The sequence below is a fragment of the Phalacrocorax aristotelis genome, chromosome 12 (assembly GCF_949628215.1).
Source record: "Phalacrocorax aristotelis chromosome 12, bGulAri2.1, whole genome shotgun sequence".
In the NCBI taxonomy this organism is placed as follows: Eukaryota; Metazoa; Chordata; class Aves; order Suliformes; family Phalacrocoracidae; genus Phalacrocorax; species Phalacrocorax aristotelis.
In genome coordinates this window covers 17,977,372-18,099,267 of record NC_134287.1, presented here as the reverse complement: position 1 = coordinate 18,099,267, position 121,896 = coordinate 17,977,372, and the positions used below count along the sequence as shown (strand labels likewise).

The window sequence follows — 121,896 nt, the reverse complement described above, 5'->3', positions numbered from 1 at the left end:
TGGCTCATTTAAAAGCATGTCTTTTTCCATTAAGGCCTAGGAACATCTGCTAGCGCACTGGAGATCTTCACACCAGGATACCAATCTTCTAGAACTGGATGAATGATTAGATTTGATACTAAGACGAATGGTGGTAGATTCACAGTTTATTGGCTCTATATGAGAGCACCTGCAGCTCCCAAGCTATCCAAGACACAGAGCCAACACCACTGGTAGTTCACTTCTCAGCATGGTAAAAACCCCCCATTATTTATCTGTATTTGATGACAATGGAGACTGCCCATTGCTTGCTGAAATACAGTACTCATTTGAGCTGCTGCGTATCATGGTATGTACAAAGTAAACACCATTAGGAATTAGAATTCCATTGGAAATCTTCTGCTAAACACCAGAAACTTTATGTGCATTTTTGCACTCTGAGAGGACGAAAAAGAAGGAATGGTGAAATCTGCACACCATGAATCTCTGCTAATAAATATTAAGTATTTATTTTAAGGTTCCTCTCTGTATGTCTTCTCATTTTGTTGAGAATAAGGTTTTGCATATATGCATGTATGAGAACTGAATGGACACCGGTTGAAAAAATAGTCTTGGTGAGCAAAACCAATTTGTAAATCTCACAATCAACTGAACACGGGCCATTTTCTTAAGCTGCTCTTTTCACTGTTGATGATAATATATATACACAAGAATAATCAGGAAAGTAGAGATCTGAGAGCCTGGACAGGCAGAACTCTCAAAATAAAAATGCAGGGGATTGTCTGGCAATATTGCAAGATGTTTAGTTCATATTAAGCATAGTCAGGTGATATTAAAAAATTGTAACTCACATATATTTGTTAGGCCTATATTTGCATCCTGACATCTGGACTAACTGGGAGGAGAAAGCCCACATAAATTAAGGGCGTATATGGTAGTTTCTTAATAATATTCCCCTATATTTCCCCTTTTTCTGAAGCTGTGAGTTGTCAGTCATCTTACAGAAGGCAATGACATTATTTTAGATGGCAAGGTCTGGGACATGAGAGGTGATATTGCATGTGTTGTAAATTAATTTTCAGATAAATAATATTGTTCTTAAACAGAGTTAGTGGCATAGGAGGCAGAATCTGCTGGTTGTGTGATGCTGCTTCTGGCTTCCAGCAGTTAAAACTACATTTGAATATCGGTTTACTGTACAGTCTGCTCATGTTTTCCTAAGAAAATAATTGTCAGTGGGGTGCCATATCACTGTGAATGGGAGGGGAACTCTGCTGCGAATTTGCTTGAATTCTCACAGTATGTCCTTGCTGTAGACAAGACTGGTAAGAATTCCTCACAACCCGTCCTGTAGCCTAAAACACTGTTTTTAACCCTCATTCGTCTGCTCTTCTGTGCCTTTCACTTCTGTATCAGGAACCTGCTGCTCACAATACTGCTACAGCATGGGTCAAAAATCATCCACTTGATAAGATAGTTTATGGACACCTGTTACAGCAACGGCTGGAAATACAGCATCCAGTTACTGCACAGTTCAGGCACTTCTTCCCACTGAAATCAGCAGGAGCCAAGAACCTACACACCTTTGTAGATCTAAGGCAGGCCTGCAGAGCGTATGTGCCTACCCATGTGTGTGATCAGGATAATCAGTGCTGGCACAATGGCTCTGTGTCATGAGACAGCACACTGAGGCTCACGCTGGCTGACACTTCCACCCCTGAAATACTGTCCTCCTGCAAAAAGGCAGAGTTATTATACCTTCACGCTTGGTGCTTCCAGATTCAGCTCCTCCAGATGACCCAAGGGGACGTGATGCTTGGTTATGCTGTCTGAAACTGCCAGTTTCTTGTCTGCAACAAGAAGACGGAACAGGAATTAGGAGTCTTGATAGCATCTACCCTCTGTCTCACACAGAGCTGCACCGTGTGTGCTGTGACAGACTGGTCCACACGAAGGGCAGCAGTAGGCTTTTCCTCATTCCTACCACTCCCAAGTGAGATGTGTAGCTTCAGTGAAAGAGTTTTTTGTGATGAAACTGAAAACTGAATTCAGATTAAACTCCGCTGATCTATGTGGGGTGTTCTTATTTCACATACAAATATAAGCTTCTGGAGGAATGTGACAGTAATTGTTGAAATCCTTTTATGATGCAAAATATTTCTGTTAAAAATGAATTTATATGCTCCATGGTATTTGTTGCACTATAGTACTTTTTAGGGTTTCATTTTTGCTTAATGTGGGTTGCCTCTTTAAGAACCCTTTTTGCTACTTTAGCATATATTTGAGACAAAGAGCAGTCTGTGGGATATTTTGCTCTTGTACCCAATGAGTAAAAGGCCCTGCTTGTCTAAGCACCAAGAAAGGTCAAACATAGATTTCAAGAAAGAAAGCATCGTCTTCAGAAACATCAGATTAGTGTTTGTGAGACTGGAAACAACAGGATTTCCTCAGGAGGGTATTGAACCTTTCACCTCATACTAAACCATTTACGACTTGCCTCCCACCCTGCTCAGCATTTTGCATTTTGTACTGTATTTCAAAGCCTTTGGAATAGGGAATATTTCTTACTCTGTGTTTGTGTGCCGCATTGTACAATGGGCCCCAGTTGTGTTTGGATCCTCTCTTGAGACTTCCTGTGCTAGGGTCCACTGAATTTGCAATGCAAATTTGACAGCACTCTACTAGTCACACCAAGTATAAGAGTAGAAAATTGTTTAATAGTCCAAACTCTAATCTAATCATTTTGTACTGAAAAATTAAATATTTTAAACATATATTTTGAAAGATAGCTTATGCGTTGTTGCAGTCTGTAGCCCAGCAGAAGTACTGATTTGGGGAAGACAAGGTAGATCCATGACTATATACTGAATCAGTCTGATCTATGAAGATGTTTCAGAATGCCTGCTAAAAATACTCTAATGAAACACCACAATAATTAAAGCAACACAACAGTATTAATCATGTGATGAAATACCAAGTGTTATGTATTGATATTCTGCAGGGTTAATTTAAACCCGGAAATTAAGCAGGGAAAGCTACAAATACATTCCTACATTCCTTGCAATGATAAGGTATGATTTTTAAAAAGTCATTAGGAAAGTTCCTAGAAATCAACTTTTAATGTATTATATTGTTATTCTAATAATGTATTATAATAAAACCCTTATACTGATAATCTGGAATTCCATTAAGTGGTACCTGTTGTCTTTGACAGAATGTATTTAGTTAAAATCACCCATTAGGACAGCTTTGTTGAGGTCAATGGATTCACACAAAAAATTCATTTTGATGGGCAATATTTTTGCATGGATCAGAGCTTGTGCAAGCTTGTAAGAAGTTCCATATTAATTGTACCAACATGCAGTAAGTCATGCATTTAGATTTTGCCTCAAGTTTGACAAGTATCTTAAGTTGTCAGGAGAATCCAATACACCTCTAGATTAATGCTCAACTGCATTATGACTGTATAAGAAAACATGGAGTTCACTGACATACACTAGGAAGAAAAGAAGATTGTGTTTTGGGACTTCAGGGGGATGGAAATCCCTGCTATTGTCTTCTTTTAAAAAATCTGGGCTTCATCAGTGCAAGTATCAATAGTTTTTTGTTGTTAATGACCTTCCCTCTTAATAAAATGACTCTTATTTTCTGTTAAAATTACAGAATACTTCATCCCAATGCCTCTTCTGTAATACAAAGTGTATTTCAACCTGCATCAATAACATGAAAGGTTCCCAAATTTGAAAATCTCTTACAGGGCTACTGTTCATTATGCCTAGAATGCCTTCTTTTTCTAGCTTGCTGTACGAATATACATTAACTGTGAAAGAAGAGTCAGTCAGGAGATGTAGGCTTGCCATTGTGAATCCTGAGTGAGAGAACTTGCTTTAAAATCAACACAAAATCAGACTTCAGTTATCCCAGTGAAGGTGAAGCTACTTCTTGTTGTCTCTCCGTCTGCTTTACCAGACAATTTCCACCCTACTGAAGCCCTCAGGAAGTCACTGTGAAAGTGTGAAGGTTCTGATCTCTTGCCTCCTGTGTCACAATTTGCTGAAAATGTAAAAATTTCTAGGCGATCCTGTCACTGCATTTGAACATTACGTTGTACGCTGAAGCAGAGAGCATATGCATTACTGTAACACCATGAACTCCATGATCAAGGGGAGTTACCCGCTGTGACCAGGAAAGCAGGAATTAAACCTTTAGCATATACGTCTGGTTTACATTTCTTGCAGACTATAGCAACTTGATATTATTACATATTCTTTAAATTATCTATTATTTAGAATCTTGTGCAAACTCCATACTCGCAACTGAAATAGATTGCTAACGATTGTTTCATCTGATTGGTGTGATAACATAAAGCAAAAGTCTGTTTCAAGGAACTCTTAAAGTAGGATCATCATGGTGTCAGAAATAACCATTCAGCACACTGCCTAAACTACTGGTATTTATACACGAGTTCTGCTACTTAAGATGAACTATGAGAAAATAAGGGCAGTGAGGGACGCCGCATGGCTCACTGCTCCAAATTAGAAGCCAGATCCACCATTACACTGAACGCAACTCCAGAGATACTGGCAGTGGGAAAGGAGTAGAAAGAGAGGAGAAACTACATATTAAAGAAATTTTGTTTTAGTGTGTAATATAAAATGCTTATCATTAAATGACAAATTGAATATTGCTGAATTTTCCAGACTTGTAATGCTTGGTTGTGGATAACTTAAAAATACCAAAGGCACATTTCGTCCTGGTAAATTAATACATATTCTTACATTTAACTCTGCTTTAACTTTTTTTTTTTTGTTTGGTTGGTTGTATAAACACCACCACCCGTTACGATTAACTAATGTAGGAGCCTGTTCCACTTCAAAGCATACGTCTGCTACTTTATTTGCCAGAGCACAGACCCCTGCTTAGTGATTAATCGATACACGTTATGTGGAAATACACGTAGGAGACGCTCAGGCAAGTCTATCATCCCTTTGTCTCTAATTTTCACCTCTTCTCCTCCTCAGATGTTAAGAGAAGCTTTACAGCAGAGGAACGATTTGTTACCGACAGGCTCATCGTTTTATTTCCACTCCTTGATAAAGGTGAAAGTTCTGGGGCTTTTCTGCTGACATTTTCAAAAGCTGATTAAAGCAGAAAACTTGGCTTAACCCGAGAGGTAAAAACTCCCGCCTCAGAGGTGCGTGAGCGGAGCTCAGCGGCCGCCTGTCGGGGCTTTAGTCGAAATGACTGACTGAGGAGCCCTTGGATTATGGGACGTGCCGGGGACAACGGCCGGGGGAGGTCGACACCGCCCGGAAGGCTGCCGGGGGCCGCGCTCCCCCCCGTTCCGAGGCCGCCCTTCCCTCAGGGAGGAGCCGGCAGCCCCCGCACTGCCTCCTGCCGGCGGCCGGCCTGAGGGGGTGACCCGGCCGGGGTAGGCCTACCGCCCGCTCTTGCACCGCAGGCTCCGCCTGCCTCCCTCCCCACCCCCGGCGGCGACCTCCCGGTCCGGCGGCGCGGGTAGCGCTCGGTGCCGAGCAGGTTCCAGCTGGCTGCGGCGGCCCCGCCCCGCCCCGCCCCGTTTGGCCCTCGCGGGCCGCCGTCGCTACCGGTGACGGCGACTCCGCGCCTTTGGCGCCTTCGGGGGGGCCGGGCTGCGGTGCCCGGGCGGCAGGTCCTCCTGCGGGGTCGGGGCGCCGACTGGCGATGTCGGAGGCGAGTGGGAACGGTGATTCCTCCTCCGCAACCCTCTCCTCCTCGCGGAGCTCGGGCGCGGGCCGCGGCCGCCTCTCGCTGCCGTCCACCTCCCGCAATGGCGCCGTCCCGCCGCACGGTCAGCCGGGGCTGTGGGGCCGCCCGCTGGCCGCCGGGGAGGAGGGCGAGGAGCCGCGGCAGCCGGAGAGCACCGAGGGCGGCGGCGATGAGCGCGGCAGGAGGATGATCCGCAATCAGTACCGGGAGCTCATCTCCAGTGTGCAGCGTAAGCCCGCGGCGCGGCTCCCCTCGGGATCGGCCCGGCCCGCCGCGGGGCTGCCCGGCCCCGGGGAGGGCCCTTCCCCCCGGCGTGGAGGCCTCCCTGGTGGCCGGGGCTGCGAGGGGGCCCGGGCCAGCAGCTTGACTTTAGCGTTTGGAGAACTCCGGCTTCCTCGGCCCGTGGAATTTTGGGGCTGTACTTAGACCGAGATTTGTCTCCCAGGAAGTGTTTGCATCCCCAGGGCCGGCTAGGTTACGAGGGATTTACCTGCACTTAACGTGTGTGACGGCACTGATGCAGGGGGACTATCGGCTTTAGGCCTGGAGATACACCGAAAGCCTTTAATTTTTAATTTGTGGTGTTTGAACTTTAGTTTGAAACCGCGGGTACCGCTATCTGCCTGGACCAGAAACTCATTCTTATGCTTTCCAGAAAATGCTATGGGATTTTCGGCATCTCTCTGGATAGGCGTGGCAGTACTCCTCCTGTGTGTGTCTGGGGTGTGCTGCTTTTCTCCTAAAAGCGTAAGAATCGATGTTTGAATAAGTACTGCAAATTTAGCAGTATGAGGTGTTGACTGTTTTCTGTGCGCTTGCCAAATTTGTGGGGTTGTTTTAATACAATGCAGTTTATGGATGATCCAGTCCGTGTTTATGCAGCAAAACAACTGTGGTGTGTTAGTGCGTGATGCACAGTGCCGTGTGTAGCTGTTCAGAACTGAACAGCTGAAAGCCTTGTTAAATCCCATGTATACCGTTACATAGAACTAACTGCGTTTGACATGGTGATCTTCAGAAATCACCAAGCATGTGTTTTTGGGGGTTTGTTTGTTTCTTTCATGAATATCCTTAATAACTTATGGGTAAGACAAATAACATACAGAAAACTGTGGTATTTGGTAGCTGCTTTGACACAGATATAGATATTTTACTGGAATCAAGAGGAATCTGGGATCTGCTAATATAAATTCAACGATGTAAATATTATTTCCTTGAAGTAAATGGAAAATTACTACTTCAAACTGAGTTAATGCATAAGCATTAATAAAAATGGAGCCTACCTAATCTTGCAATTAACGTACCATAATGATATTAGTGGTTTTTCTGTGTGTGTGATGGGATATGAACCTGCCAGTTTTGATTAAGGTACAAGTATGTATTTCTTGATGCTTCTGTGTTTAAGTAATTAAGATTTCATTTGTGTCCCTTCTCTCTAGAAAATCGTGAGGATATGCTGAATTCAAAAAGCAACAGACTGACAGAAGCTTTGGAAGAAGCCAATAAACTGTTTAGTGGAGGTAAAACAAATTGTGTGGCTGTTATTAGAGGTATTTGCTGTACAGCTGGCCAGGTGCAAGGCAATGACGCCTTACAAACAAAAAAGGGCAAGCGACTGAAGTTGAGGTCCAAGTACTTTACCAGAATTATTAAAGTATAACTTGAAATGGATATGTTCAGTTGAAGAGGAATTGCTTTAATAAGTTGATATATGAAAATAAATATCATTACTTTAGTGGTTATTTGTGTTTAGAAATACTCTTTGCTTTACCTTGACTCTGTAGAACAGTGTATGTAAGTAGTACATATAAAAAAGGTGTTAATGTAGAGGGGTTCATTTCACTTGGAAGGATGGAAAACATGTCAGTAAAAATGCATTTTATTCTTTAAGATAATGTGTTTATTTTATCATGCTTTCCTTTGTTAATGTCATCCTCTCCTTTTCTCTCTTTTTAAAAATATAAATATTATTATAAGGATTATGCATGTAATTCTGTTAGAGGTCATTGCAGTAAAACGATTTACAAAGCTCTATAGCCAGGATAGTCTCTATGCTAAATTTTATTATTGTGTTTTTGACAATTTCATATTATTAATAAAGATTCTTTTCTGTAACAGTTTCCAGTGCACGAGAGGCTGCGCTGGATGCCCAGTTTCTTGTCTTAGCATCAAATCTAGGAAAGGAGAAGGCCAATGAGTTGCACTCTGAGATGACGGCGTTTGATTCACTAGCATTTGCAGAAGACTTGGTAAGTTTCAGACTCTGAATTTGCCAACAATTTTGGTAGAGGTTTGCCCTATTTGTTAGAGAATCATAAAATAAAAGCCTCAGATTGTCAGACAGTATGTGACAGTTCTGGTGGAATTTAACATTCTTCTTACGAGTTTCTTTGATTAGCTTTCAGGTTAGTGTTGTTAATTGCTTTAAGCTATGGATTAAACATTTCCAGTAGGCATATGGGAAAATCTGACTTAAAAGGCAGACGCCCATCCCCATTGTTGCTTTGCTGCTACTTTATCGTAGTTCAGTCAGGTCGTGCTCTTAGGGTAGTCTTGTGCACTTCTTTTTATTCCCACTATTTTGTAGTTTCCCAGTAGCTAAGTGTTTTCTTTATCTTGTACGCAGCTCTGTATGTTTTTGGATGGAGCTCTTGAGGCCCTGTGTCACTGATGTGAAATGGGACTTTGGATTACTTGGATGCCTCTAGACTGGATGTATTTGTCTCTCTGTACTGTGACTGGGTGGAAGAGTTGGTTCAGAATAGCTTTGAAGCAGAGTTTGGGTTTTTTTTTTCCCCTTCAAAACTTTCTCTTATGTTACAGTAGATTAATAGGAAGTCTGAGTCTTTGGTCAAGTCTGGCCAAAGTCTAGACTCTGCGGATCAGAGTCTAGAGCTCTGCAATATAAAAAAACATCAAGTTCAATTGTTTTACTGAAGTTTTTCCTGGGGAATTCTGGATTGGTGGGTGCAGGGTTGGGCCAGATAAGTTGTTTTATGGTATGTGAAGAGCTAGGCTTGCTGGGAGTGTGTGGTGTTTAGAAACTGTGAGAAGTCTTAGCTTTACAGTGCAATTTAAGTAATGCTTTGCTACTTCATGCATTATTGAAACTCTATTGGAATATAGGCAGTTTTATTTACCTATAGCTCATTTTTTTCATTGCTTGCTGATGCACGCTGAACACAAGAAGTCTGCATGTGAGTGCTTTTCTGTTTTCACAGTGCCTTCAGGAAAGGTTCTTATGCAGTGATATTAAATATTAATCTAGCAGGACAAACACCTTAATACAGTATTTCACCATTAACGTACCTACTGATCTTTCTCTAAGTGAATTTTCATTGTGTTTTTTTTTTCTCTTTTGTAGCTAACCTTCATGGGTATAAATCGCATAGAAGTAGAAGAAAATGATAATGACTCTGAGGGCATTTCAGGTGGCTATTTACCCAGTAATGCCTGGCATAAACTGGGAGAAGAAACAGAAAAGTACTTCAGAAGAGCACCTTCTTTTCACTATATGTAAGTTTATTTAAGGAAACAGTATATAGTGCAGCACAGGCTAATAGCCTTAACTGATTCTTGTCGTTAATGCCCTGGACTTGAACAGAGTTTAACCTCGGGTCAACAAGAACTTCTGTGTGGTCTCTGTTCTTATGGTACAGTGAACTCCTTCTCTCCAAAATATTTCATATTTCTCTCTTTTATTTTGATTTGGCTTGGCTACAAAGTAATATCACTTGTATCTAGTAGAGATAGCAAGGTCTTCTATTTACCTGTTTCAGAACAAAGCCGGTGGAAGTGATCCTCTTTCCTTTACAAGCTGGCTCTTCCCTCATCTTTCTCTCCAAAGAGAGAAAGCTGCAGCCAGAATCATGAATAGAGGAAGCTTTTTTTTGTTGTTGTTGTTGTTGTTGTTTTTTCTTTCCCATACCATTATGGAAGGTCAGTCTGTCAGGGTCTACATCTTTTACCTGATTGTATTACCGCGAAGAGACCAACAGTTCTTGTATGTCTGTGCTAATGGGTTGTCTTTTAGAATCTTGCTTTCTGGCTCTGCCTTCAGAAGAAATCACCTGATTACTGGCAAGTGGCCTTATGTAGGATCAGCATCATCTCTCCTTATGCGTAGGCAACCCATTTAGCAGGCGACTTTATAACTACTGTCAAATGACCTGTAGCCACCTGGCTTATAGAAAACGCTTCCATTTAAATCTCACATAAAGTCAGCATACAATCTAGTTCAATTATCAACAGTAGAGCTGACAGAATATTATTTGGTTGTCTATGCTTTTACACTTGTTCCACCCCCACAATAAGTATCACTGTAATTGTAAGAGAGTTGCTGAACATAATAATTTGATCATACCGTGTCTGATATTTGATGATGGATAGTTAATCAAGATATTTCAAAGTTATGTTTGCACTTTCAAGTTGGAAGCTCTAAACAATAAGTATATTTTCCAGTCATGTTTATGATCTTAAGACAAAACTGTCGCAAGAATGACTTTTTTTCTCATTAGTTGCATTTTGACATCTTAAGTAATGATGGGCTTCTTTTGATGGAGGATGTGTAAATATTTGCAAAGCGTTAATTTTAAATAATAAAGTGTAGTTTTCAGTTTAGGAAAAGAACTACTTATTTCTGACTCTATCTATTCTTATCTGAGGCCTGAGGGGTTTTTTTTTAGCCATGGTCAGTCCATGACCTCTAAAATTGAACTGTCGCAACTCACCCAAGATAGGAAAAAAATATGTGCTGCAGAATTTTTTGGGTACCTGCTGAACTAACTTGAATTGAGTCTCGATTCACACTCTCTCCTTCAGGCATCTAACTTGGTGGAGATTCAAGGCAACCAAAGTTAGGAGCCTAAGTTCCTTATATAGTCAATGGAGAGAGGTAAGCACTTCAAGAAAGTGCCTAAATCAAGCATGTCTATTACACTCATGTTGTTTAATGAGAACCTTTGGATCTCTTGTTAGTGTGCTGAATGTTCTATTGATTGACTGTATTCTAAAAATCTTTCAAAAAAAAAAAAAAAAAAAAAAAGCTTGCTGCAAACCTGAGCTGACAGAAATTGAACAATAGATGAAAAAGGGATAACTGTTGTATGGAGAGAGTTTTCAGGCAAAAAAATTTGTAATAAATTCAAATGGACATACTGGAGGATATGAACCATATACTCTGTTTCATTTCTTCACTAGCTTTAAGCAAAGCAGATTTAAAGTTTTCAGTTAAAAAAAACAAAGAAGTTGGAATAATTGCATCAAATTTCATACTTCCATTGATAATTCTGGTACGAGGCTGCCAACTTACATTGGGAGCAACTTTTGGGGATGGTGGTTTACAGAAATCTCTAAATATGATGAGACTTTATTTTTAGATGTCAGTCATTACTTTGCACTTCTGTTACATCAACTGCTCAGTATATAGATTTCTTAGCATACAATGTAAAATGTATTTCCATCTATCTGTTCTTTTAACTTCACTTAGGTTGGGATCTTTCAAGTCCGATCCTCCTGTACCAAGGCAACGGATTGAGAGACAGAAAAAGACGACAGGTGGGGAAGAAAAACGGGCAATGCCTGCTCAGGTTTGTGAAATGTTGTCTTTATTACCAATTTGTTACGGTGAAGTTAATACAAGTGACTTTTAAATCTTTGTGTTGTTTTGGGTTTTGTAGTTACAAACAATGTAGTACTAAAGGATTCAGACTTTATTATTAGGCTTCTTGATTTGTTTTGTGTGGACTGTGGTATTTCACCAGGTGGAAGGAGATAGGATTTACAGGCTGATTTCAAGTTCAGAAATAGGATTTACAGACTTTTTTTTCAAGTTCAAATTAGCTTATTTGCTCTGCTTGTTGCCTTGAAACAAAAAAGAAACTTACTTACATTGCTGTGTTTTCAGCTTTTATTTAGTAAGTGTCTAACAGTGTGCGGCATTTGCACATAAATGTGGTTAACAGCAGACTAATTAGCTCACTTAACCACTGTTTACCTGCTTTCTCTTTCCCTGTCCTTTATGTCTTACCCTGGCAGAAAAGCAAAATTCTGACAATAGTTACAGAGAGGCTTACATGTGAAACCTTGAAAAAATAAACCATTTTGTTATGGGGAACCTCTGGCTGATAATGCCAGTACACAGAGGCAAAGTGTTCAGCATGTCTTTTTAAATACAGCCTACTTCATAATAATCCAAATAGTGATAGCAAATATTCGCATAGCTTGCACTGGGAAGGAGAGGAGCTGGAGTGTTTGAGAGTCCAGAAGTGAGTGACTGCTCTCTGCTGTTTGTTTAGGTAATCACTGCGGATCACCGTGCTGTTAATCTGTGTTAGATACATTGTTAGGTATGAATGTTTCTGTAGCTTGCTTTATTGCAAGGTGATCGAAGGCAAAGCATTAGCCAACGCCTTACTGAAGGCTGCACTTGGAAAGGGAATTTGGTACGCTGCTGCTGACAGTACTTGAAGGATGATTTGGAGTACCCTGCTTTACAGATGATGAACAAATCTGTGAAATCATAACAATCGTGTCCTTTGACTGTGTCAGACTTCATGCCATGATGTTTCTTACACATAAACTTAGGTGCCTTTTCTGAAAAAAAAAGAAAATAAAAAATTAATCTTAATGAAGTGCCCTTCTGTGCTTATAAGCAAACTTCTTCAGTAAACTCACAGACTGTGTACCACTAGGGATAACCCAGCTCCACAGAACTATTGGAAGTAAGCATAGACCTGGAAATAAGCTGAAAACATGTGATCTGTGGCCTTTCAGTTTGATATTTTGAGATGGGAATTAATTCCTAAAGCGCTCTGTAAGTTGTCTCATGTTTGCATGAGTCTGCATGTGTCTGTAACTGTGCATGTGTGGCATAGAGAGAAAAATTTTATCTTTCATGTTATGTGTTCACAAAAAGCCCTTCAGTATTCCTGTCCTACAACAGTGGTTATTTGAGGTGAAACTGTTTCTTTTTTCCAGTTAAAAAAAATGGAGGAGTCTCATCAGGAAGCTACAGAAAAGGAAGTAGAGAGGATCTTGGGGTTATTGCAAACTCATTTTAAAAACGATCGTAAGTATGATTCAGTTAAGCTTTTAAAGTGTTCATTTTAGAAAATGAATACTCTTAATGTTCTACAGTTAATAGTGGCTAAACTATAGAAATGAAATTAGGTGGAGTTTGCAAGTAGAAATCTTTATGTTGAAGGATATATACTGACTATGTATTTTTTAATGAACACTAATCAGTTGCTGTTTGATCACAAAGTAAATTTAAATCCTACCTCTGCTCCTTATTAAAGCGTGCCTTTTTTTTAGAAGGCAATCAAATAGTCCCTGTGTATGTGTATGCGTGTGGCAAAGGATGGAGGAAAATAGTATTCTTTAGAAACTTTGTTTCTTTCTGCAGGCAGCTGGGAATTAGCATTGTAACTAAATTGACATAAACATTCAGTTAGTTTTTAAAAGGAGTACTGATTTTCTTAAGATTGTGTTTACATAGATCAGCTCTGTGTATACCACCTCTTTGTTTAACAACCCCATTCTTGCATCTGCAGCTGGTACACCTATTTCCTTCTTTGATCTTGTGGTTGATCCAAACTCTTTTGCACGCACTGTGGAAAACATTTTTCATGTGTCCTTCATTATAAGGGTAAGGCATGGCGCGTTCTTGAAATCTTATTTTAGATATTGGAATTATCCAGATATATTGATTTGTTGTTTTTACGGCATCAATACTGACAGATTAGGATGAATATTAGGATAAATATTAGGATACTGACAGATTAGGATAAATATTAGGAATCTTAATTTGTTTTCTTTTTTATTCAATTACCAAATTATCATAGACTGTTCTAGAAAACAGAGTTGACAGACTCATTTTTTTATTAGATTTTTCTACTACCGTCAATTTACCAACAAAACAATAGTGAAATTTTTGCTGTTAATATGCTTTTCCAAAAGGGATTCTAGCTGTCATTATTTTAGATTACAGAAGAGTAGTCATAGAGTATAGAAGTTATTGAGGTTGCAGGAAAATATGTCAGTGCAGTGTTTCACATTCTTTTTGAATCTGTAGATTTGCATGTCAAGTTATACTTAGTTTGTCTAATAAATGAATTTGGGGAAAAAAGAAAAAGAAATATATTTTGACTGAAATCAGGTTTATAGTGAATAATGATGTGATTGTGAAGGGTAAACTCAAGTATATTTAATGAATAATAAATATTTTTAATAAAAAAATTTTTTACAGTCCAGCAGTTACCAACTGTCCTGTATCTGCTGCATTCTTTATTCATAAGTGCTATATTTAAATAATTATTCTTATTTGGTATGCCAATTAAGATTCTTTATCAAAATACATACCTGTTTATGATTATGTAATATATAATTTAAAAATACGAAATCTCAGTGCATTATCCTAATTAGCTCTAATTTCTGAATCTTGAAATCCCACTCTCTTTTAGGATGGTTTTGCAAGATTAAAGCTGGATGACGATAACTTGCCAATAATAGGTAAAATCTAGCTTTAGAAGATGAAAATAGGTTTTTATTACAATGTTGAAAAGTAGCTACATCTTATGTGTCCACAAAGTTTTAGGTATATTTTTAGCTGCAAGAGTAGAGATTTGGTGATATGCAATGAATGTAATTGAAAGCATGAAGAGATCTGATGGGAACTGGAAAGATTGAGTCTCTTTAACTATCAAGGCAGGTCCTGCTTGACTAATCTCATCTCCTTCTGTGACACGATGAGGTTAGTGGATGAGGGAAAGGCTGTGGATGTTGTATACCTAGACTTTAGTAAATCCTTTGACACCGTCTCCCACAGCATTCTCCTGCTCCTCGTGGGGTAAAAAACTGGCTGGATGGCCGAGCCCAGAGAGTTGTGGTGAACAGAGTTAAATCCACTTGGCAGCTGGTCACAAGCGGTGTTCCCCAGGGCTCGGTATTGGGGCCAGTTCTGTTTAATATCTTTTACAAATGATCTGGATGAGGGGATCGAGTGCACCCTCAGTAAGTTTGCAGATTGACACCAAGTTGGGCAGGAGTGTTGATCTGCTTGAGGGTAGGAAGGATCTGCAGAGGAATCTGGACAGGCTGGATCAATGGGCCAAGGCCAACTTTATAGGGTTCAACAAGGTTCTGTGCCGGGCCCTGCCCTTGGGTCACACCAACCCCAGGCAATGCTCCAGGCCTGGGGCAGAGTGGCTGGAAAGTGCCTGGCAGAGAAGGCCCTGGGGGTGCTGGCTGACAGCTGGCTGAGCATGAGCCAGCAGTGCCCAGGTGGCCAAGGAGGCCACCAGCACCCGGGCTTGTGTCAGCACTGGTGTGGCCAGCAGGAGCCAGGCAGGGATGGGGCCCCTGTGCTCGGCACTGGTGAGGCCACACCTCAAATGCTGGGCTCAGGTTTGGGCCCCTCGGGACAAGAAGGCCCTTGAGGTGCTGGAGCATGTCCAGAGACGGGCAACGGAGCTGGGGCAGGGTTTGGAGAACAAGTGTGATGGGGAGTGGCTGAGGGAGCTGGAAATGGCTTTAAGGTGCTTCAGGGGAAGTTTAGATTGGATATTGGGAACAACGTCTTCACCGAAAGGGTTATCAAGCATTGGAGCAGGCTGCCCAGGGAAGTGGTGGTGTCACCATCCCTGGAGGTATTTAAAAGATGCGTAGATGTGGTGCTTAGGGACATGGTTTGGTGGTGAACTGGCAGTATTTATTTTATGGTTGGAGTCAATGATCTTAAAGATCTTTTGCAATTTAAATGATTCTGTGATTCTATGATGAAAATATGTAAAAAAGGTCGTTATGCTGACCTATGCAAATTAATTCCATTAATAGAAAGAAAAGGTTATTACCTTTCCTTTTAAGTGACATTTTTGCTAATAAGTGTATGAACATTGTTACGCTTTGAGAAAAGATATTTTTGTGTGCAAGAAGTCTCCTTTGTCTGAGTTAGGAAGTGCTGCAACTTCAAAACAGTTGAAAAGGAAATGCCATCCTATGTACGAGGTCTCTGGTTTTCATTCCCGTGGGATATCAATGGGATTAAGATTTTGGTGGGATTTCATAAACGATTAAATACTTTGGTCCTTTTGGGACTCTGAAAAATATTAGTTTCTAAATTTTTAGGTGACAATAAAGAAACACCTTAAGAAGCATATGGTACAGGCTACTGATAGACTAGCATAGTAGAGCGCATATAATTGATTTGCTTTTGGTGAAACTTTTATGTTCCTGGAGGAAACTGACTTTACAAGTGTAAAGCCTATGGAAATACTGTATTTTGAACAGAGCCTTCAAAAGACAATGAGGGAAGAGAGAATGACCATAGTGCTGGAGCACGGAACCAGGTTGTCATCTCTCTGAACCATCAAGAATGGCAGGTATAATCGATAGCACTTGATACTTTTGATTATTTTTTTTTCCTTAAGTGTAAGAATGCATCCGAGAGCTGTGCTGTTACATACTCTGATGAGGATAGGTGTTCCTGTATATATTATCACCACATTTAATTTTATGGATTCCAAAACGATCACAAATCTAATGAATGGTTTTAACTGCCAGAAAACTGAGAACTGGGATAGCAATTTAATTTCTGGTCCTTGAAGCCTGGTCAGTTTAAGTGCTTTTAAGTTGTGCAGTGAGTTGCCTTTACTGTTTTATACAAGGACTGAATAAGTATGGAGTCTGTTTCCTCCCTTATAAATACTACTTGCTTTTAGAGGGGAAGTTCTCTGTACAATTTCCTCAGTGTCTGCTGTTTGCAATAAATCTTGGACAAAAAGTAGTTTTTAGCATACAGAACTCTTCTCCTTTGTCCCTCACTTCGAATGCGCAGAAGAAACTTAGTAATTTCAAGTAGTGCTTTAGTATGAGAAATGTTGTTACTTACCTGATGGTAACTGCAATGAAATTGAAATAGTTGGGCTCTTGTAACTTACACGCTCTTGTCATCTCTAACCAGGAGATTGTAGAAACGTATGAAATAACAGAACCCATGATTAGCCCTCCTAAAGATACAAATGAAGATGAAATGGAGATAGCTTAATTATTCAGGTGAGTTCTTTCAATAAATCATCCTAAATAAGGGTACTCTGCACTGAGTTCCTTATGCATGTGGAAGAACTGCATGGAAACTGCCTGTGACTTATAAACATAGAAAAACTGTAAGCTGGGTAACTGTCTAATGCCTGGAACATTTCTATATTTTTGACCTCTTCATGGAATAAAATGCAATCTAGTCTTCTATGCAGTAATTAACTGAAAAAAACCTTTATTTTTACATTCGATGATCAGTTAAGTGATATACTTAATTTTTGGAACTTTATACTCATACTTAGAATGCAATGCTGTGAAGAATCATAGCTTAGAAATTGCACTTTTTTTTTTTAACCTACTGATAGCTGAGGTTGTTAATAGAGTAGTCTGAAGGAGGACTTAGGGAAGCAGGCAGGGAAGACAGCCTGGTTCCCTCTAAAATCCTTTAAATGATAGGATTGAATTCTTTTATTGTCACAGCTGTTTGGTAAGTTCCAAATTTTAATGCATGTTGTCTTACTGTCTTCTCTCTTTTTTTTTTTTTCCTCCAAGGTGCCTTAAAATATTTAAAAATGTTTTCTTCAGAGAAGATTTTATATGTATATATTGTAAAATTAAATCTATTTTTATTGGAACATCTCAGCACTTTATATAAGTTGTCTTGTCTATACCTGTAACAGGGTTATTACCATATACTTTATTGTGGCTTAGTATAAAGTTCACACACACAAGCTTTCATAAAAAGAAAACGCTGTCCCCCTTCTTTCATGCCTTGCAAGTGGCATCTACACGGTTACCCATATCTGCTGTGATAATCTTGTTATCGAGGTCATCTGGGGTGTGCAGGAGAGATGGATAATGTCTTTCTTATTATTATTGTCTTACTCTTACGGAAATCAAGGTCCGAGTTTGGAAATTTGGTCTCGAGTACAGAAAAAAATTCCTCCTTCCTTTTTCCTTAAGTCCATCACCTCTACTTGGTTTTGTAACTCAGGCAGGGCACCTCTATTAGGCCACAACATTACTTTCTTCAAAATAAAGCCTGGCACCGTCTCCAGAAGATGCTCACCGGAGGACCGCTGCCTCTGCGGTCGTTCAGGCTCTCCCTCCCCTGTCCCTCAGGCAGCGTTCTGAGCCGTGGGCGCCCAGCGGTGCCCCGCCGCTCGCGCCCCGCCGGAGTCCGCCTCCGGGGGTGGCGGTGCTGAGGGCAGGCCCACGCGTCGTTTGATCGCTTGCGGTCACCGACCCGGGGGGGAGCGCCGGGAGGTAACGCAACCCCGCCGGCGGGGCCCGGCCCGGCCCTGCGAGGCGCAGCCTGCGCCTCCGGGGACGGCAACCTCCGCCCGCCGCGCTGCGCTCCGCTCCGCGCCCTCCCAGCGGGAGCGGGCGGGCAGCCATGCCTGCCGCCCTGGTGGAGTATAAAGGCTGGAAGGAGGGCTACCGCTGCGGCTACTGCGCCTCGGAGCACGGCAAGGTCTCCGCCGGTAAGCGGGAGGCGGGGGGCCTGGGCCCTCCGGGCTGTGGCCACAGCAGCTGCGCTCTCACTAAAGATGGGGGAGCTCGCCGGGGCTGCCCGCGGTAAAGATGGCGGGGCCACTGTTTCCTGTAGGCGCTGCCCGCGCTCTGCCCGTAGCAAAGATGGCGGCGGCCGCAGCCGTTTCCGGGTGTGGTGGAGCGCCGCGCGGGGAGGCGGGCAGGCTGCACTCCTGAGGCGGGCGGGTAACTGGGGAGATGGCGGCGGCCGGCGGCTCGCCCAGCATCGTCGAGTACTTCGGAGGAGAGGATGGCTATCGCTGTGGCTACTGCAAGAACGAGACCGGCAACCTCTCCCACGGTGCGGCCCGGGGGTACGGCGGGCTGCGAGAGGAGCTGCCGGCGGGCTGGGCCCCGCCGGTGCTGCCGGGGGCAGCGGGGCTGAGGGAGGGCTGCGAGTGGTGGGTGAAGGGGGCGGTTTGGCGGCAGCCTCCGCTCTCCCCGCCTCCGTCCTGCGGGCAGCTGCCCTTCCCGCCAGAGAGTGCCCGCAGCCCCGGGCCGGTGTGGGGCCGGGGCCGGGGGATCGCCGGCAAACCTCGCCTCATGCTCCTTGTTTATGCGATTGTTGCTCCAGCCCGAGGGCAAACCATCAAAAATAACGAGAAGGCTTTGTAAGGGATGAAATGTTTTAATTATTACTCTCATAATATATGCATCCTAACGAAGGACGCGGTTGGGATTTCACCCTAAGTGTTCTCTCGGTACGGTTTTACTTCCCGGGTGCAACTGCCCTGCCTGACCCTCCATCTCCAGCAACAGTCCGGCGTAACCTGTAGATCAGAGCCGCTCCCTGGCAAGGTTTTATGACTAAAGCTGTGCTTAGACGAGTTTTCGCTTAGGCCAGCCCAACGGGAAGCGGGCTGTATTTGTTTGCCTGAAGAGGTGACAGTCCCTGAACTCCGCTCAGCTCAGTGGCTGCCTGGGCGGCTGCTTTCCGAGGGGTCCCAGGAATGGTCTGTGTCAGCTTCAGCACCTCTTAGAAGAGTTCTTCTGGCCTGGCATTCAATCTGACTGATTTTAACAAAATTAAGGAGGAATTTTATGTTATTTTGTTGAGGTACCTGTGGGAAAGATAGCAGGTGGAGAGTTAAACTTTTAACTTGCACAGTCAGAGCAATATAGTTGATTGCATCCCAAATTTTACGTTGGTTTTGTTTTTTTTCCCCATTTCATGTGGGTGTTGAAATCAGTAATTTATGAGGGTTATGAATATGCCAAATCCTTGAAAGACATCTATTTGAAAGTCGCCATTCGCTACTCAGATTTAAAGCAGTATTTCTGTAGAACTTGTTCTATTTTAAAGTATAACTGTGGTCAGTCAAGTCTGTTACTATATTATCTATTTCAGGTATGTGGGCACATTCAATGACAGTTCAGGATTACCAGGATCTCATAGACAGAGGATGGCGAAGGTAAATTTAAAAAGAAAGTACAAAGCTGTGTTGTCAGTTTAGATACAACTTAGAATCCAGATATAAAATTTAGGTCTGTGAAAACAGGTAACTGGTTTCCATGAGTAACTGAAGTAGAACTGTTTGTCCAGTGCTCTGTGGCTTTTTGTAACATGATGCTTGTCATGGTTTTAACTGGGGTAGAGTTAGTTTTTCTTCACTGTGGCTGGTCTAGTGCTGTGTTTTGGACTCAGTATGAAAATAATGTTGGTAATACACTGATGTTTTAGTTGTTGCTAAGCAGTGCTTATGCTAGTCAAGGACTTTTCCAGCTTCCCATACTCTGCTGGGTGCACAATAAACTGGGAGGGTAAGGGGCACAGCCAGGACAGCTGACCCAAACTGGCCATACCATATGATGTCATGCCCAGTATATTAACTGGGGGGAGCTGTCTGGGGCAGGCAGTGATTGCGGCTTGGGGACCAGCAGCATTGGTCAGTGGGTGGTGAGCGGTTGCACCACTTGTGGTGTTTTTTTTCTTTTTTTTTCTGGGCTTCATTTCTTTCTCATTATTTTCCTTTTTATTATATTATCATTATTTTTATTATTATTATCATTATTATTATCATTACCGTTATTACTATTACTATTTTATTTTAATTATTAAAGTGTTCTTATCTCCACTCACAAGTTTTCTTGCTTTTGCTCTTCCAATTCTCTCCCCCATCCCACTGGAGTGGGGTGGTGAGCGAGTGGCTGCGTGGTGTGTAGTTGCTGACTGGGGCTAAACCACGACAATGCTGTCAAACAGGAAAACATTCAGTTATTTTAGAAGGGCAGTATTTTTGTATAGCAGTGGAAAGCTGAAAAACTTGCTTCTTGACTTTTGTAACTTATCATGTAATATTTTGATATTATTTTAACAAAAAAGATTGTTCTTCCATTTATTTTGTAGTATAAGTGCCAAAAATCAATACATATTTATTATTATTTTTAGAAGTGGAAAATACGTGTACAAACCTATCATGAATCAAACGTGTTGTCCTCAATACACAATAAGGTAAGAAGCTCAAAACACACTATTTTAAGTGATTTGACTGCTTCAAATATCTTCAGCCATTTGTGTTTACTGCTTTACGTACTGAATGCTTGACAAGTTTGTCTAATTTTGAGGGTACTTTAAATATGAAATATATGTTGTTGGGTTTGTGCACAGGCACATCAGCGTCCCCGTGATCGATTGGTTCCAGGAAAACAAGTGTGTACCCTTGCCTTTTGCTTCTGGGTTGCAATCCAAAGCAGGAGTCCTGTGATTGCTCTCTTGCTCGCTCGTTGCGGGTGAACCAGTATGCCTGTGTCTCACAACCACTGCTTTAGCAGCCCAAATAAGAGAGGCTGTCAGATGAATAGATATAAGTAATTCTAGATATGCTTTTCCAACGCTAGTAGTTAGTATCAGTGCTCTTTCTGTAAGATTGATAACTGAAGAATTCTAGTGTGTTAGCCTCCTAGGAAGGTTTTTTTTATGCAGTGCTTGAGGTCACCTTGACATATTTTAGTGGTTATAGTGATATACATGCAAAACATGCCATAAGGAATGATATTATGCAGTACAAGGCAACATAATTTTATTAACTCAAAAATGTTGATGAAATGTTTGGCCACTTAATATAGGGAAACTTAAGAAATAATTAGAAAATACATATATAGGGTATTTTTTTTTAAAGTGGTTCCTTAACTTTTCTTTCTTAAATAATAATTCACAAAAGAAACGGTCATAATTTTTTTCTTTTTAAGATGCCAGGCTTTGCGTTTTCAGCCATCCAAATCTCACAAGAAAGTTCTGAAGAAAATGTTGAAATTTATTTCCAAAGGAGATGTTTCAAAAGTAGTGAGTGAAGGTAAGAAATTCTTAGTGTTTGAAAGCCAATACTGATGTTTGAAAGGAGGATCAAGTACCTGCCTGAGTGATCGAATAGCTAACACACTTTTGATTTTTGTAAATAGACCCCTTTATAAAGGCCTGGGTAGGTTGTGTCTTTACACTATGTAACCCAGAGACCAAATTGTGCAGCTGACTTGCTCTGTTGGGGAATATGTTTCCTTACTTTTTGTGTGTGTATGTTAGGTTCTTTTGATTATTTTTTTGTTGTTGTTCGTTCGAAGTTATGGCATGAGATTAGCTGACTGCCCTGTTTTAGTGGAGAAAATAAAACTGTTCTCATTCATGAGTTGGTGCTAGTAGTTCAGGGTCATAAAGGAAGCTTTCTGTTTTCAGACTCTTGCAAACAGTCACTTTATCTGTTGGAAAACAGTTGTAAAATTGGATATTAGTTAATGTTAATTGTGCAAAATGGGAGCTGTGTTTATACAGAGAGAAATTCACTCATGCAGTTTTTCCTTATTTACAGAGGAGCCTATGGATTCCCATATAGAGGATGCGGTTGCATGCGATTTTGCGTACAAAAGTGAATCTCATGTCAGCCAGTCCGAACTGACTCTCCTGAGCGTGGATCGCACAGAGGGGGTGGAGAGTGAAGATAAAGACGCAGGAGAAACAAGAGAAGAGGTGAATGTGCAGAAGGTAGAATCGTGTTCTCTTCAGATATGTGCAGATAAAGACACGCCAGTCCTTGGAGAACCATCACGTTCGGCTAAAATGGTTCATTCACCACCTAAGCCAGGTAGTCACATTTCTGGTAGTAATGGGAATATACCATCATGATTTCGCATGTTGTTGCAGTCCTCCTTTTTGCCTTGCCTAGTAAATCAATAATTGTTTCTCCCTGAGCTGGACTCCCTGGTTTTGCAAGGCTAAGAGCTGGATGCAGCTCTGGCTGGTGTTGCAGGAGTGCTGGTTACCAAGTTAGGTTAAGGCTTAACCTTGTCTCTTGTGCAGCAGTGGGAAACCGGTTTAAGACCCAAGAAAAACACCTTAGGTAATGCTTTTACATTTCTTCATTTTTGCAGGTTATCTTGTAGCACAAATTGTGTTGTTTATACCCTGTGAATAACTTGTTTAAGACTATATTTTTTACGCTTTCATAGACTATTTGCCACAGATCTAACTGGCATTGGAAATATGTTCAGTGTATCGTTGTGTTATTATTTTGTAGGCTTAAAGAAAATTGTATAGCTTTCTGCTGATTTTTTTTTTTTAAAGAAAAAAAGTACAGATTCTTCTGGTCCTCTATAAAGAACAACATTTTCTAGTTGAGCTCATTTATCTGTTTGGGAGCTTTCCTTGTTTTAGATTTTGGCTAACTTCAGATTAGAAAACCAGTGTCGCTAGGGGATATGAAATTATGAAAAACTGTAGTAATTTATCCTCTTTTTTCTTGCTGTGAAGTTAATATTACATTTCTGTAAGGAAGTGCAGTAAGTATGAACAAGAAGTAAAGTGATCTCCTTCATTTTACTTCTGATGTATTTATACAATGCTACAGCTCTCATGTGCCAAAAACTGAAGGTAAATGATGATTAATTTCTACAGTTTTGTGTGAAAGTATGTGGAATATTGGTGGCATTTTTAATACAACAATATTAAGAGTTTTTAGTATAATACTAATTTTAATAGTATTGTCACTTTTTTCAGTATGGCAGTTATCCCTCAGTCAAGATTTTGTATCATAATTGTAAAGATTTCTGAAATGCTGCCTTTGGGCTGAATTCAAACATGAAATCCCTACCCTACAAAAAGATGATCTCATTTTCAGGCTCCTGACTGTAATCTTTTTCGTGTGGTAGCTGTTACAGCACCCCTCGCTGTGGCATGAGAGTGTGGAATCTACATCTGCTTGCAGCAGTGTTGAGCTCTTCACATAGCTTGTTGTGACAGGGAAGCCCGTGTGTTGGAGCTGCTGGGTGATCCTCTGCGTGCTGTGATCATGCAGAGGAGTCCTTGGGGGTCCCCGAGGGAAAAAGAAATGCTGGAGACTACTGCTGCCAGGATGCGCCAGCAGAGTGCTGTGGGTTGCCTCTCCTGCGGTTCCTCTTGTGTCCTGGCTGCATTCCTGTGGGACGTGGGTGATTTCTGGAGGGAAGATGGTCGGGGTGGATGGGTTATTGCCAGGATAACAGCCTGCACTGGAAAGCAAGGTAGAATTGCAGACAGGCTCTTTGTGGCCCAGAGGTTGCAGATGAGGCAGTCTTGTCTTACAGATCATGTTTCCAGTCTTGCGTAGCCTCTACAATGGCCTGTTCAGAAAAACGAAGGGTATTTTTTGAATTGCAGTTAGCCAGTATGTGGCGAGCGATGCTAGTTAAAGCCCTAGTGGAGGCGGGATACTTTAGAATTTCTGCGTGTGTTGGGGCGTCGTGCTAATTCCTCATTTCATTCACCTATTACATGTTGTGCCAGTATTTATGAGAACTTCAGGGTAATTTTTCCTTCATAAAGATTTTCCAGTCCTTCTGTAGGGTGGCTAATTTAAAATAAAATAATGTTGTATTTTCCGTAGTGAACTCTCATTCCAGTTGGATCAGGTTTTCACCAGCTTAAGAAGCAATTTTGCATCCAAACAAAAAGGAAAGTTTTCAGAAATGCTTGATCAGAACACCAGTAGTGCTGCATAGAAGTAGTACTGTTGTACGTTCCTGGAAAACTGTTTCAGAATTTTTAGGACTGTATTTTGAATTTTGATTTTATAAAATGCAGTCAAAACTTTTGTAGTCCTTACATAGTTTATAGTTTATATAACTTTCATTTGTTGTGTGACTTTCCAAAACCCTTTTCTTTTTATAATAATAGATAAAAAACTTTGGTGTGATTGAACTGTAGTTTCCTTCCAAACTTCATTTTGGAAGGAAACTAAGTGGATATTGACAGCAGATGGCAGTCTTGGATAAATCATTCGTGTAAACGTGCCATTGTTTTGAAAAAGGTGAGGTATGGTCTTCAGTTACCCTTATGTTAAGAATAACTGGGCAAAATGCGAAACACTGGAAATGCAGATAAAGAAAGCCTGAAACATTGTTTGTACTCTATTTCAGAGAATGTGGGTTTACTTTTATAGAGGGGAGAGATGCATTAATGCACTTCTTTCTTTCTGGAGGTTTTAAATGAAATATAGAAGTGAATAATAAATGCATCAGCTTATTTAATTTGTCTCTTTTTTGTTTTGTTTTTTTTTTAAGGGTAGGTGGTGGTACAGGTCAAATTCAGTTTAATATTTTCCAGATAGAAAGATGCTTAGTTTTCATCTTGGAAAATGCAGACTTATCCGTAATAAGATTGTTTAATTGCATTTTTATTCCTTTTATAAATTAAACAGGTCATTGTCCTATAGGAGTAATGGGCTGTTTCTGCACAGTTTCAGATAGAAAAGAAGGTTTGCTAATGTTTGTATGGACATTCATTGTTTTAAGAAGTTTTTCTTGTGAACTTACAGCTAATAGAAGATATGAGACATGAAACAGATCCTGATACAGATGAAGTACTCAAACATTCTTCAGATGTATCATGAGTATTTTAAATAAACCCTTCCTCTGACTTGTTCGCCCATAATATCTGCAATTTCCTCATAATATTTGTCCTTTTCTGGTGAATAATTTTAGCTGGATGGATGAAACAAATACTCAAAAACCTTAGCTGAGAGGTGAGAACACTTGGTCATAATATCTGCTAGTGCAGCTGTAGGGTGTCTGAAGAGTGCCAGAGGGGTATTAGCTCCTTTTCCAAGTCCCTGAGATGGTCTCGGCGTTTCAGCTCTCATGGAGTCTGTGTGACACAGCCAGACTGGGACTTTTCGGGGTGAGCCACGAAGACCTTGCTGCTAACTCGCCCCAGGGTGCGCTTAGAAACTCTGTAAATTCAGTATGGTATGTGCATTAAAAAGAATAGTTTACAGCCTTACTGATACTTGAAAATTGATCCCAATATAAAGTATTCTGCCAATTTCTATGGTGTATCTATTGGTAAAGACAGACGCAGGCAGCGGTTCTGAGGGCTGTAATTCTTTGCAGGTGAAGTGACTTAAACACATCAGTGAGCTTTTACAATATCAGTGCTCTCACCGTTTCCAGCTTGAAGGAGGATATCACTGTTCCCATTGTACATGGGAAGGTTTGAAGCTGGTAGAGGACAAGAAAGATGTTACTTCTGGCTAACAAGTTACTAGTAAGAAAGAGGAGGAAAGAAAGCTCTGACTATGTTTTCCTAGGAGCTTTGGAAAAAACAACTTCCATGTAATATCCGGGACTCCAAGCGAGTAAAGTGGGATAAGCTGTAGTTAAGCATGGGTTTGGATTCTTCTTTATTTCTTATAAATATTAACAGCGTTGGACATGTCTTCTTCCTAATGCTTCACATGAAAGCACCTCACTCTTCAGGGTGCTTTCCCATTTGAAAAGGTAAGTCTTTCAAAAGTGGCCAGCACGTCTTTTGCAAATGCATGGATTTCAGGAGAAAGCTAATGGCATAAAAGACTTCTTCAGCAGTTTGTCATAATATTTTTTACAGTTTTCGCTCTGTGCAAGATATATGACTGTATTTCCCCATAGGACAGTAGTTTTTTCTGCTTTTCCTCTCCTTTTGAATTTCTTAGCATTACGGCTCTTTTTCTGGCCTCCAACTCCTCTACCACTGCTTTGAAAAACAAAAAAGTAATAAAAACCCACTGATTCCAGCACACAGCTCTTACAGAGCTCCTAGGGTGAGGTACGGTGTTCGGTGACTTGTGTGTGCTACGTGGAATAGCCAACAATGATGTACAAAACTTAAGGAAAGATGAAAGGCAGCACTGAGAGTGTTAGGAAAATGTTTCTTGCTTTTTGTAATTTTTACAAATTTGAATTTATGGATTCTCATTCAGTATCGCTGAAAATAATACAATCTAGGGAAACTGCTACTTGTAAGTAGATTACTTGTTTGGTTACTATCCTTTCAGTGCATTTGGTGGGTAGCATGAGGACCAGCCAGCTGTGTTTTTTTTAATTGAAGAAAATTCTATATTAATTTTTCTAGTACTGGTTTTCTTATATCTTGACTTCTTATCTTACATTACTGTCCTAACTATAAAATCTGGTCCCTTCGTTGAGAAATTTGGACCGCTCTATGTTTTTATTTATGCATGTCTTTACATTTCTGTTCCTTTAAAACTAAGTTTTTGTAGTACTAATTACTATTTTCTGTGCTGATCCATTTGTTTTCTAGGTTTGACTTGTCTAAGTAAATAGCATTTCACAGACAGAACATTATGAACAGTTGATCTGTTAAAGATGGAGGTAAATTGATAAAAGTAAATTGGTTAGTAAAAACAGACAGTCTGAATATAATTTTAAGCAAAGATGTAAGCTTATGTGGCCTTTTTTACGTAGTAGCATTGGCATTAATGGTGCTGGCATTGGCAGCATTTCTATATACTGCATAAGGATTCCAGGTGACAAAAAATAAATGCTTTTTTGTGTGTGTCTTTTAAAGGAGCCTGTTGTGTAGCCACCTGGGTTTAATGCAGTAGAACAATTCTCTGTGAGTTTGGCCGAGAGGTTCTGTGGTTGTGTCTTTTTTTCCTTTCAGTATTTCAAGCTGATGCTGTAGGTGTTTGGATGTAGTACACCGTCATACTATACATTAAAGAGCAGCTTTTCTTGTTTCTGAGAGGGGGATGTGGCAAAATGATTTAAGGACAGAGTAAGCAGGAAGTCTTTTTCTTTCAGATTTTTAAATATATCCTTGGCTCTGGAGTGGAGTTGTGGTCAAGGTGTTTCCATATTAAAGTGCTGCATTAAACAGAGGAAAAATTATTGCAACTTAGCTTGGCATCAGGCGTTGTCGGTGGTTGTAAATGGGAAAGATGTGTTATGTTCAGACTGCAGTCTGCAATTAATGGTGATTTTTAACCATTTATTTTCAGTGATTATGTAAGAACTACTTGTTTGTGGCAAAATATGGTGTTTTATTCTTTGCTTGTGCCCTTGCAGGCAAAGGGGCTGATCTGAGCAAGCCACCGTGTCGAAAAGCAAAGGACATACGTAAGGAAAGAAAACTTCAGAAACTCCTTCAGAACCAGATGTGCGCATCTGAAGGCTCTCCACTTCAAGCAGATCAACTTTTACTCTTGCAAAATTCTAAATCTAAAGCAAACCAACCTAAAACCATTGAAGACTTCGTTTTTGTCTCTTTACCCGATGATGCCCCACACAAATTAGAGGTAATGTCTCATTCACTGTTGTTGGAGGCAAATTAAGGAAAAGTCTAGTTAAGGAGTTTTTTAAATACTTAGGTTTTTAGTATCTGTGATTTATGGAATGGTTTGAGTTTAAATATTGGAATATATGTGGTACTACATGATATGTATATGGTGCAGCTGAGCTCTCCGTAACCACAAGAGGGTATTCTTGCACTTGCAGTCAGGCGTAGCAGAGACCGGTATAGTTACCAAAATAACTTCTAAATTGATTTCATACAATGTGACTTGAAAACGAAAGACTTTGAATTAACTGAGTGTTAAATGATGAGAAAGATTCAATATTTAGTTCTGCAGCATATAAATACTTAAACTATCTAAGCTAATACATCTTGACAAGAAAGCAGTAACTGTTCATAAAATTAAATGGATAAGAAGATAGCTGCTCTTTGTAAATATCATTGATATGTGTTGATGCCTTTGGAAGCTGTAAAAGTGATGGTAGAAAATTTTGCTTAATATGCTTGTTGCCATTAAATCCTTTACTAATAGGGAGACAGTCATCTGGAAGACTTTGGGACTTTCTAACCCATAAACCCTTTTTTAAAAATTATTTTTATTTTCATTTTTTCCTGGAACTGGGAAACTGTCTGAATATGTGTATTTTCCTGGAGTTACTATTATCAACGATGGTGTTAGAAGATAAATTTTTAAGATTATTTTGGTAATTATTCAAAGAGATGGTGATGATGACTTAAAAGATTCACCCTGAATAACTGACAAGAAGCCATGAAATAGGACCATCTCAGAAACGCTTCCAGATTTTCTGATGGGTTGTATAACAGAAATATGATGGCTTTGTCTGCACATCTTCGTTTAGAAGATGGAGGGAGAATTTAAAGGAGGATGGTTCCAGCTGTGTTTTCCCAGATTGTCTTTGCTCCTTACTGTGGCTGTCAATTATGTGTTTTGGTTTGTTTTTGTGGAATTTTTTTTGTTTGTTCGTTTTGGGTTTTTTTGTAGATCAGAACCAATGCTATCTGTGAAAATAGAAGCATCCTGAAAATTAAGTGTCTTTTGAAATGAACATTTCCTTAAATATGCCTCAAAAGAAATGCACTCTTGCTTATGTGATAGCATTCCTTTGGGTAGGGAGCGATCCTTTTTCTAAGAACAATTTTGAATTTGTAGATTTAAAAAAAATATGTTATATTTGTATGTGTAATGGTGATGGTGGGCAAGACGGATAACTTCCTGTTACAAGTAGCTTGTAATTGAATATGGAAACATTGTTTCAGCTTCCTCTTTCAATTTGAAAAATATAAAGAAATCCCCTTGGGATTATCGCAAAAAACTTCATGTTTAAAAAGCACAGATATGAGTCTTCCAAATGTTTGGGTCCTGCAAGTATTTTTCAGTATAGTATGAAACGACAAGAGAAGATTTTAAAAAGTGCAGAAGACCTCTTTAAAATATCTGCATTTTGCAGTGGTATGCAATCTGCATGCCATTTGTTGGTATTATTTCCTGAAAACTATTTGTGTAGTTCTTTTATAGGCATTTTAGCCATCGTAATGTGCAGTTTGAAAACCTGGTATGTTATTCAGTGTAAATATAAAAGCCTTCAGTAGCCTAAATTGAGCTGAAGAGTTGGAAAGCTATTGGCTAATATTAATTAAATTGTTAGGGCCCTTGTGCAGGAATTTAAAATTTCTTTCTGGTGTGATGTTTGTATATGTATAAGTATATAGTTTTTGCATGATATTGTAATAATAAATGTGTTCAACTTCTTCTGAAGGTGAGGGTGGTGAGATCATCTCCACCAAGTTCACAGTTCAAAGCCACGTTTCAGGAGTCTTACGAGGTCTATAAACGTTACCAGATGGTTATTCACAAGGACCCACCTGATAAACCAACTATAAATCAGGTCAGAAGGCAAAATGAATTTTATGCAAAGCTCAGCTTCCCCTCCGTTTCATGTGTCTTGCTTCTAGGAGAAACAAATATGGATTTTATATCCATTGTACACTCAGGAGCCTGTAAAACACTGTATCAAATAAAACCAACATCCTGAAAGTGCAAACTCTTTTGATACATCTTTGTGAGTGCCACAAATATTTGGTCTTAATTGCAGACAGAAAAGCTAAGGAAGTTACGTGGGGATGCTGTTGGGTAAGAGATGGAGAGGACAAGGGTTTTGGAGATACATATTGTGGGCCTTAAATACAAATCTCATTAAGAACTAAAACCAGCCGGACACTTACCCTAATAACTAGTCTCACTGGCTTTGGTTTGAATGTTTCCATAAGGAGGAACAGGGATGATCAGAGCCAACACGTGACTGAAAAATTTATCGTATGTACAAATTGTTGGTTTAAGGTTCACAGAAGTTTTATACATCTCTTCATTTTCAATTTAAGCCCTTCAAGAAGTAATCGGTGCACTCGATCTAAATTGCACATTGTTACTGCTTCTTGTAATGACCAGGCGGTGTGTAATAGTTAACTGTCAGACACATTACCTCTCTAATACTATAAAGAAAAAAAATCAGGCGTTTGGAGAAAAAGTATATGTAGAAAGAATATGTAATTGCTAAGCTGGGGCAATGAGCGATGTGCCATTGAAAATAGTATGTTTTAAAAGTCCTTGAGACTGTACAATGAAAAGAAAATTTGTGGTTGATTTGGTAGATAACTTGGTCAAAAATAGGTTGAATAAGCTGATGCTTTGAACTGTTCTACAACTTTTAGTCTTTAATCAAAGTATCAACAGTCAGTTTAAGCTTAGCATTAGTTGTCACGCTTTAATGTAGAATACTGACTTCAGAGGCTTTGAAGTGGATAGGAGGAGATCTTCCACTAGCCTTACCTTCAGAAGCATATTATCTGTTTACATGCACTCAAAATAGTATGCTTGTTATTTCCCTTGCTCTGAAGGTGAGGTTAGTACCTGCCTCCTTTGAGGACCCCCAATTCAAATCATCCTTCAACCAGTCAGCCACTTTATTTGCCAAGTATCAGATGGCTATACACAAGGATACACCTTCTGAATGTGGCGAAACTGAGGTACAGTTCACTGCATGCACCTTTATGAAATATTTTTTTTTAATGCACAGTTAAATGATGGGAAAGTGTCGCTTAGAGTGATTCTAAATATTGAAATATCGGAGTTTTCATTTAGGAGGGAAAGCATTGTGGTGTTTACCAAGCTTCTGTTGCAAGCTTCTGCTCAGGGGAAACTGAGCTGAAGAGAGAGGGATTGTGCACCATTGTAACTAAAAAACTAATGTTAGTAATGAGTTAAGTAGAGCTGCTGTTTGTATGTGATTTGTAAAGAGGACTGGGACTGAAGTTTCCACTGGAAATGGGATAATGATATGGAAGTGCTCTTTTGATGGCAAAAGCATCTTCTGCTTTAAAGCTGTTTGCTACCTTTTCTGCATTTCTCCTTCATTTTCTGTTGTCTTGCTTAGTTTAACAGGGGAAGGTTTTAAAAATGTTAGTTTTATTCACATTTCATTGCTAAGCATACCTCTCAAATAGAACTCACCTTTGCAGTAGAAATAGTCCAAAAATATTCCCACCAGCTGATTGTCCAAGATTCAGTGAGAGTACATTGCATATGAATAAAGCCTGCTTTTAAAATGGTGTTTACAGGATGCTAATCCTAATCTAATAAGTAAAAAAAAAAAGGTTCTTGTAGGGTTCTAAACAAGCAGCAATTCTCAGTTTCTCTGGCAGGTGGCACAACATTTTCATTAGCAGAATTAATAAAACTGCTACCTCAGATCTATCAGTTCTATCTACTGCAAATGTAAGACTTCAGCATTGATCAGCTGTCTAGTCAGAGATTTCTGACCTTGAGAGCAATACTTGCAGAAGCGATACCTAGTGAACTGTGGCTGCTTTCCAGGTAGAATAATCAAGCCATGTAATCATTTTTGGCTTTAGTTCAAAAGAGCGTAAGGAGAGCTTTTTTGTGAGATCTCTGTAATGCTACTGTGGAAAGCCATAAAATTTATTCCACTTTTTGTTTTGTAAAATAATAGGACTCATAACAATAAGTGGTAGTCTCTGCCCTTTTTAAAATTACTGACATAAATTGGGTTAATTATAATAAGGTAAAAATTGGAAACATTCCAAGAAAGATTGAGCTATTTACTAGATTTGTACCAGGCATTACCTGGCCTGATGAGGGACTTGATGCTACGATGAATGTACCTCAGCCCTAATGCTTAGATATAGTGTATATTATTAGATTATAGTGTATATTGCTCTGAAAATCTGCAAAGAGGGTGGTAAAAACTTAATGTATTTACTTACTCTTTGTTTAAAATAATGGATTTTTTTAACACAGTCATTATATCAGGAAGAATAAAGAGCAAAATCATGATGGCTGCTGGCAGTTCAGTTCTGAATAGAAGTTTGCTTTCAGTTCTTCTGATCTCTGTTTGGGTCAGAGTGCATGGTTTAGTGTAGGCTTGGGTTTGCTGGCCTCCATCACCCAGGGCACTGCGTTTTTTAACTGAGGGAGTCTAGGGGAGGAAAATTTATAAAGATGCTTTAAGGGCAGTTCTCATTCAACCACCTTAAGGTGTAAAGTATTCACTCACTCTCACATCATGCTCGTTCAGGTTTAGGGTAATATTGCAGAGGAGACATAGGATCTTCTCTGAAACTTCTAGACTTCTAGTAAATGTCAAAACTCAGTCTGATGCTGATGGCTATTAATTTAGGCCCTCCTTTGGCACTAGTAACTTATCTTGTGTGCTCACGTGGCTATCTGGCTAAGAAGATCTTTCTATTCAGAGTTATTAGCCACTGAAGTTCTGTCACTTCAATCGAATGCATTTTTTATTTGATCCCTGCAGGAAGTAAACTGAAGAATACTTTACACAAAATGTATTTTGATGTAGATTAGAAGCCTTTTTTTAAAAAAAAAACAAACCTAACCAAAACAAAAAAAAACCCAACCCTGAATTTGTGTGGGAGGAGTGGCAGGAGAATGTCTGAATCACTTTTAAGAACAGAAGATACCAAGTAGGGTAAAACTGATCCAAGTTATTGAGAGGGAGGGCGGGAAACACTAGTTGAAAGACCTCAGCCTTTTTCTTCTTCCTGTCTTTCAGACCTTTGAATATATCATACAGACATTATGGAGCCAAGCGGTTCTTTAAGTAAAGGTAGAATGAAATTCTGTCCAATACACAGGGATTTTTATCAGGGTAGTAGCAAGTCTGCTTTGGGCTTTGAACTGGCAACCATCCAGGAATTTTTTTGCTCTAAAAATTAAATTTAGCTTTTAATCTGTATAGGCTAATATATCTGTGTATGGTAGTTGAACCTCCTTTTCAGGGAGAGTCCTGCACGCTTTTGTGTTTGGAAGGTTTCTAGTTTAGGAAAAGTATTTAATTTTATATTTGGCTGAGCACTTCATATTCAAAAACCTGCCTATATTTAAATCCAGAATCCAACAAAAATTTTTATGGGACATGTTAACGACTTCTTTTTGGAATATATTCTTAGATTATTGGCATTACAATATACTGTCTGCCTAAATTAGCTGCTAGACTAGTTTAATATTAGCCTTATTATATTAAAAGGCCATTTTAGGAATAGATTTAGAATTTTGGTGATTATTTGAAAATAACACTACTGCAGAAAGTTATAGAACAGTTCACAATATTAACAAAAGGTATGTGAACCATGAAGCCGATTATTGCTCAATGAATGTGAAGGGCGGCCTTCTTTTTGCGCCGATGTGATGTCTATATGTCTTTTCATTATGATTTTATGTGGGAAGGGGGAATAGATAGTTTGCAGGATGGAGAGTCCATTGAATACTTGACACTAAAGATTTCTTTGAAATTCTAGACACTCTCTGGTTAGTGCCGCTTTGAGACCAGTGATAACTGGTGTTATAGTGCCTTTCAAGACAGTGGAGTTTTTTTGAATTTTGCCTCTTTCTCTTTACTTTCTCCTCCCCTTCTTCTCCATCTCTAATAATAGTGGGTGTACATTAAAAAGAATTTAGTAAGAGATTTTGCTGGGGAGAGTCCCATGATGAATTTGGGGATGCAGTACCAATTCCTGATTGAGGCAGTAACTGCTGTTGTTCCAATAAAAAGCAAAGTAGAAATTTCATAGTGGAATAAACTTTTTCCAAGTCCCAGAGCTGGTGTTACCCCTGTGGTGGTGAAACTTGCCTTTTCTATGGAATTGTCATCACATCTTCAGTGCCACTCACACTGGCAGGTAGAGGATTTGGTGAGGTAGAAGTATATTTGCTATCTGCAAAAGAAGCTGATATTCTAGGGACAGTTTCGAGTATTCATTTGCTCCTGGAATTAAAACCAGTTTAGGTTGCAAGTGAAAATTTTTCAAATCTGTTTTTATCTTGACATAAAAGCTACAACTGTTTTCTGCACAGGCTTTTAAACTGTTTATTATCCCCTTTTCTTTTAGTTTGTCTGGTATAACTTGAACTTCCCTTGGAAATCTTCTCAACCCTCTCAAAACCTTTGGCCAGTTGCTACAGGGTTTTGCTTCAAAAATGACCTGGTTGTCTCTGTGCTTCGGAGTGCACTCCACTACTGAAGTTACACAAAGTTGTTGGCACCTAAGAGTATTTGTGTCAGCATGTTTTTACTGAATTGAATTGGTGTCCTGAGGAAAAACATAGCAAATAATTTTCTAATTAAAGGTTGCTTCATAATACTTGCTTTTAAATACTACTGTGGAAGAACTGATTTTTCAGTTTTTCTCTGTGGGAACACAAAACCTTATTAAGCTGCTATGTAAATGCACAGTCATCCACTGGTTAGTCATCTACGTACTCTTATCTTCAAAAGAGTTGTTGGAAAAAATCAGAAGAATTAGGGGGAACCTCAACAGATTATTAAGTGGCAAAGTATAAATTACTTCTGAATGAGGTAAGATACAATTATGAAAAATAGGTGTATCAGTGCCTGTTGGAGAAGTTTATCCAAGGCCAGTCTTGAATTAGCCAAGTCCCTGGACTGCTAATTTTTGGAAGCCGTGAAAATGTGCACAGGAAGAATCTGTTTTAGTGTTTGTCACTTTCTATGCATGTCTTCTGGCCCTTTACGGTAGTGCTGTATATGGACCTTTATCTCGGGTCCAAGGTAGTAGTTGCCATGTACCGTTCCCAATATATTAAAGCTATTATTCTCTAGGTTTCGGGGGGTTTTTGTGGGGGGTGGGTGTGGGTTTTTTTGGATTGTGTTTTTTTACTAAAGTAGTGGAAGACTGTCATCATGTTTAGTATGAGGATCTGTGTCCATTCCATACAAAAAACACTAATGGAAACAATTGCAAGGATTTATTTCACATGTCTACAAGACACTTGCCTGGGGTTTTGTTCTGCTTGGGTAGTGGTTATTTTTATTTTGTGAAATAAGTCAAGCTATAATGAAAAAAATTGAAATAACGAAAGCTTAAAAAAACTACAAATGGGAGACTTCTGTAATGAACAGAGAGGCGATACTAGGCTGAGCATCCTTTCACTGAACAGGTGTTGTTTCCCTGTATTATCAGTGAAAGATCAGTGGGAACACAAATTGTGGAGCTGATCAGCAGTTCAAGAGTACCATAATTATGCAAACAAGCTGTGTGAATGGAGGTTTGTCCACCTTTTTTTTATTCGTTTGTCATAAGAAATACAATAAATTATAATGTAGCTTTGTCATAATAATTCATGCACGAAGAAATGGATAAATATGGTTTTGGAACCTGTTGGGGTTTTTTTGTAGTAACTTTTAATAGCATTTGGTTTTCTTTCTGGGAGAAAATGTTTAGGTTAGTGTGTACAGAAGGATGATCTGAGAATAAGGCAGAAAGGTGAACTTTTCATGTGTCTTCTATAATCCCAAGAGGCAGAAATATTTTGATAATTGAATCAAGTGCTAGTGGAAGTAGCTTTCTCTACAGAAGGACTGCTCTCTGTTTTTCTGGTTTTACCTCAAGAAGTAGACAAGGCTATGAGAGTGATCAGGTAGTGTTTTATGCCTTAGCTTTGTAGAATTACAGTAGGTAGAAACATGATAGAAAGAAATGAGATAGAAACAGGAACTGGGTCTGAGGACATACGCTGGCTCTTCAGATGAGAACATTGGATTTAAGGAAGCTTAGTAATAGATATGGATTGCTCTTCACAAAGCAGAAGATAAACCAGATCTGCAACTGTTTTAACTCTTGCTCAACAACCAAAATACCTGTGTTTCTGTGTAAGAAATGCAGGGAGGGCTTTGCAGAATACAAATGACCTGGAAGGTGCGAGGACCCAACTCTGCCCCAGCCTCAGGATCCTTAACAAAGTATGTGGAAATAGATATGCAAATGTTTCAGAAAATTTTGCCACCTGCATGTCTTTCGTGTTTTATATGAAGTGTCAAAATATATTTCTTGGTATTTAAATGATAGATATAGGTGTGGAACTTTGTAGCTCTGGAGGCAAAGATTTTAAATGAAATGAATACAGTGAAAACATTTCTTCTTGGCCCTTTCGTCCCATGAAGGAAATGTTTTGATCCCAGTGATGTAATGAATGGCTAATTTGGATAGAACAGGGGATATCTCTAGCAGTTCTTCTTAATGAAGTGTCATCTCACCAGAGGCATTGCGTTTCTGACCCAATGTTGTCTGTTTTTTAAAATGCTTCTTGAAGCCAATTATAGAAGCTGTCTGCATATTTTATAGATGCACGCATGCACACATCTCTCTCTCAGAGCTCTCAGCTAGATTAGTTCTTTAGCTGTATTCAGTTAGTGCTAAAAAAAAATTAGTGCCTATCATTCTGAACTGAGTTTTACATGTAACATATTGTCATGTAAAAATTTGAAATTAAACATTTTTTTCCCCACCTCTTCTCTAGTGAACTTAATGATTCATCTGGGTGGTTTAAAACACTGATAAAATACACCTGGTCCATTAATGTGATTTTTTTTTTTTTTTTAGGCTTTAAGTCTTTTTGCAGTAGTCTTTGTCTTAAAGAAACACATCTGAAGCGTAACTGAACCAAGCTATGTGGCAGCTGCACAAGTTAGAAAACATTTCCATAAAAGATCATTAAAATGCTACAGTAGTTTCCAGAAAGAGCAAGAGTGAACAGTTTATTGCTGTTTAGACCTTCTGAAGTAAATGTTTTATTTAAGTTTTCATGACTGTTTTATAATGACAAACTTGTAGAAAAAATAGTATGTGTGTCTGTTCCCTCTGCAAAGACACTCTCTTTGCTTTGTGCTTAGCTAAATATTTGTCTTGGAAGAAAAGAATTTCACAACACACAAAAGATAGACTGTTTGAAAAGGTGCAAAAAATTACTGAAATAGGTATACTGGTTTTTTTTCTTTCCCAGTTTTTTTTAATCACCTCCCAGAAATCCACTTGAACTAATATAGAAAACTGAGTGAGTAGCCTGGGAAATGCCAAGGAGCACAGTCCGATCAGTTTGAAAGCTATCAGGAGCCAGTTGCAAACTTTTAGGTCTTTCTAACCTAGTTTCCTCTTTCTTTTTTTATTTTCTAGTGAGAGAACGCCTAAGAACCAATAGCCTTTGTGGTTATTTTTAACCTTCTGTAGCTTTCCTTGGCAGTCATATGTTTGTGCAGTGCTCCTGAATGAGTTCTTTTATCGTTTTGGTTGATGGCAGCGCTAATCTGATGGTTGGCTCTCTGGGGTCAGATGCTGCTGCAGCAGAATTTCTCACTGCAATGAGCTTGCGTTTCAGATCTCTGATAACGCTCACTTAAAGACTTAGGACTAGTGCTTCTGTATCAGCGTAATTCCTACTGTTTACTTGAGTGGCCCTTGTGACTGTTGTGCTGTGCATTTACGGATTTTATTCTTGAAATATCCATAGGAAGCTAAGAATTTATGTGTCCAGACGATTAACCAGCTTGTCCATAGTAATATTGTTTCAGTTCAGATTCTTTTTGAATAACATTTTACAATGTTTTTCCTGATTTTGACAGTATTTTCTATATAAATCCATATAAAATAAAAATACCTCTTTACTGTAAGATCAACAGGTCTCCATTATTTTGAGAGTTTCTTCTGAGCAGGCAAAGCCACAGTGACTTTTGTCACTTCATAAGGGAATTGGAATTGTAATCCTGAAATGTACATTCTGTTCAATAAGCAATTTATTTCTATTTCATTAGCCTGACTCTTGTACTGAAAACTACATTTAAGACATGCATTTAAACTTTAAATCCTCTCTTTCCTTATGTACTATGTTTTGAAGGCGTTTTTTCACCTTTGAGTCTGTGGATATCTCTGACACTGTATTTTGTTATTATTCCTGTACTTTTGTAAGTCGCTGTTGAAAACGCTAAATAGAGCCAGCCCCGGACTAAGTCTTTGATTCCTCTGCTAACTTAGCTGTAGTATATTGCCCACTTCAAGGGTAGCAGGGTAGATTGGCACCATCCTTCCTTGTACATTTTTGCTCCATTTTTGTTCCATTTTCCCTATTTTTACAGAAAGTTAGAGAATTTTGGTCATTTTTCAGCTTAGGTTCAATCTGTTTTCCCAGATAGTTTCTTTTTATTGGGTTTTGTGGGGGAGGTGTCATTTAATAGCTTCGTCTAGACTTACTGAAAGTTGTTATTTACTTTTTTCACTCCACACTTTATGGTTAATATTGATTCTAGTCTGTTTTGGCTAAAGAAGATTATTTCAATTAAAATATGGCAGCCCAATGCATGAAATAAATCCTAACACATTCCCTAGGACAACATGTGCCTAGGACTACAGACCTTTAAAAATTAAACTGCCTTAGAAACAGTTTTTGTTGATGAACAAGGAAGAATTAATGTTTGAGAGCAAAAACCTGTTTCTTCTGAACCTGTAAGAAGTGCCAATGTCTTGAAAGTGATGAAGCTCAAAAGGGGTACATTGCTCCTTTCTTTGGTGGTGGCAGGATGTCCTGTACACTCATGCAGGGTTTGCATTAAGCCAAGAGGAGCTGGCTTGGAAAGGAGCTTCTAGAGAAGCAAAACCCAAAAAACCTCTCTCCTCGCTACAAGGATCTACAAGGATCCTAGCCTTTGTTTCCCTGCATATATAAGATACCTAACGATTGCCCTACTTGAGGAGAAAAAACTCTTTATAAAATTAATATATAGGGAAGATGCCAGGAGTCCTCTAGAAAGAATGCCACCTTTTTGTGGCTCATTTCTGTTAGTGGGTACACCAGGATTCGTTTGGCCACTTTTAGTTCCAAAGATGGGGGAGCATTCATTATGTTGATCTTCGAAACAGAGGAGGGAAGAGGTAATAAACTTGCTTGATAGACGTGAAGATGATACACTGGAACTGTAGGTTGTATGACTTGTCTTCTGTATGGGAACTCATAACATTATTTTTTATTTTATTATGAGCCTGGCACCTTTATGAAAAACAAAACCAAAAAGCAACCAATACCTTGGTTTATTTGAATTCTTTTCAAAGATTAGATTTTAAAAAAAAGGCCCAAATCCCATCTCCGTTCCTCACCCCTCCTTTACTCAAAGGAAAAGGGGACGTACTTAGTGAATTGCAAATATGAGCAAACTCTAATACTGTCAAAGGGAAAACTATAAATGAACGGCCTTCTGTGATATCTTCTCACTGAAGATCTCAGATAAGTATACAGTTGCCAGTGATGACAATTCAAAGCTGTTTTTTTCCTGAGAGGGCTATGACATCATTTTGTGACATCAGCAACCCTTGCGCTATGGGGTAAAACCTGTTCCTGTTTAGCATCCAAAGCATCTGAATGTCTTCCCCCACTTGTAAAAGGAAGCAGGTGGTAACATTCTAGTTTTATTACAGCATTTTAAAGCTCTGCATGCGATTTTACTCAAGCAAGTAGCTTTGGGTTGAATTCAACCTTCCTTTTATTTTTCTGCCTTTTTCCCCCTTTTGATTTAATTCTCAGTGATGTGTTCCTCTCTTAGTGTTATTTGAACTTATTTCCTGTTGTTTCTTTCTGGCAGTTGACATTCATTTGCACCAAAGAATGAATGTTGTGTATTTCATATATATATATATGAAAAACTATATATAATATAGTTTTTAAAAGACTAAAGTTTATGTAATTCAGTTCGAAATTAAAATTAGAAAAGCATGACTTTGAAAGGAATTTTAATTGTGCTTGTGTGACAGATTGAGTTATTTTACATGCAGCACCAGCTTTTGACTGTATTTCTTTCTTGGTTTGTTGAATAATTTTTGAATTGTGTGCATAATAATCTTGCAGTATTAAATGAGTTTGTTAATTTAGAAACCAAATCTTACTTTAGACTTGATTAAGAAAATTCTCTAAGCTGAGAACTTTAGCAAGTATCAACAGGTGAAATAATATGTAGTAAGTCTTGCAATGTTTTTTTGCCCCATAATACTGTGATACAAATTCAAAAGCAGTTAAGAGTTTTTTTCCTAGCCAGCAGTGTAGATGTAACAGAATATACTCCCTAGCAAGCAGCAGTTGTGCTCAGGTATGCCTAAAAAGTCCTCCTGTACCCCCAAAGCCGAGGGATTGTAAAGCAGAGCCTGGAGAATGGATAAAACTATTTGAAAAGTGTTGTTGGCTCAGTTTTCTCACCCATAGGGTTTAACTTGCACTATGAAGCTAAAGTTACAGATTAAGAACTATTGGGGGTCTTCTGACATGAAAATTAATAACACATGTTTTAGTTTTTCTGAAGCCTGCACGTTTTAAAATCACTGGCTCTAAGGACTGGTGCACTCACAGTGTAGGAATTTGTAACTCTCTTTTTTTTTTTATGGGAACATAACCCAGTAATTCAAATTTTGAATTACTTTTTTTTCTCTTTTAGTATCATGGTTTTTTCCTCTTGTTCTCCCTCCCTATCCAGCAAATAAATAAAAATCCTAGAACTTAATTAAGATTTTGCAGTCATTTGTTTTTCCAAACACTGAGCAATTTAGAATGGTGGAGACTAGATCTGAAATAATGGTTAAATATGGGAAATGCCCAATCCCCTGTCTTCAGCAGCACCTTACTGAAATTCAGTGTTCTTCTATAAAGTGTGTCCAAAGGTTTACCATCCATCCGTAGATCACCTACTGCTGTGTGTTTGAGATGGGGGAAAGTCTGAAATATGACTTCTGTAAAGTCTTGATTCTTTTAACATCAACAGATGCACTTTGTTAGAGACACAGGCTTACAGAAGGCTATGGTTGTGTTCACTTTGAGCTACAATGAGAATGGTCCAGTTAATGTTTGCAGATTGATAGATATATCTACCAGAGGCTGTGCTTCTCTTTCTAAAATCTGCATTATAGCACCTTCTGAAGAGAAAGTTTTAATTACTTAGGGTGTATATAGAACTCTGTCCTAAGTCAGCAATTACAATATTGACACTTTTTGTTGTTGCCCTCCTTCCTCTCCTCCCCTTCCCAGGGGAAAAAACAAGTAATCACCCCATTTTTTTTGTATTCCACTTTGAATAGAATAATCTTCTTTAATTAATCTCAGAAATTCATAGAATTCTTGACAACAAAATCTTGACAACAGTCAGGTTTTTGTAGGTGTCTATATAGATTCTTTTTATCAAACTTTTAATGAGAAATTCCTATTTACTACTATTTTTCAGTTTGCGAACCGCTGACTTATTAAATCACCCAGCTATTACAAGAGGGGAAATTAAACTGTGTAACACATACTAGGTTTTTAACAAAGGAGTGTTTTGGGGTTACATACATACCAGAACTTCTACATGTTTAATGTGGAATCCACCAATAAGGAAGTACTCCTATCAAGTAAATAAATGATGGTAAATAAATAAAAATTACATTTTATTACTCTTAGAATCTTGAACAAGCTCCAGACCATTAAAACCTTGCCTTTTTGACTGATTATCTGCAGCACATCATTTTGAATTGAGTAAAGAATTGAGTTTTGAAAATGCTTGCACTATCAGGAAGTTGATGTTTTTTTCCCCTTCTTCCTCTTATTTAGACTTAAACCAGGCTTGCTTATGATTTTGAATGCAAATAGACTTAACCAATTTATATTACGAGATATGAGGGCCCTAACCCCCTTGCTTTAGTGGCAGGGCAGGTACCAATGGAACAGTGGGAAAAGACTCCCCTTTTTCAGGCAGTCACAGAGAAGGGTGATGTGTAATTTAGAATTCAAGACACCAGAAACAGACCTGTGTTACATGTGATAATTCTCTTGCATCGCATTTTTTAAAAGTCTTCTATTTTATAGAAAGGAAGTACTTTGGATGGTTAATTTTTATATCTATTCGTACTTCTAAACAAAATAGAAAGTGGGAGATGGTTTGTGGAAATTTGGTTGTAACTCTTAAAATCTGATGTTTTTCAAATATATGGTTTTGAAAGAGTGTATTTGTCTGACTATTAATGTATCCTGGAGCATTGATAATATTTTTCATGTTTTTCTGCTTTGCATATTTTGACTGTCTTCCTGGGCACATATTTCTGATGAATTTACCTCGATGCAGTTCACACGATTCCTCTGTGATTCTCCTCTGGAGGTATGTATTTGTTCTAGACGCAAGTTCTGAAATGAATGGTATTCTTTCCTCTTCACTCTCTGTAGACAGCAAACCATTATGGTATAGCTGGTGGAGATGGGCGTCACAGTATTTGTATCATCACTTACTGTAAGGAAGATAGCATTGTCTTTTCAAAGGAGTCTGAGGACCCCTTTGCTGGATAATAGCTACCACTGAATTTCATATCGCGGCATTAAGAAACAGTAGCAGAAAGTGTTGTGTCTTTTCTGTTCTCAATTTATTTCTATGAAAGAAAAAAAAAGTATTATTTAATAACTTACTGAACTGGTATTTGACTGCAGTCTGAGTTAAAAATTTAGGAGAGATGCTTCTGCTTCGTTTCAAGTAAGCAAACTGCTGCACTGTCTTTCTTGTTAGTCTTAAAGAGTTAAGTACCGCATGACTGTAATGAAATTGTCAGGTTATAGTAATTATCCTAGTAATTTGATATGTCACAGTTTGAATGAATCCATGTGTGGAGAGTTTGTTGCTGCTCTCTGTTGAGTCCACTGGCCTTTACATTCCTGAAAGCTGAAGAGTAATAGAGCTCATTAGACTTTATAGGAAAAGGGCTTTTATCACCTCATCAAGTCAGGCAGCAGACTGCCATTATATTCTTAATTTTGTGTGGCTACGTAGATGTTGATGCACGCTTCCCTGCCAGGTTTATCCCAGTATTGTTTCTTACAGACACTTTTTATTGACATTTCGAAGCTTGAATTAAATTTTGTGTGGCACCACTACAGATGTCTTCAATTAGATGAAGTTAAATAAACGGGTTGTATATCAGAGGCCAAGGGATTCTTGAAATTCTTTATTCTGAAACAGTTGCCACAAGCAAATCTAGTAGTATGTAGTCTGTTTACTCTTTTGAACAAAAATAATTTAAAATCAGATTTAAACCTTACATGACTTCAATTTGTAATTTTTTTCAATTTTTAATATTGTTATAAGCTGCAAATAGTATGAACACCCAAACTCTTCCTGTCACTTTTATTTCCTCATTTGATTATTCTGTTAGTTTCAGTTTTGGCTATGGGCTCTGGCACAAAAGATGAATAGCTTAAAAAATTATATACTCTGTAGTAGCAAAAAACTAGGCAATTTTCTAGCAGTAAGCAGGATAACGTAGAGAGAACTGTTTGGGATTTTTTTATTAATCCTTTTGTTTTAGAAGCTACATTTAAACATTTGCCATTTACCACTTCACGTGTGCCAGTGTTACCTTGTTTGGAGAGGTACGGTTATGATGGTTTGGCATAGGAGAACTGCATGGAAGAGTCTTAACCAAAAACCAGTGCAGCCTGGTACCATGTTGCTGCCAAAGCGAGAGTGTTCATGGAAGAAGGGCACAGGGAAAATCTGAACTGCTCAGGGTGGTTTCCGAAGTTTTGGTACACAGAGAGGTAGGGGGTTGTTCTGGGCTGTGGTTGTGTCGGCGTCATTCATAGCCATCTTTGTGTTTGTCCTTGCCGAGCTGTTCCATGTCATCTTGGTATAGCAGCTGCAACAAGCCTCAGTAGTCAGATGCGCCAGGGCATTATGCAGTTGAATGATTATTTTTTGGTTTTTTTTTTGTTTTGTTTTCAAATCCTTCTCTAATTGCTCTTTAGTCTTTTTCCATTTTAACTGATATTAAGCATTAAATCCATGATTTCATAAAACTGGTCTCAAAGCATCTTTTTGAGTGAATTGCTAATTTATACCCCTTGTTTTGGATGTCTATATAGCAATATTTTTTTCCCCCGTGCATTTATGTTCTGTGCATTTGTGAACATTTGATATTTCCTCTGCCTTTTTAATCACTTGGCATTATGGGATCTTTCCATAGTTGTTTACACTCAGCTCTTGTTTAACCACCCTGAATACTTTAAAATTATTAGCTCTGTTTGCAGCAACATTGTTCAGTCTTCAGTGATTCACATACCAGCATGGAGAACAGAACAGAACCAGCATGGTGGGAAGTGAGCTGCTTTCCATTATGTAAATGATCATTTATTCTCACTTTGTTTGCTTTCATCTGTATTGAGATGCTGTTGAATCCTAAAGAATTGAAAAGTTTTTGTGAATCTACATCTTTGCTCTTTGAAAAACACATCAGCTTCTGCTCCACTTTATTTTGTTTATTGATATGTGGTAATTTTTAGGAGATGTAATAACAAATGATACGGTTACAGGTCTGTAATTCCCAGGATCACCTTCAGTAGAATGTCATATTTTAGTCACATTTGATGCACTGCTCAGGACTAAATCAAAACCCATTTCATTTAGAGATCTTGGCAAACTGCCATTTTTTTATTACAGGGGTGTAGACATCACCATGATGCCTACATGGTGATACTCAAAATCTCTTGCTATTGAAGTCCCTTGTACCTTCATGGCTTCACTCATCTTTTTAGCATTTTAAGCTTGTTATTACTGTGCTGACTAAATAGTTGACAGTATAGCTCAAATCCTATGCTTTTCCTATAAGGTACAGAAGTTAGCTCTGTAGGCAGTGCCATACATTTTGATGCAGAGACTTGATTCACTTTGTTTTGATATGGAATCACAGAATTGTTCGGGTTGGAAGGAACCTCTTGAGGTCACCTAGTCCAACCCCTCTGCTTGAGCAGGGTTGGCGAGAGCAGCTTGTCCAGGACCAAGGGTTCTGAATATTTCCAAAGAATGAGACTCCACAGGCTCTATTTTTTGACTCCCTTCTTAGTTAAAACCTGTTTCCTTCTGTTCAGGTTGAATTTAATGTGTTTTAATTTGCATGCATTGCTTCTTGTCCTGTCAGTGGTAACTACTGAGAAGAATCTGGCTCCCTTATCTTCATTTCCTCCCATCAGGTATATTCTACAAACTGATAAAACCTCTCCCCCACGTCATCTGCTCTTGAGGCTGAAAAGTCCCAGCTTTCTCAAGCTCTTCTTATACCTCAGATGCTCGAGCCCCTTAAAGATCTTTATGCCCCTTATGGCCTTGGCCCAGTAAGCCCTTATTTTTCATATACCGGGGAGCCCAGCACTGGACTCAGCGCTGCTGCTGCAGCCTCACCAGTGCTGAGAAGGGAGGAAAGCTCACTCCCCTTGACCCGCTGGCAGTGCTCTGCCTGGTGCAGCCCAGAATGCTGCTGGCCTTTTTTGCTGCGAGGGTGCTTTGCTGGCTTTTTTAAAATGAAAACATCCAGTCCCACCTCTCTGCTGGCACAGCTGATATTTGTAGGCTACTTTCACAGCATCTCCACTAATCCCTAATGAAAGGAGGACGTAGTAGTGAAAAGGAAATATATTGCTAACCAACAGATTGAAATCTGCCATATGGTAGGTTGTGTGTGTGTGTGTGTGCCTTTGGGAAAGGAACTGCTGGAATTAATCACTTCACTTCTTTGGCAAATAATTTCCACTAGAGTGTAGAAATCAAGGGTTTCCTGGCTATATTTTTTTCTTTGTGTAAGGGATAGCATGGATTTAATATCTTCCTCCTCCCTCCATCCACATCAGAGGGTAAAATGGAAAAGTTCAAAATAGGAAATTTCATGAAACCTTCCAGAGAAAAAAATAATCATGCAGTTAGTATGGTCAGGACCCATTTTTGGAAGGTGCAGGTGTGCCTCCTGCAGTTGCACACTGGTCAGGCATGCGGGTTAACAAGTGTGATTTCCATAACAATATTAATAAAATAGTAAAACATTTCTTAAAAATAAAGAGAAAGACCAACGTGCTTTGAAGAATATTGAGTGCTTTCACCATCACTGAAGTTGAATTATAAGCAGTTATTACACTGAGGTGCACTAATTGGGGCAATATGTAATACCAGTTGCTATTAAATATTTAAATTTTAATAATGTGTTATAAAATATGAGCAATCAAATGTGTTCACAGAATCATTAGCTACCAGAATATGAAGACAGGTAGAATTAACGTGATGGAATATATTGTAGTTTCTCTGCTTTATAGTCTAAACATTGGAGAGAAAATTATTTGGTTTAATTTAGTTCTTTTTTTGATTGTTTCAATATCATCAGATTACAATAATTTGTACTGAAGTTTGAGTATAAATCGTTAATTTTAAATAAGTTGGTCCCCCTGGATTGATTCCAGGGCTGATGTGTATTATTTTGGGTAGATAAGGTAAGCTTTCTCTGGTGGGACTTGCTCACCTGATGTCACTGGTATATTTTACATCACCTTTGACAAACACGGTCCCAGGTGGGCATGGGAATAGCATGAAATGCTATAACCTGCTTCAGGAAAACATTTAGTATTCTAGACCTGCTTCGTGTCAAATTGCCTGGATGGCACATGAGAAATTAGGTTAAAGGAGCCAAGTATTCATTGAGAAATTGAGAAAATATAATACCTGCAAGCATTACAAAGGATTACATTGTATGAAAACTTTTGAAGAAGGAGGGAAATGTTACTCTTTTAAAAATGCTATTTACTTAATGTAATGGAAATCCCCAAACATTTTGCCTAAAGTCAGTGCTGTACTTATTATGTTTGTTGCAGAACATAGCCTCTTTTATGCTCATTATATTTCTTTGTAATTGCATTAGTGAAATAACTGTAGTTTATACTTTACTAGAAGTTTTTAACTTATGTTAATGCTTCAACTTGCAGAGGTCTGGTGGCTGAATAAACCCATGTGATGCCATTTGGAGGCTGGGGGTCACACAGAGACTCCGTAGTCCTTTAACTTCAGAGACTTTGCTTTGAGTGAAAACCTTTTCTGTGTTGGCTTAGGCTATCTTTTTTAACATTCATTAAATCCTATATGATGATTTTTTGACAAAGAAAGGAAAATCTGTTTTAACTGAAACTTATTTAAACAAGTCTGTGTTTCATTTTTTCTGTCACTGGCTGCACCGTGGTAGCCGAGAGGAGAACTTAACCTGTGCTGAGAAATCCTTCAAGAAAATCTCTTACTTTACTGTGCCCCAGCTTAAAAGTTTTACTACTGGCCATGTGATTTCATTTGGCTCTACTGAAAAGCTGAGTATGAAGCCATAACTGTTGAATAAGTAGGCTTCACCTGAATGAGAAGAAACCCAGTTTAATATGCTAGTATCAGAGTCAAATATCCTCGTATACTGCAGATTGAGTTCTCAAATGTTTGATCGTTTCACTTTTACAGTATCTGTAACTCCATATCTAGTTTTATGCTATATAACCATATCAAAATGCAAACATTTTATTATATGGCCTTTATTTTGGGACTTATTTGTTGGGTAGGTCAGTTGAAATTATTTTTGTTCACATGATTGATTTCTTTTGACACATGTGGTACCAGTTAGAACAACTTCTACTGCCCATCATCTCTTCAGTCTGCGCTACTGTATCAAAATACTTGATTAAACCCACCTTCTGTTGTTATAATGCAAAGCAGTTGGTAATAGTAGGCAATATTGTCAGATTTATTGAGTGAGAAGCAGCTTTCTGAAGATCTGGCAATGCAGCGAAAAACATGACTAGATGGATAATTAAGTTGAGCACAGTGGAATTCAGGATTAAAGTAAACCTGACATGGGAGAAAATGGCATGCCAAAATTGGTTGTGTAATGCAGTTTAAATTAGGAGATCATTTTCTTCTTAATTTGAAGCATCAGTTTCTGGCTCTAGGTGCTTTACCCCATCCAGAGATCCAGAAGATACTCTGATGTGGACTGACAAAGAAGCAGCTCTACAGCTTCTGTTGCAGCAGAGAGTTTCAGATTTAGGTGAAAGTTGTTTCACTGGTCATAAAGAGTAAACCTCACATAAAGAGCGAGGCGTTCAGTTCTTTTTATAAATGCTCTTCTCAAGCAACTTTAATGGCCACTCTCAGAAACTGAATTCCCATGACCAAAATGCTTCCAGTACTTGGGGGTATGGGGGGCAGAAACAGGAGGGTCATTGCCGTGACACAAAGTGTTGGAGGAACTGGGCAGTCGAGCCAGCTTTGGGAAGCGCCAGCATAGTGTAATGTAATGTCTGCATTTCATCTTTCAGCCTTTGGGCTTCGTCTCCTGTTGAAGAATAAGTAGGTCAAATCAAAGCCAACTATGAGAAAAAAAAAAAAGCCTATCTGCAGAATTTGTTAGCATGTAATAATGCATTAATAACTTGATGAATCACGTTCCATCATTTCAGTACTATAAATGCTAGATAGCAGAGGCTGTTTGCAGATTCATGTTTGGCGTGGGTGATATGTAGAGGCTACTGATCATAAGTACAATGTAGTTCAGAAATGATACAATGAATTAACATTGTTTTCCCTATTTCTCAAATTCCATTTTTCCTTTTTCTAAACATGGATAGCAGGAATAATTTCTCATAGTATTTGCTTTTGTCTGGAATTCTTTCTAAAAATGTTTTTATGCTGAAAGTCTCCCTGTCTGACAATTACATCCCTCTTTTGTCTTTGCTCAGGCAGAGAATGCACCAACTGGACCAGAATGTGGCTATGGTTCTTTCCACCAGCAGTATTGGCTGGATGGGAAGATAATTGCTGTTGGTGTAATTGATATCCTGCCCTACTGCGTGTCCTCCGTCTATCTGTACTATGACCCAGACTATTCTTTCTTATCTTTGGGAGTCTACTCTGCATTACGGTAAGAGGACATTTTTGTTATCTGATCAGACATAATAGTAAGAATTGATACTTGTTCCTAAACTTAAGCTTTTATTTTCAGTCTAAACATACACTGGTAACACTATCTCTGACAGAGTATTTGTGGGTTTGCTTTTTTTAAAAATTTTCTATGGTTGGTTGCATTCCAAATAAATTTTTAGTTGTCGTCCTTGAATAGGTATGTACCTTTCTAGTTGGCTAAATACTTCTAAAGATTAAAAAAACGCTCAGAAATTAAATGCCTAATTTTTATTGCCCCTGAAAATAATTTAGTATTGCTTGGTTTCAGCAGGAAAAGCCTCTTTTTTTTTGAATAGAAATAATTTTTCCTTTGACCTTTTTCTTAGCCCAGTCACCAAATGAAATTAGTCACTTTTATGGTTTTGTGCACATTGAGATCATAAATAATAGAGTACCTAAAATCCGTTGTCTTCTGAATTAGTAGTCTCCTGCTGTACTAGCACTAAGTATATTTTTGAGAAATGTTAATCTCTTTATCTTTAGAAAGCTGGGTGGAGAGAGTAATCCTATGAATTTTAAAGCCTTAAATTAACTATCAACCTAGTCTTGCAAAACAGTAGGAATAGTGAATAATGCTTTTCACTGTGAATAAGACTTGTATTCTAAATTCCAAGTTACTGTTTTTCTTCCATAAGCAATTTTATGATTCCATTATTATTATAAAGAAAAATAAAAACCCTAAATGAGTGGAAATACTTGTGCATCTTGGGTTTTTTCCTTACCTTTTTTGCTTCTATGTTTACACGAAGTAAGCTCGTCACAGACATATGGTGTTCCCAGGGAGATTCTCAGGAAGCAACTGGATTTGATCCTCATGTCAGACATCTCTATTTTCAAGTTTCCCTAGGTCTGAGAGGTTCTAGCAAAACTCTTTACCTGTTGAGGTTTGCACTACACTCTTTCAGGTATGAAAGAAGCACTAAAATTGTGAGATTCAGCTTTCTTCTTTCTCCAAGGCATCCTGCTGAGAGGCATCTTCTCTATAGGTGGAGTTTCTTAGCTGTTGTTTAGTGTTTGTTACTTTTGAAATGTGTAAAGCACAAACACTATTTTTAGTAATCCTCTTCATATCACAGTTACTTCGTATACTTTTGGGGCAACTAATAAACCATGTAAAATTTAATCTCTCAGAAGTCTAATCACTCATCATTTCTTTAAATTTTGATTAGGATCTTTTCATTTCCTAAGAATATTTTTTTATTCTCCCTTTGTGTGTATTCTCTTGCAGTGTGAATTTTGTGATTTCTGAATAATCTTTATGTGAGTTGTTCAAATGTATATGTCAAAGGGTTTTCCCACAAAGTTAAGTTGCTGACATCAGTCTAATGTTTTATTGCTCCTGAAATGAGGTGCTGCAATCACTTCTTTCCATCTCTGCTATATACTGGGCTTTTAGCAACCATATATTTAGCCAGTTTAATTTACTGAGGACTGTTTGCATTAGCAACCTGTTTAGTGAGCAGAGTTGGCTCAGCAAAGAACCTATTGACACCAGAGCTGGTGCAAGAGTTGTGATGGAGCCACAACATGCAGATGACAGTGGCTAGGGAGGGAGAGAGCAGGACCTCCTCTCACTCTCTGGTAAGCTCTTAGATCAGTTAAATCCTAAAGTGCAATTTGTCCAAGTGGGTCACCTTTAGTAAGAGTGGATAACATTGCCTTCCTGTTGGCTCTTCCCACCTTGTAGTGGGAAACTGTAGAATCATAGAAGAGTTTAGGTCAGGAGGGACCTCTGGATGTCATCTAGTCCAGTTCCAGCACAAATCAGGGCTAGCTCCAAAATTGTCATGAGAATTAATGTAGCTGTTGCTGTAGCATCTCCAGTGGTCTCTGTCTAAAAGAGTTTGAGCTGTCATTTTTCTGAGGCACTCAGTGGCACTGGCGATTTTATAAAATTAATCAGCATGAACAAATGTAGAAAGAATGTTGGAACTCCTATGATTTAGAATTGATCTTTCCATCTATTAGTGGTCTAGATTTTTAGAAGTATTTAATTATGTATGCTAGATACTTGAAATTAGACATTTTTTTCCACGCGAGGTGAGCATCTAACATAAAATACTAAGTCCTAATAAGAGTTGTTTTTTAGTATTTGTATATATCACATTACTTTATGTAATAATAGACTGACATAATCCATGCTTATGAATTCTTGAAATGATTTGAAATTTTCTACATAATAAATTTGAAACTTTGTCAGTGCAACATGCATGCATGGCTCAGCTAGTGAAAAAGCAGGTTATAAATTCCCCAGCATTTAAGGCAATAAAAATGAGTTCCCAACAGTCTTGGAGGGAGCCGCCTTCTTTCAAAAAGGATAAAAAGTCCTTGAGAGCTAGGGAGGATTTAGGAAGTTGCAAAGGAATCTGATACCTTCAAAGCTGTTGCCAATTTTACTCCGAGGAGGTTAAACTGCATTGCAGTGCTGTCACTTCCACTTCATGCTACTTTGAGAATTTTTGCTGCTGAGTCGTAGAAAGGATGGGATTTGAAGATCATTTGAAATATGTAGGCATGTAAGTAAAGAATGAGGGGAGAAGCAGCTACTTGTGAAATACCAGTCTTGCCAAAGGAAAAAAAAAATCAAGAAATATTGAGTGATTCTTATTCTTATTTGCAGGAAAACACTCCCCCTTACTACCCTACTTCCTAAAATCATGAAGAGCAGACAAGCATTAGTATTCATAATCTATATTTTGTGAGACAACAAGTACCTGAACTTCTTTTGGAATTGGGTTATGTAGCACTGAAATACTAAGTCTGAATTTTTTATTGATGAAATGAAGGTGTGTCTTCCTCGGTAGCCCTTGCCAAGTGCTAACAGCCATTAATAAGTCTTTAAGGGTATGTACCATAACTGAAAGCTTTACAAAAAGGTAATTGCAAGTCTGTAGTCCCTTTTCTGTAGGGATGTAGGCAGAACGAATCCAGGCAGATGTGAGTTGTGCCTTATGGTGACACCTGATTGCTGCTCCTGGTTTAAAGATGTGGAGTTGGAGGACTTTCTTGTGTTGGATCACAGCACACGCTCCGGGATAGAGCAAAGAGGAGGATGCTTTAGCATCCAGTAGAATTTTGCCTGGAGTGGGGTTGGCCAAATAGATAAATAGAAGATGGAGCAAGAACTTGAGTTAAGGGTCATTACCTAGGGCATATCATTGGAGAGTGTAGTACATGCGAAGACACTGGCAGTAGTTTGAAGCAAGTCAGCTTTGGTATCACGTGCACTAATTTGCTTGCACGAAGCTTTGTTGCCCATGGTAAGGCTGCTGCTGCAGTCCAATTTTTACCTCATTACGTTATGGTCTATTTACTTCACTTTCTGTTCACTTTGAATCTTTTTTTTTTTTATTAAACTAGACAGTGTAGTCCAATTGGAAAGAGTGTTTAAGAGATTTTGAAATGCAAAGATAATGTTTTTTTTCCCCCTGTAGTATTCCAGCTTTTTGAATTGCGGAAAGGTATTTGTTTAATTAGGTCCAGGATAATCTGCATGAAACAGTAAGGTGGTTTAACGTTATGCCATGTCTTAAAGATTATATATATGAATTGCATGCTTGTAGATTTTTGGGAGTACATAAATCTCACTTCTGGGATCTGTTGTATTTATCTGGATTTTCAGATCTGGAGTAACTTATTTCTAGACATTCTCCCCTTGGAAAGGATGTATATTGTTATAGAGTTATCATGGACCCATGATGGTCTCGGCAAACTACAAAAGCTGTAAAATGAGCTTTATAGTGGAAACACTGGCAGAATCTTTGTAATAGTACTGTTTTTCTTGTGCCAGTAAAATAAAAAGCAAAGTTATTTTGGAATCCATTGGCATATCTCTTTCAGAATAAATGAGAAAAATCACACAAACAAACATGGGATGCGTGAAAAATACCTTCTGTTGCATAGAGAAGGATTTTTTACGTGTAAATTACTAGAATGCAAATAAGAGAACAAACAAGAGGGTTATCCTTGATTCTCATTTTTAAAAAAATACTCTGATGTTTTCCTGAGCCATGTTAGCCAGCCTGCATACAATAGCTGGGCCAGATTTCTGTAGAATTCCAATGCACATGAATATTAACAAGAAACCTGTTGTATAGAGGCCCTTAGTCACTTTTATTTGAATTTCAAGTCAGTTACTTGACAGAGCAAAACACAAAAATGGAAGTATTTTTAAGCCTAACATGGTGATTTGCATTTTGGTGAGTTTGTTTGTTTGTTTATGCATTAATTTTCGATTTATTATCTTTGGGGTTTTTTAAGCATTAGTTTTGAGTTTATCACCTTCATTTTTTATTTGATAGAAGTCTAGTCCTTTAAATAGGTCACGAGCCAGGTAGGTGTAAAATATTTCAATATGAAGAAGTAAAATGAATGTAAGAATTTTATTCAAAAGTAATTAGTTTCTTCTTTCCTTTCACAGGGAAATTGCTTTTACTAGGCAACTTCATGAAAAATCTCCTGACCTCTGTTTTTATTATATGGGTTTCTACATTCATTCGTGCCCCAAAATGAGATACAAGGTAAAGTGTTCTTACTTATTTCCTTAGTGTACTATTATTCAAAGCATTTGATAGTGTTCGTAGTAATATAATATTTTGTAACTATAATTTTGGATTTTAATGTAGACTTTATATGGTTAAATTTGAATGTTGGTTACTATTTAACTTGGCTTAGGATTTTTTTTTTTTATTTAGCTGCACGTGGTATTTATTACAAGTTGGCTTAAAAGCAGTTCACAGGGAGAGGTTTTCAAGGCTGTCAGATAATAGATTGTCATTTGGTTACCTGGTTATCTCATGTTTACAGTATATCTTCCAATAGACTAAAATTCTCCCTTTTTTAGGTTTGCATATTTGTGGAACTGTTGCTTAGTGACTATAGGCAGTGATAACATGCCTTTATGGTCTTGGCTATACTTGGGTTTTTCCTCTTTGTTTTTTGTTAGAGATAGAGGACTTGCTCTGCTGATGACATAGTGAGAGGCTAGGTTAGCAGCAATTTTGGACCATGTAGCAGATTTTTGAGGATAGGGTCAGGAGAATCCACAGAATGTTTAGAATAACCAATCTGTCACGAAACCTCCGTTGTAACCCCTGTTAGCTTCACTTTTGTTTAGACCTGAGTGCGTAAGGGTGTCTCTCTTCTGTGTTTTTTAGATCTTGTGAATGTGCTATTTTTTCATTGTAAATATATCATTGCTTTTTGAATATTACTGTATAATTTCAGAGTACTGAACGTTGACAGAAATTTGTTGAACATTCACACATAACCAAATATATCTGTTAATAATGTGGAAAAAGCTAATGAAATCTAGAGTAAGAGGTGCAGTGGTTTTTTTTTCCCCTCAAAGTGTGCTAAAAATCTGCAGTGTTTTCAGCTCGTTTTCAAATAGCCAAAAAATTGTCTCATTGAAGTGATGGTTGTGAAGAAAAAAAACATTTCAGCTTTACTGTGGGCTACACTACAGGTGACAATGATGATTCAGTCTTCAGAAAATAACAAATAACAAATCCCTCCCTCTCCTTTTGTTAGAAGATGTTTGTCTGTTCTTCCCCCCCGCCCCCCACCTCGTCCCTGTCCCTATGCCAGCTTGAGTTTATCATCTACATCTGCTGGCCAAACAAAGAGAACATTAGGTTTGAGGGAAGCAAATGGGTGAGTTGGAGAACACTGCCTCTGCCATCTAAATAATCTTAAAGGCTACTGCATGACCAGCTTGAAGCATAGGTTCTGATTACTCGCTTTACTCATTGGAAATATTTAAAAGTTTGGGATGATTTGTTCACATTGAGACACTGATATTTAACATCCCTTCTCTGATCTACAACCTACGTAGTTCGAGACTTGCGAAAAGAATGCATTTAGTTTACTAGGGCATTGAGGAAAAGAAACAAATCTGACTATAATGGCAAAAAGCATCCCAGTTCTGAAAGACAGAATTGCTAAGAAACATTGGGTTCAGCCACTTCTAGTAAGTTTTAGTAAAATGTGAACTTTGCATACATGGGTTAAACAAAGCTCACACATGAGTCAATGTATTAATTGCCAGCAAACTATTAAAATATGAAGACTAAATGCTGTAAACCTGAGAGCTACCCTCAGTAGCCACTATACATTTGCATTATTTATTATAATGTGGTATCTTTTCTCTTGGGCCTGTGCTGTTACTTGAAAATGATGGCATCAAAAATATAAGATTCTCACAGTGCTTCTAGTTTTCATTCTCAAATAATGGAAATGGAAATTGTTTTGGGGATTGGGGGTTTTTTGTTTTGTTTTTACAAAAGCTTCTTTTCTTCCCTTGCTTAGACTCTCTGGTGTGACTGTGATTTGGTAGAATATACATTTTAGTCTTCCAGAAACCTGTACGTGTCAATGTGCTTAAGTAATTAAGTGTGGCCCAGCATGAGAATTATTTGGGGGGGGCAAAGAAGAAAGCCTATACATATATATTCAGAACACATACAATAGCAGGTGAGTATGCTCTGTGTTGAGAGAGTAATAACTTAGTAAATGAATTGCAAGGCTTTTATTTTATATTTCTTTTCCTATGTATATTTGGTTTAGAAGTAGGCAGTTGTAATGCAATTGAAAATCAGGTTGATGTTAATGCTGTAGTTCCACTTTACCCTCACTGAAATAGTACACCAGAAACAGATTTTAAAACTACACTTTTAAACGCACCTGGATAATGCTACTACTCTTGTGAAGTGATCAGTAGTGGTAAAGTGGGGTGGGTAAGTACTGACTTTGTGGATTAAGTAGTTGCAGTAATGCCTGGTTGACTTAGAGGCATTACATGTTGAAGACTTTGCTTTATTCCAGTTCAATAGAGATGTTAGAGGCTCCCTTCTCTTAATGGTATTAGTGTGGAAGAACGACAGGCTGTAGGTAACTGTTGTTAAACTGATGTCAGGTAGGCAGATTAAATGAAGGAAAGAAAAGGAAGGAGCTGAAGAGCTAACCACTGGTTTTTATCCTCTGTCATTTTCTTCGCAAATCATTTGTCCTAGGATGTTTAGAAATGGAGGCTAGGTACAGCATCACTTCTTTATATAAGCAGAGTTTTATGAGGAACACATGATTACAGTTAAGTCACAGGGTTTTGGAAATCTTTGAAAATTTTCCCTCTTCTAGTGACAGACTGTGAGCAGTGGAAATGCCTAAGCTGACACTTGTATTTGATTTTTTGATGGAAACGCAATACTGCTGGTTTGTACTGTACAGCTGTCTGTCTTCATGCTGACTGAGGAAGGATAGCTGATGAACTGGGATGTATAAGGAACAGTGACTTTATGATGTCCGTTTAAGGAGTTTGACAGTGTTCCACTTTGTGTGGAATAAAATTCAGTCTTCTGTACAAGACGTGGTTGGAGTAATTGGGGATCTGAGCAATGAACTGTTGTACTTGTATTGCAGTCCAGGACTGAGGCATTAATATTGTGCACATGAGGATGTAGCTGGACGTTTTGGTTTTAGATGCGCATGACTCCTAGATTGGAGGTACAGATATCCAACAGCAAGCATTAAAGCCCTGTTCTGCATGGCTACTTTCTTGGAATGCAAATTGTAGACAACTCTTCTGGCTACTAACTTTTTTTTGTGGATGTAAAGTAAAATTCTTAAAGCATTGGTAATAAGTGATCATATATACCAGTGACTGAGCCATATACAGTAACAGCTCCTCCCTTCTGCATCAGATCATCTTGGTTATGTTGCGCGCTCTAAGGAGGTCCACGGCATTGGTAGATTATTTTATTGAAGTATTTAGTTTTCAGTAAGGCTGCTAGTATGCTTGTCCTGCTCTTCATGCAGTTCTTAAAATGATATCTGTATCTTTATCCAAGAAAGTTTCTTGGAGCAGTCGCCTTCCAATATGGCCAGAATGTCACACCGGTTACCCATAGCACAACTGTGCCACGCAGCTGATGGATGTTTTTAGCCACCGCTGAGCAGGTCAGGGGCTGAACTGGCAGAATATGTTATTGGACCTTTTAATCTAAAGTATTCTATTTCCACAAATGGTGCAATTTTGGACATAAATAGTGTGCAGCCCAGTTGAAGATTGGAGGCCTGAGTGTCCTGGAAGAGGATCCCCAAGTCAGGATTCCTGTGGCTCAGTAACAGAGCTGAAGAATTCTGGATCATCAGGCAGAAAGTTCAATGGTTAATGAGTATCATCCACCCCATGGATCAGATGTAATTACAGAAATTTTCAAAAATAAAGCTCCATTTCGACTCTGTTCCCTTCCCTTTCCTTTTGTTCCCAACCAGCTTGCATTTGATGGCAGTGTGGATTTTAAAGCAGTGGAGTACCGGTGAAATTACTTAAGATGGGGGAAGGAAATATATAGCATATATAAACGATATATATAGCATATATATATAGCATATATAAACGATATATAGTATCATTTGTGGCTTCTCTTAGGTTTGTTCCCATGTATGGGTTAATATTTATGAACTGGTAAAATAAAATCTACATTGAATTGAGACAAAAGGATTTCTGTAGTTCTATTAACTAAATTAATATGGAAAAAATGCTATGAAAAACCTTGAGCAATGGCCTAGTTCCATTTTTTTCCAGGTAGGTTCAGGTAATACAAGATTAAAATTGTTCTCTGAAGAAATTCACAACCTTGTGGTAAAACTTTTCAGCCTCTGTTAGATGTGGTAGTTCTTATGTTGGAGAACAGTATCCTGGAAAATTTTCCAGGACTTATAAGATGCAAAGTCTTTTTCCTGATTTATTTTGGGGTCTGTGATAAAATTTTAAGCATAAGAATGTATTTTACTTTAGGGTGATGTTGGTCTCAGGCTTGCTTCTTATATGTTTAGGTACTGTATCTGTACTCGCTAATGCTTTTCCATTAAAGACATTTGTTTACTAACATAGTTAACATAGTTGTAGAAATACAAAAATAAAAGAACCACCTTTAGCGAACAGCCATATCTGAGAGATACTTGAGAGGATCTTGCATTTTTTTCCAGTACTGGTACGTTGTCTGTCTTATACTGCATCTTTCCAAGCAAAAATTTTTGCTCCACGGCTCTATGTTACTAAATTCACATTTTCCAGTCGCTACTGAACTCCTTGAGATCCTTCCTGTTCTTTCTGTTACAGTTCTTTGGTACTGATTTTGAGTCTTGTGGTGAGTGACACCAAATAGATTTTGGGTTTGTGGTTCTGGTGTAAATAATAAATGTACTTGCCGCCCTCCATTCGCCATTTAGACCTCTGCTCACCTTAAATTGAGCTCTCTTCTAAGTTCTTGTATTGGGAAGGGGTTGTTGGTGAAGTTTCTATGTGAGTTTCCTTCTGGGTTTTCTGAGGCTTTTTCAGTGTCAATATTTGCGTGCGAATACTGCAACTGGAGCATGTATGGTTACTTGGTTTCGTCAATGGTCTGCTTTCCCTGAAGTCACTCTGCTAAGCCTGTAAATAACCATCAGCGTACTTTGAAGTGTGTAACAGTTAATGTCTTCTTGCTGTGTTATCTGTATACCATTTTAAGACCGCTCTGTGATGTGAAGAGGTGTTTTGACTGAAATCTTTATCCAGACTTGTATGCAGGCCAAAGTAAATGGAATTATTTCAAACAGTCTCCTTCAGTATCAAGGCATGGCCAGACTTCAGATAGATGGAATACTAGAAAGGGTTGTGAAGTGTCAGAAAAGAAACAAAAGGCTGATTCATCTGTGATTAATCATTCTTAAACTAAATACCTTGGACTGACTGTGGTCGTAAGCGGTGCCCCTGGAATTTTATGGCACTCGAGAGCCAATTTCTTTGGCTGCTTTCGGGAATTTCAGCATCACTACTCCTGCAGCAGTGAAATGAATCCAGGGGTAGCCTGGACTTCCACGTCCACGGGATCCACAGAGGTCTGGCTGATCCTTGCCTGTCCTGACTCTTTGACTGTTTCTGACCATGGAATTTAGTTAACCTTTTCAATAAGCTTGGATTTGCTGTATAAGTTGAAACGTGTGAGGCAGGGAGACTTAATGTGATGTGACTTAATAAGATCCTCTATGGTTTTTGGGGCATAAGCACACACTGTTACGGTTCTGCCACTGAGCAGCAGACAGCTTTGCAAAATGCGTCACTAGTACCACACAAAAAGATCTGGCATTTTTATACCTCCATGCTTGGTCTTTTTATTCAGCATGTATTGAAGTTACTATGAGCTGTCAGCCTGCTTTCTCACTGGTATTACTATTTACCTTGATAATGGGAAAAGGTGATAGGCTGAGAGAAGTTTGGAGGACTCGAGTTGCTCTGCTCAAGTCTGTTAGCACTTGTACTAGTGGCTTTTCCAGGACTAATTTTGTCAGTTTATAGGAATAAATATGCATGTTTATGCAAATAACCATAGGTGAAAAATTATTAGTTCTTTAGTTCTTGTTGTAGTGCTAGGGATAAATTTTTACAAGTATTTCTTATTTACTTTGAACAGCATCTTACAAAGTGTTTGAGGTGATTTTCTAAGTTGCTTTTGTTTTTCTTTAAGACGTTTATAGTCAGGTTGTGAAATCTACATTGTTACAAGCATCAAAAAGCAGGAATAAGGAGATGCTCTGTTATGGATAGCAACAGCCATTACTGACTGCTGACAGTGGATTTTCACTGAAAATATAATTATTAAAAGTAGAATATCAGTTTCTGTGTTGTTTTCATAACAGGTAAAGATAGTGTATGCAATTATTCTTTATTTTTTTTCCTAAGCTGCTGTTTTATACTGTAATTGGTAAATTATAGTTTTTCCTTGGTGCAAGTGTTGAAGCTGTGCTGAATTTCACACCGCATTTGCAGGGTTAAAACCAGCTGGAATCCCATTTTTCTACTAGAAACAAACACAGACCCAAGCCATGTCTTTTTTCTTAACTTCGTTTTTTCTTTTAAAATACTTGCAATCAGCGCTTAATGTTTTGTCAGTTAGAATGCCCTTGCGAAAAATGTGAACGTGTCCCTGGGGCTTTCTTTTCCTAATTTTGGAAAAGTGGGTTTCTTTTCAGTTGTTTACTTGAAGCTTAAAATGATTGAAGTGTAGCAGAACTGAAGTGAAAATAATATGAATATTTATGCTTGTTTGTATTATTTACAGGCTTTTATCAGGGCAGAAAGAAATGTCTGTTGTATAGGTCTCAGCTGACCTGTGAAGGGAACAAGTCTCTTCCTCATTACTGCGCTGCCCCTCGGGAAAATAAACGTGTGTCCAGAAGCAGACCTTTTCGGGTATATGTTGTACAAGCTTTGAAGAAATTGTATCTGAAAGTCATTTTCAGAGTGAAGTTGTATTTATGAGATGTGGCCTTTCTACAGTTTCAGCTGTATACCTGGAACTTTTTATTTGATGCATCTTTGATTACAAAACAAATTTCTTCAAACTGAGTAAACTTTTTGTGTATGTGCTTTAGTTCTCTGTACTGGAAAAGTAAACGTTATTAAATAGGAGTAGGTTCTCTTAAAACTATCCATTTGTTATCTTCTGTATGAGGCTTGGATCAGGTTACATTATTTTCATGCAGTCTTTAAAAAAACCAAACACGTCCCTCCACCCCAAAAGAGCCAGTTCCCGTATAGGTTATTTCAGGGAAATGTTCAAAGTCATACAGTGTGTCTTCTAAGTAATTCCAAATATGAGTTGATTAAATGTAAGACTTGAGTCTTGATGTTTTAATGATTTTGATTATAATATTGATGCTATTTATGATTTTAATATCCATCAGTAAAGGTTGTTTGTTTTGTATACAACAGGAATATGTTTGTGCATAAAGGATGTGTATATTCAGGATTCACAGTTCAGAGGTTCTGAAGAATACGCATAGAAGTGTGATAGAGACGGTATTAACTACCTACATATGCACATCAGCCGGATAAGTTCTACCTCTTTTTACTTGTTACAAGAATTTTATTAATTTGGAACAACTTCCCTATAGTGTTTCTTTAATAAATGTGATTTTGTTAATTTGTGTGAGGCTTAAGTAAACTGGAATCTAACCTCACTTTCATTAAAGTGCAAGAATAAGATGTATGGTTTGTTAAATTATAGGCCAGTTCTGTACTGGTGGAAGTTTTCAGAGCTATTAGAGGTAACTTGCCTCTCTCTGTCAAAAAGAACTGCTAAAAAGATTTATTCAGGATCATGTTAATAAACCTGAGGCAAAGCATCTTATGAATGATAATAGCTGGTAGAAATTTATCATGTCTAATTCTTGACTCTGCGTAGACATAAATTCACTGCTTATTGCTGACTTGTACTAAATCTTATTTGAAGGCTTATTTGGGGACTCCATAGCAACCATTAGCAATTAAAGTGAACACTGTAAACTGTGAAATATATAGATGAGAGATGTGGGTTTTGTTTGGTTGGGGTTTTTTTTTGAGGGGGAATAATACACTTCATAATTCATGTGTCTTTAATTTTTTCCATCTAAGGAATGAGGTCACAACTCACGTTTCAGAATGTTCCAATTATAGTTCTATAAATCCATTAGTCCTTGCTAGTAACTGTAAGAATGCATGGAACTGAGTGTATTTTTGAAGTTTTTAACAAGTGAATATACATAGTGCTGCTTTGTCAGCTTCATTTTTTGTTGATTTAATAATTTTTGGATTGTCCTCAAACACTGGTTAACATTCTTTACTTCTGAATTTTGCCTGTATACCTGTCTCTTTGTGGGCATTCCCAAAAGTGAGTGAATTTGAATATGCAGAGATGGCCATCTTACAGTGCCATGATGCAAAAGGTTAAAATATATTTATAAAGAGAACGCTCTTCACTTTTTCTCACATAGCCTTTGTGTGAAGTTGTTCATAGCCATGCCAGTTTTCAAGGTTTGGGCAAAACATCAAAGTTCTTGTGTCCTGGAGAAAAATCAGCCCTTTACATCTGTCACTGGAGTGTAAGTCACTGAAACACTGGTTAGTTTTATCTATGTACCACATTTATTGAATCTGGCAACACTTAGAGTATTGGATCTCTCATTTAACTTCAAATCCGATTGTTCTCATTGTATTCTTCCTTATTTTTGCTATTTTGCTGATTGTATTAGCTCTAATTAATCAATATTGTCAAGTCGAATTTATCTGGTCTGAAAGCCAGGAAGTCCTGCTTTTCCTGGCTCTGCCGTATTTCACCTTGTGATCTTACAGTAGGAGCTGGCTGACACGTCAGTTAATCTACACGAGAGATGTTTTTTCGCCAATTTTCCAGAAAAGATTGAATGGTAGATACTTTAATAAGGTCTGGTTTTATTAAGACCTCATTAATTTTACAGAGGTATCACAGTACACTTCTCTGAAGTGTTACATTTAATCTAGATGACAATTCATTATTTTGAATTATTCTTTTCTTTGTCTGTATTTGTTTAGCTGGTTACTCCAAGTAAAAGTATATTAATGAGGTTCTATTATTTATCAATCCTGATGTTAAACACAGTACTGCTAACAGTCTAGTTTGCAAAAAGTTCAACATTAGTGTTAGGTAATGAGAGTCTCAGACTCCTGTAGAGGGGAATGATTTGGAGCCAGGAGGGAATAGTGCAATCATAGAAAAGTGGTCTTGTCAAGGGCCGTGGGGGATGATGTAGTCCATCCCCTTACTGCAAGGCAGGGGCAACTATATTTGTGTTAATTTTTGAGACCTGTCTGATACAAGCGTGCCAAAAGTCTCCTTCGATAAACTTGTATACATCTCCGTGCCTTGGTGGTTATATCCCTATATAGTCTTGTGCCTTATTAGTCTTCCCATTGAATTTTTTTCTTTATGTCTGACCTGAACTTCTCTTCCTAAAGAATATAACGTTTTTGTCCTACCTACTATACACGTAGGTATAGGTTTGTTGGTTTGGTTTTTTTTTGGCAACACCCTTCTATCTAAACCTGATGGCTACCGTCACGTCTGCATTTCTGTCCTACAGAATGATGTCTAAATTTAGCCCTTCTCTCTAAGGCCCTGAAATGCTGACATCAGCTTCTACCATTTGTTTATATAACATGAGTTATTGCCTTCATTGTGCTAAAGAAGATAGACTCTGGAGGCAAGGAGAAATGGTGGAAAGGAGAAAAAATGGGAATTGTGTGAGTACAAAGTTTTCAGAATGAGCTAAATTGGCACTTGGGCTGAGTTATTTTTAGTGTCGAGGTTTGTGACTAAGTGACTAGGAAAGCACACGGGTATATGCTCTTGAATCTCTCTGCCGTTCATCCTGGTTTAGCTAAGTCTGTGTTAAAAGTTGTACTTTTCTTTCTTTCAGGAGAGAATATTGCATTAAACGAGGTGACAAACCAGAGGGTTTTATGGTTGTTACTTACAGTGCGTATGGAGATATTCTGGACGAGTTTTATCTTCCTTATTATAGTAAATTATTATTATTTATAGTATTATAGTAAATGCTGGAATTAGCAGTCCAAAGTAAGTAACAAATTAAGAATAAGCAAAACCCAGGGCAAAGACGGTTAGTGCTGGGTTGCAGACGATAGAGATTAATGGTGTTTTCATACCACCAGCTTATCACTAGTAAGGGTGGAGCTTGCTTTGTGTTATCCTGTGGTAGCCACCGATGTTATTAAGATCAAATAATGTAAAAACAAATCTATACTCTCTTTAGTTGATATGAGAGACAGTTGTTGAAGTTTGTGGAGCCTGGCAGGCTGTGTGTGCTGTGTTTCCATAAAGACCATCATGAGGGCACTGGAGCTCTGGGAAATTGCACAGAGCAGGGCCCTGAGCAGGAGGGGCCCTGGAGCAATGGAGAAGTGAAATATTTTTGTTACAGCTTCTCTAAAGCTTTTTCTTAATCTAATAAAATCAGTTCCCAAAGGCTTTCAAAGGTTACCCCATTGGGAAGGCCTAGCGAGACCCGAGAGCTTGGCGAGCTGTTCTCTTTTGAGTGCGAAATGAAAAAAAAAAAGCCCCCAAATCCCCTTGCTGTTTCCAGATGCTGCCCTGAAGTTTCAGCTTATCACATGAGAGTGTTAACCACTGCTGAAACCTGTATTTTGTTTAGTTGTTTTCAACTGAATAACTGAACTGTTCTAAAAGGAATGACTGACACTGTCAAGAGTAGTTATTTGCAGTGTTGTGTAGGGTAATTTTGGGATTCTTACTAGAAAGGTTTCAAGGGAGTAGAACATCTTTCTTAATAGAACATTATACTGTTTGCTTCCTTCACAAATATTTTCACAAATAACACTGAGCTAGTATAACAGAAAGGGTATGAAAATGACCCCATTGTCAACTAATTGAAGAAGAATGGGAGCAAAAGTACACAGGAACCAAATTTCTCTGTTAGTCCCAACACAAATGCACTGTTGTTTTATGAATGGACAGAAGACGAGATGAGCTTTTTGTACCACTGATTTATTTATTTAAGAAATTGAGGTTAGTGTTCTGAAGGGCTACTTAGTGCCAATGTGGTCAGTAAAGTTAACCTATGACTGATTTTATGAATTTTTCTTTTAATTCTTTCAATTTTAGTCTTCACCAGTTGGCATTGTGTGGGTTGCTATTAATTATTTTTAATTACCTTCCATTCAGGGGAAACGAGAGGAAACCAGACAGATACTATATTTATATGATAATATAGTATATTTGGGGGTGGGCTTGCTACTATCTGGGTCCTTTATTTATGTCTTGCAGTGAAGGACACTGAGTAAAAAGCTCTAGTGCCGGCTGAGAGCAGAGAGCCAGTCCCAGGTTCTGGCCCTGCTTCTCAGTTTGGGCCACCTGAGGATGTTGTGCGGGGAGATCAGGTGGGAAGGTATTCACAGGGAGAAGCTCTGGGGCGGCTCCACCACAATTCCTGCTAAATGAGGTGTGGTGTTGAGAAAGGATGCGAAGGACAGCGTCTGTGCAGCCTGAATTTTTGCGAGATTGTATTTTTTGTGTTTCTCATAAATTGCTGCGTGCTTCTAGCAGAGCTCAATTTGTAAACCCTGACTGAAACGTTATTTTAGAAGGTAATTTGGTTTCTTTCTCAGAACTGTATCTGTTTTGCTGTTGGTTGCTGATGGTGGTTTAACGGATTTATAAACACAAAACGATTCTCTATCAGTGGGGGATGGTAAAGAAACTGTACCTTAAATGTCTTCTTGATTGTATCGATGACTGAATTATTAGGCCTCAAATGCCTGTACTAACAGCCCCACCTTCTGATGAACTTTTAAATGATAGTACATTTACCTCCTTTATTTGTGCTGTGGGAAGAAGCTAGTGTGATGATCCAAGAAAAAAAGATGCTAATAGTGTAGAAGTGTGGTGGTTGCACGTCTTTAAAGCAACAACAAACAAGAATGAGTGTGAACCTTCTCCTGAGAGTCTCTTAAAACTGCAGGTACTGTTCGTTCCCTGAGATTTATGAACTTATTCTGGGTTTTCAGCCAAATCTTTGGCTCCTGGCTGCATTAGGTTGCTTGGACTGTGCAACACCAACTGGAAACTTCCCTAAAGGGGCAGCTGGAGACCTTCTGCAGGAGGTAGTGGTGGACTTGGAATGCACCACGCTTCTGCCAAGCCTCATCAACACGGCAGCTGCCCAGCACCCGCGGCACGCTGCTGGGCACGGAAACAGCTTCAGATGCCACCAAGGCTGAACAGGAGGCAGAAAAGTTTAGAAACATTTTTGGATACTGCCCTTCAGATGTGTAGGTCTGGATTAAACTATTGTGCCAATATTTATTGGTGTACGATGCTAAGCGTATAAGTATTTATTATACATTGCTCTCTGTTATAGAAATGTGTTAAAAATGCATGGAAGCGCATGAAACTGCTTTCATGTTTCAAAATATGCATGCAAACAAATATAGTGGGGAGCTTTATCGATTTTTAAAATAAAGCAAGGTGATTGTCTGGGCCATTTTTAATTATTTTAACTCTGAAAAACGAGGATTATAAACTGTCAGAATGAAGTGCTTGATTTTTTTTAAGTGTAGTTCTAATTTTAATACTCCCCTAATCCTATATTTGGGTGTATGTTTAATATACCCTTGAATTACCAGGTTTTGGTACGATCAGGACTTAATGTAGCATATGGAATAGTTACTGATTCCAGCCCATTCGCCTTCAAACTTGTTTTCTTCTGCCAAGGTTATTATAAAGAAAACAGTTTCCAACTGAAGTGTTGATGTTTCAGCTCAAAGACTTTGGGGATACATAATGTTAAACATTAAGTTTTCCTGAACATGGAAGTAGATATTTGTGTACCTTTTAATGGTAGTAATTCAGATGAAAGCATAATAGTGAATCTTGTTCTAACCAGCTATGAGAATAGTGTTGGGCAGTTTTACAGAACCACAAGCACACGCGTCTGTATTTACACTGCTAATACGTGCCAAGGCTGCATGCAGAATTGCCGCTACAGAATTTGCTACTATAATTTCATTTTGTTCAGTTTTGTATAATAGAAATGGGCTTACTTGACAAGAATTCCAGTATTAGAAGTTTAATATTGTGTTTATAATTAAGTAGACAGAATTCATTAACATAAGGAGGAGTTTGAAAACAAGTCAATGTCAAAAAGAACATGTTGAAAGAGTACAATTATTTTTACTATATTATGTCCTCAGGCAGTTATTATTCCCTGCAAAATAGCTTAACAAATATTCAATACATCTTTCTCTCTAGGCATATTTTCTATGTCTTATTCTTACATTTGTGTTGTGTTCCTGTATTTGGATTCTTTCCCCACTTTCTTATATTTAGCATGGTTCCAGAGGGACTCAAACACATTGAAGCCCAGAAACTCTGGGACTCTCCCAGTTTAGTATTTCTTCTGGCAACTAATACAGCTACAGCCTGTTTTTCAGTTTTGAGTCCTAAGGCTGAGAAGGTGAATGGAAGCTGGTACGGGCTGTGGTGGCGCTTCAGATTCCGCTTTCGGCAGCATCGGGGTTTTTGGCACTTTATAGTGGGTGTTTGTGCGTGTGGAGGAGGTGTGATGCCTGGCTGCTTTACTTTGCACGTTTCCAGTTTTGGAGATCATATACCATCTCTGCTTGGTGACAGAACTTAATGCTTTTTTGCAGTACAGATTTTTGTCTCATGTTGAGACTGTTGCAGCAAGGTCAATAACGGCTTCAGTTCAGACGTGTGGTTTGTGAGCTCCACATGCTGAGATAGTCCCAAGGTGAAGTAGGATGGTCTGCTGCTGAGACCAGACTCCTCGGAGAGCACAGAGAGGCTTTGTTTACAAATTCTCCTCTCCCAGCAAACAAAGCAAGCCTGTTTAACAAACAGTTGACAAATAAAATGGACCTAAAATTAGAATGCTTATTTCATGAACGAAAATTTACTATGAATACACACATTTTTAGGGACAATAGAAGAAAGTTCTTTTCCATTGCGCTTTTTTTGATGGTCCAGAATTTTTTGTGCAGACACTTCTTGGTACTTTGTACAGATAGTTGTTGCTTTACTTATTGTAAAGGATTAAGTTCTAACACATGCTTGGAATATTGTGGTAAAACGAGCCTTTTAACTTATTTATTCATTTTTTAATCTGCATATGTAGGGGAGAGAAGTAGGTTTAGATTTATTGGCAGAGTTGTGTTACTTTATCTTGATAATATGAATTGTAGACACTTAAACACTGAGATTTATCATTGTTTTATTTTCTCCTCCAGATTTTTAGTCTGTATATCATCTTTTTGTGTGCGTGAAGGATGTGTTAACTTGAATTTCGCAATATTATTTAGTCAAGATCCCACAGAGATTAAGTTTTTACTAATAAGCTTTCCTGTGCTGTTTTCTCCATTTTTGTCCTACAACTTTACTCTTTTCTTCTATCCTAAGATTACTATTAACACCCATTTGCACATATTTTCTGTGTTGTTGAAGTTGTTTATTCAATACTGGGTTGTGTATATTTCAGTATTGAACAACTAAAGGTAAATTATTTGGCTTTTACTTGTTTTTTTTTATTGGACTTGAAAAAACATGTCAAGTGTACCATATATTGATAGAAAGCTTGTACTGTTCTGAATTATCAATTCAGAATATTATTTCTTGTTCTTATGTATGAAAGCAAATAGAAATGAAAAAAGCTGGAGGGGCAATTTTTAAAGTGACATTGTTTTTCAGCATGATTTGATGGCATAAACACTTAAATGCTTTTGAAAGTCCCACATATCATAATCTAAAGCCAACGTCTCATCTGAATTCTTAATTAGGAGCATATTTCAAATATCAGTGTTTCACAATTTGAAAAGCTGTCAGTTAGTCTAGTATTTATTTTGTCTTCAAATATTCCACAGACTGAGTCAATAGCTGGGCATGAAGGTGAAGTACAAAATTATTTATCCAGTATAAGGCTACCAGACTTTCCTGGGTAGGTCTTATTTTCTTGCCCTCAGAGTCTTGTCTGGGTAGATTTTTGGCAAGTTCTGTGTGTTTCTGGCTGAGTTTTTGGAAACCCTATTAGAGCCAGAAGCAAGGCTTTGGGAAAGTATAGACAGTGTTCCCGGTGGTGGTGTGATGGGTGTAGGTGGTAATGCAGAGACAGGTCTGACCTGTAAGGCCGATCAGAAGAAGGGGTGCAGAGTAGCAAGTGCTATCCTGTGCTCTGAGCAGCATGGGGCCCTGGGGTGGCTAAGTAGGATAAGGGTTGAGTTTTGGAGCTGGGAGAAGAGGTTTGGGTCTCCAGGGAAAACTCTCTGAGGAGAACTCTCAAAGTTGGAGAGATGCTAGAAAAGATGGGGAAGGCTTGGATGCTGATGAGCACTGGCGCTTGCTGGGGAAAGTGGCACAAGGTCTTGGAGGTAACCACAGAACCCAGTAGCTGTAATGGGGGGTTTCACTTGAAGGTAGACATACAGGCAAAGGATGGTGAAGAGGGTTAAAAATACAGAGAAAGTCATGGACAGAAAGAAATGCAGGTTTCTGTGCGCTCTGTTGCCACGCGGTAGTGAACAGTTTTATCCAGAAGCCAAGAAGCTGCGGTTGGGTTAAGCTGCAGGAGCAATGCATGTGTTATGCATATATAAAAAGAGTAAATTGGAGACTTCATAGATACCTGAAAAGTAAATACTCTATCTGGCTGTAAAATATACTTGTTTTTCTCTTGTGTCGTCCTTTAGAATTCTTCAGGGTCTTTATTGCTTTAAAAGATGTGAAAACAGAGATTTGAGTTGAAGTGGATCATATGAGTCAGGGCAGCAGGTTTAGTCCCTGTTTTCTTTTAGTCATCACAAAGGATTAAAAAGTTACTTTGCATTAGTTTACTTTTGGGTACATCACAGTCACGGTCAATGCTTTTAAAAAATAAAAATAAGTTATGCACACTCCCCTCACATCCATTTCTGGTGAATGTTAATGTTCTGGTTCCCTGTGCAGTTGTACATACAAATATTTTAAAACAGGCTCACTTTCAGTTAAATTCTATCAGTTTAATTTTGTGTTTGGGTATGGTTTTTTTCTGTTACATAAACATGGGCTGTAATGTTTTTACTTTGATAACTAGATAGTAGAAGCCTCTTTGACAGGGCATTAATTTAGCTTTCCTGTGGAGTATGTCTGTAAGCTGCTTAGATGAATGCTGTTCTTTTAAATATGACTCCAGCTAGTGAGGTATTAATGAATGTTTAAAGCTATTTGGTATCGATGTGACAATTTTGTCTATGTAAGTGTAAAGCGTGAGTATGACATATTAGGTTGTGCATATTTTTCCTGCGATTATTTCACTTTGTTGAATATAAGAAAATAAACTTTAATACTTAATTTCATACATTTAATTTCATGAACTCAAAAAATATCTGCTTATGGCAGCTCTTCAAGGGAAAGATATAGGATCCACATGATTGAAACACTCACTTTTGCTTTTTTTTTTCCTTTCGCTTCTCACAGCTGCCAAAATAAACTCCTTTTGAGATAGACCTAAGTCAACATAGTTGGCGTGTCTCTAATGAAGCATTCCTCTTGAGGCCCCTACTTGGGTTTTATCTTTTTGTCTTAGTTTTTTTTTTTTAATCTCTCGTACCAAGTTTGATGCTGCGGTCTCCTTTAGAATTTCTGCTACAGATTTAAAGTAAATAAGTTCAATTTCAGTAATCATATGATTTTTATTCCCCAAGACCTTTGTTTTTTGAAGTAAAAAGGCAACATGTAATGCATTTTTTCCTGTAATATACTTGATTTTTTTTAAATTGTTGAAAAGTTGGCTAAAATTCAGAGAAGCTAGTATTCATCAAACGTACGAGCATAGATCTTCTTTCTGATTGTTTTCCACTCAAGGTTTCTCAAACTGCGCTACTTCTCTTAGGATTCTTGTGCAGCTTCTCTATGAGCAAGATGGATCCTGGCTTCCGGCTTCACAAGTCTGTCCGTGTGGTACCATCCTTAATTAGCTTGTTCCCAACTGGGTGTTTAATGGCAATTTCCGGTAAATGTTAACTGGTTTTATGTATTTTATTTAAATTCACAAAACCTTGGATTTTCCTATAAAATTATTGAACATAGGGCTGTTTTAATTTCATAGGGAATGCAAATGTGTACAAATACACCTCAAATTAGAAAAATTCTTTAGAATTACGTCTAGAAATTATTTTCATAGAATCCTTCTGTTGATGTCACTGTTCTGCCAGTTTAGCATCACTGATACTAAATATTAGTAAATGGAGAGATGAAATGGCAATATTTGAGGCTATGAAGCATTTTAATATTCTTGGTGGCAGTCTCTGGAGTTCCAGCCAGGAATGTACAGTATGGTTTTCCTAGGTACCATCCCATATCAGCATCTCTTATTTTTGTATGCCAAACACAAAGTATATGTAGCAACTTTGAAAGCTAAGCTTAGTCTCAGTAGTTTGTTTTAATAAAATGCCATTATCTACAGCACACATTAGCAGATATAAGCAAAAAATAAATAATAATAATAAAAAAAAGGAACCTTGGGAAATACAAAAAGACAAAATAGATACATTGATAATTTGATGGTGCAGAAGTACTTAGAAAACATGCTTAAACGTGACCCTAACTTTATGTGAGCTTTTTTGACTAGCTACATACTTGTAATATTTCTCTTTGTATCTTAGTTTCAGAAGCTGTCTTCATACTTGTCTGTCATTTAGATATTATTATTTCAGCTTTGGATAAACAGTCAGCCAACTTAGGGCAGTTCAAAACCTATAAACTTGCTGTTTCTGTCATCAAAAGTCTCGAACCAGGGTACAATAGCTGTTGTAGGGTAAATAATGCTCCTTATTGGTCTTGAAGGGAGCATTTTGCAATGTTTTCTACTGTTGTCTCTACAGTGTGAAACACCGTATACATGGCAAATTCACCCCAGTAGCATTCACTCTTTAGATTAAGCTTACTGAAATCTAAGAACAGTTAATGTAGAACTTGCTTGTGTGTATGTATCTATCCATCTGTCTTTCTTAGCCAGACAAAAAATGAGTGAGAAACAGGTATGGGGTGGGAATAGGCACAGATATTTCATGGCTTGTGTTCAAGTTCAGAAATGTTACTGTGCACTAGACACCCATTGGCTTGAGTAAATCTCAAAATGCAAAGAATATGAACATAAAAGACTGGCAGCTGCCCCCCCCCCGCAAAAGTTATCTTTAAATTATCTTTTCATAAATAGTCATTTAAATATGTGTTTGTCTATTTAGTCATCAAGGAGGTGGTAAAAGTGTAATTTTTATTTTGTAATTGCTGAACACAGATTTTTTCCTCTCTTTTGTGCAAGCCTAATCACTGGCTTTATTTCAGATACAGTGGCTTTTATATGGTGCCTTCAAATAGTGGCTTTAGTTGCTTAAAACAAGCAATGGAAAACTCTTACTTGCTGGTCTTTATAAATGAAAAAGAACCTTGGCAAGAAGTCTTGGAGGAGAGAGCAGTGCTTGAAAGCGGTTACAGAGTGTGCCCAGAGCTGCGCATTATCTTTAGCTCTGGATGGTCACATCCCAAGCTGATAAAACAGAGGTGATAAACGCCCACCATGCGCACATCACTTCTGAAGCAGCCCTCCATGTCAGTGAAGCGAAAGTCTCTTGAGCATGCTAATTACTGTTAACTTGAAACCAGAATTATCTCATTGATTAATGTGGTGGTTTTAAGAGAGGATAATGGGATCTCTTTGGGTATGGTCACGGATATATGTTGTCTAAAGCAGCACTTTGTTGGCGTCTTGGATCGTGCTGATGGCATGTTTGTATATTAATGTGCGGCAGTTCATAGCTTGGATCTTGTGACATAAATATCCACAGGCTCCCTTAGCTTGTTATACTCAGTGAGAGGAGGGAAAGATGATAATATTGGCATATAAAAGGTGGAAGAAGAGCTGCACAGAGTTAGAGACTAAAGGGGAAAGTGAAAAAAAAAAAACAACCATGTCCCAGATTTTCCCCTTTTTCCTCAGTGGAAAGCAATTTTTTCTCTAGCAGTCCATGAGCCTTTTCAGACACCTGTTGGCTGTTTTTCGGTATCAAAAGCAAGCTTGTTTATGTTAAATATTTCAGATTATTTTTATGGAAGAGGACAAGGTGAAAGCAGCTATTTAGAATGTACACTGAGTTATGAAGATAGAATCCAAACAATTCAGGAGATTCCTAGGAACAACACGTGGTGGGAAAACAAATGAATAATACTTTCTGAAAATATTTGGGGGGCAGGCGGAGAAGGATTTCTGTGCAGACCACAATAGGCAAATAAAGTGTTGAGATTTACCTTAAATCAGAGTGAAATTTAAGAGAAATTTAATTTAATTGCATTTTTGTGGTGGGTTAAGAGCATGTAGACATGGCATGATAGTCTTCCTTTTTGTCTTTCACTCATTAACTTTATCTGCTTTACACTTCCCGAGATATTTTATTTACCTGAGGGACACTATGAAAACTTTCTGAAACACTAAAGATTTTTTATATTGAGTGAAGAACAGCTGAGTATGAATATGCAGTCAATATTTGTAGGAATCTATTTGTTTCCTGATAGTTGTAAGACATGTAGGAAACAAGTGCCAGAACTATTTTCTCCTTGGAAACAGTTTATCATTAGTTACTTCTGTTAATACTTTACATTGAATTGTGAAATAAAGGTGAAAGTTGGCAAATGATACCATTGCTTTGGTCAGTCAGTTTAAAGATTGTTGGGGCGCATTTAAAACAAAATAGCAAAAACATGTCATAATAAATTAACTGATCTAAGTAAGTGTTGGTGCGCTTCTATTTTAAATACAACTTGAAATATTTCACTTACAGGAAATCAAACAAAATAGAAGGTGAGCATTTGCTCTGCATTTCTATATTTGAGATGCATTGGGAAACACATTACCGCTCGCTGGCTGGCCTGTAAACTTCCCATTACAAAGGTTTTGTGCCTCTGATAATGTAACTGAAAGAATGAAACTCAGCACAGCTTTTTGAAGAGGAAGGAATATTTCCCTTGCACTTTATGTACTTCTCAAAAGTAGTTTGAGTTTTATGAGCTAGAAAACGAATTTTAGTTATTATTCATAACAACTTTTAAGGGTTACAATGCATTATCCTTTAATAAAACAGAAAGGTGATGGAGGTCTCGGTGCAGCTGTGGGGTCCTAAATATGTTGATTGTGTAATTAATTCAAAGTTTGCAGTTTGGATAAAATCAGCTTGTTTGATACGGCACTGAAGTGTCAGGCAGTCTGTTTGCACATGCAGCTGTGGACCCCACAGTTAAATCCAACTTGTTACTTATTCATTGGGTTACCCACAAAGTGTACATTGGCTCTTCTTTGGTCTGTACTTTCTTGTACGCTGAATACTTTTTGATGGTAAATCTGAATTCACTGGCCATCTGCCATGACAAATAAAGCTGCTTGCTTTAATCCATATCTATTAACCTTGGGTGGTGGGGAAGTGGTGTTTAAAAAGATTTTTAAAAAGTGACTATGAAGTGGGAGTAAATTGGAGTAGGTTGTTTTGGGGTGGGTTTTTTTGTTGTTATTCTTAAGTCTTTCAGGCCTTCCACAGATGGACGCCATGTGAGTGAGCGGGGCCAGTTGGAAGCACAAACGGACCCTGATGTTCAGCTCTTTGTCCCTGCCGGTGCTGGCTCACCACACGGGCACAGCGCGGCGTGGTCCAACCTCCGCCTGTGAAAACACGGCGGTTAGAGTTACTTGTAAAGGACTCTCCTGGGATCGATAAGGTCTATTTCTGTTTATGTAATAAAACCAGGGAGCAAGGGTCTGCTGTAGTACTTTGCTGATGGGATTCCAGCTGGGTTGTCTTTCAATGAAAAGACTGAATTTAATAAACCTGTAGTCTGGTGCGCTGTTTCTCGGGCGGTGCTGCCCCACTCTAACGTATTGCTGTTGATAATTTAGGGTTACTTTGTTTACGTAGTCTGAGAGCTTCTTTTTAAGCAGCTGGCTGGAAATGGAGATGAAGGCTGTCTTAATTCACTTTTAATAGAAGATCAATGGGTTTATTGTGAAAAAATAGAATACAGATGTAAACCGTACCTGATAAAAGAATTAAATGTGTGTTTAACCTTCCTATTTTGTTTTTTCAGTGCTACTGGTGCTTGACCTTCTTTGGTCTTGAGAATATTCTCTTTCTGAGTAGTTTTACATTTTAAATTTTAGTTAGACTACAAAAACAAACTCTGCTGGTGTTTTTCATTTCAAATGCTTACCAAATCCCTCAGATTTTACAAAATATTTAAAAAGTAATCTCCAGACTAAGTCTCATTAAAGCCTTTGCCCTTCCTGTGGAACAAAAGTTCAGAGAAGTTCTGGTCGATTCTGATTTGGAAACTGTAAAACAAAAAAATGTTATGGTGTGAAGTATTAATTTAGGCTTGGCAGCCTCACTGTAAGATTTATTTCCAGAAGTTTCCAATTAAAATGCCGCATGTCTAATAGCATCAGGGAAAGCACCTTAAAAGCTCTTTCTTTTATATTATATTGGAGGAAAAATGCCCCAAACATTAGTGAAAATAAAACATCTTGGAGGTATTTTTTATTAAACAGTCAGTCCCATTTATATTGCAATGAGCTGACTTGGTAGAAGAAACCATGTACTCAGGAAATTCTTAGCTATACTGATTTTCAGTACTGCTTTTTAATCAAGTCATCTGAGAGATTAGTCAGATACTTCTAAAGATGCATTTTTTCCCTTTGGTTTTCTTTATATCTTTATTATTCCTTGTGCTCTTCTGCTCCTTGAACAATGCAGTTTGGATGTTTTCCCCCTGCGGCCCTTTCCCCATGTTTCAGAGGAGAGAAAGCAAAATTGGAAAGAGGACAGGTTGACTCAGATGGTTAAAAGTATACAATACCTTCTGTAAGAGGATGCATTAAAGAATTTAGGTCCCTTCAGACTGATGGAGGTACCATATTTGTCTGTAAAATCATGAGTGGCATGGTGATAAGGCAACGATTGTTCATCGCATTTCTGTAGTAGAGGTAGGGATGGTCATCAAACAGAACTACAATTTGCAGACTGAAGTAAATCAAAGCAGTAGTTTAGGATTATTGGGTGGCAAAATGCATTATTACTGAAGTTACCTAGTTGTGGAAGGATCTGTATTGCAAATTCTTGGAGATCAAGAGAGTATTGGCAGAGTAACACTATATGCTTATACTGTGCTTTTAGTCTTCATTGAGTATTTTCTCTTGATGGCTGTCAGAGATATGGGATATTTGACTATACCGTGGACATCTGGTATGACCTGCAGTGGCTGTTAGGTTATAACAGTTCGAAATGCATTAATATTCTGTCTCAAGAAGGGTGTTTCTGGATGTCCATGAAAATTTTAAACAGCATCGAAAATAATGAAATTTTAGGCAAATGTATTTTTTTTAATTTCCAAAATAGCACATTTTGTGTCTTGTCGGATATTTCTTGACAAAGTGTAGATGCACAGACAGAAATATGTGCAGTTGTGTATTGACAGAGTGCATTTCATCAGCAGGTGGTATTGGATTTAAGAAGCTGAAACACAAGACAAGTGCTCAGGAATGGTCTGTAAGATGATACTTTTTGTTGAAAGTCTTGTAGTTAAGTATTCCCAAGATGGTCTGGACAGCATAAACAGTGCTACTGTGCAAGAGCTTTTATATTATGAGATAAAAGAAAGCAAAACGTTTTCGGTTGTGGAATTTTACCATAGGCAGAATGACTTCTGAAATGTAGGCTGATTCAGTCTGAAGCCAAAGGTAAATGTTTTGCAAATCTGATGAAATTTTTCTACTGTGATAAATAGCTCTTCAGCAGTTCCCTTCAGGAGATCCCCTTTCTAGTCTGTATTTATGTTGGGTGAATGCTGCAAATCAGCAATATTAAGAATAAGAAAGAATATAAATAGTATGCTTAGAGGCAATTTTTTTAGATGATGTAAACATCTTAGAGTGAATAATGAAATTTGTACATTTTTCTTGAAGTGCAGGTGCTCCTGTAAGTGAGGCAGAATCTGGCTGGGTTCTCAGGTTCAGATGTTATTCACAGTCCAGGAATAAGGGAGGGAGTGAGGTGGATTCATAGTTGTTTATTTCCATATTGAGGCTTTAAAAATTTTTAAGAAAGAAGGTAAACTGAGAGTGAGTGCTTGGGGGCGGGGGGAGAAGGCAAAAGCCCTTAGAATAGAAATTATTGTATTTGATTTAAGAAATTCTGTGGATTCCCTTTCTAATTCTATCAATATAGACACAATGCCAATGCTGTTCACTGGGAAACTCGCCTTGGTATGTCTTTGTGTTCCTACTTCCTCCACAGAATGAGTCATGGGATGTGGGTTTAACCAGTAGTGTAAATAAAATGCCTTTACAGGAGAAATATCTTACTTCTAGTTTGTTTGGAAATACTTTTAGAAAGGGAGGATATTGAAGAGATTCAATGGCTTGTTTAATTTTTACCTCTAATTACATTGTGTGTCACTGGTCAGTGATGTGTCATCACTCAGTCTCACATACCTTCAGGGAAGTTTATTAACAAGATTATAACTTTTGGGGGAAGAAAACATCTGAAGGAAGTCACCTCAGAATTATTTATTCCCCTTTCCCTTCTAAGGGTATTTTGATGCCTAAAATAAATACTGAATCTACAGTGATGGATTGGATAATCAAATTTTCCCGCTGCTGTTTTGCTCAGTACTAAAGGAGCTCTTTCTTGTTATAACCAAACTAGTAACGCCTCAATGAAGTCAATTTTATACATCCCATTTTGTGTCAGAATCTGACATTAGAGAAGTAATTGGGAAATTTGGAATAGGGCTGTGTAGTGATAGGATTTTCACACGTGGGATTCATAAATGTGAATTCAAGATTTAGGGGCAGTAATTTATAGGAGAACTGTAAGTGACTAAGCAATCTTTACTTATACCCATAAGTATTCCCATGCTACTAGGAAAGACTAAACAGCCACCTTGTCCTTTTGGTGCTTAAGCAACAGCTCTGAAAGATGGTTACTTGGCTATTTCTGCCTTCTTGGCCAGTTGAGAAAATGTCTTTAAATCAACAAGTAATTATGGTGTTTTTTTTTTAATCTGACTGAAATGGCACTTTTTTCCCCCTAAGTCCTTAAATTGTTTCATCTGAGCAACTGTGACTAAAAGTGGTCTTTAAGCATTACCTTCACATACTTTTCAACTATTTCTGTTTAGACAGCGTAACATTTCAAAGCGGTTTATTTAATAATGTCATTTCCATTCTCTGGCTTTAGAGGATTTTTCTAGGGCCTTGAGGTTTAAGATTCTGCATGGAGCTTGAGTAATATTATTTTAACTTAATATAGAAATTTGCATTTAATTAAGAAAAAAAACCCAAAACCAAACACTAGTTACAAGTCAATCCTGAATGTTTTTCAAACAAGAAAGTTGGCCATACAGACTCACTTCAGAAAGATACATCAGGTATTTGACAAGGTTCAGCATGAAGCTTTTTTTTTTCATGTGGACAGTTATGACTATGTTTTTATGAGAGATAATTTTGTATTTCTTACTCAACAATTTAAAGTTGGTGGGAAGCACATAATGAAAAAATAATTCCTCTATAAATATCGTGAAGAGTTGAACAGTAAGAGAATAAAAGGCATTAGGAATCTGTGCAAACATTCAAAAATGGTTCTTCCGATTATCCAAAATTGTGTGTTGCAGCATGAGGGTGTGTCTAAAAGAATAGCAGAGCTTGTGAATGCAACCTATTTTAAAATATGTCCTTATTACCAGACTGTAGCCACAGTATTTATCTGTGTCCCTTCCCAGACATTGGTCAGCTTCATTCGAGACCACTTTGCATTTTCATAGTAGATGTTGGGAAAAAATCAACTTCATACCAAGATGATCATCTTTATTACCTATTTAATATTGCTGATGTGAAGAACACTTAACTGCATTGACTGCAGTGTGATTTCTTAAAATGCCCAGTCTTTTAACTGTTGCCTCAAGACCTGTATAATTCAGATCCTTCAACTTTTTAATTCTATTTATTGTATATCTGTTTTTCAAGCTGATATGAGTAACTAATTTTCAGTCTAGAAATTAATTTGATATTGCCACCATATGGCTTTGAACACTGAGAGGGTATGGGTTACATGAATAGTGGCTCAAAGATAAATTTTTGACCTAAGTTACAGGCCGATGAATAATCTTATTTTAAATCAGATGAAGATCTGATTAGAGGAGGTGGTTATTGCTGAGGTGGTGTTTTTCTGTGTAGCTGAAGGGAAAATAATTACGGCTGCTTAGTTTCTGGGAATGTCTGCAAAGAATATCTTTTTAATAAATCAACAAAGAAGCGGTAGAATTTCACTAATCATTACCTGTAAGCTATTCCAGGAAAAATTCATGAATTAAAAAGAAAATGTTACTATTGAAGTAGCAATGAACAAAATGCTCCATCACTAATGCAATAAAAATAGCATCCTGCTTACTGTTAAGTGGGTTTTTCTATTAGATTTTTTTTTTTTTTGGTCTCCATTATTTGCTACAATGACCACCACTTGAGACGAGCTGCAGAGTTTCGGTAAGCAAGGCCAAAACTTTTCTAGTTCATCTTGGATACTGTAAAAATATGTTATGTTAATTTTACATTTTCTTCAAGTGCCAAGGTTAAGTTTGTATTCCTGAGATAGCCTGAAATTACTAAAGGAGTGGAGTAAGCCTATGATTTCAGTGAAGGTGTTCAGACTCATTTGGTGTAAATTAGATTAAAACTATTCCTTTTTCACAGGAAAATGTGGAAAGCTGTAGCCAGAGTGTTCTTGTGCAACTGATGTGACTACTCTTTTTTTTTTTTTTTTTTTTTTTTTTTTATTTATTTTTCCTTTTCTCATTTCCAGAGTCAGTATAGGCCCTCTGACTTGCTGTGTCCAGAGACATACATCTGGACACCTATTGAGCAATGTCTGCCCTTGCTCGAGCGCTCGAAATACTGTCGATTCAACCAGGACTTAGAAGCAGGTAAGTAGAAACAATAGGTCTGTAAATTGTCTGTCTTTTTTGTATAATGTATTGGTATCATCTGCTGCTGAAGCATCTGTATCATCATTTGTATAATGTATTGGTATCATCTGCTGCTGTATCTGTAAAGGAGAAAAAGTATAAAATTGACATCTCCTCCAGCAAGCATCAGCAAATGGAGATTTTAGCTTTTAATATAAAATAAGCAATACAAATTTTAAGTACATTCTGTTTTGCAGACTCTATGTAGTTCAAAATTAACACATGTTGCTGCCTTTGGGCTAATTGTATTTGTTAGTCTGTGCATGAACAAAACCAATCCAATAATTATTCCTCCCTTAGATTCCAGTTGGATGAATGCAGAAAGAAAGGAAATTAGAATCAATACAGGAAAGTGAAAGGGATGGAGAAGGTTAAAAGCATCAAGTGCTTTTGTTAAGAAATAAACTCGCAGATTTAGTTTAACAATCTGTCAGAGAACTTGAAGAATACAATGAACAGCAAAACACCTTAAACAATTTGAAGTAGATGGGACGTAGAATTTTACATTCTGTAAAATAGATACTTAGTGATCTGCCAGTATAGAACGATCAGAAATACTACTGACCAGAACAAAATAGAGTAATGATACTCTAAACCAGTGCAACCAAATGGAGACAAACAAACGTACTTGCCCTGCTAATGATTCTCTGGGCCAATTGCAGGCCCCAAGGGAGCTGTGTTAGGGAACGCTTGGTGCGCTGCTTGGGTGGGAAACAAAGAACTGATTTAACTTTTTTTTATTAGTTGCAAATTGCTGAATATCATAATCTTGAAATTTTCTGTTTCCCCACTGAATAACAGTTGAGAAAGTTGTGGTATTCAGAGATGTCAGTGATTAAGCTCAAGAGTACATAACACCACGGTCTGTTTCTAGCCACCAAAATACAGATCTACCTGTCTGTGAGTTTGAGTAGTCTCTAACAGCCTCTGCTCTTTTTTTGTATTTTTCATGGCTGTAGCTTACTAAAGTTTTCATTCACTAGTGGATTAGCTGTTGGAAGGGCAGGATGTAGATAAATGAAAGGAACTGGAAGAGAGATGACCACTGAAGCAGGGTCGTGAACCTCTGGAGAAGCTGCTTGCTTCTCCAAGAAACAAGAAGTTCCTTGCTTTTCCTCATCATGTGCATGTTACCATTTGTGCTTGACTTGGTTGCTCAACCGGAATGCTAAGACAATAATACTTCCTAACTGTAAATGTTCTGGAAGGGTAATAATCTAGTTGAAATACTACCGTAATGAGATGAAATACCTTTCTAGATATAGATATTGATTTAAAAGTTTCAGTAGCAGAATGATGTTCTGTATAAATAGAGAATGTTCTTTAGAGATTGTGCAGGTAGCCACGCGATGTGCTGGGAAATAGACTGGGGAGTGTGCCTGGAGGCTCTTCACCATGGGAAAACTGAATGCATAAGAGATTTAAATGGGCAGCACATCATGTCTTGATCAACTAGGATCATTGTTAGATTAGTGAGAGGAAATCAGAAAAAAATTACCAAGGTAGGAGGAAGAAGGGAAATGGTTTTGGAGGCCAGCAGTGTTCAAGATACTCTTGTTATTCAGAAATAAAAGAAGTGCATTCATGTAAGCGCAAAAATGACAACTAAACTAGTGCCTTTGAAGGTGTTAACCCTGTACAAGCAAATAGGTGTCATTTTCTCAGTTCTGTGAAATTCCTGTGGCATGCCATGTATTTGGAAATTGCTGGATGTAAAACTCTGCATCATTATCAGCACAGAATATCTCACCCAGACACTACTGGAACTGTGACTTCTGTCCTGTGGTTTAAGGAAATTAAAACACAGCTTCACATTGAAATGCACTGGACCTGCTGTGAGCTTATAGCTGTTTGAGGTTTGAGTAGTGGCTACCTCTAAGGAAGCTATTTCTCAATGGTGAAGGTGGTTTCCTTCTTAGTTCTTTACTCTCTACAATAGTCAGTAATATGAGTGTAATGAAGTTACAGTGAATTTAAACAAGAGCAATAGGAATGATGGTGTGCTCTATTCCTTTGAATTAGCTTTCTATAATACCGCCCATAATTATGTCAGTTAAGTAGGTCATGATTTATCAGGAGTGGGACTTCCGATGCAGAAACTGAGGGCGATAACCAGATCCAGTAAACAACTGGGAGAAATAGCAGAACTTGCATTGCTGCCTGGGGCAATAAGGCAGTCACTGGAAATAGTAATCTTTTAATATTGTCTGTTATGTCAGAAAATTTCTGAAACATTAGCTCACGCTAGTTTGTTCCTCATGTTTGGCAATTTTTCAACTTCTTTTCCCTCCCGTTAAAAAAATAAAAAAATTACCTAATAAATTTACCAGTTGCAGGTTATGAAAATGCATTATAGAACAGCAGCGAGTGCTACTTCAGGAGAGAGCGCTATGCATTCTGGCCTTCCAGGTCTCTGCAATATGAAAAGGATTTCTAAGTATTCATATACATTACATTGCAGAGCCTCTTCCAATAAGCAGAGTTATTTTTTCTTTTCTGAAAAAAAGAAAAATAGAAAAGAGATGCTCACAAAAAGTAGCAAAATTTTTCTAAAGTATCAGAAAATATTGATTGTTGTTTGCAGAGGAATTTTGCCTGTTTCACATTATGAGGTTGTCCTGACCTTGCGCATTTTCAAATGGTTTTAAAGTGGATTGTTTTCCATCCCCTTCTCCTCTGACATCTAATACTTTTGTTAACAGTTGGAGAATGAACAAGAGAGGACAAACTAAACAAAGTTCTTACCTCTTTATACCACAGAGATAAGTCTAAAAACGTGTCTAACAGTTAATAATGTAAACCAGCAATCATAGGAACGATAATAACCTTTTATTGTTTTGGATAGCAAGTCATGGGTGCCTGATGGTTGAAATAGGTCCAGCTCTCTACTACTTCTGGCCAGTGTAATGAGATTCAACCTTACTTAACCTCAAAACACTTCAGTCATATGGAGACAATGATGAGGTCTTGTGCCAGCAAACTCTCAGATTTGATATTTAAATAAACTGCTAGTAGGCTCTTTATGTGCAGTTCCTAACATGTATTGAAAAACATCAGTTACTTCAGAAAAAAAAAGTCCATAGCAATGCTCAGGCAGCATTCACGGATAAACGGTCATGTTTGTCAAATATTCTTGCTTTTCTAAATCACTAGTTTTGCCTAAATTACTCATGCCTCGGAACCAAGTTTTCATTTTTGTTGTCTGTTCAGTGTGAAAACTTCAGAAGACCTGGCATCATCTTATAAATGAGGGAGGTTTATTAGGATTCTGATGTGTTTATTATCAAACAGTGGCCAGTGGCGTACTTACAAATAACCAGCAGTTAGTGAAATAGGGCGGTAACAGAGGCTTTGGATACTGATGCACTCCGAAAACTGAGATGGTGTTAAACTGCATCTAACAGGCCATTAGCCTTTATTTTAAGAATGAACCCTACGTGAACTGAAGCTGTAAGTATGGATGGAATTATGCTGAAGAAAAAATTTAAATAAAAGATTGCTCTGCAGAGAAGTACTTGTCAGTGACTTTGACAACATATCAAAACTGATGAGCAAAATTCAGTCGCATGATAGTGTCTGCTAAAATATTCCTGGGCATGGTTTGTCTGTCACACTAGTTAACTTCCTCCTCTCAAAAGTGGTCTTCAGGGTTTTACTTCATTGGTACTTTTAACTAACAGCTTTGCCTGTGGAACAAATGCAGTATGAAAAGAATTATAAATAATTTACTTGGTATCCTGGTAATACTTTTATTCTTCCACTTCACATTTTTCTGAGACTAACCAACCAACGTGTCCTTTTTTTTTTTTCTTCTAACATCTGTTGAGAATTTAAGTTTGTTGCTCCTGAGAGAAGCCTGTGAAAAATGTCTTCACAAAGTAAAATCTATATGAAAATCTACTTTTGGGGTGGTAATTAAATTAGTGGGAGACGTCAAATCTTTCTTCCCATCACCACTGGACTGTCAACACCTTTAAGAAGCAACATTAGATAAGGGTGGATACAATCCCAATCTAAAGTGGTGGATTCAAAGCCTTCATGGTTTTATAGCCTCCTGACTGTGTCACGCAATGTGGGGTGTATGTGCATCAGCCAGGGCAAACAGGGTGCTTTTTACCCAAGTGAAAAAGCTGTGCTTGCTCCGAATTGCTAGGCATGGCCCACAGCAATCGCAGTGGTGGAAGCCGCTTCCTGCCTTCCAGTGTCCGCTGCTTTGAGCAGAAGCTTTGAGTAGCACAGATCAAAAAGGACTTAATGCCTTTTTTTTTTCTCTCTTGACTGATTTGTTTGATGAAGTTGGTAAATTGGTGAGGCTAATACACATCTGTTCCACTTCCTGTATTCTAGTAATAGAGTGAAATCAAAATGGAATCGAATGGAATACATTAATTAAAAAGAAAGTACTTTCTCCAGTGTTGAAAAATACACATGACAAAGGCATGTATAGACTCCTCTGTGTTGGCTTTGTGTGTTCTTAGAGACATGACACTCTTTGCTCCAGAGAGTATTGTCTCACACAAACCACGATGGATGCAGGTGGATGGTATAAAGAAACAGAGAAGCACTTCTGGTTTGTCTGGTCAATTATAGTAATAGAATAAATTATAGTCTATTAATAGACTAAGTAGTAGTAATTAGACTAATTGTACTAAACGGTATGAATTTTTTTGTAAACATCACTGTGAAGGTCAGTTTGAAGAGGGGTCTAAGGAAGTACATCAGTTATCTTTTAGACTTTATGGAGAAATCTTTCACAGCATGAGAGGTGTAGGAGAAATGAAGAATATAGGGAGGCACAGAGGAGTTTTATTCAAAACCAGATATACTGGTCTGGGATACCAGATCCCATAGTCAGTCTGAGGTACAACTTGCGTTACTGCCTGTAGGTGCTAGGGATGAAGATGGGGTTGAAACAGACCGTGGAAAACTTTAGAAGTGAGGCTGGTCTGATGTGACTGGAGTACGGGTAGCTGGTAGAGACCTGCATGGAAAGACGGAGAAGTAAACTTTGCAGTAGTTCACGTAGGCAGAAAGATGAGAAGAAAGACTTGCAAAGAACAGAATAAAGCTGTTGAAATAAGTAATGGTAGGATTACAACTTAAAAATCTAGATAGATATTTGTAGAGATGAGTAAGAGAGGTTGTTTTTTAGATACACTATGTAGAAAGCAACTAGATGTGAAAACCTGAAGAGATCATGAAGCCAAGGTCATATGCCAGCAGAAATTTGCACATGCGTAATGATTCAGCGACCACCTTCCTCACTGTTCTTGATGCAGAGCAGACTTCGCCTCTTGCATCTCCACACAGCAGGAAAGATCTTGCTTCTTCCAGCAGAGGCGTGGAGGTCCTTAGAAGAATTCAGGCTTTAGACTATTTCCAGCTGGTCTGAGCCAAAATGATGATAGGTATTGGAATGAAGAGAAGATAATTTGTCTTTTCTGTGCTTTTGAGTGGTCTGCCAGTAGCCACCCAGGAACTGGTGAGGCTATGTTTGCACAAGAAACAAATGTTGAAATCCAAGAAGTCTTACAAATTGTCTCACATTCACATACAAGTCTTAACCATCGGGGGGGGGGGGGGGGGGGTGTGTGGAACAGAACCCAAAAAACCCAACCAACAACAACAACAACAACAACAACAACAACAAAAAAAAAAAACCACACACACAAAAAAAAACCAACCCAACACTAAAATCAGTGCCTGAGCTCTCCTTTCCAGGAGTATTTGTCCAACAATCAGTGCCAGCATCCTGTTCCTGTCAGGCTCACGAGAATCACTCTGTAAAACCCCCATTTGATATATAACCTTACGAAGACAGTTGATACCAGATCACTGTTGGGTTTGAGTTACTGAACTAAAGAAATTTATTTAATATTTCCAGTCTTTTTCTGTAGTAGTCTTGTAACATTTGTTGCAAGTTTTTACCAGATTTTTAAAACTTCTCAATTTTTTGGCCACATACAAAATTAAAGTTTTCACAGCTTTGCAGCGTTATTATTCTGCTGCCTATAATAAGCATGAGTAGTAAAAGGCACTCAACATTCCCAGTATTTAATAACTTCTGAATTTTCTTATTGGTGACTTGATTATGCATCTTAATGCTTCTTGCAAGAAACTGAGAGATATTAGTTCTAGTAAATAAAACTTAGAATTCTTAGCCAGAAATCTGCAGGCTTAGGCAGTTATACAAAACTGTATTTATTTAAAAAATATATTTGTGTGCATAGTGCTTTCACTAGAAAAATAATCTGTCACAACTATTTCAATAACCTTGATTTCTGTTGGTGTTTTTCAAAACATTTAATTTAGATACTACTCTTTGCTAATAAAAAGGGCATATTTCAAACATGTTTTACATGTGTATGTGAACACAAGTACTTGGTTAATTTTTTTTCCTTATTTTTCCCATCAAATACAGAGGCTGTTTAATTTTAAGATATATTTAAAAGGTATAGTGTATTAGAATGATTCTGGTCTTACTCCTCCTCCCTCTCTTAACGGAAAAGCCACGGTCACATATTTGTATCCATAAAGTGAACTGCGGTTGCCGTTTGGTCACGTCTGGTAGTTTAGATCCCTGGCAAAGTGCTGCACACATGTAATGTTGCATCTTGAATCTAGTCAGATAGATTAATGCAAAAGACAGTATCCATTAATGTTTATAAGGGTAGTGTGATGCAGATTAATGTTTATAAGGATAAATGCACTGAAGTTCTTGAGACGATGAAAATGTAGTCACAAAACCATCACAGATGGAAAACTTTAAACAAATTGTTTAGAACTAAGTAATCATTTGATTAGGGAGACATTGCTGCTCTGCTGTAGAACAACTGCTGTTTATAATTTTTTTCAAGATAGTGTTGTGTACTTTGGAGGGTTAGGAAACAGTTTAAATAAATTCTGGTAGATCATGAACTAAATTCTTCCAAAGAACTAACTTTCTAGTATCTTGACTGAGCGATAGGTGATAAATTTGAATTCTGTAACCAAGAAAAAGACATATCAGTTATTTCTAGCAGCTCCTGTGGAAGAGACACATCTTACAAGTTTGTATCTGTTTCTGTTTAAGTTTATAAACACTTGGAATCATCAGAATGTATATTTCTAAATCCAGTGTGATCCTTGAGCGTACAAGATATTTAAACAGTGGAGACAGTGCCAATAAGGTGTAGCCAGGCAAATTTTCCGCCCTGCTTTTTAGTGGGTTTGGATTAAATTGAAATGACTGGTGTGGGCTTTTAGCCCCCTATGCAAAAATATGCTTAAATATTCCAGTGCTTCTGTAATAAAAAGGTAATGTTATTAACTTAATTTGTGGGTCCTAAAAAGCTGACACTGTATAAATTGGCTTGTGGATTAGAAATTAGACTGAACCATCAGCTCTGCAGCGGAGCCTCCCAAAACAATTGGTTGCAAAGACAGAAGGGTCTTTAAAATGTGATTTGAGGTACAGTCATAATATGAACGCCACTTTGTATTGATGTAGAAAATCTCAAACTTTGCTAAATATTTGTGTTTTAAAATTTTGTATTTATTGATATTCTAAATATATTTGCTTCTGACATACATGTAGTGGCATAAACCAATGCCCCTCAAGAAGCACCATCGTCTGACTTGTAGCATAGTTTGTAAAGCATTTGGCGTGGATGGCACGATTCCCCAAAATATGTTTTAATCCAAAATGACTGTCACAGAGATTGTGTAACAAACAGGCGTATTTTGAAATTACATAATTTTTGAGGACTTTGCTTGAAAAATAAAGATACCCTGGCATACTTCACCTCGTATTGAAGAGGTGAATCTTAGGTGGCTGTGTGCACAAGATACTCCTTCAGCATTTAAATGTTATGACATTTTATTTTCTAGCAGAAAAATTCTGCCAGTCACAAGACTGGCCCAGAAGTGACCTCGTTAGTTGGTGAAGATTCAGGGCAACGCGGTCACGGACACGGACTGCCAAACCTTGTACGAATGATTTTCCATACTCAAGAGGTGTTAGAAGCACAAGAACAGAAATTAAAAATTAAATAATGTGGGATAAGTAGAGTGATCATGCAGATTTATTTCATGCTGAGGATAGTTAGCATATGGGATTAGTTTCAAAATGTGATAAAAGTTAAAAGCTGTAATTAGGCGCAGATACGGAGCAGCTGTGTAAGCGACACTACGGGCATGTGCTGCGTCCCAGTGCAGCCACATGCTACCAACCACCACAGCAAACTTTCTCCAGGGTCAGAACTTTTGTAACAATCCCCAGTGCCTCAGAACATGTTTACTCTCCGCTCTGGTGACATCATCCTGACTTTTCACATGCAACATAATTGATTCCGTGTTTTAATTAATTTAGCCAGTAAATTGATCGCTGTAATCTGATTTACTTAGCTGATAAGCTACTGCCAATTGCTTCAATTTTGCCTATTTCATGCAAACGTTTGCATTTGTAATTCTCAGCTTGACTCTTGTATTTGTTGTTTTTCTTCCTTGTATATCAATCTTAAGGAGGATTTTGCTTTGTGCGTCTTTTTGAAAGACCGTCTTGGTGCTTTCTGCCATTTTCACTTCTTTCTTTTATCACTTTCACTTCTATGCAGTTCAAATATTTTAATCAATAGTGTTTAACTCTTTTACTCTTGCAGATTTTTTCCTGTTTCTGCCTCATTTTTTAGAGCTGTAACTCCCTAAAGAATAACCCTCTAACTTCTTTTGTAAGTTCTTTTATTCCATTGGCATTACTGACAGTGTAAGCCTGGGGCTCAGTACTGATTTTGCTGTCGGCCTGAAGTGTCATTAAAATCTGTGATGAGAAGTCCCTAGAATTCTGGGTAAAAGTGGAACTTAACTTTTAACTTAAAAAGCCTTCGTGGAAGCCTTCTTGGGAAAGTCTGCAGTCCTTGGTAGTACCCTTTCGCTATCAGATGGATTAGGGTCAGTCCCATGGGGAGATTTTGCTTCAGAAAAAGAAACAAAGCTGCCAACATTTTTTATTCTTGTATAAATGTGATGAAAATACTTATATGACAATATATTTATGAAATACATTTTTTTTAAAGTCCAGAATTGCTAAAATTCCCTTCATTTTAATTAATATTTCTGTCCTAGCCACTAAAAAATTTATTCCCTGGAAGCAAGGTTATAATCCAGAGGATGACAATGGCCTATTAAAATTACAAAGTGTGTTTTCTTATTTGTCTGGGCAATGCAAAAGGACTCTAAAATATATAAAATGAGGCAATAATGCTATTCCGCCATTGTTAGCCCCTGTAAAATTAATTTGACATGAAAAATGAAGTCTGAAACACTTTTACATGTCATAAATATCAGCTTTGCAATCAGTGGAAGTTGCAGAAATGTAGATACTGGGAAGGACAGCCATCATCTGCTTGCACCTAGGCACGAGGGTCAGACGTCGTCTTAGGGCACTGTTCATGCTGCAAAACTTTGACTCATTAGTGTCACTTTGTAGTTGGAAAATTATTATTTTAGTGGAGCTGAGTATTTGGCTTCTTGGGTAAATCTTACTGAATGGCAAGGTATTTTAGCTACCAGTTGAATAGAAATTGCAGTTTAGGTAGTGTTTCTGTGTTTTTTCTTATGCAAAATATGTTCCAGAATTAGATGGAATAAGCTGTTCTGTTTGAGATGTCAGCGTAGTTACTAGTTTTAAAGTTCTGCTAGAGTTAGTAACGAGGTAAGCATTCTGTGTTTGTCTAAGGAAAATATCTATTTGTCTAAGGATAATATCTATTTATCTAAGAAAAATATTTATTCATGTTTTTTGTGAGAAATGAATGAAGTATTTCATTCATCCCTAATAGGAAGTGTTTGTGTAGCCGTTGCTTTCCATCCCTCATCTTTTCTAGTTAAGATGCATCCCCAATTCAGTATTCTCAACCTTTAATTGACAGACTTAATAGCATGTTTAATGTATCTCTCTCACCAGTAACTGAGTCACTTTTGATGATGTTCCTGAAATGACAGGTACCTTGCTAAACTCTCCGGAAAGATATGCGTGCAGTTTTGAGTCCCTGTTACCAAGCAAATTAGAGAGTTGCTTTAATTTGCTGTTTCCAAGGGCTAGTTTGACTTTGACCAGCATTTTCCTTTCTGCCTCTAAAGAGAAATGAGCAGCCCAGAATACTGAATGTCCCTGTGTTGTTCTGAATAACTCGGATACTTTTGAGGAACAGGAAAAACTCAGCTAACAAATGTTCAGAGAACCACGGGGAGAGGCATCTGATGCAGGATGAATCTTGGTCAGTCTAATCAAAGCTGATCCAGAGCAAGTAAACCTTCCTAGAACCCAGCGTGATCAGACTCATGCATTAGAAATGCCTGCAAAGCCCAGCAAAACTGAGTTGGGAAATGAATGAGCTTATAAACTTGACCTAGCCTGCACGGATCTGCAAAACTACCTTATGCAGTCTGCTGATTGCCTGGGCCCTGCAGTCACAGAACCTCGTTTAGGGAGGTAGTCTGCGGGGCCGTGCACAGAACCAGGGTCTCACAGCGTTCGTGCATTTAAAGCTGAGCTGTGCCTGCTGCAGTTCTGCTTCTGGCCTTTGTATGCATGGTGCATTTAAACCGCATGCATAACTGAAAGTTGCCTGGATGACCAAAAAGGGTATTAAAAACAAGAAAAAAAAGTAAATGTCCCACAAAAGCCTCCTGGGTATGCAGTTAGGCGATTCACATTCTAATTTCTTGTATCGGAAGCCACCAAGAATAGTGTCCAAGATACAACTTCAGAAGAACTGACTAGTTCATTTTGTCTTCTGGAAGAGCATCTAAAAGTGAAATAGTTATCTTTATTCATGTACATTCTGCTAGATTAGTGTCTTGACTTTGGACCAAACTAGATACTGTTTTCAGGTAGGAAGTTGTTCAGTCTCATTTAACTAATATTTTCCCAGGTACTACTAGTCTTTTTTGTAGTGCATCCCTGAAAAGCAAGTCCATGGAGAAATACCAATATCATTGAAGTCTAGGCCCTTGGTATCCGTTTCTCTGTCACCATATTTCAAGATAGTAAATTGAGGTAGGTTAGAATCATTGTATTATACGAGAGCGCCTCATAAATAATCTGGGAATTTTATGCTTATTATTTTATGTGCATCACTTTCAAATGTGTCCAAAAGGGCGGGCCATACTTGGATTTTAGTGTTGTGCAATGTAGGCAAAGGATCGTATTTGCAGGTAAGCAGGAGCCTTTGCAGGTTGCTGTGAATTACAGCTGAAAATGAGAACTGCTGTGAATTACTGTATTCACAGGAAATGTTTTCCGTTGGCCCCTATTCATGTTTACTACTAGAACAATAAGAGTCAAAACACAATGAGTTATTGTTTCCACGCAGCACAGCAGGGTTAGCAGATTTTGAATGTGTTTGTCAAGTGATTAGTCCGCTTGCTTCTCAGGATTGAATTGCAAATCATAAAGCAGTTGTATGATTTCAAGCACGAAGGCCAAAAGTTTTGTTTGTAAGATGTCTTTAGGATTTATCCTCATTTAACATCCTGTCTTTACCCATTTTAAGTGTCCCTATAAGTTATACTTGTAAAACTGTAGTTCTTCTGTGTTTATGTTTTAAGGATCATTGATATTATTTTGATAAGGTGCATTTTTCCCCTTAGAAACGGTCTCTTTTTGAACTTTTGAATCAAAAGTTGTGATTTTTTTCTTGTTAGAGTGACTGTAAAGAGTTGGCGGATTGAGAATATCCTGAACATTTTACTGTACTTCCTTTGTGACTTGCGCTTTCTGGTTTTAATTAAGAATTCTTTTCATTTATTATTTTGTTGTTGTTGTTTATACTTCATTGTAACTGTACTCTTATTTTGGTTTGAGTTAGAAATTTTATACCCCAAGGCACACTGGTCTTTAATATTTCTTTATGTATGAGTCTAGTATGAAAGAAGCAATTGGAGAAAAAACATGTTTCAACTCACTGTTTTATATAAATATTACTATTAATGGGTATCACTTATCTTGTCACTATGTATTGTCTGGTTTGTTTTTGAGGATGACTTCCTATGCTTTGCTGGTGAAGGAAAAGAATGCTTTAAACTGAGTAAGAAACGAGCTTAAATTCAAAGGTCAGATACATTAGACTAGTGATTGAGGTAGAAATATCTTCTGTTTCCAGTAATTAATATCTCCTATATTTCAGTCATAAAATTTGAAAAGCTAATTTTTTTCTTCCTTTTAAAGTTTCTTTGTTTTAAAATCATTGATCATTAACTGTGACAAGGTCATGTAAACCAGATGTAGCTTTTTTTCAAAGAAATTCGACAATGCTGTGGTGTTTCTCAAATAAACAAACATTGCCGTAGTGTAACAACAAGGGATGGGTCCTTCTTTTGATTGTTTTTACACCTAGTTTGAAAGCTCGGTTATCATGAAACTTTTTAAATCCTTGGAAACTGAATTTTGAACCTGTTATTTTTCTTTGTTTTGGAAAATGTGAATGCTGTGTCCATCTTTACAAGTGATGCAGGTTCTAACTGCTTCAAAATTGAAAATGAAAAACTGAGAACAACTTGAAACAAAACCAGAAATGAAGCATCCCCTTTGGGCTGTCAGTCTGAAAGGACAGCCATTGTCGAGTGCTAATCTTTGTACTTCTTTTTTTTCCTGTGGATTTAATGTTTAGAGGTAAAAATAGTTTTTCTAAGATTCCATTTTTAAACAAAATGGAAACTAATTGATAATGTGAGCTAACTATGTGTGCATTTCCTTCAAAGTCCGCTTTCAAAGTGAATCACAGGTTTCAGTTACTGGCACAGTTTTAAATATTTTAAAATCTGAATTAGGACTGGTTCTTCGTCTGTTTCCTTTCTTTCTTCCACTGTCTCATCCTACTATGGAGAGAATAAAATCCAGGTTCTCTGTGTAGCAGGGATGCAGCAGCACAAAGTGAAGATGGCCAAATACTTTCTTTGTTCCAGGGGGTTAAAATAGCATTTAAGGAAACTGAAACTTATGATCAGAAACAACGCCATTTCAGAGTTTAGCAGGAGTGCCATGTTTCTTTTTTGAAATGAGAAATAGCAGACCTCAGTAAGACTTCTTACTAATTCTCAATCCATTCTGTACAGAAAATGGAAGCAATATTTTCCTGTAACTTACATTGGGTTTTTTTAATTGGCAGTTGTCCTCCTTCCTATTTAAAAAATAAGAAAACCAATAGATTTGTCACTTATTTTTAATTATTTCTTCCCTTATTTTCCTACAAATGGAAAAATGTACTTTAAAAAAAAAAAGTTAGCTTGCTTGCATAGATTACGCCCCTGACAAATTTAAAAATGTCATGTTTGTGAGGAATATATTTGAGGGGATGAGTGAAGAGGTGCCACTGACTCAGCATCCATCACACGTGGCTCTGAAGAGCAGTACAGAACGCTGCCACTGCAGGCTGTCTTTCCAAATCAGTATTGATCAAAACCAGCTTGACCCAAATCAGCCACCACCAAAAAGCTGGTTTAGTAATAATTTGGTACAAAAACCTTTGAACCATCACACTTTTTTCAACATGATGTTGGCTCCAAGCCTGTGTAGAGTTGCAGCAGGCTGTTGCAGAGCTCGGTCTCTGCTTTCCGAGTCTCAGCTGTTCGGCTTTGCACATGCTTACCTGGCTTTCTGACCAGATGCAGCTGTTTTTCACTTCAGCTTATATTAGGTAGTAATAATAAAGATTAATGCACAGAATAAAAATATTTTGATACCAGCTTCCCCAAATAATTTTATAAAGATGCTAATCAATCCCTATGCTGTGGAAAATAATTCAGAACACAAAACTTTTAATTTCTATGTAAATGCACACTGATGCCCGTTTTGCTGTTGCTGTGAATAAAAATGGTAAAATAATTCCTCCTCATTTTATGGTGGTATTTCAGCAGGAATGCTTATCAGCATTTGACACTTATGTTTTGGTTTCAGGAGGGAGCTTGAAGTTTTGCGGGGAAGTTGGTTTGGTTTGTGCAAAGAAATAAAAACTGAATTGTACAGGAGAGTGTCAGACTGCCTGCTCTTCACATTCCTCCTGGTCCCTTGAGTACAAAAGTATTTCTGGGGCTGATTGCTGGATGAGCTACCATTGGAGACCGCTGCAGTTACCTTTAGCCTGTTACTCAGTGTTTCTCAGCAACGTTGAGTGTGCTTTTGATGAAGGTGCGTATGTGTAGCTGGGCCCAGAAATCAAACCGGTATCTGCCTGACATCTGCCAAGACAAATGGCATAGAGAGTCTTTAGATGACTTTTACTTTTTACTTTGTTTTTTACCAATACTTAGCAACATATCTGATATGCTTTGGGTTTTTTTCAGAAAAGAAATTCTCCATGTATGAATTGCATTTAGTAATGATAAGGGGGCAGGAACAAAGAATTTTAACACCTCATTGCAATCTTTGCAGGTTTTTTATGGGATCACGGTGGCAAGGTTGAATTATATATGAAATCTGTCCTATATTCAAATTTCAATAGATGAATGCTATATAAATAACTTGCTGCTTTAGGACTATAGGGGAGAGAAAGAAATGACAGTTAATTTATGCAACAAGAATTCAGGTGTGTTTTAGCTTTGAGACTTACAGGATGATATTTCTGTAAAGACAGACAGTTGGCATCCGCAGTTGCTCAGTTCCCTAAAATGGCAGGTACTTTCAGTCTACAAAATTTATTTTTCTGATGTTTAGGTTTTTTATGTATCTATCATCCAAAATATATAGATACATGTAACTGAATTATGGGGTTAAATCTTGTACGTTTTATACGTGAGGTGACAGTGAGTCTTCTGTAGACTACACAGATACAAAGGCAAAGTCCCAAGAATTCAAATGGATGTTAGAAGTACTGTACCTCCTTATAGTGCTATTGCTCATCTGTAACGCTCTTTGTTAATAAAACTGCTTCCGCCAAATCCACTCATTTCAAAACATAAAGATTAGGTGCTTCCAGAGGTGTGAGGAGAGAAAGCACAGAAATAGATAAATTGTAAAAAAAAAAATTTTAAAACATTAAAAAATGTCCCAGGACTCAGTGTTACTCACTTAAATGAACAAAATGTGGACTTACAGGAGGATGGTTTCTACAGTATTCTTAAGAAGCAACTTACCACGTGAGCTGCATGGAACAGGCTTTGAAACCATGGTGTACAAGGTCTGGTCTTAGTCTTACAGAGCTGGACTGGGGTGATGGCTAAAGAAGCAAGCCTTAGAAAATTAACTGGCTATAAATCATAACTCAATGAGATATCCAAGAATTATGCACTTGCAAAAGAAATTTTGTCTTCAAACCCATGATTTTATCTCGTTTAAGATTTCTATAAATTAATGCACGAACTATTTGTGAGGAGAAGCAGAGGTTAGTGGGAGACTTGGGAGGTATAAAATGAGAAAGTGTGAGAAGGAATCAATAAGCTCTTCTAGCTTTTTAATGGTAATAATATTGCATTCAGTACTTGCAGTAACGATTAAAATTGCCCTAATGTATCTTTCTACTATCTGATCGGTCTGGGTCCTTCCGGAAATAGAAGTCACTAATTGAACTTGCTTTAATAAAGCACGGAAATAATGCTTATTGATAGAGATGTTTTTCTTATTTTCAACAAGTAATTTCATTTAATAGAGTATATGATATAATTTTGAATTGGGATTTCTCCCAATTACTGTATCCCAGCATCAGTCACACAGAGAAGGGGTGTTAGAAGTCAGTTGACATCTTCTTAAATATAAAGCAAACTTTATCACTTGCCACTCAGCAGGAGCTGATATTTAATTTTTCTTTTTTGGGGGGTAATTTCTTTTTTAAACAGTGTCAGAGCTCAATCTACTTTTCTTTTCTTTTCTATTAAATTATCTTAAAGCCATTCTGCTTAGGTTTAAATGATGACTAAAGGGAGTACTTTCCTGAATTCATAGGGTGTTGCCTCCAGAGTAGTAGCAATTGAAAGGTGGCTGAATTTTAACTTAGGGATCTGTTCTTATGGTGACACAAGTTCCTATTCACCTTCTCTAAAAGCTTAACTATGTACCTGAGATTATTTTACTGATACTTAACATTTCAGTAAAAGGTTTCTTTTTCAGATGGAGTTTAAATTATATATATTTAAGTACATTTACAGAATGTTATTTTTGTGATTCAAGTTTTGATTTTGGAGGGAGTCAATGGAAAAATGTTCACTAAAATGGGTAATCTTTGTAAAGACATTTTGGAAGTTTTGAAGGCTATTATTTTGCTGCCTTTGAAACCTTGTTTCAAGAATCTGGAATCAACCTTAATGTGTAGCAGAAATAAAAACACAGTCAATCAAATGTAAGTTTATAAGACCAAACATATCTGGGTTTAAACTTTTCCTCATGATAAATTCATTACCAAGTTTCTATATATGTAGTTTATACAGTCTGTTAAGCTTAAAGCATGTCTGAAGTATTCATGTTACAGTGATTTTTTTTCAAGGTACTGGTATTTTCTCAATTGATATGGGAGAGCCTTCTCCTGCCTCGGGGGTTGCGTTACAAACCTGTGCCACAGTCCAAGAAAGGACTGGTCTACAGCATGGTTTGGCAAGACTTACTTCTCCCCAGAAAACACTTGGCTGCAGTGCTTAACAAATTTGCTATAAGCCTCGTCATAATAACTGTTTCATATAGCTGCACACCAGAGCTGGCATGAGCCTGACTGCAAGAAGGATAATGCATTGACTGTGCTGATAGAATGAGTAAAAGTGGAGTAAGGGTATAAATGCTGAGCGACAAGAACAGAGTTCAGCTGAGCCAGTAAGGCTACAGTGAAACTGAGGTACAGTAGCTTTAGTTACTGTAAGAAATTGAATCTGGGGCCAGGAACACTACAAGCCAAAGGATGAACTCATCCAGACTATCAGGCTTCAGTATTATTTGAAAGAAATGAGTATCAAACAGTGAGTAGTGAATGGCTTTAAAAGGGCTTTTGGCGTGAGACTATGAAGGCTAGGCTTGGCGTAAGTCCATTTCAGGACACAAACTTACAGTTAGCCTAGAGGTGCAGTAAATATAAACTTTCCAATTTAAGAAGTTAAAATAGCTTTACACTTGTGTCACCTCCAGAAGCTAAACTTGCAAATTTTTCCTTGGTGAACTTTCAGAAAAGAGGAGGATGTAATAGAAGAGGCCATAGGGCTGGTAGTAAAAACAGCCTATTGGGATATCAGAAAAGTGTTGGCCACACATCAAAAACCTACTGGATTTCAAAGAGGGAGAGAAGGCCATAAAGTGTTTTTGACTTGGGTGTTTATCTAAAGCAATTGCCAACAATAATTAGTGGAGAACGCAATCTTAGCAAGTACTATTCAGACTTTCTTCCTTCAAACCACATTTTCCTAGTTAAGTCTTAAGAAATACATTGTGCTTTCATGTTAGGAATCAAAACATAGATAAAAGTAATGAAGTCATTCTCAACTTTGTAAAGCGGGCTTCGCTAAGTTTCACATACTAAATTCAGGTAATCAGCAGAAAAATGTTTATAAGGCGTTTCTGTGGATGAATAAGGGCACGGGCTTAAGAACATCTTGCAAAGAAAAGCATTTAATGACCTCTTTTGTCTTTAATAAAGCATGAAGACTATTAAGCTTTCCTGTAGTAAGGGCTACATTTGACTAGAGATTTGTCTTCAAGATTTTTTCAGATTCTTCCAGACACGTTGCTTAGCTTACCTGGGGCAAGCTTAGTGAGCTTCAGCTGTGTGAAAAACAAAAGTAAGGTGGCACTTGTGACCAATTTGCTTCTCTGAGCTGGTGCCATGTCCTCTGCACTTTGGATCTATTGCCGTTTGTGACACTTGCCGAGAAAGTTCTACCTTTGTTTATTCTCATAAACAAACGAGCAAACAATCTTTGTCCATGAAATAGCTATTTGAATTACCTGATTTTGAGTCAACTGATGATCAGCAGAAGGCTTCATTGCGGGTGTTGTGAGCGGGGAATGGTGTAGAGTGGATACTGTTCAGATCCTGTTCAAGCAGCCCTACGTGTTCTGACCTAAATGAAGTACGTATGTGAACATATTAAATGTTTTAATTTGGGGCAGACTGATGCAGTACTTAAAGCTAAGCAATTATACTTACCTGTGCGGTCTCCTCAGTCAGAATAATGTCCTGACGCTGAAAAAAGATTGAGTCTTTGCATAGTTTATGTCCCCAGATGCTGATCTCCAAGTAAGCGTCTCTGTTACTATTTGAATTTATACGGTTCTATTCTCAAACTCATATTTCAGCTTGTGTGTTTAAGTTGACTCTTACATAGGTGGCTTTTTAAACCTGAAGTTCAGAAAACTCCCAAGATTTCTTTTACTGGTATTTTATAATAATTTTATTAATTTATTCTGCAATGGTCTTAGGCGCGCGGAACGTTCTCCAACTTTCTTTAAAGAGTTTTCTAGCACTGTAGGGCCAATTTTTCTGACACACAGCAGTTATAGAACATTATTATTCAGCAATAATAGCATCAATTGGATTCATAAAAATAAGGAAGTTTTAACTTGTTCAATGATGCTCTTATGTGTATGGTTCTGGTTAAATTAAGTCACAAGGGGTCTGTAGGTGAGGTTAATAAGATTCAACTATGGTGTGTGTATCTTTGAAAGCCTGAGGAATTATGTCGTGCCCACCCTGCTAGTGCTTGCGCTGCTAAATCTGTCGGTCTCCAGAGCTCAGGGATCAGACTTGGAGTAAGGGTGTGTGTTTAACTTCATTCTACTAGAGAAACTCAGAAACCAGTATAAATGAGGAAAAAAAGATGGGGGCTGGAGGGCCAGGGAGTTTCGATGGGAAGGTAGTTTATTCCCTGATGCTTACTCAGGGCAAACGGCGCGGAGGCTTCTTGCTGGTTTTAATACACGTTTCACAACTGGGGAAAGGGAGCGCTCTGTGCTTGTGGAGTTTGCAGGCAGTGTAGTAATTAAGTGCAATATGGCAATAACAGCAAGTCTCTTCTGGTCGGTTGTGTTTGAAAGTATTTCCCAGATAGAGTTTCACTTCTGGCAGTGGGCTCCAGCGAGCATTAAATGAATGTTAATTTTAAAATATAGCAGTGGAGGTATTTTCAGAAATGCAATATATCACCATTAGAACTGTGTGATGCATGATTTATTTTTTCACACACCACAAATACCGTTACTTAGCAGGCTAGGTTTTGTTTTCAACCATGGTTCAAGAAGACTGCTCTGTAGATCAGCTCTGCCGTTCATCTGCAGATTAGTTTTATTACTTCATACAGTTTTCATTATGCATATTGAAGTTAGTTACATAAATTAAGATCATATGGACGCTATACATAACTAATTTTTGTCCTCTTTGATTCTCTTTGCAGTTGATGAAGGTCGTGTTACGGAACTGGGCAGAGTGAAAATACTTCACAAGAGAACCATGATGTCTTACAGTGTGTATAAGAAAAGAAGGAAGGGGCCAAGTGATGAAGCCAGCGTTCAGCAATACGCAAGTTTGGTTGGACAGACCTGTTCAGAAAGAATGCTGTTGTTCAGAAGTTGAAAAATCCTTAAATGGCATTTCGATGGCGCTACATTTTATTGCACTGCCACTGGATGATATGTACTATAGTTGTGTGTTGGTATGCCTACTCAAATAGCAGTATGAAATACAGGTATATATCTAGGCTTCTGTGAATACATGGTACTGTGTTTAAAGGCCAACTCCAAAAAAACTTACCATATAGCAAGGCTTTAGCAATATAAGTTTAGAAAAACATGCTTGCAGTATATTTTAATTAAGTAATTCTAGTCTTTCAATGCATTTTGAATAATTCTAAATATCTAAGCAAAATGAAAAACATGTCTTTTTTGCAGAGAGAAAGTTGACTAAATCTAGATTAACAATAATTAAATTACAAAGGTTTTCAAATAGCACCTTGGATATCTGTCATTAAAAATTGCCATGAAATTTATGCTCGCGTTTGTATGCTCCTGAACTCTTGCAAGAGAATTGAAATGTACTGTTACTTTCTAATGTGAAATCTGGCAAGGTTTAATTTTATTTCAATAGTATATTTAAAAGCAGGAAGAAATTCTTTTCACTGCACATTCTTCATTTGTCTAAAGCAGTAAGTTAGTGTCTAAGGTCCTAGTGAATGTAGGAGTCCATAGTAGCTTCTCAGTGGCAGGGGATGCAGCGCTTTGGAAAACTTTCCCCTTTAGAGGTGAAACAGAACAGCTGCACTATAAATATACCAAAGATACGCAGCCGAGTGGCACAATGTTTTTTTGGTATAAGCCTTATCCTTTGTCTAAAGAGAATCAATATTTTAATGCACATCACTAATGTGAAATAGAGCTTGGAAGGTTTATCCTGTAGCTCTTTGGTGCACGTTTCAGAACTATGCTAAAAAAACCACAAGAGGTACCACTGCTGGGTTTTGTTACAATTTTTTTTTCTGCAGAATTTTATGGGAAGACTTAAATATCGTATTCCTGCATTTTTACTGACTGTTTTGTTTATGGTGCAGCAGCTCACAGGTTAACATCTTTAATAAGATTTTACTAAATACTTCTGTTGGAAACAGAGGAAGTTGTGGTGCTTTATGAAAGCACTTTATTATCTGATATATGAAAGTTGTCATTAGTAGCCCGTGTCCCTGTCAAGTCATACAAGTTATAGGAATTTGGGGAAATAACACTGTTGTGTAATTCAGTAATGTATTACAACATCGTAACAATACCAGTACATTTGTGTTTCTTATCTTCTTGGATAACAGGAGCTTGTATTTACCTTGAATCAACCTGAAGTTTCCTGTTAAACCTTTGAAGAAAGATTCATATTCAAGAATACGTGTAGGTGGTTTTCCCCAGAAAGGAGCCAAATTCAGTTTTACTCTCTGAGGATTACATGTCCTGTCATTCATGGGCTTGATTTAATTTTAAACACTTGGCCAATGTTGATTTTTATCTGGAACAGATGCAAGAATTTTGGGATTCAACAGCATTGGAGATTTAACTTTTTTTTCCATATCTGTTTTATCATTGTAATATTACTGATACAGAGTACAGCTTCAACAGTAATTTTAAGAAGTAATTTTATGTTTTATTAATTGGGATGTATTGTATTGATCTACTCCCAGACTGCAACAAAACTGATTGTTTCTGTCAGCATTACATCTGGTATGTGTTTATCTGTTGCCTGGTTCCGAGAAGTTTCTGTATACTGTACAACCTAGTTTGTCCATGTTTTATCTAAACCTATGGCCATGGGAGAACCGCTAAATACAACTTCTGAACATTATTATAAAGAGTTCCTTTCCGTGGAGAAAATACTCTTGCCACTCAGTGAAATGTCAAATAGTATAACATTTTCTGCCTACACAATGTGTCGAAAAGTGGTGATGCCTATATGGCTTAAAACCAAAATAAACGATAAAACCTTTTTATATGATATAAAATCAGTCAATGGGCACAGAGGAGTTCCAATATGACTTGCAAAACCTTAAAGATTGTCAAAACCGTTTAGTGATGGCCTCGCTGTGCTCTTGGAGAAGTTAAAGTTTCTGTGAAGTTGCAAAGGAGCAGACTTGACGCCACCACTGAGAGTTCTTGAAAAGCTCCATCTTTGTGCCCACTGTTTGTTCTTGACATGCCTTCTAGATAGGTGTTAGACGTTTATCTGATGCTCTCTTTCTCTTGTGGAGCTTTTAAGGACTGCAGTTAAAGAAAAGAGATAAGTATAGAACTGAAAATTGAGTACAGCTTGAAGTTGTCCTTAGTGTCACCACTAAAGGGAAATGACCATTTCCTGTGAATTCTGAAACGGTGCTTTCACTTTCTGACCTCGACTGGAACTGCAGCACCACAGTACGCTGGGCTCCTGACTCTTATTGAACTCAAATATATATTTTTTTTAAAAAAAGTCAACATTGAGATTTAATAAAAAATTGAGTTCATCTGATGTAGTATGCTGAGATCTGACTCGCTTCTTCAGTGTTATTTTAGAAGGAAATTGGTGCAGTGTTTTTCAGGACCGATACCTCTATCCTTGTTTTAGAAGTGGAATAGAGTCTGATGATGAAGTTCTGTAAATTTTGCCATTGACTTCAGTGGAGCTGAATATTCACCACTATTAGAATTTTATTTAATAAGAAGTTCAGTTTTATTTAATAAGAAGATGTCATTGAGAATTATTGAATTTAGAGACATTTAATATAGTACAAACTATAAGAGTTTTTTTTAATGTAATTAGTTTGTAAGAGTTAATCTCTAAGGTTGCCTTGTTCTATCGTCTGTTGATAAATGAGCATAAAATGGTGGTAAGAAAATGCAGAGCTGTGACCAGTGCTAAAAGATAGCAGTCTTTGTTTTAATTGGAAATAAATGAGGACCTTACTCATTTCCAGCATCAACACATTTCAGTAAATGCAAAAGAACCTGCCTGTTCAGTTTGTAATTGCTTTTCAGCAGGCCTGTTTGACTCGTAAGTACAGAAAATAAAGTTATTTCTAGTTTCTGTGAATTATTATAAGTAATAGCTCCGAGTGTGACTTCTGTCTTACTTTGCAGGAATTCGTTATCTTGGCAATTGACTAAGTGTCCAGTGAACAGCAAAATCAGGGAAGTCAAAAGAGTAGCAGTGATTAGAAGGGATACGGATCAGGTAAAAACACATGACCATGTTTTAGAACCAAACTTTAGTTCTAGCTAGGCAGATTAATGAAGAGTTTCTGCTTTGAAACAGAATTTATAATTCTTATGTGAATAAAATAAAATAAAGAGGCTTTTCACAAATGGAGACGAGGTAGGACTAGCTATTTGTTTTAGTTAGGCTATAACATTTCTAGTTGGTTGAAAAAAAAAAAACCCTTTCTCTGAAGTAAGCAGCCGAACAAGCAGCACAGAAATTTGGGTTATGTGCACAAAGATAACCAAACACTGATTCATCTTCCTGCTGAATGAGGCAGAATTCCAGCTAATTCTGGATCCCTGAATGAGACTTTTGTTGAAGTCAAGAGCCACCGTGGCTCAAAATTGTGGTGTGTCAACGCTTGCGGTGGTTCAGTGCACAAGGCTCTGTCCTTCAAATCTTATTTCCTGGGAACATGTATTTTTTCTGTCTCGTTGCTCCTTTGGAGCCTGCATCCATCCCTGTTTTTGAAGTTCTGTTAGTAAGCTTGCCAGGTGATCGTTCTGAAGCTACCAGCCTGATCAGCCATGTATTTCTGAATTCACTCTCATTCTGGTTGTCCCAGATAATTCTTTGGATGTGTATTATGTGCTCTTCTCATCAGCCTTTCCATCTCCACCATCCCCCCCAAGCTTTAATAGTTCTTCTTGCTCCTTCTGTCCCAGTCCTGCTACAGGAGGAGTCTGCATTTTGAAGGGTGTAGACAATATTTAGGGCAGAAGTCACCACCACATTTCAGGGAAATCATCAGCGTTTCCAGAAGCATCGTAGCCACATATCGTACCCAATATATTTATAAAACTGCACCTTCAGAGCCTCTTGCATATGATCTCACATACTGAGCATAAAAAACCCCCAGATCACATTTCCACTTGCCAAATGATTTGTTTTCCTAAGTTAGTCGAAGTGATGGAGAGTTTCCAAGCCCTGATTCTGCGGCTGTCCTTCGGAGGCCAGGGTGGTGGTGGTGAGCTGCGTTCGTTGGTCAGGCTTGAGCATCAGCTGAGGAAGGGTTGGCGACGGCCCTGCGTGACAGAGGGAGGAACTGAAGGCGGCTGCTGGTCAGAGGAGCATTAACAGGTAAGTAGCCATGTGATTTGCCTTTAGTTATGAGACAGATATTAGTCTCACTGGGGAAATAAAAATGCACTGTGGAAAACAAATTGTATAAATAACACCATTTATACATGGTGTTAACCATATATATTAACTATAGCTGCTAACAAAACGAGTATACCAGCTAGGCTGATCATAAGAAATTCATTTTATATGAGTTTTTTTGAAAAGCACAGTGACTAAGTCGCCAAATATACAAAGACTTACTAAACAGAACGTTTCGTGAATAGAACTGCTTAAGTACAAAGATAATGGAGGGTAAAATACGTTGTATAAGCCAAAACGCATTTACAAGAACAGATGTACAATAGTAATTTACATTAAACATAGTATCCAGGTGCTAGTTGTGTTCAGTGGATTCCTAAATAAAATAGTATTCTATAAATTGATTTATTATATGCATTTTATAGCACATTGAAAGCTCATCTTGTGAGAGCTTTGTTTTCTAACGGTATTAAAATAAATAGGAATGTAAATAGATTAAATTAACATATAAACCCAAGCATAGCATACATTAATGCTATCTATAGTAATATGAAACAATCTTAACTCTGAAAACAGTGGCTTTCACTGATCATCACAGACAAGGAACAGCTCAGAAGCTTTCTGGCTGTATCTCTTCATGGTTATGTTTTACTGTTTTGATGTTTATTCATTTCCTTATTATAACCATTTCCATTAGATTTCTGTGCTTCCCATAAGTTATTTCCACTTTGGTTTTGACACATAATACATGTGTCTGCCAAAAGTCCTGCTGAGAGATTGCCATGAGGACAAAAGAAATTGTTGGAAAGTCTGTTAAGCAGTGAGAAGAGAGCAGAGTCCACAGGGACAGTCAGTCTGCAACCTTTGTGCTGCAGAAAAAGCAGGATTTATTTACAATTTAGTCTGCTGCAGGCTTTAAAATAAATATGTCAGATTTCATTCATTTCCCTTTGTCTGTGACATCTGATTGTCATTGTTCAGGAAAAATCAATGGAGCATTGTAGAATGTTAAAAAAAAAAAACGTTAAGGTCAGTGTATTGCATTTATGACAAAAAAGTTTGAGTTAAGGAATGAAATTCCATGAACTCTGTTGAAATTCTCACTCGATGGCTGCATAGGAAGAGTGTAGTCTGGATGGGACTTTCAAAAACTGCTTGCTGCTTATCCCATCTTCGCTTCTCCCATCTTCTCTTCTCCAGGCTGAAGCAGAGCAAGGACACATCGACCATCCCTCACGGGGGTGAACCATTTGCACTGAACTCTGACAAAGGCAGTTCAATGTGCTGCTTATTCTGCAAGAAATAATACCCTTGTTATTGAAAGTTTTTAATACCTGGTATCTCATTTTCATGCTTTTGGGTGCAGATGAACCTCCTTTGTTTTGTCCTACCCAGAGCCATCACCAAGGTTCCTCTTTGCAACAGCTCTAGACATTTTTGAAGACTGCTGCCAAGTCAACTTGCTGGGTTTTTTCCTAAACTAACCAATCCCAATTACCTTTCCAAATAATCATGTTATTCAGATATTTTCTCGAGCTTTCTTAAGCATTCCCCAATTGGTCCACCATTTTAGCATGGTGCTCTAGTGTTAGATGTTCCAATAATCAAAGTAATAATTATTTCAGTGTTTAACATCAGAAAAAAATGTTGCTTTTTCAAAATAACAATTGTCACTTTCCTAACTGATTTTCCTGTGTAGCACAGATCCATATTTTCTGTTTATCTACCACACTTCAGTAAAATACGGTAAAGAACCAACCCTTGCTATACCAGTAGACATAATGTTTCTCTCCTTAAATGCTCTCAACCTGCAGCCACCAGAGGGCATGTTCCAGCTTGTGAAGTTCATCCTACCAGGAATGTTACTTCTTGTCCGAGTAACCAAATGTTCTGTGTCTCTTTTATTAACATCTCATTCTGTGTTTAATTTTTACTCTGCTCTTAATTGTGGTATATCAGAAAAAAAAATTGTCAGGTGGGGTTGACAAAGTTCTGTACATTAGTTGAATGAAGCACAAATTTGATAAAAATCAGGATTAAAAGCTATTTCAAGCCAAATAGTCTAGATTTTATAACACTAGATTGATTAGATATGCTATACTACCAGTATATTACTGAAATTAAGATCCATAGAACACATAAGGAGGGGCCAGCTGGCAGAGTTACCTATCTCAAAATGCTGTTGATGCTATTCCTTTCCATGTTGTTCCTATCAAACTGTGCAGTAGGAGCATTAATAATGTCTAATATACTGTTTATTGCATGCATTTTGACAGCTGCTTTATATTTCTCAATGGAATAGCAACAACTAAATCAGTGCATTCAGGAAAAAAGCTATCTTCAAAAATGAACAAAGTGCTTGCATCTCCGGGTGCAAGAGGGGTGTGTATCGCGCTCACTGACAGTCAGCTTAGAAGTTGCACTTTCTGTTACTAACAGCTTGTCCGTTGCCTTGCCAAGGCCCTCTCTTTTCAGAAGCCAATTGATATTTAAGTTTTATTAAAAACAAAAAAACCAAACAATGCTCAGTTCACACCTGGCCTGGAAAAAAAAAAAAACAAACCCAAGCAAACAAACCCAAAAAAGCCAAAACACTTTCTTGTCAATAGCTGTCTTGGCGAGGTTTCTAGCACAGTGATTGCGAAAGCTAAAAAAAAAAAAGCCAAAACAAAAATCAGGAGAGTGTTATTTTTCTGCTTTCTCCTTATCCCTCTTTTGTTTTTAACCTGAACCTTATTTTGATATCAGGCTTTCTTTCTCATCTGTGCAGGGAATAAAATGATGTTGAAGTAAGTTTTCTAATAGTGAACTTTAGAGGTCAGGAGACTGTAACGCTTTTCTTTCTTGCCAAGAGCATTGCAACCCATTTGTTTTGTGAATATATTAGTCTCTTTCTCAAGATGAAAGAAGCCAAAGACAAATCAGTTGAAAAAACTTCCCAATTTTAAATTATTTATTATTTTTCATACAAATACATTATTGCAGTGCCCAGAAACCTGGAAGAGGCTTTGCTGTAACAGCTGCTGCATATGTCCTCAAGTTGAGATTATCCTCATCCCTGAAATTTTTGCAGTCCATAAAATCCCAGATGTCTTGTAAATACTCCTTTCTAAGCTGGCTTCAGTAAAGGGAGTGAGTTCCTTTCCAGGAACAGGGTAGAAGGCTTGGAGGAACTGGGGTTCAGAGGAATGTCCTGCTCCAGTTATTGCGCCTCTTCTCAAGGAACTGCGGTGCCTTAAGGCTCACCCTGGCCATGGCGGGAGAGGGGACTTCTCCCTTGCTGGCCTTTCAAATCAGCATATTTGTTTTCCTGGTTATCGTTGTTACTGTAAAATACTCTCTATTGTTGTATAATGTATTTTTTGTACTCTTCTTGCTATGTTAGCATCCTTCAGAGCTTGTATGATTTATGATAGCCCTTATAACTTGTTCCCTCTGTCTCCTGAAAATACTTTTATGGAGAGGCATTGTTATTCTTACGTGAAATGGGGATGTTCCATGGCACCATGAGACAGCAGTGTTTCTGTCACTTCCTTCTTTCAGTCAGAGGTTGTCAGCACATTTCAGCCAGGAATAAATCAGCACATTCTTACCAAGTTGTAATAAGGGGATCTGTGAGACACTGCCTTCTCAGCAAAAATAAGCATGGCACCAGTCTGACAGAACCCTTCGGCAGTTTAAGTATTCAGTTGGGATGAGAAGGGCATTGGTGTGGATGAAGGGTAGCGACCCCAGGTGGGACCTGGCAGCAAAGCTGCTGGAATAATGCTGCACCTTGACTAACGTGCGTCTTCAGTCTTACACTGACCAGCTTCAGCTTCTGCCCTCATGCAACTCCCCATCTCGTTACTGACACCCTTCACTCCAAACCAGTACCTGCTTCAGGTGGTGATCCTCCAAAACCTCCCGTATTCATGGGCCTGTTTAACAGGAGAGAGATATTCTAGGAATCCCAGTGCAGTGTAATGAAATTGGAGCTTAATTATCTTCTTTTGGTCTGCTTTTAATGTATTAAATCTATATTTTTCTTTTATTGTCTTGTATTGTAAAATAAAAATAATTATTATTTACATAATGGGAAAAAGCAGAACACTGAAACAGAAAAAGGAGACTTGCTAACATTAAAGATGGACGTTCCTGAAAAGGCAGAACTCTCCTACCAGAAACTCACTCAATCCAAAGGAATGAAGTTGTCAGAATATACCTCCCATTTACAGAGAGGAATATACTTTCTATGCCTGAAGGTTCTGATGCTTTATAACAGCTGATCTTCCATTCACATTTCCTTTTGGGCTTTTTTTTGCTGTGTCCTCCATTTTTCTTTTGCACATATGAGCATCTTTCAGTTCTTTACTCTTTAAAAATTGAGACATTTATCTGTAGCTAGTAATTCAAAAGCCTATTTAGTCAAGCAATGTGTGTTCTTCATTATTACCTTGCAGAGTGACCTAGGAAAGAACGAACGCATTGACATTTACAGTTGATAAACTATTGATTCATGGCAGAAAACAAAGGCAATCAACAGGAGGGCTGTAATTGTTTCATTAAGTCCTATGAACAGCATTTTGCCTTGGAGCTACAGCTTCGCAATGTCATGACTCTCCCCGTGGGCACCTTATTTTTCAATTTGCTGGTACTTGAAAGTGCTTTGATAGTCTCACAAAATCCTGTCGTTCTGAATCATTCTCACTGAGTGTCTGCGTGGCAGGTGAGCTACTCTAAAGTCTAGACAGCTGAGTGCAGAATGGTTTCCTACCCTTACATGGTTGTTGAGGCCTTTAGAAGTGACTCTACTGTTCTCAAAAGTAAGGTCAGCGAAATCAAATATACTGTATTTGGTCTTCTGCGAGCATGGGCTCTCTTCTGAGCAGGCTCCATGGAGTGTAAGCATTTTCTCTTACTCTGCATTGAGCAGAAAGGATATGGTGGTTTTAAAAACCAGTGGTCTGTCCTTATTAGAAGCCCTGCAATCACTAGTGATGTGTAGTAATAGTTGGTTACTTAATAAAATGTTTGATTCTGACATAACAAGAAAGAAGTTTCTCAGCTACTGTTGCAGCCAGCATCTGGGATCCTTTTCAAACCTCTCTATCCCATTGCTTATTAGTGCATTTTACAGTAAGTAAAATCAGGATTGCAATCTCTCGAACCTTCTGGTGCTACTACAAATGCATCAAATAATTGCCTATGCATCCTGGTTTTACTGGAAATAAAAATCATCCAGGTCAAGTAATAGCCGTGTACTATAGCAAAGCTGTAAATAATTGCCCTTCTTAAAAGATTGAAGTTAGTGTGTAACGTGAATTTATAAGCTCAAGTTTTGTCTTAATTATGTCACCTCTGACGTCAGGAGCTTAGTAGAATAAGCACACATCTTGTGATTTCATCCCTTTTCTGAAAGTTTTCGGACGTGGCCTTGTCCCTTTTCCCTGCTGAACACCTGCAATGGTAACTTTGGTGTGTCCAGCCCATAAAGATCTCATGCTTCTCATACTTGTCAATAATTTTACCTATAGAAATGCACATGGAAAGACTGTATCTGGCTGTTAGATGCAGTACCTGAGATTTCTCAATGTTCTTGCTGAGTTAATCCTATTTTTCAAGGATTGTACTAATAAGAAAGGCCATAAATTACCTGCAGTGTTTCTTTTGTTGTTAACTTGAACCGAGGAAAGCAGAAGGCTTTTTATGTGCCAACTATTTGCTTAGTTGCTGCAGTTTTATTAAGGGTCTCCTGTTTTGGGTGACGAGGCTTTTCACAATAAGAGTGGTCATATTTGAAATAGAAAAGCCTTCCTGAAGCCCTTTGGCAAAACAGCCAGAGCCATTACAGCTCTTCTCACGATAATGGTACAAACCTTCACCAAACTTCTAAAAATTCTGATGTTTATAGTTTGGAATATTCTGCACACATGTTCCAGCTTTGCATTCACAACATTTGTTAAACCAACAAGTCTGTAGCAGACATGATAGCTACCATCAGGAAACTTGTTTGACAGTTTAAACCGACAGCATCTGTGTTTCCTACATTTCATAGTACACAAAAAGAACAAGGATTGCCCGTAGCTCAATTAATTCAAGATGTTGTCGCATGATGGAACTCTGTTTTGGAGATGTTAAAAACATCTAATTGAAAAAAGGGATTTTATTCTTCTATTTGGCTGAGTTTCATCAATATCAGCTTCTCAGTGGAATATTACTGAAGGCAGTTGGCTAAAGTTTGGGGAATTAAGATAAATTGGTGTTCATCAGGACTGTCCTCCTGTGCTTCCAGCTATGTCTTTGTTGAAAGTGAATTTAAGGTTTTCAAATTTCAAAGCAATGTGAGACTTGAATTGGGTAACACTTAAGCATCTTTTAAAATAACACTGAAATTTTCACCATCATCAAAAAAAGGCAGTCAAAAAAGAAAAAAAAAAACCCAAATGCAGGAAACACAGAATACTGGGGTGTTAGCGCTGCGATATCAGGGTAGCGGCAGGAAATCAGAAGCAAGTTCTCTAGTTGCGTGATGGGAGGCATCCTATGTTTGCATCCTTTATATTGTGTAATGACAGTCATTGCCTTAATGAGAACTCCAAATCATCATTCTCTGTGCCAGTGAAGTAAAAACAGAACTAAACCAAATACAAAGCACTGCCCCTCGAAATGCTATACAGCGACAACACCAGCTTCTGTAGATTAGCGTAGATCCATTGATAAAGGACACTTCTTGTGGGGAACAGTTGCGTTGCATAGCTTGGGCTCAGCAGACTGCATAAACAGATGCTTAAGGCTAAGCCCATGAGGAATGTTTTGATGAGGTGGACGCCACGAGAGCCAGGACACCACAGCATGGTCCAGCAGTGCAATTTGTTATGGAGGACTTAAAACGTTGAAACATTTTGATTATAATTAGTAGGACCATGTTTTGGCACCTGCTTCAGGATTTTCCAGATTTATGTTGCTATAAGGAACTAAGATAAAATAAAAATTTTCTCTTCTATGACAAAATCCCTTCATCTTGCCTAAAAATTGGGTGGAGGGAAGAAGTGGGAACATTTTCCCAGAAGCTGTAATAACGGATCAAATTGTGATAGCCGCGTTGAACAGTATCTAAGAACATGATTTCATCTGTTGGCTTCAGTGAGGCTTTTTGCAGGGGAAGATATTATTTAATGTTATGTCTGAGCCTCTTGACTCTTGCCTCCGATAACTGAGGTACTTCTGTCTACAGAAGCAGGGTTTTATACAGACTTGATCTACTGCATGGCATGTGCTGGTGCAATGGCCGGCCTCTGGTGAAACGAATATGCCAATTTTGTGTCAGTGGCTTTATTGGATGTCTGCTTAGAAACCCTTCCCCACACAACTTTCTGGCTTTTTTAATAGAGGACACGCAGTGAAAATCATGCACACTTATCTGAAAATTTATGGGCTGACCTGAACGTTATCTCTGGAGAGGGCTTCTTGGGTCAGTCAGAGCGAATTAAAACCAAATGCGTCTGTTTTTCATGTTTACTCTTTCCATAAACATAGCACACATGCAGTGTCCAGCTGCTGTCCTGAAAGGGTTTTTTCCCCTGGTATTTGGGAGATCTGTACTTTAAAAGCATATTCTATTGATAGTGCTGTAGGAGAAACAAGTGATGCTGGACCACTTCACAACTCATTTATCAAACTGGAAGGATTTCAACTAAGGTAACACAACAATGAAGTTGGAGATAAGACAGGCAGTATACAGTGCATCTGAGTAAATAAAATGTAACAAAAAGGCAGTGCCTTCCCCCTCTGCTTCAATCAACTCCAGAAGAAATGAGATAAAAAGGTACAGGACATTTCCTTGGGGGGAGATTGCCATTTATTTTTATTGATTAGGGCCCTCAAACACCGTGACCTCAAACACTCCTGATAGCTTCTTCCCCCTCCTTCAGGCACTTCTCACCGCTGATTTTTGTTTTGAGAGAGTGGTTTGTGGTCCCGTTTGGCAGTGAAGTCTCCTCAGGGCCAGAGCTGCCATGATGCTCCATTCTGCTGCAGTGCGGCTGGCTGGGCATGTCACTAATGTGTGGTCAGGAAGAATTTGCCAAGCCACTTCATCTTTTGAAGGCACCATTCATCCTTCTGTAAAACAAGGGATGGTATTTAATCAGCTCCACCAGGAACTCTGGCATCCTCAGACAAGGGATTGTATGTGCAAAGAACCACTACAAGCGCTGCAGGAAGGTGAAAGTCCACCAGGCAGTTGCTGTGTCAAGAAGATGACAGATAAGATGAAGCTCAGGGGTGGACTACAAGAGAATTTTTAGGAGTTCAAAAAGTAGACAGCTGAATGGAAATGTTTGGATAACAGGGAGCTGGACCAGCTGACCTCCAAAAGTTCCCCCTTCACACCTAAATTATTCTCTGAGTCTACGATTGACTGAAAACCAAAATTAGTAGGACTTTGGGAGCAGATGAGGAGCACAGGATTGTGTGACTAACTTGATCCAGAGTCAGTAGGGAAAAAAATCAACAGTTTGGATCAGGGGACAGCTGAAGTGCTTGATAGGTTCATGCAACACTTCAAGACTGCTGTTATTATGGCAAGTTAATGGCGTTTTTGAACTGAAAGTGGAGAAAGACTGGATTTTGCCACCCAGGCACAAGGTTCTCCAGTGAAGAAAAAAGCACAGTGTAGAAACCTGTCCCAGCAACAGTCTAAATGCTCAATCTCTTGTGGTTTATTTCCTGTTTGCTCCCTTCAGAGGCTAAATGAGGATGCTCTTTCTTCTCGGTATGTTTTGTATCGTTAACTAAGTCCCTGAGTAGTGGGATCTATAGAAGATGACAGCAATCAATGGAGAAGAGTGCTGAAGTTTTAAGGGACAGACATCATATAGTCTGGCTACCGAGAAACCAGCCACAGCAGAGATAAGGCCCAGGTGGTGTGCATGTCTTCCAGTTGGCACAGAGCGTAACTCCTGTTGTTAAGCTGCAGTCAGTCCCCACGCCAGGTATCTTGTAGCTCTGGGTATGGCATTTGCTGAATCAGCTGATGAAGCAGAACTTAATCTTTGCCCGAGCTGGTGGGAAGCCTCAAGCTGGCTTTTACCTGGTGTTTTTCTGTCCCTGTTTTTTTTCCCCAACTGTTTCAGCAAGTAGCAGTTAACTATGTCCTTCTCCCTCCTATCCACAGGATGGTTTCCTTTCAAAACCCTACCATTTTAGGGGCCTGGATGATGAGCTCTCTGTTTCCTGCTCTCTTGTCCCGTCCCTGGTAGTGGACTGTGGGGAAACACGTGATGGGACTCATCGACCTGGGGGTAGTGCACATAATGAAACCCTTTCCTGGTTGAATAGGCTTGCAGAATGTCAACCAATTTCCCCAGCCAACCAGGACCTTTCAGAGTCCTTCTACATCCTTTTATTGCCGTTGCCATAGCAAAAGTCACTAATTCACCTTTGTGTGAAACTTAATAAAAATCAGCCCATCGTTCACTTCTCTGTAGGCCATTAGAAATGCTTGTGCTGGATGTTAGAGATGGGCTTTTCACAATCTATTAACGAACTTGCTAAAAAGTTGGTTATCTCATTCTCTTGTGTGGGATCTTTACAGAGCACTGTGGAGTCGCTGTACTTGCTTTTACTGCAGTTGTCTGGAAATAGGTGAAAAGGCACGCGGTTGCTGTGGTTCAATTTAAATGGCAAAATTACCTTTGGGCTGAGCGTTCTTTGGTCTTCAGGGGAGAACAGAGCTGTCTGGGAAACCCCTGCAAAATACTGAGAACACTAAATTGACCTGACACTAATCAGAAATAGTCTTTTATGGGCTAAATTAAAGAGGTTATTTTACAGATACCGAGGCTTGCATTTGGGCTGTCAGGCAAGTTAACAGGGTGGCATATTGTGCAGAGCCAGACTGCAAGTGGCAACGTGCTGTGGGTCGGTGTACCTGAGCTGCATGTTATCGGAGGGAAAAATATACTAATTTAGCCTTTAAATTGCAAGAGCTGCTTTTGGTTTGAAGGTATATGGACACCACGGCTCCTGTCAGAAGCTACTGATCGTAAAGCCGTGTTTCTTGGTGTTCTCTGACACTAGCCTAAAAAGGCAGGAGGAAGCAAATAGGCTTCATACAAACCAGTATGAGCACTGGGATGTGAATTTAATAGGGTTTTTTGGTGTTTCATTTTACAGCAAAAATTTTTGCGGTAGTGTAGCTTTGCTTACTGGAGTGCCTGAACAGTTGTGTGATAAATGAATGTTTCTCACATAAAAGTTACCACAGCAGCTCCATCGTCTATAGCCAGACATGGATGTCCACAAAGAGGTTTATCCTACCCCCAAAAAACCCGGATCCAAACTGTGGCAGGGGATCCCCCTGGCACGGGGCAGCTGAGCTGCGGCCAGTCCCCGGACCGCAGCGGGGATCCCCGCATTGTGCTCCGGGCATAAATGCTCTCAATGAGATTAGCGTGGAGAAGGGGCAAAAGGCTGTGGGAAAACCTGCGTGTGTCATATTTCTCTCATCTGCTGTCGCAGCTGAACATCGCCGCTCAGCCAACAATGGGGTTAAAAAAGTTAAGAGCAACTGTTGTGGTAGCTTGATTTTGAATTATGTATCCATGGATCTGCATAATAGCCTTTCAGCTGCAGTATTGTTGTTTAAAACACAGTCTGGGAATTGGGGGGGGGGGGGGGGGGTGGAGAAGCACAGAGGGTGAAAAATGTGGAAAACTAAAACTTAATCAAAGGAGAGTGACAAATTGTATGAAATGAGATTTTCTTCCCTGCTCACACTGTGCCTGTGAAGCAAGTTTTCACTTGGAAATGCTGATTCCTCTCCCAACCTAATAATACTTGTATTTCCTCTCTTGGCTAAGCACTTAGAGCCCTAAGAGGGAATGGAGCAAAGCTGTAAATGCAGATATCTGCTCTGCTGATCCTCGCTTGCCCAGGTACTACTGGATTTTCCTGTCTCTTATGCAGGTAACATGAGCAATGAGCTACCCAGGTTTGCTTAATGCTAGGCTGTCGCAATTAGGCATCCAAGAGAGGAAGAGACATCTTTGGAAAGGGGTAAAGATGCTAAGCAGCCAACAGGGGCAGAGTCGTTGGCCAGCTTTAAGGAGAGAGCAAAGGAGAGCGCCAGTACACAGCTCCCAATGCAGTCTTACTGACGTAATCACCTTTTATCCTGTGTTTGAGGACTTATGTCCCAGAGCAACAGCTGTAGGCCCCAAGGAAGATGTGGGCCATGATGGGCAGGAGTGGTAGGAGGCAGCATCGGTGTCAGTCCTGCCTGCCTGCAGTCCCACAGCACCCGGGAGCTGATCCAGGACTCAGCCTAGGACACAGCACACCAGAAGCCCTCCCTCTCCCACTTGCTTAATTGTTATGACATGACATTGGGCTCCAAATACTTTTTCTTGTGAGCAAAAAAATGCTTTTCTATTACTTACCCTATTTTTTTCCCTCCAGATTACATAGGAGATGTAAAGGAGGAAAATATTTTCTCCTCAAAAAAATCCTTTCCAAAATGCAAGAGCCCCTAAGCAAGAGCTGTGGTAGACCCTCCTCAAAGCCTTCTAGACCTGTGTTCAGTGTGCCAAATGTGCTCCTCGACTTGGAGGACACATCCCCTTTATTCCACAGCACTGGAAAGTTGAAGAATTTTCTTTCTGCTCCAAGTCGATGTACAATTTGCATGAATGTGCCCAAATAAACTAGCTGATTTGGCACAGCTAGCATAAAATTCATTAGTAAAACATACATTATAAAGTCCCCAATCAGCTAGATGTGCCCTGCGTTGCTGCTTAACAAACATGCACATTGTCAGTTGTGACAGCCTCTGGAATTTGGCCCAAAGCTGCAAGAGCTTAAAGCACAGGGATTTTCCATAGCATCTATTTTTAGCAATTATATAGACTCTGCTTACAGTAATACCTGGACTCCTCTTGATGTTCAATGTATTTATTCTCCCTGTGAGGTCGGAAGGAATGAACACAAGCCAGTCTAGTCATGTTACAGTTCTTTTCTGCTGAATAGCTGGAAGCTGGTGAGGTTTGTGCCTCTTCTCTGTAAGTGAAGGCCCAACCACGATATGCAAAAAGTTCAAGGCCTTTTTAATGCATTAGGTGCAATTGAATGTGTTTCCAAAAATGTTAGGTGTCTGTCTGCAAAAGGTGGTGTTTAGACAATGTGCTGTGTTTGCCTCACTCCCTCACGCTTTTCTTGACATTTTATATGTAAAATATCACACTTATGTAGATTTAAACATAGTCTATTTTGCATAACAACATCATTTTCATCTCCAGGAACTTATGAGCCAAGGAGGCTTTAACTGAGTTGTAAAGTGACTTTTTGGAAGTGGATCAGAAGTAACTTTTTTGTTGTTGTTGTTCTTTATCCTCTGCACCACAGCTACTGAGCCGATCCCGCTTGGACTGTCCTGTTTTGCTCGGTGGGTCTTGCTCTCATCACATTGCAACACTCACTGTGTGAGGCTGTTCCAGGGAGCCTGTCTGTGGCTCTCCTCCAGGGAGCCACAGCTGACCCCATGTCTTCTAACTTCTTCCTTTCATGCCATCTGGGCTGAACTTTTCTCTGCTGCCACTCTTGCTATCTTTTATTTTGCCTTGACTGATTTTTTTTGAGTTAGTACCTGTCTCCTGTGACTCATGTTTTGCTGCCATTTGGCTTGTTACTGTATGCCATCCCCTTGAGTTGCTAATGGATGAATCGGCTCCATCCAAACAAACAGGTTTTAACTTGGGTTGGATTTCATCAAGCTGCACAGACTCGTCCTCCTGTCAGTCATGGTACCCTTTGCACATCTACTTTCTGCTCCCTGTATGCTTGACCAGCAGATAAATCCTCCAGCTTCCCTCAGATTTGAGTGGTGTCTCTGCATTGTGATGTCAGATCTTTCAGCTATTGAGATTACTGTAAAATTCCTTCAAATAAAATCTGAGCTTGTATGTACAGCTGCTCTCTCACCTTGCCTCTTATGGCACTTGATGAATTTTGGTTGGTTCCAGAAAATGAATGGCTTAACTGTTTTATTCACTCAGTGTGAAGCTCTCTTGGGTTGCCTGGCTCTTCCCTCTGAGATGTGCAGGTACTGGAAATAGGTGGCCAGGCTCTGGCTCTGCAAGGCTGTTTGCGTTGCATACTGCTCCCTGCAGCCCTGCTGGAAATGGCTTTCCTAAGCCATGTCTTCCTCCTCCACTGCCACAGCCTCAGAGATCAGTCTGCTCTTTACTTTGGCTGCATCCTGCGTGTTTTCTTCATGATGCTCTGAACCACTGGGGACCAGCCTGCCTTTCCTCACTGGTGCTTCCCCCTCCTTCCCTTCCCCACAGCACAAGTTTGCGGTTGCATTTGGTCTGTCATGTAACTGCTATTTAGTGTTGTTCACCTGGGACTGGATTGCTTCTTGTTCCAAGTATGCCAGTGAATTAGCTGTTAGTCATCTTCGGGGCAGGCACGTAAAGGGTCTTCATGTCTGTTCAAGTTCTGCTGTTGACGTTCTCCTCCTCAGTAGGGTTATCTAACTCTTCAGTGCTGCTTTTCCATGAAATAGCTCTCTTGCTGGCAGTCTTTCACCAGACATTTGTATGCCAGATATCCTTTTCTCTGACTTTAAAAATGCTTTTTTCTATTGGAATACGATATTCATACTCCATCTGTCTCCACCCCAAGACACTCCTATCTCAAGTCACCATACACAGTTCTCCACTAGTGTCTCTGGTAATTTTCTTCTCCTTCTGGATTGTCGAGCTGCTACTGCAGTATGGAGGCGCTCCTCTAAGCCTAGAACAGCTTCTCTTAAAAATGCCTTCTGTTCAAGAAAGTTTATTCATGTGTCCTACAAATGATCCCACCCCTACTTGGCAAGCCATTTTTGACTTCCAAATTAAACACAGAGCCCTGGACTGTTTTGCTCTGCAGTGCACGTATGCTTCCCTTGGTTTTCTTTATGATTTTTCTGTGGGATGTATGTGAAAAGAGTGATATCTTTCTACAGCCTCTTTCTGTTTGAGATCACAGGACTCCCTGAACACTTCTATTAGGTGTTAGAGAGTTCATTATTCCTGGCAATGGCACATCATCCACTTCTTGTGTCTTTTCCCTTGTGAGATAGAAAGAAACTTCACTTTCCTTTTCTCCTCTATATTTCCCTCCTGGTAAGCCCTGAAGTCAGACTCAGTTCTTGCTTCCATTGCTTGCACAAGCATTTTTACTCTGGAAACTCAAGTTGCTTGGCAGACGGGGTCCATGTGGCTGAGTCCAAACTTGTTTTCTTGTTAACCATATTTGAGATTCAATTGCTAGAGCCTTTGCTATCCTTGTGTCACATCCCTCACGTGTGTGACAGATGCGTGTGAGAGAAGTCCGTGTTCATAGACTATACACGTTGGCTCACATGAGAACTAGGGCTCCAACACACAATCAAATTTCCCTGGTCAGCAGAGATTTGGGAACAAGCCTCGTGCGTACTCCTGGTCTTTGGCAAGAGTGGTGCTAATTCTCAGTACTTCGCCTTTGCCTTGTGCTAAAAGCATGCTCGGAGTGAGCTGTAATGCCTCAGCTGATGGGTAGTAGCTGACCATGCACCGAAGTCCTGTGAAATCTCCTGCTTCAGGAGCCCTGTGAGATGTCCTATGGCAGCCAGTGCTGACCATGGTGCAGCTGAGGAGGTTGGCTGCTGCGGGACTGCTGTAGTCACCTCGCTTGTACCAGCCGGGTAGCTGCACCAGGAGGTGATCCACCTCCCTAAAGGGCAGGGACTATCCTTTACTAGAGGTTTGTGCAGCAGCTTGTGGGTTGCAGGCTCGGTTGTAGTCCTCAAGTGATACTTTGGGTCAATAACTATAATACTGGTAATCAGGTAAACTGGCAAATTATGGCCTTGATGAATCCTTGCAACTGATACCCACTGGAGACCAGTGGTTATGATGGATTATGAGGCACTGTGATTTTCAAAGATGGGTTTGAATTATTCTCTCTCGTTTACCTCTCTATGGACAGACCACATAATCCCTCGGAGATCCCAACCCGTGTGAACAAAGAATACTAGGTTTTATGGAAAATGCTTGGCACACAGGGGATTTACTGCTGTGAGATGATTAACATTCTTGAGGTAATTTTAAATTAAATGAAGGAAACCATAGCATCAAACTGTAGCATTTCCAAATAACTTCTGTAATGGAATATCATGTCTAGATGTCTGTGACACGTTTGGTTTCTTTGAGGCTGGATTTCTAATTTTATTTGACCAGTGCATGAAACCTTACAACCAGAGGCCCAAGCTGTGCTTTTCTGGAAAAGTATGAACACCTCCTTGGCAATACTTGAGAGGAAAAATGTAGGTAGATTGTAGGGCATAGGCCAACAAGCTTGTCACTTTGGATGTAGAAAATGAGGTCATAATATTTTTTTTGCTGCTGTTTTTAAACAGAATGATGGATAAATTATTATGCCGAATAGCGAGTTGGTTGTGTAACCTGTATTTTCTGTTTATTGACTATTGACCTGACCCACTTCTGACTGACTTAAAGGCAGAAAGAAAATATGAAATGAGAAGAACATGCTACCAAATACTTGGTTTGTAGTGCTTTTTCTAGGCACTGTTATCACAGACAGTATTTTTTACATAAATACCATAGTACATACATGGACATTTTGAATGTTGCATTTTTGGTATGCAATAGCATATAAGTGAAGTCGTCAGATCACCTTAATTTTAACTGATGATGTATTTCTCTTGAAAGGCAGTCATAATAAAGGGTTTAAATTTCAGTTGTTTTAGAAAATAGTACTTGATTGTTTTCAACTGAAAAAAACTAGGCTGCATTAGAAAAGCAACACTTCAAAGAAAATTGTCCTTCTCCCAAGAAGTTCTTGAAGAATTGAATAGAACAAGGGATTGTATTCTAAACCATATGTAAGAAAATAGTAATAAAGTTGCTTTTCTGAAGCAATCTTTTTTCATGCTGTTACAGACTTGCATTTGCTTATGGCCCTGGGTCTGGTGTACAAGCAGCAGAGAGCAGGAGAGGCTTCTTAAAACTCTGGTTTAAAATGGCATGTTGAGAGTTAATGTATAAACCCACTTGGCTCTAGATAAGACTCTGGGGATCTTCAATAATGAAGAAAATGAGTTAGACAGGAAGAGTAAATACTTGCTCATATAAGAGTGCTAATGCACATTTAAAAGCCTAGACTCTAAAATCCTTATAGAATTGAGCAAATACTTTTTTTTTTTTTGTAAATTGCCTCTTTCTGTATTAGCAGGTTTGCTTCATGTTTACATAAAGCCACCTCTTGCTGCCACTCCAGCCAGTGACAGATCTCCCACGGGTTTCGATAGACCCAGCATTAGCCCCTCGATGAAAAGCTCTCTGCAGCAGGAGCAGAAACTGCCATAGCTGCAGTATTTCCTGGGCATGCCTTGCATCTCCTGCCTTATGTCTCTGCTTTCCTTACCCTCCACAGCTATCGTGTCCCACAGTCATCGCTTTAAAACAACCCTAATGAGTTTCTTAACAGTTCTGGTGGTGAGAAGCTGATTCCCAGAGGTATTTCATATGTAACTGGCTGTCTTCTGTTCCTGCATAACAGTTGACCACGCATATGCTTGCAGGGTAACGAGATGATAGTTGCAGCCTGTTTTCTGATGTGACTTGTAAACAGATTCAGATGGTTTTTGACTCCAACAACCGAAGATGGAAGCAGCTTTAAAAAAAAATGAAGTTAGCTAGACACCATACAAGTTGTTCAGTGAGAACTGTCTGTGTTAGAGAGGGAGAAGTGTGTTAGAAAAGACAGCTACAACATCACACATTTCATGGCAACCCACTACACGTGCATCTGTATATCCGGGTACCTGGAACTATGTATATCTGAATTTGAATCTGGTCTTATAATGAGATACATTTATACTCATGCAGTGTTGATGGTTGGGAGTATGATTTATGAAAGCAGGTAGCAGCTGAAAATTAATGGCATTTACACTCCTAAATCAGTCAGACACTTGAAATATCTTTTTTTTCCACTTTTTTTCTCCTTTTTTTTTCCCACTGAACTCAAATCAGAAAAGCCAAAATCAGGTCTCCTCACCAGTCATATTTTTCCTTCCGAAGACTGTGCTTACCCGAAGCCTGAATTGGGCTTCTTGTCTTGTAGGTAGCATAAGACCTTTGACTTCCTATTCAGACCTTTGACTTCCTACATAGGGCCTCGTCTGTCGTGCGATGCCATACTGCACATGGCTTGAGAAGTAAATTAGAAGACCACATTGTAGAAAGTGGCTAAAACAACCCTATGGTTACTCACACACACACACACACACACACACACAGAGTTTCCTTGCTGTTTAATAAGGAAGTTGCCTCCACATATTCCGCAAAGTCTATTTTGTAAACCTCTTTGGCATCTAAGAAAGTATCAGGACTTGGTAACATTCCCCTAATCCTTTGTATTGATGGTAGAATGAATCCCATGGGCAGTTTGCTTTCTTCTTGAAAATATTTATAAGATTGGATGCAAAATTGTGAATATTAGAGTGAATGTGTTACTAATTGATCACATTCTTTCAGAGTATATTATTAACTCTAAGAACTACTTCAAAAGCAAGCAAAACCCTGTCAAAAATGGTAATTCAATAATTTGTACAAAGGAGTAAAAGAGAGCTGCTGGGTGAATACTAGTTTAATCAGACCTGATGGCAATGTAGAATTGCGGCTCATCCTAACTCCAGTTGGGACCTTTCATCTGGTACAGCCATGCCTCTGAATCCCTACAGATACAGTATTTGCAAACTTAATCAGGAGCAACAGGTTTTTCTCATGACCTATTGTATAGTCTCCCTTCTGAATGGGCTGTTGTGCCGTTGCATCTGCAAGCGGATCTGGCTGCAACATAAAGAGCTCTGGTCTGCCCTAATGCACCTCTGTATTTCACACTGGTGCGTAGAAGTGGCACTACACATCTCTGCTTTCAAGTGACACCGAATGGTTCATTTTCTTCTCTATTCATTGAGGATTTAATTGCCCTGCACATCAAAAGCGGAATATCCCCCAATTACCATCCTGCTTCCTAGAAAAGAGCTAACTGCCTATCTCAGGATATTTGCCAACAGATCCAGGCACCCGCAGGAGAATGAAAGTGTCCAAACACTGGCCAGAGGAGCAGGGAATAAAGAAACTGGCACAGCCAAGCAGCTGTTAAAGCACTCCTCTTTTTCTGTGCACCTCTGTCTGTGAATGTCTGCAGAACATTTCATCTCCAGCAGCGGCTAAGGGAGATACACAACTGCCTTCTGACAGCTTCCAGGGGTTATCCCCTTCCGTCCCAAACGAAGATGCATGGTATTACTTACAACTTTAGTGGTGCCTTAGCAGTGTTTTTGCAAGGTGCTAGATGTCCTTCCCTTAAAAATACTTCTCCCCACCTCCTCCAGCTTAAGCTATTTGCCAGTTATAAAGAACTATTTGACAAAAAAAATCAGGTCAGAGCCAAAGTGCATCAAGAACTAGGATTTTTGTGAAAAACCAGCTTTCAGGTTGCCATAGGGTTGCCGAGCACAATCTCACAGACAATTAAAACGGATCTTTTCATCAAAAGGCAGTAATGCCCTAATGAAGTTCCCACCAACCCTGGAAATTCAAACTCTAAACATTTCAAGAGACTGTTTCTATGTTGTTTCTTCCTCTTCACCCCCTTTTCCGCCTGGATTTCTTCTGTACCTGTTTTTCACACCTGCTAGAAGA

The 121,896-nt window shown here is 38.5% G+C and overlaps 2 protein-coding genes across 11 annotated transcripts; both read left to right on the top strand.

Annotated features, from left to right (window-relative positions):
- The first annotated feature begins 5,568 nt into the window (after positions 1 to 5,568).
- On the top strand, positions 5,569 to 17,403 carry NSMCE4A (NSE4A component of SMC5/6 complex). The gene is made up of 11 exons (XM_075107448.1): positions 5,569 to 5,956; positions 7,167 to 7,247; positions 7,846 to 7,976; positions 9,092 to 9,243; positions 11,216 to 11,315; positions 12,706 to 12,796; positions 13,281 to 13,375; positions 14,190 to 14,238; positions 16,015 to 16,106; positions 16,688 to 16,779; positions 17,314 to 17,403. The coding sequence occupies exons 1-10, from the start codon at positions 5,683 to 5,685 to the stop codon at positions 16,769 to 16,771; spliced, it is 1,149 nt and encodes a 382-aa protein (XP_074963549.1). The 5' UTR covers positions 5,569 to 5,682; the 3' UTR covers positions 16,772 to 16,779; positions 17,314 to 17,403.
- Positions 17,404 to 17,943: 540 nt separating this feature from the next.
- Positions 17,944 to 101,899, top strand: ATE1 (arginyltransferase 1). 10 transcript variants are annotated; one of them, XR_012662809.1, is made up of 14 exons: positions 18,396 to 18,595; positions 19,643 to 19,706; positions 20,684 to 20,746; positions 21,484 to 21,587; positions 22,098 to 22,370; positions 27,607 to 27,836; positions 29,611 to 29,739; positions 30,749 to 30,877; positions 42,310 to 42,342; positions 48,759 to 48,940; positions 53,402 to 53,501; positions 70,240 to 70,359; positions 79,244 to 79,364; positions 98,748 to 99,337. XR_012662809.1 is itself a non-coding variant. In XM_075107439.1 (13 exons), exons 1-13 carry the CDS (start codon positions 18,158 to 18,160, stop codon positions 98,924 to 98,926), a joined length of 1,695 nt encoding a protein of 564 aa, XP_074963540.1. In that variant the 5' UTR covers positions 18,020 to 18,157; the 3' UTR covers positions 98,927 to 101,899. The 10 variants fall into 10 exon arrangements, 9 of the variants coding, with proteins under 9 accessions (XP_074963545.1, XP_074963540.1, XP_074963544.1 ...); XM_075107439.1 differs by lacking the exons at positions 18,396 to 18,595; positions 70,240 to 70,359 and adding an exon at positions 18,020 to 18,245 and having other exon boundaries at positions 98,748 to 101,899; XM_075107438.1 differs by lacking the exon at positions 70,240 to 70,359 and having other exon boundaries at positions 98,748 to 101,899.
- Positions 101,900 to 121,896: the final 19,997 nt, after the last annotated feature.

Coding starts and splice junctions, on each gene's coding strand:
- NSMCE4A (XM_075107448.1), top strand. CDS start 5,683: ATGTCGGAGGCGAGTGGGAACGGTGATTCCTCCTCCGCAACCCTCTCC. Junction 7,977..9,091: donor TAGCATTTGCAGAAGACTTG/GTAAGTTTCAGA, acceptor TCTCTTTTGTAG/CTAACCTTCATGGGTATAAA. Junction 13,376..14,189: donor ATGTGTCCTTCATTATAAGG/GTAAGGCATGGC, acceptor ACTCTCTTTTAG/GATGGTTTTGCAAGATTAAA.
- ATE1 (XM_075107438.1), top strand. CDS start 18,493: ATGGCGGCGGCCGGCGGCTCGCCCAGCATCGTCGAGTACTTCGGAGGA. Junction 21,588..22,097: donor TTCAAAAGTAGTGAGTGAAG/GTAAGAAATTCT, acceptor CCTTATTTACAG/AGGAGCCTATGGATTCCCAT. Junction 22,371..27,606: donor TCATTCACCACCTAAGCCAG/GTAGTCACATTT, acceptor GTGCCCTTGCAG/GCAAAGGGGCTGATCTGAGC.